This window comes from Urocitellus parryii, chromosome X (assembly GCF_045843805.1).
Source record: "Urocitellus parryii isolate mUroPar1 chromosome X, mUroPar1.hap1, whole genome shotgun sequence".
NCBI lineage: Eukaryota > Metazoa > Chordata > Mammalia > Rodentia > Sciuridae > Urocitellus > Urocitellus parryii.
The window spans coordinates 63,485,129-63,603,361 of record NC_135547.1 but is presented as its reverse complement, the minus strand read 5'-3'; the positions used below and the strand labels follow the sequence as shown (position 1 = coordinate 63,603,361).

The following is a 118,233-nucleotide window of genomic DNA, read 5'->3' as shown; positions in this document are numbered from 1 at the left end:
AGTAAAATGCTTAATAGCATAGATATAGTAAAAGTAATATTTTGTACCACATGAAAACAGAAGGCTCTTCCTTTATTTTTTTTTAAGATTCATTATTAAGAATTTAAGAAGTGAAAGATTTCTTTGCCCCGAAATTTAGATTTATAAAGGGAGAAAACAATCATGTTTTGTCACTTTTAAACACAGGCTTAGCTGCACAAGAATCCCCAATTACAATAGGATGCCAATATGAATAAAGAAAAAAAAAAGATGTGATAGCCTCTGTAGTATGGTTTGAATGAGTTAGTTATTTTAACTTGCAGCTCAGGCATCTTCAATTGTTTAGAAATCTAGAACAATGCCATTAATACCCAAACTTTACTACATTTTATATGGAATGTGATTTCCTTTCAGGTGCAACAATCTCAACCATTCTAGGCCTGGCTGATTTAAGATCTAGTTGTGAAGTCAAATGTGAAATTATTGGAAAAAACTGGAGCAATTTGAAAACAAAAATTTGATTTGGAAGTAAATATGTGAAGTAAATATGTAAATATGTGAAGTAAATATGTGAATAATTATAATTATATAATTACCTTTAAATACTTACAAGGATTTCACGTACAAAAGAAAGAACTGCTGTGTATCATTTTAAGAGGGCAACATTTATTTCAATAGGTAGAAGTCACAGTAAGTCACATTTTAGTTTTTGAGATTGTTTAAGAGACTTTGTAATGGAATAAATTCCTTTCTGATGGAGTGACTTCCCCATCAATTGAAATATTTAGGTAGCAGGTGGAGGACTATCTGCCAGCAATGGCTGAAGGAATTTATTGTTTTTAAAGTTGATTTGAAAGTATTTAAAGTGTCTTCTAATTCCGAGACTCTATACCAACTTTGGTCCAGTGCATTTTGTCCATAGTATCAGTATTTTTAGAATAATATATCACCATCCACAAATACCTTTGAGTATTTTATATAGGGTGCTGTATTCATCCTTAAAATTAGAAATATAGACATTGCAATTTTTGACGAGTTCTAAAGGTACAATGTGTGAAAGTCTGCTTCCTAAGACATCATTATACATTTTGCTTCTATGTTTTTTTTTCCCCTGGAAAGTGACAGAAAACCAAAGAACTACCTGTGAGGGGAGTTGGTAACCACAAATAACTGCTCAGTATGAAAATTTTTTGTTTGAAACAATTGGACATAAACACAGAGTCCTGGGTTCTGTACTGGTTCCTGAGTTCTCATCTAACTCTTAGACCTTGGACAAATCCTTTTTTGTAGTAAAAGAGATTGAAGATTATTCAGTACTAAAATACTTCTATGCTGTTCTCAGTGTTTGAGTACTATGGAGATACAAATATTCAAACTCCACAATCTCCATTATGCCAATCAGTCCCTTCCCCACTTTGAGGTCCTTTCCTTTTATTTATTTATTTATTTATTTTTTTTTTAGTTTACATGACAGTAGAATCCATTTTGGTATTATTATTCAGGCATGGGTTATCTTATTCTAGTTAGGATCCCATTCCTGTGGATGTACATGATGGTGGGATTCAATTTTAAGTGCACCAAGGACTTAGATATTAGACCAGAGATTCTGAACATTCTAAGAGAAAATATAGGCTCAGTACTCCAACATGTCAGCTCTGGGACTGACTTCTTAACAAGACTCATAAAGCACAAGAAGTAAAATCAATAATCAATAAATGGGATGGCATCAAACTTAAAAGCTTCTTCAAAGCAAAGGTAACAATCAAGAACATGAAGAGAAAGCCTACAGAATGGGAGAAAATCTTTGCCATTTGCACCATAGATAGAGCATTAGTCTCCAGGATATATAAAGAACTCAAAAAACGTAATGCTCAAAATCAAATAACCTAATCAATAAATGGGCAAAGAAAATAAACAGACACTTTAGAGAAGAAATACAAACAATCATCAAGTATATGAAAAAATATTCAACATCTGTAGTTATTAGAGAAATGCAAATTAAAACTACACTGAGATTCTATCTCACTTCTGTTTGAATGGCAATTACCAAGAATACAAGCAACAATAAATGATGGCGAGTATGGGGAACAAGTTTCACTCATATATTGCTGGCGGGACGGCAAATTGGTGTTACACTCTGAAAAGCAGAGAACTTGGAATGGAACCACCATTTGACCCACTTTGAGGTCCTTAGGGAGAAATCGTGTGAGAAAAAAGTCATAAATTTGAAAGTTATGCATGACTATATTATTAAGTGGGCTTGAAAAACCTTAGAGCTATTACTATAAAGCTGGTTGAAAAACACATTTTAGGCTAAAACTTAATAGGAGTCTTTTCCCTCCTCCTGAGCTCCAATCAGTCATACCAGTTTCAACATGTTGCATAATATGTTGCAGGAACATTTGAAGGAAACTGCCAATGTGTTTGAGAAGAGATGAGCAGGCAGCAGTCAACAATGTGTTTTGACCTATCTAGCCAGATTCTCATGAGAGGAAGGGGTTTTACAAAAGCACACATGAAGGGAGAAACAGAGGAAGAGGGAGAAGGAAAGGGCAAAAGATCCACATATCAATAGTTATCAGTGATATTTTTGTACATGTTATCTTTCCCACTAGCAATAGGTAACCCAATTATTGCCCTAGAATGTGATCCATCATTTAGTGACACTCCTATCTGTGGATTGTTGTTATGTGTGCATGTATGTTGTTATAGGTGCTGTTTATGTATGAGTATTTGTTGTTGTTAATAGAATTTTAATGCACCTTTTCTTGGGTGCCTGCATCTACTGTCATTAAGATATGGCTCTAGACTCTGACTACTATGTGCTCTCCTCAAATATAGAATGCTTTCTATTGTTTTGAAGAATCCAGACAGATATTGATTCATGAACAATCAACTCTGGGACCATTGTTATGTAGTAAGGATATAAAGTAGTCACTTCTGACAAAGGAGTTAAAAATCTCAAAGAGTATAGAAGACTTCATTATTTTAAAAATCCTTAAAATTTAGTTTTTTTTCTATCTGCAAAGACAAAGGCTGATAGAGATCAATGAGGCCCTTAATATCATAAATAGTATTAGCAAGGATAACATCATCAAACCACAGAACAATGGAATTATGTATACTCATTACTTGACCCATTAATACAAAATGTCTCTCAGTATGATCTCAGGACCTCTTAGATCACAATCACTTGGGCAAATCAAATCATTAGAGGAAAAAAAGCGTATAAACTCTTAATTTTTCATCATCTCTAGATGGTGCCATGAACATGCATTTCAAACAAACAACTTCCCACCCTGATTTCTTATTTATTTTTAAGTTTGAGAACCATTACTTAAAAGAGGTAGTATTAAGCTCACTAAAATAAGGTACTAGTATATAATCTAGCATGACAGGAAACATACCTAGGTGGGAGGAGGCCGAGGGTCAAGTCCTGGCTTTACCATTTATTAATTGTGAGATATTGGGTAAATAATATAAATATTATTTTTTGAGCACCATTTTCCTTTTCCATAGAAAAATTCTGACAGATTTGATACAGAGAATCTTTAAAATCTTCTGCCATTGTATGACTCTACAGAAAGGATGCTAATAGAACCTGTTATAAGAAGTCATCAGACCTAACATCCAGCACAATGTGTGGCACATAATGTAAACTGAATAAAAATTATGTGAATAGAGATGGAATATATGAACATTTTCAAGAATGAACTAAATAAGTTCTTAAGCTATGGATATGCAACAGGCAATGCATTAAAGAAACCTAACAAAACGTCTAGGAGTTATCTTTGAAACTGTGAGTATATTCACATGTTTTATTCACATCACTTCTTGGTGGCCATCAGGGGTAAATACTTGACTGGAGAGGGCTTAGTTGGATACAACCCAACTCAAATTTATCCCTTTATATGAAGCCTCATTTAGCATCTGCCCTTATTGAAGTCAACACCCAGCAAGCAAAACCTTCCCAATCTCTTAGCAACCACACCATAACATTTTTTTTTACTCAAATGCATGTTAAATTTCATGTGTTTAACCCTAATTTTCCAAGGTATATTCTAAGCTCATGGAAGCCAGAAAACATATTTCTTTCCCTATGTCCCCAAGAACCCATATAGTTTTTACTACATAGGTAGTCAGTGAATTAACATCTGTTTATTAACAGATGCAATGTTTTGCATTTCTGTAGTGCTCTGTATGTTGTAAATGACTTTTAAAACTAGTACATTTTATCCTTACATATTACTGTGAGAAAAAATCGGAAGAGGTATTATTATTACCATTTCATACATGAAGAATCTGAGACTTAAAATGTCTAGCTTGAACAAAATCACATATGCCAGTGCTGTTTCTATGATACCACACTACGTTGTGTCTTACTGAAGAAAGGAAAGGCTGGGACATAGCATTTTTTTTAGTACCTGGGATTAAATTCAGTGGCACCCAACCACTGAGTCACATACCAAGCCCTTTTTGATTTTAATTTTGAAACAGGGCCTCACTAAATTGATTAGAGCTTCTCTAAGTTGCTGACACTGGCTTTTAATTTGTGATCCTCCTGCCTCAGCTTCCAGAACCACTGGAATTACAGGTGTGTGCTACCACACTTGACTGGGGCATAGCTTTTACTATGCAGGAAATTTCCACCTCAAAAATTTCATCTCCTCTACTAAAAATGTTTGTACTAGAAAAAGAAAGAAATGAGCATACAAAGAAACGGAAATGAAGACATAATACTATGAGTTTCTTATAATATTATGAGTTTCTAATTAGGATGAGGAGAAACATTAATTCTTGGTTAGTAGTTTCAGTGCATTTTAAAATATATTGCCTTTTTTCTTGGGTTTTCTAAATACCTGTGCCAGAACACTTTTATTTTCTTCCTGGTTTCCCACAATCATTTATATCCAAATTGTTCAATGTTTCTTATTTAACTGAATCTGAGGTTTCTTGCTTTTTTTGTTTTAACTTTTTTATTGCTGTTTTCTTCCAGTTAAGACTTGTTAATGATTTGAAAATGGAAAATTTAAAAAAAGCCATGAGAACATGTAAAAAAATAAACCCATTAAAATCTGTCTAGCACTTATATTAGTAAATTTGGAAAAATAGCTCTGTGTGAAGAAAACAGGTTTAACAAAGGTTAAAGAGCCCTTTCTTGGGACTTAGTGTGCCAGTGGGGATGCAGGTTATGCAATTCTTGATATAGGGGTGAACTAAGTATTTTCAAATAATATGTGATTCGAAAAAAGAACTCTTAGAAAACAAAATATGTGCCCATGAATAGACTATAAGGAAAGCTGCATGTAAATATGGAGCATGTAGCTAGATAAATATGATGCAGAATCCCATGATAAATAAAACTTGTTTGAACAAAATAGGTTAGGGAGGGAGGGAGGGAGGGAGGGAGGGAGGGAGAGAGAGAGAGAGAGAGAGAGAGAGAGAGAGAGAGAGAGAGAGAATTGAACACTAATATTTGTTATATAAACTACCAAGTGAATTGTTAAAGAAAAAGCTTTATCCACAAAGGATTTGGTTCATACAAGATTATAACCCTTATTAACATAGATATCATGGGTCAATAAAAGTGAATGAAATATGTTATACGGCATTCATGCTTTATTCAATGCAAGATAATGAGCCAGGGCACATAACAGCAGCTGTTTGATGAGGAGGAAAGACTATTAATTCTGAAGTAGTGGAGGGCACTAGCAATAAAATCCTGCTGCCCTTTCAATGTGACATCTCTGTATTCCAATAATATAATTAGATGAAATTGTTTAGAGTTGTTTTTATTCTTCTAGATGTTGGCATTGAGACATTTCTGCTCAGGGCAAAATTATGTCAGAGTTGTATTTGGCCCCTTTAAATTGCATTTTCTGGAAGTAATAATAATAGTATTGGCTAACATTCATTAAGTACTTACTGTGTACTAGGCACTGTGCTAAGTAACAAGTTATTATATTCCTCACAGCAACACTATAAGATAGGTACTGTCATTATTCACATTTTGCAACACCAAAAGATCAAATAACTTATGTGATAACACATCAAGTGTTAAAACTGAGATATTTAACTGCATAATTTAACTGTTGAACATTCAACTCCAACTAGACTACTGAACTATACTATACATACCTTTATTCACCCAAATTTTAGTGTATAGAATTCTGTCTCTTCTTCCCACCACCCACATATTAGTGTCCATTGTGATGATTCTCTAAAGGCTTCTAGTGATTATATATTTTTCACTGTATAGTTTAAAACACCTACCTCTTCAACTGTCCTTCTCTCAGTGCCCTTCTCTTTACTTAATGTTGTAAAGAATGTAAGCAAATCCCACTGTGGTATGAATGGATGCTTGACAAAACATCAGGGTTTTTTTTTTTTTGGTCAGGGATGATTGCATAACAAATTATCCCCAATAAATTATTACTAATAAACTTCCAACAGAGATATGGAGGGGGTGAGAAAGGACAGGAGGGCCTTCTCAGCATCTAGTATTTTATCCACACAAGCAACATATGAAGTTGTACTCACTTATATCTCCTTCCTAATCTGAATGGAGTTTCAACCTGTGTCCTGGATTTTAAAACTGTGAGCTATGCAATTTAACCTAACATGCATTTTTTTGATACTAGTTCCAGCATTATTGGAGTCAGCACTGAAATTGTGTCTTACCAGCTGCAAAGAATTATTAAGTCTGCCTAAAGACCTGACATTTAACCTGAGAGTGACCTAGGTATTGGGTAAGATTAGAGTTTCATATGGCCTAGATCACAAAGTGGGTTCTTGAATGTAAGTCTTGTTGTACACTATATTACCTCAAAAATGTAAATATAAATATTCACAGTTATCTCACAGTACACCCAGAATTGGAAACGTTCCAATAAATTATCTGAAACAGAAGACTATGATAAATAGAAACAATGTTACAGAAAAATTCTTCACAGAATAATTGGACTTGTATTACAGAATAACTGCTTTAAGTGCATATTGGTGTACCCAATTTTCATTGGTTAATTTTCATAGTCTAAAATTGTTTTGTTCTACTTTTAAGTTAGTAAGTTTTAGTAGTGTAAGCAATAAAAGCATTACTTGGGTACAAGTATTCTTAGAGAAATGTCTTGTAACTTGCAGTTAAAATATACTACCTTCATTATTGTGAAAGTAAATAAGCATCAACACTTGTTTTAAATCTAGGTTATCTAGAGGTATTATTTTATGTAAACAGCTACCTACCTCCTTATTCTCTATAGTAAATTACTTTTCATCAATAGAAATTTTGCTTTTTAATTTTTTTACAAATTTTTAAATATTTTTACCTTGTTAGATCCAAATTTAATCAACACCTTGGTGATAAATACTCACATGGGAAAAGCAGGAAGCATAGCTGCATATTCAGTATAATCTCAGTTATGCTAAATATGTTATATGCAGAGGAAATGACTAGAATGAAATACATACAAACATAAATACAAAAAGTGTGGTATTTATATGTATTAAGAATTGTGATGCAAAAAAAAAAAATAACGTTACCCTAGATTAGGTAGAGGGAAGTGAAAAAAGGGGAAGGCAGAGGATGTGGGTATAAGAAAGGTAGTAGAAAGAAACAGACATTATTACTGTATGTAGGTATGTGACTGTATGACCAATGTAATTCTACAATATGTATACTCAGAAAAATGAGAAATTATATCCCATCTATGTATGATACATCATAGTATAAAAGTGCATGCTACTGTCATGTATAAGTAATTAAAACAAAACAAAACAAAAAGATGTTAATAGCCAGGGTGGGGTTGTGGCTCAGCAATAGAGAGCTCGCCTAGCATGTGTGATGCCCTGGTTAGACCCTCAGCACCACATAAAAATAAATAAATAAAATAAAAGTATTGTGTCCAACTAGAACTAAAAAAAATAAATACTTAAAAAAGATATTAACAGTTATAAATATATGGTGGTGAAACTACAAGTGATTTTATTTTTCTTTATGTTTTCTATGTTTTTCAAAGTGTCTACAATAAAGTACTTTATATGCATAAATATATAAGCAAAACTGTAAAAAATATAATATCAAGGGATGTGAAAAATATCAATCTGATGAATGATTCTCATCCATTGACTTGTCTTTTAAATAGATTTATAATGATCCCCATTCATTTTTAATGGAATCAAAAGATTTCAACATCTTAAATCAATGTTTTCACAGATGTGAGAAAGATTTGTATCAATTGAAGTGCATGTTTGCATGTGATTTTCCCCTTGCAACATTCTTTTTTTTTAAATGTTTTTAATTGTCAATGGACCTTTAGTTTTTCTTTATGGATACATGGTGCTGAGAATCAAACCCAGTGTCTCACACATGCTATGCCAGTGCTCTGCCACTGAGTCACAACCCCCAACCCTCCTTGCACCATTCTTGAAAATTCATTATTTGGGAAGGAAAAGTGATGATGTGTTATTTGAAACTTATCCTTTGTACTCCCCTTTTCCTTCCCCACTAGTTAGGTAATATGAAGAGCTGTAATTGGTATAAGGCTTTGACAAAGAAGGTATATTTGATCTAAATTAAAAGCATGTTCAACTGGTGTCAAAGAGAAACAGGAAAAGTTAAACACTGACACATTAAAAATCTTTTGTAAAAATACTATTGTTTTTGTTTATAATGTGGCAATTTACTTGTTGGTCTTACCATTTAAATATGTCCTTGTGGGCAAATCCGTTGCCTGCTACAGAATATTCACAATATTTCATCAGTGTTGGAGTAGTTCTTCCTTGAGTAAAGTTTGATTATATATATGTCAACTTGAAATTTAATCAAATTTTCACTTGAGTACTCCATGTCCTCCCTACTGTGACCTCCAACACAATATTACTCTTTGTGTTTCTCTTTTTTTTTCAACACCTTCTAGTGGGGAGGAAATGATTTGTTTTAAATGGGGGAAAAAGGCTTATAACACAAAGACTGACAAAAATAAACACTAAAAAAAGAAATAGATGTCTATTAGTTGGAAATCATTTATTGCCTCTATAAAAGTTTAAATAAAAACCCTACAAAAATTCACATTACAATCTGATGTGGTTTTAAGGTGATAGTATGCTTCAGAGGTAGTACCAGTAAAAAGGATGCAGGGTTGCTAAAAGGAATTACTTAGTAAGTTAATGCAAAATAAATTTCAATGTGGAACAATATATACTCAGTATACACTTTAATGGAACAATCATAATTATATTCGCATGAAAATATCACTTTATTCTCTTTTCCCCGTTAGCAAATCTGCTCTTAATAAAGGCTTCTTTTATGCAATGGTATGTTGATTGTAGGTTCAAAAGTTAGTAGGCTCCTCCATTATAGCATTACAGAGCATAGCTTGGTGAAGGGCATGATACAGTGCTGTCTGCCAAGGATAACACCAACTTCAAAGAGAAATCTACCTAACATTTAGACATGGACAACTCCCTTAAAAAGGTAAATTATCACAATTGTGCATTTTTAGGATCTGAATAGAAATCTAATACATTAAAAATAAACAATATTCCTGGTATACTATTACTTCAATCTGGAAGAATGGTCACAGATAACATTTTCAAATTTCTCTTAAAAAAAGATCATGAGCAATCAGGCTGAGATGAGGAAACTATTCACTGAATATAGGTTTAATGCTCTTGTACAAAAAACAAACAAACAAACAAAACAAGACAAAACAAAAAAACCTCTAGAGTCCAGAATTCTTTTAAATCTACCATTTTTGTTTTATCATACAAACATGTAAGACTGCTGAATATCAAAAACCCTTAAGCTAGAAGTTTCTGTTTTTGGATAAAATGGCCTTTTAAATATATTTTGAGATCTTGGTAGTATATCAAGCACAGGATGTGTTTAGGCCACAGCCTTTTCTTCTCCAACAAGAAGAAACATGTCTTTCACATTATTGCAATAGCAATACAAAAGTCTTGCTGTTAATAAATAACATTACAATAAAACATCCCCTGGTTCAATGAAGAGGCCAATTTTCTTTTAACATTTTCCGTGCATGTGTTAATTTTCCTATTCTCCAGGGCAACTGCAATTTTCATTTTCTTGTGATTAATTTTAGCTTCATTTCAAGGTAGAAGGTGGCTTCATTTTTTAAGTCCACAGTTTGGAAAGTAAATGCTCTCAAATATGTATTTCCTGCTTAAAAATAACTTGGTTATACTAAGCTTAAAGCAGATATCCAAATACAGCTGACAGAAAAAAAGTTATTTTTTTAACATTGCTTTCTGTCTGAGAAACAATTCATATAGTACCTTGTAGTTTTTTGTTTGTTTGTTTTTGCAGGGTTTTGAATCTAATACAGAGCTTTATACATGCTAAGCACAGGTTGTACCACTGAACTAATCTTTATTCCTATGGTCTGTTTTAAGACTGTAAGCCCTAAAGAAAGAAACACTAGTTGATTTTTACCCTCTTCCATGTAGATGTTAATAAGAGGTGCATTTTCACTTAAAATCTATATCTGTAAAAAATATGCTCTTCATAATAGTTTTTTTTTTCTTTTGTGGTGTTGGGGATTGAACCCGGGGCCTAGCACATGATATCAATCACTCTATCACAAAGCTACATCTTCAGCCATATAATAGTGTTTTTTCTTAATATTTTAAAATTGTAGATAGACCTTTATTTATTTTTATTTACTTATAGGTGGTGCTGAGAATTGATCCCAGTGCCTCACACATGCCAGGCAAGTGTGCTGCCATTGAGCTCCGGCCCCAGCCCCATATACTAGTTTTTAATAGTTTGACATCTTTTTCAGAATCTATGGTGCATAATTTCAATCTGCAAATTATGATGTTTTGCATGCAGCTGTTTCCTTTGTTTCCAAGATAAGAACAGCCACATTTCATTTCAGAAGTGTTTTAATTCCAGTGATGGTAAAAGAAATAATTGTGATAATGAAACACAAATGATAAGATAAAAGGAGTCCTAAATTTCCTGTTATGATTTGTATAGTTTCTAGTTTGATGGAACTTTATACAGGAACAAGGAAGTCATCTATGCTTTTTCCCCAAAGTGTAAACTAGTATACCCTCTAGGAATCATACCTAGCAGAATCTTTAAATTGATTACAGTTTCTACTTAAATAAATATTATTAATATCCCTGAAAATTTAACAAGAAACATTTGTTTTTGAAGTCCACGGCTTGCTGAGAAATCCAATATCCATTACAGTGCCTTCTTTATAGCAGGAACTAAAAAAAATATTTTCATTCAGTGACTAAATTCTAAGGTGTGAAGATACAATCTTCAGTGTTAAATTATGTAGGAGAAACTTACCTATTCTTACTTTACAATGAGAACTAGCTAAGAAGAGGGTTAAATTGAGGCAGAATAAATTTGAGTTGAAAGACTCACCATAACTAATGATCCTCGGAGAAACTTTCAGGCTGGGGGGATTTTATTCTTCCTACTTAAGAAATGGTTTCTATTTTCTGTACAGAGTGGGGACTACATCTCATGGAGGAATTGGTGCAATCTATAAATTTAATATTAACATCTGAGATTCTGTTACAGAGGGCTTGCTCTTTTTTCTGGATGCAAATTTGACTTGTCATCAAGGAATGCTAAACATTGTTTGCAAAGAACCTCTTAGCTAAATGGGAGCATACCTGTGTTCTTGAAATGCTTCTGCTAACAAAGGAACCATAACAGTATTATAGTGGCAATATCAAGTCAAACAAACAGTTGAAAAATGAAGGACTGTCCAATGATCCTCCCCTGTTTGTGTAGGGGGGATATTTCAAGGTCAAATACATTAATGATTACCTTTCTCTATTCATAAATATCAGTAAATTCCAAGATAAGAATTGGCTCTCATTGAATTTTTTTAAAAAATATCTGAAATGGAAACTTAATAACCACAACAGCCATTTAGCTTTCATTAGTCTTTTAGGTATAGATAGTAATTTAACCATAAAACACAGTTCCACATTGCCAATTCACAAATATTTGGCACTGTGAGCTTAGAGCAAAACTGGAATTTTCCCTTCTATGGGTCTTGGTAATATCTTCTGGTATCCCAGAAAGGAAGATCTACAAAGAACAGTCTGCAATGTGTGGGCATCTGGTAGTTACTAATAGAACAACAGGGTACCATGCCCATTTTAGGTGAATATTCACAGAATAGTATCCAGGAAATTCAGAGAACTAGGATTTACAACCAAAGTAATATAACACTTTTTGGATGTTATCCTTGGCTGATGGCTCTGTACATGCCTCACATGGAAATGAGGTAAATTTTGTGGCAAAGCTGAGTGACTAGATTAAAAAAAAAATTCTCAGTGGCTTACCTTGACCTCCTGTTTCATAAAATGTAAGAACTGAAAAAATATTATGAAGATGGTGACAAACTTGAAATATTTGTGCAATATTTCATTTAACATGGTTACACAAATTTGCAAGAATACAAATCTTATCAATGTTTACCATTGGCAGCAATGAAGAATTCCCATTGAGATTAATCTTTTACATTTTGTTTCTATACAATTAATGATTTATTTGACTTTATGTTAGTGAATTAACTTTCTGTATTTTTCTCCCATCCCTGAAAATATTTGGGTCAGATAATAGAAGAATACCAACAATTTACAATTACATACTAGAAATCATTTCAATTTTCAATCATTATCTCAAGTTAAATTCTCATAAGGGTTGAAAAATAAATCCCAGGACTCAGCCAGGTTGAATAATATTTTAAAGTTTTGTTTTTAATTTTCAATCCACTTTCCTGAGTAAAAGTGTATATGGATGATAGGAAAAGGAGAGAGGAAGAAAGATGTAATGGCTACAAAAACAAGACCAATCCAGCTATAACAACTTTATAAGTAATGTTGAAATGGTTTAATTTTTGTGTCTCCGGTTAAAACTATTACTAAGATTCTTTTATAAAGCCAAGCAAAATTCTTTCAGAAATCAGACATAATAAATTTTATAGCTAAGTTGTTTAAATTTTTCCCAGAGTTCCAGTTTGGAAGAAAATCTCAAATGATTGCTTTAAAATTTTACATGCAGCTTTTTGCATTGTAGCCATTATATCTTGTTCATCTTTCACAGAATGTTTCAACAATGCATTTTTCCAACTGAAGATTATTGGGGCAACAGAATACAGTTATCTTGAAATGCACACCTGTTAAGCAGCCAAAAGACTGCATCATATATTCCCCTCCCCCTCAAATCACAAACTGTCTGAGGCATTTTTCTCTGATAAAGAAGACACACTGAATGAGGTATCATCAGGCTCCGGTGAAGCATGATTGAAATCCATCTCTTCTAATTCAGGAGGTAAATCTGACAGCAGTGCCTGAGTCAGAAAAATCAATTTTTTGGATTAGTATGTGGATAGATTTTTTTCAATTTAATGTTAATAGTTGTAGCCATTTCATTTTGATTTATTCTCATGGTCTTAAAGAAAAAAGCAATTATGTTTCAGGATCTTATATAATTAACTTACCTAAAAGAAAAAATATATTCATACACTAATAAGAGGTAACATAATACTAGATGTTGAGAGTGTGGGTTATGTAGATTAGAACCCTGTCTAAAGGAGAAAATCAGGAGGGAAATGAGCAACTGTTCTGAACAAAGTACTTTGAAGTGTTTGCGTTAAGTGATTTTCATACTGTTTTTGAGTGTTCACGGATCACTGCTAAAGAGTTTTGAAATTGTATTCTTCATTAAAATACCCATGCCTGGTTTCACTATACTTAGAGAAAACCACATTTTGTTCTTCATTGGGAGAATGAATTTAGTGGTTAGGAAAGAAGTTCAACTAGTCTACTTTATATTAAACTTTAACAACTTGAGAAGACACTGATTTTTTTCTCTTTCCTTACACTATGCCCATATCTACAGATGGCCAAGCACCCACTAGGGCCAGTTGAACCATTAAATCTAACTGTTGTAATGATGTATCTAGAGGCTGCTCATTTCTCTGCTGGAATAATTAGAATACACTGAGCTTGATGAACTAAGCTTTGCCATGGTCTCATTATTTCATCTGGAGTTGCAGAACATGCATCTAAACTAGAGAAATAATTTATCCAATTTTATGTGCCGATGGTGCGGATGTCCACTTGACTATAAGAAATTGGTACTAAATGATTGATTTGCTGCTCCCAGTGCTAAAAATAATATAGCATATCTGGAAATTTTTAGATAGCATTACTTGTAGTGTGGGCTGTAGGCACAACAGTAAACAAGGACCAAGGGAATAGGAACAAATGAAAGCTTGCCACTATCCAATTAAGGAACAGAAAGACAGGGCATGTTGGAGAACATATGACATCCACTGTTGAAATGAGACAGTTTTCTTCTATTTTCTTTATTAAAAAAGTGACAGTTATAGATTTTATACTGTTGCTGTGTAGCACAAAGGCAAGAGTACATTCTTCATTTTTTTCAAAATGTACAAGGAAAGACTACCTCCTATCTGGGATAAAAAGGTGTTTCTTATTTTATATCATTAAGTTGTTCATGAAATTTTTGCTGAAATGGAGAATATTTACACAGCAAAGGTACCTAAATTATTACATGAACTCTAAGGTTCTGGGTTCCAGTACCCAGAAACAGAACTATTTTTCTAGAACAGTGGGATACCATTAATCCTGTCCAGGTGCAATGGAACGCTTGAATTGGCTGATCAGACTATGAATAATATATCACTGGATTTAACTCACCACCATAGTAAAGAGGGAAAAGTTTTCAAATTCACACTCATTGACCATGTGCATAGAGTCCTGGAAAGTCAAGTAGATGAGGAGACATGATAATATTCTAAATTCTAGTAAGGAGCCCTACACATCAGAGAAGCACTGTTTTTCATTTCTTTGTCACTGTATTGCATGAAGTTGACTGACTAAATTGAGTGTAGTAAGAAATAGTAAAACTTTAATATCTGAGGCAGTATACGGTATTATTAATAACACCATGTCAGCATTCTTCTTTCCATACTTTAATAGACTGCAGCATTGCCACACTGAACAAATGCTCAGAATATGCCAATTGTTGGAACTGCTTTTTTTTTCATGGAGCCTAACATAAACACAACTTTCTTTATTAAAGTTTCTTCATCAATGACAGCTGCCTTCAGGGTCTGACCAAGTGTCATTCTTCCAAGAAATTATTAAAGCTTTTCCCCAATACACTATCAGTCTCTGTAACAGTTACTGTAGAACTTAAGGTATGAATGCCAAGTTCTATAATGTTATCATTATTATCTTCTTTGTAAAGTGGAGAATTAGAGTTCAAGAAAGGCAATTGATCAGGTTAGGATCTCATAGGGAATTATTAGGGGTAAAAAGAACTTATGGCTTAGAACAATGCTGGCAACATTATTTTGATTTAAAAAATGGCCATTGATGTTAAAATACCTATTGATAATCTTACATTTCAATCAGAGTGTGACATATAGGCTTAAACCCTGAAATTCTTTACCATGTCAAATTGTTTTATGGACCACTTATCTTAATCAACTTCCCAAATAAGACTAATGAGAAAACAATGAAGAATTTTTAAAATTAAGAAACCAATGACACAATAGTTATCTTATATTAGGTAGACTAAAATTATTTCTGTAAATGAATCCATAAATATTTCATAATAAAAAAATCAATAATTTAAGAGATCACCTAGACTATTTTTATGCACTACCACTAGTGTCTTCTATATTTGAGACCATATTTTTAGGTTAATTATACCCCATATCCATTATGAAAGTCATGAAAATCAGTAGTGAATATTTTGGGTGCTGATTATATAGGGTAAAACATTTAGCAAAATGTTTATATCACTTTGTCTCTCTTTCAGCCAATTTTTTTCTATCCGTATGTTTGTTCATTGGCATTTTATCAAAGGAAAAGTAAAAGAGAAGGAGAAAAATAGAACACTGATTAGTTTATTTTATTATTTGCTTGTGGTCTTGGGGAAAGAACCTAAATAGGAATGAGATTATAATTAGAATAAAATGGAGTCTATATGCAATTCCCAGATGTAAGGAGACAGCAATAACTATAGCAGGTAAGTACTAGTTAACAGGACATGAAACTGAATTAAAAATATTCTATGAGATTTTGAGATCAATACTATGCTTCACATTATTGCATTGGTTGGACCTAAAATTCATGATACTGAACATGTAATGTACATGCTATTTTGAGCTTCCTGAATACTCTTCTAGTTTTAATTTTGTGCTTCAACACATCAGTTAATAATATAAAGATTTTTTTCTTTGAAGAAAAGTGGAATTATGGGATGTTAAATCTTTCCTCATGGAGATGTTGGGATAGAGTATGTATGTGCAGTCTTGCTTGGGTATAGGAGGTGAATTTATTTATACTTCTGACATTATTCACTGAATACAAATTTCTGGAACAGCTTCCTAAACAATGGTTACCTGACTCTCACAATATTGGTAGGACTTATCAGGCAGAAATCTGACTTATCAGACAGGAATAGCATGGAACTATATAAATCTGACAAATTTGGTATCCTTTAATATTAAATGGCACATTTAAAATCCATCTATAATTATTTTAAGATGAATTAATGATTATATAGATTTCACATAAAAATATGAGACAGAAAATGTAACTTGGAAGGTATTTATAAACAAAAATCCATAGCAAAAAAACAAGGGACATTTTATCTTAGAGTAGGGGACTGAAAGAGTTTACTTAAATTGAGAAAATTAAGTTATGCAGTCCGGTCAAAGAATTTCACAAAATAATTTCATAATTTCTTAGTGTTGAGCAATAGATCACATGATAGAAGATATTCAAACATTTGTGAATTCTGCAGAGGGCTTTCAGGCAACAAAGTTCCAGAAGAGAGGTAAATAAATGTCTCACTTTTTCATTCATAAAATTTCCCTAATATATGCCTCTCTAGTTAGGGTAGCCCTGTTTCTACAAACATTTTGAGGAATTTCCTTAAAATCAATTTAAAAATCAGTTTTCCCTACTTAAAGTGTGATCTGGAATTAATAAAATATGGAATCAATTATTTAAGTTTCCCACTATAGTGGCACAAAAATCTGAACTCCTTTTCTCAAGAAAACTGAAAAATGTCGTAAAGTAACAACCATTCTCCTCCATGTCAAACAGGAATATAAAGTAAAAAAAAAAAAAAAAAAAAAAAAAAAAAGATATGAAGAACCCAGTTGTGACATGCTATTTTACATCATGATGCATTTTAGCTTACTAGTCTCTTTGGGACCTACCTGTTGTTGTTCCTTATCTTCAGATTTCATAGCTAATATCAAGCTTCGAACAAAAGTCTGAAGTTTAAAGTATTTTTGCTTTTGAATCTCTAACTCATTTTCAATGAATCTGACTTCTTCATTCTGAGGGAGAAAACATCAAACAATAAAATTACCCTATGTTGGGCTGGGGTTGTGGCTCAGTCGTAGAATACTTGTCTAGCACGTGCAAGGCCCTGGGTTCGAACTTCAGCACCACATGAAAATAAATAAATAAAATAAAGGCATGGTGTCCAACTACAACCAAAAAAATATTTTAAAAATTACCTGATGTTAACATTAGAATGTACATGTTTGAAGCACAATAAAATTCTAAAAGCAACCAGATCATAGGGACAACAAAGAAAATAAACTGAAATATAAAGCACAATAGGAATTATCCTGTAACTCAAAGGCTTCCCTTTAAGCAAATCACCAACAAAAAACCCTGTACGTTTAAAAACCCATTCAAATAAATTCCAATAAGAGAAGTTGATATAAGACACTTCTTATATCAAACAGTTAGCATTTGCATTAGAATTAAGAATATGAGTCCAATTAGCCCTAAGAGGAACACCAGGTACAGCAATGCTGAATATATCATTCAGAAAGCCAAATACTGAAAACTAAAAAGATTGATTTATATTGAAGAGGGACTGTTATTACTAAATCTGTAAGTAGTTTGCTTAGCTCCCCACCATGAGGAGTCTGCTAAACCACGGAGAGTAGGAACATACCTCAACATTGTAAAAGCTATCTATGCTAAGCCCAATGCCAACATCATTCTAAATGGAGAAAAATTGAAAGCATTCCCTCTAAAAACTGGAATGAGACAGGGATGCCATTTTTAACTGCTTGTATTTAACATAGTTCTTGAAACACAAGCCAGAGCAGTCAGACAGAAGAAAGAAATTAAAGAGATACAAATAGGAAACTAAGAACTCAAACTGTCACTATTTGCCAATCACATTATTCTATATTTAGAAGATGCAAAGAATCACACCAGAAAACTCCTAGAACTAATAAATGAATTCAGCAAAGTAGCAGGATATAAAATCAACACCCATAAATCAAATGCATTTCTATACACCAGTGATGAATTCACTGAAAGAGAAAGTAGGAAGACTACCCCATTCACAATAGCCCCCACAAAAATAAAATACTTCAAAATCAATCTATGAAAAGAGGTGAAAGACCTCTACAAGGAAAACTACAGAACTAAATTAAAAAAAAAATTAAGAAGACTTTAGAAAATGGAAAAATGTCCCATGTTCTTGGATAAGAAGAATTAATATTGTCAAAATGGCCATACTACCAAAAGCACTATACAGATTTAATGCATTTCCCATGAAAATCCCAATGACATTCTTCATAGTACTAGACAAAGCAATCATGAAATTCATCTGGAAAAATAACAGATCCAGAATAGTCAAAGCAATCCTTAGCAAGAAGAGTGAAGCAGAAGGCATCACAATACCAGACCTTAAACTATACTACAAAGTGGCATGGTATTGGCACCAAAATAGACACGTAGACCAATGGTACAGAAAAGAAGCCGTAGAGAAAAACCCACATGAATACAGTTATTTCATATTAGACAAAAGTGCCAAATGCCTACATTGGAGAAAAGATAGCCTCTCTAACAAATGGTGCTGGGAAAACTAGAAATCCATGTGTGGCAAAATGATATTTAACTCCTATTTCTCACCTTGAACAAAACTCAACTCAAAGTGGATCAATGACCTAGGAATTAAACCAGAGACCCTGCACCTAATAGAAGAAAAAGTAGGTCTCAATCTTCATTATGTTGGATTAGGCCCTGACTTCCTTAATCAGACTCCTATAGAGCAAGAAATAAAATCACGAATCAATAAATGGGATGGATTCCAACTAAAATTCTCCTTCTCAGCAAAGGAAACAGTCAATAAGGTGAAGAGAGAACCTATAGAATTGGAGAAAATCTTTACCACAGATAACTCACGTAAGAGCACTAATCCCCAGGATATATAAAGAAGTCAAAAAACACAACACCCCCCCCAAAATAAATAAATAACCTAATCAATAAATGGGCTAAACAACTGAACAGACACTTCCAAGAAGAAGAAATACAATCATTCAACAAATATATAAAAACTGATCAACATTACTAGCAATTAGAGAAATGAAAATCAAAACTACTATAAGTTTCCATCTCACTCCAGTCAGAATGGCAATTATCAAGAATATAAGCAACAATAAGTGTTGGTGAGAATGTGGGGGAAAAGATACATTCATACATTGCTGGTGGGACTGAAAACTGGTGCAACCAATAGAGAAAGCAGTCTGGAGATTTCTTACAAAACTTAGAATGGAAACACCATTTGACCTATTCCACTCCCAGTCTGTATGCAAAGGACTGAAAATCAGCATACTACAGTGATGCAGCCATATCAATGTTTATAACAACTCAATTCACAGTAGTTAAACTATAGAACCAACCTAGGTGCCCTTCAACAGACGAATGGATAAAGAAACTATAGCATATATACACACAATGGAATATTACACAGTCTTAAAGAAGAATGAAATTATAATATATGCCACTAAATCAATGAAGCTGGAGAATATCATGCTAAATGAAATAAGCCAATCCCAACAAAACAAAGGAGGAATATACTTTCTCTGATATGTAGGTACTGATTCATAATTGAGGGTGGGGGCTATGTAAGAATGGAGGAAGTTTGGATAGGGCAGAGGGGAGTGAGAGGAGGGGAGGGGTATTGGGGTGGGAAGGATATTGGAATGAATAGGAAATTATTACCCTATGTACATGCATGATTGAACAGCTGGTGTGATTCTGCATTGTGTATACCCAGAGGAATGAGAAGTTTTGCTCCATTTGTGTACAATATATCAAAATGCATTCTGCATGTATAACTAATCAGAACACATTTAAAAAATAAAATAAAAAGGAAGAAAAATAAAATATCTCTTAATCTACCACTGTGAATCATTGATATGGGGATCAGTTTCTCTTCAGTATTTTTTAAAATTTACTTCAGAAAAGATACTAGTCTAGGATTTAGGGGTATTCTAGTGCTAGGTCTACTGATAACTGTAAACATGGTAGGCCAATTAACCACTCTGTCGGTTTACTCATCAGTAAAATACATATTATATTAATAATCCCAAACTTAACATTATAGTATTGAGGATTTTAAGACTCAAATAAGTTAATGGCCATGAAAGCCTTCTGAATGAATTTACTATCTAATTTACAGTAATTATGAAAATATATTTATAGCATAAGAGTACACAGATGCATCAATCAAACAGTACAGAAATAAACCCACACACACATGGTTGATTGATTTTCAATAAAGGTACTGAGGTGATTTAATGGACAAAGAAAACGTAGCCTTTTAACAAATAGTGGTTGAAAATGTAAATCCACATGAAAAAAAGTTATCAACCCTTACCTCATCTCATAAAAAAATATTTAATAAGAAATTGATATATACCTAAATGTGAAACCTAAAAATGTAGGACTACAGGAAAATTGGAGAAAAACTGTGACCTTTGGTAAGGCAAAAAATTCAGAAAGGACATAAATAGCATGAAACTTAAAAGACTTCATAATAATTTACTCATCAAATAACGCAGTAAAGAAAATAAAACACAATTCTTATGTTGGGAGAAAATATTTGCAATTCACATATCTGAAAAAGTACTCATATCCAGCATGCATAAAGAACTCTTAAATCCCAATTATAAACTGGGTTTAAATCCCAAATTATAGGCCAGGTAGATCCTGTAATCCCAGCAACTCCAGAGGCTGAGGCAGTAGGATCAAAAGTTTGAGGACAGCCTTGGTAACTTAGTGAGATCCTAACTCAACCTAATAAATATAAAGGACCAGGGATTAGCTCAGTGGTAGAATGCTCCTAAGTTAATTTCCCAGTATTGCAAAACAAAACAAAAACCATTTACAGAACCAGCAACAAACTAAAAAGCAGGCAATGCATTTGGATATATCAGTAAAGAAGATATATGAAAAATTATTGGCATGAAAATATATTTAATATAATTTTCCATTATGGAAATTCCAATTAAAACCACAATGAAGTACTACTACTAACATACTAAAATGGCTCAAGTTAAGAGAATTAATAATATCAAGTATTGGTGAGAATGTAGAACAACTAAAATTTTCATACATTGCTGGTGAGAGTATAAAGTGGCACATCCATTTGGATTTTTTTTTCAGTTTGATATAAATTCAATATATTAATTTTCATCCAGTAATTGTAATCTTAGATAGTTAATCAGGAGAAATGAAAACACATGTACCAAAATACTTATACACAAACATTTATAGCATCTTTTTTTTTTCATAATATTCCTTAACTGAAAACAGTCCAACCTTCATTAGCAAGTGAATAAACAAATTGAGGCAGTATTTACACAATTGTTTGCACTTGTCAAAATTCATTTAATTGTATAAAGAACTGATCTTTTTCTATGTGGAAATTATATATCAGTAAACCTGGTTAGAAATACAAGGAGTGTGGTGGCATGTACTAGTTACCATGGAGGCTAAAGCAAGAAAATAGGGAAACTTTGTCTCTTACAAAAAAATAAAAATAAAAAAAATAAGAGTTCTGGTGTGTAGCTCACTGGGAGAGAACATTCTTGACCCCCAGGGTTCAATCTCCGGCAAAACAAAAACAAAATCAAAACAAGACAAAGTAGCAACAACAAAACAAGAAACCCACAATAAATTCTGAACAAAAACACCCTTTCTTCCTCCTGTCTAACGATTTGTACACTTTGACTATCATTCATCTCCTCATTTCCTCACCTCTCAGTCTCTGAAAACCACCATTCTATTCTCTGCTTCTCTGAATTCAATTGTTTTATATTCCACATATAAGAAAGAACATGAAGTATGTCTTTCTGTACATGGCTTACTAATTGAAATTAATAATGGTCTCTAATTTCATTCATGTTTTGCAAAAGACAAAATTTCTTTGTTTATTTTTAACCTGAATAGTATATGTGGTGAGGTGAATATAGTAAATGATGATGTATTATACATTTCAAAATCACTAAGAGAACAAATTTCAGATGTACTTACAACAAAAATTGTATTTCAGGTGATGGATAATTTAAGTAGTTTTATATATATATATATATATATATATATATATATATATATATATATATATATAATTATTCTATATTTGATTCATAAATTATATTAACACTTTTGTACCTCACGGATATGTACTCAAAGAGTATAGCAGGATCTTTGACCTTGTTCAAATAGCTGCATAAAACACATTAAAATTAGCTAATTCTGGGCTGGGGTTGTGGCTCAGTGGTAGAGTGCCTGCCTAGCATGTGCAAGGTCCTGGGTTCGATCCTCGGCACCACATAAAAATAAATAATTAAAATAAAGGTATTGAGTCCAACTAGAACAAAAAATTTAAAAAAAAAATAGAAAAAGTAGCTAATTCTATGGTTATTTTGTTATTTCAATTGAGAGGATGCTGTGGTATTAATCACATTCAATCTGTGAACATGTTTATTGTACCATTTATTTTATCAGCTTAGTTTAGAATTTATTTTATTTGATAAAACTGCTTCCTTTTCAGATTATTTAATATCAAGTAAAACATCTGCACAACCTAAATTCCTATCCAGAGGCACTCTACAACAATCTAAGCTATAAGTAAGCATCATAATAAAATTCAACATGCTGCTGTCACAATACATTTTACTAATTCTAAACCTTTGTTTTTATTAGTCAGGGCATTGTCAGAGCAGCAGTATTAGTAAAGTGCTGACCAGGAGGACTTTTTGAATACAGGAGATAGCTATCATCATTATAGTGGTGTCTCCATTGAATACACAGTCCTGCTGTGCTGCACCATGGTCCATCAGAAACATTTTGAAAATATTTATTCCAATTTGCCAAAGTCACAAAGAATCTTTTGATATGCAGATCTCTAATTTTTCATGCAAATATTTCTTCTACTCAGTATTTATCAAATATTTCAAAAGCATAAACATTTAATACAGTTTTATATTATAGACATTTTCTTCACGGAGCTGTATTTTGCAAGCCTATTAAACACTTCCTAGATTACAATCTGTGATTTATGTGTACTTTAGAGGTTTTCCTTAGGAAATGGTGTGCTTGTGAGTGGAACTCGTAAGATAACACTGAATTTCACAAAACAAAACATAGCTTATTTTTCTTGTTAAAATCCTCCATTCATTCCTAGTAAGTTTTGTTGATACTTCTCCAAAATAATTAGGGAGCACCCAAGATTTCATGAAGATCAAAACTTAGGTGCTAGTTTATGATACAGCTAACTACTCATGCCTCACTTACTGTGCCCATCAGCTTGTCTCATAAACATTTTGGTTTAGTTAGAACTCCTAGCAATATGGATTTTTAGCGATGTATCTCAATCAGAAACTCCACTACACCCAAACTGAGTATTGATGGTTTTATAGTAATGATTATCAAATACACCATAGGGAATATTCTTTCAATATGGTACAATAAATACCAGGAATAAAAGATGGTTTCCATATGGGAAGAAGATTTTTAATGATACAGCTCCTGATCATATTTGATTTTATATAAATTAGCACTTGAATAATAGTATTGATATTATTTCACAATATAAATTTACTCATTCCTTCACTCACTCAGCAATTAGTTATTGAACATCTAAGTGCCAGGCTGTACAACTAGGTAACAAAAAATGAGTAAAATAAGGATTTGTCTTCAAAAAACGATGAATATACTTAAGAAATAAACAAAGTGATTTTAATCCTTAAATAATATTAGTAGGCATATGTAAATGGAAGATGGTACAACAATTTTCTCTGAAGTGTTTACTTTTCTAAACTGGGAAGTGTAAAGTCTGCAATTACAACTGATACAAGAGGTTTTATATAATTACTTTAGAATTTAGCTAACAATTCATAGGTGAGGTGAATGGAAATATTTACAAATAATTATTATAAAATGATATTTTTACATAGGTGTGTATCTTTGAGAATTAAAGAAAAAAGTTGGTGTGACATTGTGATATGTTATAAAGGATACCTTTAATGTCATAGGACTTCTTGTTCCCACAGCATCTACCAAAATGGAAATCACTGGATTACTATATGTCCTTTAGAGTTCAGTAAAAATGTTCATTGATATTTCTGGACTGGACACTCTGCTCTGCCTCCCTGATCTTCAGCTCCAAACCTTCTCAAGTGGACTGTCATCCCAGAGGGGAGAGGTCTTGGAAAGAATCCTCTGAGTCTTGAGCCCGACCCTATCTGACCTGTTTGAGAGTGCTAAGTAGAGCAAACTTAACAGCTGTGCAATCCAGGCTTCTCGTCTGTAGTTTCCATAGCCTGTGCCAAGTGGTGGCCTGCAGAGTAATTTTAATCCTTAACTTGGAATTTAGAAATATTATATGACCAAGTAGGATAGCATAGCATGATCTCTTATACTTCAGAATCAACAACTTTATGATCCTGTTAGCTGGAATACAGTTTAAATACAGGATTGTATTGTGCTCTTTGACCAAGTGGCAAATAAATTTCAAAAGACAATTTCCTTCTGTGTTTACAATGTTCAATATTTTAAAACCTGACATGTTATGAACATTTGGAAAACAGAATCTTTTAAGTGACATAAATTTCAATTATAGGAAAACTGAAAAGATTTTTGAGAAAATAACAGCTGTTGTCTTTTCTGATTAAATACTATTTTTGATAACATCTTAAGATTACTAGTCTCTGATGTGAACACTTGACAATATTAAAAAAAGAACTATTCTATTTGGAAAGAAGTACTATGTAGCCAGATTTTCAGAAGATTCCAAAGTTATCTAGTAAGATAGGATACTGACTAACAAAGGGATACCATTTATATGTCTATGCAGAAAACATTGACATACAGATTGATAGCTTATGTCAAAATTTATTAAAAACATAATTATGTATTGCACGTTGTCAAAGGAAGCCTTTCAGTTTAGTAACAAGTGACATTAAGAAAAGGTCATCTCCATTCATATTAATTCTCTATTTGCTTTGGGAATTGTTTTTAAACTTCTCTTAGAACTGGTATATTATCATATTTTTAAAGATGGTCTTCAGAAGAAGTTGCAATTCAAGATATGGTTATCAGGGATCACTAGAAAAAAATCTCTGCTTTACCTTTGATTTGTTTTTTAAGATGCAGTGTCACTGTGTCACCTACGCTGGTCTCCAACCCACGCACTCAAGTGATCCTCCCACCTAGTCTCTCTCCTGATTAGCTGGTACTACAAGTATATACCACCATACTCCACCACTAGTTAAAAAATGAACATTTGTTTAAAAAAGGCACTTCCATGAATTTCACGTTAACTACCTTGTTGTACATCAATATTTACACTTGGTCATCAAACTCTATAATAAAATAATATCCACTTAAACCAGCCACCAATTATTAATATATCCAGCACTCTGATTGATATTCAAGTTGCCTGAGATAATCAATGCAGAGCCCCAGAATGCTTAATCTTTAAAATGGGAGTAACATAGGTAATGTAAAAGTCTGCCTCATTTAATACCTTCTCCTAATAAATTCAGAATTTGAAAAATTAATTTTACCTTATAATCCAAGAGAGAATTCACTTGTTCTACTTCAGAATTACTTATCATGTCACTTTCTTCATCATCAATAATTTCTATTTTCTATAATACAAGTAGAGAAGTTTCTATAAATATTTATTAGATGATTTTCACTATATTCAACAATGTATAGAACACACATAATCAAGGTTAGGTTTAACAAATGAGTTATCTAGTCTAGGTTATCTGGAATAAATTAACTGCCTCCTCAGTGTTATTCAGTGATTTTGTGCCCCTTCCTTTTACTTTTAATTGATGACTGATTAGAATATAGAAAACTACTTTAATACTATTTAAAATAGAAAATTACTTTTCACAATATCCCTTAAAAAAAACAAAACAACAACAAAAACAGGCATTCAATTCTGCTTAAATAGCGCCCTCCAGCGACAGGGAACTCACTTCCTGTAAGGATAGTCTATTTTAATGGTAAACATATTATCAATAGGAAGCACTTTCTTTTTTATCTCCTCAGGCCTCTTTGTTACCTCTAATGTAAAATATCAACATATGGTGTATTCCAAAGGCAAATACAATTTTTAAAAATCACGAATTTACTTCACTCTATTAGCTAGACAATTGAAAGCAGATGTTTATGATGTAGTGATTAAAATTGCATGGTGATTTTTTTTCTTCATTAGACACTATGGAAAGGAGTGAGTAGGTGCAAAAGGCAAACAGAGAGAAAAAAAATGCCCTTAGCTTTGAAATGAAGAAACAACATAGCTTGTGCAGCATCTTGCACACAGTAGGTCCTAATTAAATAACTGTCCAAAGAATGAACAAAATTGCTCAGTCCTGATGAAAAGAATTGCCAATAAGCTATAAACATGAGGGTAACGCAAATTATCTAATCACATATATGTTTTTTTAAAAGCAAAAATCAAAAGAAAATATCAGCTCTAAATTTTTCTTTTGCATGTAAAAAAACATAGTTAAAAATTAAAAGCACCCTGAAACATTTAAACTCTTTAAAAAAGGGAAAAGATCAGCAAGACCTAGTCACTAGACAAGTCTTTTAAGAACAAGCACATTAATAGCAGCATGTTGTAGACAGAATTTGAAATTAGGCTTCCTACCCAGCAATATATATGGTGATTAAAAGTCACAAACAAACGTGGAATGATCATATTTGAAATATTGCCTACGAGGATATGATACCATTACAGGGTTTCTGACCTGCAGGCTTCTGAATCAGAAGGACAGCTGCAATGAAATTGCTTTCTACCGCTGCCTGGAGATGAATCTAATGTTTTGTTTTCTATTATAATCACTATAAACTTGGGACTTAATCATGTTGGCTCTCCCTAGACCTCAGCAATGATACTTTTTTTGATGTTTTTCATATTCTCTAACTATTTGCATTGGTTCTGGGAAAAAAAAAAAGGAGCTAAGCAATCCAGGAAGGAAGGCACCAAAGGCCACTGTATAGATTTGTGCATATAAATAGGTCTTATATGTCTGTGTGATTTGTCATCCATGAATAATTGGGGGCACTCCAAAGTTACAGGCAGAGGAGATCAACCTTTGAAAGTTTGGAGCTTTGTCTCTGAAAATCAATTGTTCTTGAAAAATTAGGTGCCTAAGTGACTGTGAGTCATTCCACGCAATGACTTCATTCATTATCTTCAAATGTCTGCTGCAAGGGAAATTCAAGGCAGGCTAAAAATGAGCATTTTTTTTTTCAGGAGTAAGAGGTTTTAATTTGTAAATACACGTATATAGCTTATATATTATGATTCAAATCTATATCAAAAGGAGATTATTAGTTGGTGCACTTTAGGAATATTAATGAAGTCTAAAATTCTAGAAAACTAATATTTTTTTTTACCTAATGAAAACATGACTTTGCCTCAAAAATCAAAGCTTTTTTTTTTTTTAGGAGTGTAACCTGTTGAATTTAGTGTTAGAAGTGTCAAACATAGACTTCAGCCAGGACAATAAAATGCAATCCTAAGCTACATCCTACATGTGAGTAACAATTTAAATATTGTAGATATTTAACAAACAAGAGCAAAACTGCATGTTGTATGTGCTTAATTTTTATTAAACAGATGTGGCAGGATCATAGGGACAAACAAATAATGTTGGTAATGTAAGGGTTAATTTTGATATCACAGTAATTTTGGAACAAAAAAAATCCATTATCGGGGCATACTTTTAATGACTGCAATCAAGCACAAAATACTGATTCAAAAGGGAAAAAATACACAATGACTTTTCCCATTCCCCTGTATGCATGATTTTGCTTAACACTGTCTTAATTTCTATATTATTTGATGGAGTCAAGTATAAACAAATGCTTCTAAAACAGCTGTTGAGGGAACCTTATTATATGTTTACATTTTCACAAAACCCAGATTAATCCACACACAGCCTGACTCTGCCTGCTGTTGAACTGTAATATTTTTGTTACTCCTTTACTATGATGTTTAAGGTGAGTAACAGAGTTCAATTTAAGTATAAAAAAGAAACAATTCTAAATATAGTATAGATAGGTATGGTCTACACAGAGAAATCAGAGTCAGAAATCCTGGGTCTGGGACACAAGTACCAGAACTGACAAAGGCTTCCTTCATGATCTCAGGCTAAACTCCATTCTATTTCTGCTTTCTGTCAAATGAGAAGAAATCTGCTACTTGCTAAGTATGTTAGAGAAAAATAAATTTTCATACATAAAGTATCATATTTACAAGTATTGTTTTTTATTTGAAATTCCCTAAATAAAACACGTTGAGGCATTTTAAATTTCATTTAGTAAGCATTCAAAGATATCATTCAAGCATATATAAGTTCATTAAAGAAGGCTGTTTTGCTTTGTGAAGTAGAGAAAAACATTATTCTGAAAAAGCTGATTCTGTCACCAACTGGAAATATGTCTTGAAATCCATCACGTAATGAGGAAAGAATTTCAAAGTGTACATACCACATTATCTGCGGATACTGCATGGTGGTCCTCCTCTTTCTGAGCCCTTGACTCATTTGGAACAATATCACTGGGCTCCTCTATAGGGGAAAAAAGGATAATTTCATTTTTCATACCTCAAAACTTAATATTGAGTGTGTTTTTTCTCAAGACCACTTAAATAATGTCTCTATTGTAAAAAGATACAGATGGCAAATTCACTTCACAAATGCTTTAATGGGCAATTCTACTTCTAACAATGTATCCTAAGGAAATAAGTGTGGATGGGTGCAAATACAAAGATAGTCTCTACAGTGCTATTTAAATAGAAAAAAAAGGAAGAAACCTATATCATTAGCAATGGAGACTGGGAGAAATCACTTGGGACCTATCTTTACAATAAATACTATAAAGCCACTAAAAATGAAATAGAAGAATAGTTAGCAACAGGGAAATTAATAACCATCTACTGTAAAATGAAAAAATAAAGGTGACCAAACCTACCATGTAGATACACATACTTTTAATTGGGTAAAGGAGGAAAAAATCATATTTTAATGGAGAGGAAAAAAAGAATGGCACTGTTTACATCAAAATATTACTGTTATTATCTCTGGACAGAGTTTTTTTCAATTTTCTTATTTTTCTTATTGTATATAAATATTTCTATGGGGAAAATTTATTGTTCATTACTATTGGAAAAATTATTAAAATCATTATCCTGTATATATGCTAAGAGAAAATACTGGCTAAAATATCCCCTAATCCCCATTTCCAGAGGGGTTATCACTGAGAGGTAGTATTACTTCTGTTTTTATTGTATTTACCAAATTTTTCTACAATGAAGATATATTCCTTTTCTTATTAAATTAAATATTTTACAATAGTGAAAGAAAAAATTTAGGAAAGAAAATAATGTAATTTTTTGGGAAAAAAACCCAACTTACTAAAACACTCTTCATGCTAAATTATGGAAAGTGGCTAATTCAAGGCACTGGGTGTCTACATATATTATTGCCCCTGTTTTATCTTTTAACCATTAGAAAAACAGGATAACAATGCCCCCCCCCCTTGGCCATGTCATTGAAATTATTTGGATATATATTAATAGATTTTCCCAGTTCTTTGGCAGTTGACATTTTATTTCACATTAGAAAGAATAACAAAAATATCAGCCCTCCCAAATTTTTTTCTGAGCCCATTCCTTCCCATGTAAACATATGTAAGAGTGTCTTATATGAGCATAGGGATGATTAATAGGAAATCATGTAGAATCCAGGAACTCACTTAGGAGAATTCTATGAGAGAATTCAAGTTGAAGAAATCCAGGAAAACTTTAGCAAGAGTTCTAATATGAAGTCTACTATAAATTTGATTTAATCTTTTTTCTGTCTCTTACTAGGTCTATTTTAAAAATAAATTTTAGGCTCTTGGGTGTAGCTCAGTGGTAGATTGCTTGCCTAGCATATGTGAGGCACTGGGTTTAAGTCTCAGCACTGCATTTAAATAAATAAAATAAAGGTCCATTGGCAACTAAAAATATTTTAAAAATCTTATTGTGTATACTTCTGGTATACAACATGATATTATAATGCACATGTATATAGTAAAATGGTTAGTTTACTGAAAGAAATTAATATATCTATAGTTTCATATAGTGAAACCCTTCCAGGAAATAGCAGCTATAAACATTTAGCAAAACCCCTGAATACAATCCACTATCATTAGTGATAGTCCTCATGTTTTACAATAGATCTTTCCACTCATTCATCATACATACTTGCTGCTTCACATCCTTTAACTGAAGTCGTCCCATTCCCCGTCTCTATTCTAATACTAATTTTTATTTTCTACTTCTATATATTTGATCTTCTTTTTTCCTTAAAATTTGCTACAACGTGGTTGGACTTAAAAGATGTTATTCTAAGATAAACTAGTCAGGAAAAAAATTACACGATCCCATTTATATGTGGAATCTAAAAAAAGTCAATTTAAATTTAAAAAATAGAATGATTCCTAGACAAAGGGACAGTAAACCTATTCATTATTTAGACATTTCAAATCATAGACCTTTAAAGTCCTACTAAATTGGCAACTAAATGAAATGAAAGGAGGAAAATTTTTCATCAGCTTTAGCTGCAGAGTTGGTGGTCTCAGAAGAGGGGTTATATTGCTTATCAACAAGATCATTATTGGTACTATTCCTTATAGGTTTGCCATATATTCCTGTTCTCATTTACTTGTAACTTTGTGCACAGTTTTGCTCTACTGGCAACATTTTTATGCATGGTTTGATTATTTTAGAAGACTTAAGTAAAAACTATTTTGAGGATTTCTAAATAAAAACGTGAAGTGATGCATTGAATAAGAAAGGTTTTCTTTTACATTGTGAAAGTTTGGAAAATAAACATTGTTAATAAGTCTGATTATTAAGACAAGCAGCTCTGCTAACTGGAAAATAAATAAGCAGAATTGTTAATGAGTTACAACTCTAGAGGGCACTCTATGATGTGGCTACATACTCACACTAGGGAATTGTATGCCAAATTATTTTTCATGTGCACAACCACATAATAGATAGAGCAGAAAAAGGCTTTGCTGCAAAAATTAATATTATAGATGCTAATTGTTCCCAAACTTTAATCACTTTGCTCCTCAGAATAGTACAAAACATTCAAAATTTCTTAACCATCAATATATGTTTTAGAAAATAGAGAACTTGAAATTAGGAAGCTCATTCATCCAAGCATTCCTTTTGCTGAAGTTCACAGTTTGTGGAGGGATGAACTAGGAGGATTTAAAAAATTTTAGTCCCAACCATATCTCCCTTTTCTTCATCCCTGCACAGGGATAGCTAAAGGAAGTCAAAGAGGGGAAAGTAGGAGATAGAATACGGATGTTAGAGGTAAGCCAGAAGTTCTGTGTTAGGGACATATCAGCACCTCAGAGATAAAGGAATGGATTTGAAACTGTGAAAAGATCAGCAACATAGCAGCATTTTTTGACTCCAGCAAAACCTGCCTTTAACTGCAATTAAAAAGTCTTGTTTGTTATGAAGATATTTTAGAAAATTTTATAGCATTTTTATTATTTTAACGTGTAATTTGTAAGCACATATTTAAAGATATCTTTCTCTTTTTATAAATCCTATTGAATCACTAGATGTGTTATAAGGACTTTGAATTTCAGTTGCTAGATTTTTGAAATGGTATGATCGGTTACTCTAATCATTCTGTATGTATATGTCTAAGAGTAAATTAATAAAATTCTCAAAGTAGACATACATCTAACTGCATTCTCATAAACTGTAACAGAATATGGTTAGCATATTTAAAGGTTTGATATTAGTTTAAACCAGATGATACAATTAACTTAATCATCACAAAATGATCACAGTCAAACCAATCAGATTAGTATTCTCCATCAGCAAAATGAGGAAGAGAATAGAAGTAGTAGTAAACTGCACAAAAAGGGGCTCTTTTCTGTATTTGAAAATGCTTTTCTGTTGCAATTTCTGATGAGAATGAAAAGGTTATCATGCAGCTGTGAAAAATAAGCCGCCGAGAGAAATTCTAGGCAATCGCACTTCTCGTCAAGTGTTTTTTGATTCATACATTAAATTCTCTCTCTCCTCTTTCTCATTAGGTCCTGATTACTATGCCAGCTGTCTAGAGAACATGCTATTATATGACAAAGAATGCCAGTGTAGGAGCAATGGTTTATTAAAAGTGGACCATTACAGAGGGCTTTAAAATTAACTTTCACTTTTTTTCCATTAACTGCCTTTTTTTCTAAAATTCCCTTATAGGTGGGGGAGTGGCAGTTAAGGAATAAAAATCCACCTAGGGGCTTCTGAACTTTATCAGAATATTTCCTCACAGCCTTTCCCACCCACTCTCAGAAAGACACAAATCCCTGTTTCCCCACTCGCCTTCAACTAGCTGCCAGACATTATGTTCTAAAGAGCCTGTCATGAATCACTGGGAATTTCCAAGTATCTCCAGGACTGAGAGAAGACAAAATTGTGTTTAATGAACCCACTATCTTAGAAATAAAGGGATGAGAATTGATAAAATGCTTCTTTTTTAAAATTTGGTGCTTTTTAAATCTGCTTCACAATTTCCTTGTATATTAAATTCTGTTACCATCTTCACCAATATCAGTAACAATGGGGAAAAGAGTGGGAAAGAGAGATAAAGAGGGAAAGAGAGAAACTTGAATATTCACATTTATAAATTGATAACATTTTAAACATCTGGTCTTGAAGTACATAGCCCTCTCAACAGTGACAGCTTTTCTTTCCCTTTTATTACTTAACCTACTGCAATGTTAAACTTCTGCCAGTGCATGTATTAATTGCTTTTTCTAAGAATCCCTTAAAAACAGATTCAATGGCCTCTCCATTCTACTCAATGTCTGCGAGATCACTGAAATAATAATGACCACTCTTCTTTCTGAAATCTTCCTTTTTCCTTTGTCTCCTGTTTCTGAATGATCTTTTAATGACTTCTTTTATCTTCTCTAGTCCCCAAATCTGAATTTTTCTCAACACACAGTCCTTGCCCATTGTCCTTTACTTTTTTTTCTTACTTAATAAATCTTCTATTTTTTTTTTTTTTTGGTCTAGGAGTTTTTGGCTTTGGTGTGGGTGATTCAAATATTTCACATATCTTAACCTTGCTTCTGAGTTCCAGACCATAGTATCTAAGAGCTTGCTGGACAGCTCTATAAAACTCAATAAATGCAAACCAGAATTAATATTTATATAATACCTTATCCATTTTATGCAATGCTAATAAAGTACTAAATGGGTTTTGAAGATGAAATTAGGAAAAGGTAAAAATTAAACAATTCTAAATTTTATTCAGAAGAATCAAAGTACCCCAAGAGCTAAGAATAACAAGAATCCTACCAGATTTTGAGACATTTTATAAAGCCACGTTGTAAATAGTCAGATCGACGTAACACAAGAGGAACTTCAGAATTTTACCTAGTGTGTATATTTGTATGGGTTCATGCATATGTATGTATGTATTTTTGTATGTATGCATATAAATGTATGCATATTTGACACAAAGCTACACTTAAGCACACTGGAAAAAAAGATATATATTGTTTAACAAATAGTGCAGAGATAACTATTTACATCTTTGAAAATATAAAATTAGGCATTTTCCTAACACGCATTAAGGCAAAATAAATTATAAGTGAAATAAATATGAATATGTAAAAATAATACTATAAAATATCAGAAGCAAAGATAGAGGTATATTTGCATAGTTGTATCACAAGAAAAAATGACAACCACGTCAGGAATCATAAAGGAAATATTGGTAAATCTGACAATATTAAATTACAACAAAAATTCTGACATCAGAAAAACATCATAAACAAAATTAAAAGGCAAATGATGAACTGGAAAATGTCAATGTATGAGTGTCAGTATCCTGAATAGGACTCAATGAAACAAAACAAACAAAATGGGCAAATACATTATTCTCCTTGTTTCTCAATCACAGATGCAAAATTATTATAGATTGTATGATTCCATTTATTTAAAATATGCAGAGAATGCACATTTATGTAGTCAAAACCAGATTAGTAGTTCCTAAAGCTGAGGATGGAAGGGGATATTGACTGAAAATGGGCTTTTTTGAGTGATGAAAATGATCTAATATTAGATTCTAGTTATAGTAATGGTTTTAAATTCAATAAAATAATTGAATTGTACACTTAAAATGGATGAATTTTATGAAATTTAAATTAAACATTAATAAAAGTGTTAATAAAAGTAGCATTAGTATTATTTCCATGGTTGAAGTCAAATGAAATACACTTCTCATGGACAAATGATTCCATGGTATTATTTGTAGTTTCATTTAAGGAAATACTGAGAGGTTTTTAAAGACAATCCAATCTAGTTTCCTTCTGCAAGTGAGTAAACTAAAGCCCAGTGGATTAAATGATTTGCCTGAAGTCATATAATCAGATAATGGAAAAGATAGGCCTTGCAAGCACCCAGTTTGCTACACACCAAGCCTGTTGTTCATTATGTTGTACCATACTCCCTTGCATTACAGTGTATTTTAGTGCTCTAATCTAAATTGACCAGAACTCCAATAAAATAAAGATAATCATTTATTTAATTATAATATATGAATTATTGAAATAAATAGCATTTTATTGTGTAGGATATCATTTTTGTGGTAGATGACTGCTACTTGTGTGAGTTGATGTGGGAGACTCTTTAATGGAAACATTAAAAATGAATCTCTTTCTTTACAAATTCTTGGTCAAGTGTTTTGAAAACTCTAGATTTGAGGTGCAGTGAGCCAAAAAACAGAAAAATGCATCAGATTTCTAAAGGCTATTATTAGGAGGTGTAGCAAGCACATAAAGTACCTTGAGAGCTTCCTTCGGACAAACAGATGGATACTTCATCATTTCTGTCATTATCCTCTCCTATTTCATGCCCAGCTTCCTCTCCTTGTGTGAGTGCAGACAAAGAAACAGATTCGGGCTGCTCAGAGAAATCAGCAGGGCCTCCTCTTGGAGGTGGAACTTCAATCCCCATTAAACGGTATTTCCTTCGTCGATTCCCAATCCAAGTCTTTATAAAAAAATAAAAGAGGGAGTTTTATAAATGTAGAAAACTTAGCAGTCTGGCCATGAAAAATGAATAGATGCTACATAAAATTTGAATAAAAAGAATAAACAGGTACAGAATAATGAATTTATGTCAATAAGCTAAAATAAAAATAATTTTGTTTTATTTCAAAAGAGATTATTAGCACAAGCAGGATATTTATCTAAATATTCAGATTTTAGGACAATATACAATCTAATAGAGATCACTTTGTTTCTGTTTTTACCTTATTTCTGAGGAAATCAATTCACCAAATCTCTCAAAAGTGAATTGGCTCTTGTTTTTTCCAAAATAAATAAATAAATAAATAAATAATAAATAAATAAATAAATAAGGCTATTACTTTAGTTCTATATTCCTATAGTTCAAATGCCATTTCCACTTTTGTTCCTTCTGGGTAAAAATGTGCTCTTTATTGCTCTGTATTCTAAAAATTTAATTTTATTGTATTTAGAATCAATTTTTGAAACATGTTGAAATAATTTTAGAATCAAAAAACATTTCAAAAATAGGTCTCGTGTGATTTTTTTTCACTCCATTTCCTCCAAATTACAATATTATAGCACAATATCAAAAGCAGGAAATTGATACTGTACACTACATACATATAGTTCTATGTTCTTTTATTATACCATAACTTTATCCCTTCCCACTATCCTTGACTTTTGGCAACCACTAATCTATTGTCTACTTCTGTATCTGTTTCAAGAATATTATATAAGTGGAATCATACAGCAGTAAATCTTTTAAAATCAGCCTTTTTTTCCCATTCAGCATAATTCCCTGGAGAGTCATTTAAGTTGTATCAGTAGTCCATTTTGTTTTACTGCCAAGTGGTATTCCATGGTATGTATGTACCAAAGTTAATTTAATCTTTCAGCTGTTGAAGGACACATGTTGTATTCAGTTTTTGGCTATTATATATAAAGCTATTATGCACACTCATGAATAGGTTTTTGTGCAGACATAAGTTGCAATTTTTTAAGGGCAAATGAATAAGAATACAATTTTGGGATTATATGTTAGATTATATAAGAAACTGCCAAATTGTTTTCTAGTGGAGCAATGCCATTTTACATTACTATTGGCAATGTATGAGATATCCAACTTTTCAGCTTTCTTGCCCATATTTACTGTTGTCAACAATTTTTTAAAAATTGGATGTTCCCAATCATGTGTGTAATGAAGGCTCATCATGTTTATCCTTCCTTCCTTCCTTCCTTCCTTCCTTCCTTCCTTCCTTCCTTCCTTCCTTCCTCCCTCCCTCCCTCCCTCTTTCTTTCTTTCCTGAGGATTGAACCTAGGGTCTTATGCATGTTAAGCAGACACTCTACCACTGACATTCATTGAGTTCTTAATTTGGTTTTTCTAATTGGTAGTGATGTTGAACATCTTTCCATGTGCTTATTTGCCATCTGTATATCCTCTTCAGTGAAATTTCTCTTCATTTTCTAATTGAAGTTTTTGATTGAACACACAAGAGAGTGTAATTCTCTATATATGAGTTCTTGGTCAGATATGTGGTTGACAAATATTTTATCCCAATCTTTAGCTTATTTATTTCCTCCTAGTCTTCCACAACAGAAAATTAAAAACTGCTTTAAAATAAAAACAACAGGAAAAATTGATAAGTATCTAGCAAGACTGGCAAGGAAAGAAAAATAAAATAAAACTTAATATCAGGAATGAACCAAAGAATGTCACTATAGACTTTGCAGACACGAAAGGAATAACAGAATAATAAAAACAACTTTACCCACACAAATATAATGGTTTAGATGAGATGAAATAATCTATTGAAAAGCACAAACAGACGCAACATAAAATAGTTAAAATTATAATGCTATTTTCAAAAAACAAATTCTGAGGTATAAACTTAACAAAATGTGTATAAGATTTATATGCTAAAAATTACAAAACACTGATGAAATAAGAATGTTTCTAAATATATAGAGAAATATTATGTGCTAACAGATTAGAAGACTCAGTGTTCTAAAGATGTAAATTCCTCCTAAAATGATATGCAGGATTAGCAAAATTAGAAAGTTTAACAAATCATAAGGGTAAACTCTCATAAATGGCATTAATGCTTTTACAATGAAACCCCAGAGAGCACCCTCACCCCTTCCATCATTTGAAGTTACAGCAAAAACACCACTATCTGTATAGTCCTGTACTGGACACAAAATATGCTAGCACATTGACCTTGGATTTCTCTACCTTTATAAGTGTGAGAAAAATTAATTCTGTTGCTTATAAGCCACCCAGTCTCTAGTATTTTGTTGTAGCCACTTGTGGTGGTTAATTTTATAGGCTAACTTAATTGTGCTAAGGGATACCCAGATAGCTAGTAAAACAATATTTCATGTGTTTCATGAGGATGAGCTGTAAGACATTAGTATTGGAATAGGTAGACTGAGAAGTTAACTCTTTGATAAGAGGGAGGGCATCAGCCCAATCACTGAGAGCCTTAAGTTTCCATATTACCTTTGCATAAAAACTCCAGGAATATGGAACTGTGCAAGTTTACTAAGTCCAGTATTTGCACAGTTTTATTTAAAGTTTCTCATTCTTAAACTGATTCAATATTTATTTTCTTTTTTCTTGTTGGCAATGTTTCCATTTCTTTCCTCCAGATTTTCTTCAGCTCAATCTCCCTATACATTCCAGCTATTCTAGAGTATATTTTCTTTGTTTCAAATTAAACACTCTTAATTTTGAAATACACAGTTTTAAAATAATTTTGTATGATACATTAACAAGTTATTTTGTCACTATGGGCCTCGAGCTCCTTATGTGCAAAATCAGGGAACTGGTTTCCAACTCTTGTACTTTCCTGACTATAAATGTAGCTCTGAGGTGGTAATACATCTGTAGATTAACACAATATATTTTCTACCAGAATTTCTATGTATTAACATCAAAATATAATGGGTATTAAAATGAGTACCATCAGATCCCATACATTTCCAAGCACATCTCTGTTAAATAATATGAACCTATATTTCAAACTTTTAGTGTAAATATATGTTACTATATATTTGGTAATCTGTGCATGATATATAGAGTATATCTTTTTGTTAGAAATTCATTCACTAGGGCTGGGGATGTGGCTCAAGTGGTAGCGCACTTGCCTGGCATGCATGGGGTGCTGGGTTCGATCCTCAGCACCCATAAAAATAAAAAATAAAGATGTGTCCACCGAAAACTAAAAAATAAATATTAAAAATTCTCTCTCTTTTTCTCTCTGTTAAAAAAAAGAAATTCATTCACTAATTCCACAAATAGTACAAAGCAACTATTATGTACCAAGCACTGTTATGGTGCTGGGGATATGGTGGTGAACATAATAGGCAAATCTGTATTCTGATGGATATTGAACTTAAAAACTACAAGTGATTATAATGAACAAATACATAAATATAAATATAAATTACAACTCTTGAACAAGTGTTACAAAGACAAAGAACCATCTAAAATATTAAAAGACAATGACATAGTGTAGCAAAGTCTTTTTCAAAATTACCTGATCATAAAAATTATGATTGGAGGAGGTTTCTCAAAAAACCAAAGATAGAACTTCTGAATGACCCAACCATACAACTCCTAGATGTATGTATAAATAAAGCAAGTAAAATCAGCATACAAAATAGATACCAGCACAACCATGTTTATTGTTAGCACTATTCACAGTAGTCAAGATATGGAATCTAGATAGGTGCTTGTCAAATGATGAGTGGATAAACAAAATATGGTATTTAGACACAATGGAGTATATTCAACTATCAAGAAGAATGAAGCTTCTTTACAGTAAAGGAAACTATCAATAATGTGGAGAGAGCCTTCAGAGGGTGAGAAAATATTTATCACATACACATCAGATAGAGCACTAAACTCCAGGATATATTAAGAACTCAAAAAGCTAAGCACCAAAAAAAAAAAAAAACCCAATCAATAAATGGGCCAAGGACCTGAACAGACACTTCTCAGCAGATCATATACAATCAATCAACAAATATATGAAAAAATGTTCATCATCACTAGCAATTAGAGAAATGCAAATCAAAACCATTCTAAGATTTCATCTCACTCCAGTCAGAATGGCAGCTATTATGAAGACAAACAACAATAAGTGTTGGCAAGGATGTGAGGGAAAAGGCACACTTATACACTGCTTGTGGGGCTGCAAATTTGTGCAGCCAATATGGAAAGCAGTATGGAGATTCCTTGGAAAATTGGGAGTGGAAACACCATTTGACCCAGCTATCCCTCTCCTTGGTCTATAGCCAAAGGACTTAAAAACAGCATACTACAGGGACACAACCACATCAATGTTTATAGCAGTACAATTCACAATAGCTAAACTGTGGAACCAACCTAGATTCCCTTCAATAGATAAATGGATTAAAAAAAAATGTAGCATATATAAACAATGGAATATTACCCAGCAATAGAAAGAGAATAAAATCATGGCATTTGCAGGTAAATGGGTGGCATTGGAGAAGATAATGCTAAGTGAAGTTAGCCAATCCCAAAGAACCACATGATGAATGTTTTCTTTGATATAAGGAGTCTGATTCATAGTGGAGTAGGGAGGGGGAGCATTGGAGGAATAGACAAACTCTAGATAAGGCAGAGGGGTGGGAGGGAAAGGGAGGGAGCAGGGGTATGATAGTGGAATGTGATGAACATTATTATCCAAAATACATGTATGACAACACGAATTGGTGTGAATATACTTTGTATACAACAAGAGATAAGAAAAATTGTGCTCTATATGTGTAATAAGAATTGTAATGCATTCTGCTGTCATATATAAACAAAAAAAAAATAGTAAAAAAGAATGGTAATTATCATGAATACAAGCAACAATACATGTTGGTGAGGTTGTGGGGAAAAAAAAGGTACATTCATACATTGCTGGTGGGACTGAAAATTGGTGCAACCAATATGGAAAGCAGTATGGAGATTCCTCAGAAAATTTGGAATGGAACCACCATTTGACCTAGTTATCTCACTTCTTGGTTTATACCCAAAGGGTTTAAAATCTACATACTACAGTGACACAACCACATCAATGTTTATAGCAGCTCAATTCACAATAACTAAACTGTGGAACCAAGCTAGGTGCCCTTCAACAGATGTATAAAGAAACTGAGGTATATATACACAACAAAATATTACTCAGCCTTAAAGAAGAATGAAATTATGGCATTTTCCAGTAAATGAATGGAACTAGAGAATATAATGCTAAGTGAAAGAAGCCAATCCCAAATAACCAAAGGCTGAATGTTTTCTCTGATATGTGAATACTAATTTACAATAAGGGCTAGGGAAGAATAGAGGTACTTTGGATTACACATAAGGGATTGAAGGGAGGGGGGTTGGGAGTAAGATTGGCAGTAGAATGAATCAGACATTATTATATGATTACATGACCTGTGTAACTCTATATCATGTACAACCAGAAGAATGGTAAGTTATACTCCATTTATATATGATGGGACTAAATGTACTCTACTGTCATGTGTAAGCAATTAGAACAAATAAAAAATCATCAAATAAATAAAAGATGTGAGAGTAAAAAAGCAGTAAATCCTATAATTTTCAGGAAAATGGATGCAACTAGAGTTCAACCTGTTAAACAAAATAATTCATAGACAGAAGAAAAAGTATCATATATTTTCTATGGGATGTGGAAGCTTTAAAAACAGATGATCTGAAACCAGGCATAGTGGCACACACCTGTTAATCCCAGTGACTCTGGAGGAAGAGGCAGGAGAATCTCAAGTTCAAAGCCTGCCTTGGAAACCTGGCAATCCCCCAAGCAACTTAGTGAGACTATATCTTAAAATAAAAAAAAAAAAAAAAAAAAGAAAAAGAAATGGGCTGGGGATGTTGCTCAGTTTTTAAGTGCCCTTGGGTTCAATTCCTGGTACCAGAAAAAAAGAGTGATCTGAATGTACAAGATGGACTGTTATGTACTGCTAGAAACTGGGAAGGGGGGTGGGGAGAGGAGAGAGAGGGAAGAACAAAAGATGGTAGAAAGGAGTGTAGACATGATCAATACATGTTATATGCATGTGCACAAATTTCACAGTGAGACTCATTGATTTGTATAATTAATAAAAAGAATACTATTAGGGAAAGGAAAACACAGATTCTCAGGTCCTTCCTTGCAATTTTTGATTCTACAGGCACAGAATTGAGTAATCAATATTTTTAATAAGTATCCATGATAATTTTTATGAAGCGGCATAAACTACTAAGTTATAAACAGAAATGATGTTAGACTGGTGTAAAGAGATCTGGCCTCTAGTGACTGGCTGCCTGAGTTATCTTGGGCAAGTTGTTCTCTAATCTGGCCTCATTTCATGCAAATATATTAAAGATTCTGAATTCAATCCCAAGGTGCTCACCAACTTTGAACCAGTGTTTATGTAGATAAGTTTTTACATAATAACTGAAAAGTACTGTTCTATGAAATCAACTTCTAATTTAACCATGCTCCTTTGAATATAAATATAATTTTAAACAAAAAGTACATGTTTTCCATGAAGTTTGTCAATTGTATTTCAAACATTTAAACATTTACTTCAAACATGTTGTTCATACAAATATCTGACCACACAAAATTACTTTGTCACATACATCTACTATAATCCTAATACAGATGAAAGGGCAATTTCAACAACACAGGAGAGGAAGATAACTTTAATGAGAAATTACTGTGCTTCATATGTTATCCACATATAATATTTCAAAACAGCCCTATGATATATTATCTTCATTTCCTGATAACTGAAGTACAGAGATATTTTTAAAAAAATGATGATGGGAAACTACAAGTTCTTTGGGAAAGCTGCATTTTTCACATGACACTTAGAAGAGGTCTGGCATATAATGGGTATTCAGTTTACCTGAATAAATGGACGTGAATACATAATGGGCACTAACCTGGGATTGACATTTCAAGTTAAAGAAACACTAATATTCAATAAAGTCAAAGTAAAAGTATACAAAATCTGTTTCCTATACTTCTTAGAAGTACAATAGCCCTCATTTATCCACAATTTTATTTTCTTAAGTTCCAGTCATCTGTGGTCAATTACAGTCTGAATATATTAATATATGTCTTTACACTTTCAAGAGAGTACATTCATGTGATTTCTATTATAGTTCATTGTTATAATTATTCTATTTTATTATATTACTATTGCTAATCTCTAATTATGCATAATTTGCTTATTTTTAATTATTATAATTATTAAAACATATTCATTGCACAAACTAATGGATTACACTGTTAGCATTTCTACAGATGCATGTATTATGCCTGCTCCATTCTCCTGCCTTTCCCTACTTCTCATTCTCACCCCTACCCATGATCTCTTTCCAGACCCTAATAGTCTCACTTATACTTTCTGGTTAAAAAAGATTTTTCCCCTTTAGCTTATACATATAAAGTAAAAACTTATTTGTCTTTCCGTGTCAGGTTTATTTTGTTTAATATCATGAACTCCAGTTCCATCCATTTTCCTGCATATGACAAGATTTTCTTTTTGTTTTAGCTGAATAATACTCCTTTGTGTGTATAAACCATATTTTATCAATTCATTCATCTACTGAAAATCACCTAGGCTAATTCCTATCTTGACTAATTTTGAATACTGGTGATATAAACCTTTGTATGGAAACATATGTTTTGTATGCTAAATTTATTTCTTTTGAATAAATACCCAAGGGTGGTGTAGATGATCATATGGTAGTTCTTTTTCTTTTTTGGGGGTGGTTTTGTTTGCTTTTTTCGTGAGGAACCCCTATACAGTGTTCCAAAGTGGCTGTATTAATTAATTTATATTCCCACGAAAAGTGCACTAAAGATTCCTGTTTCTTAACAAGCTCACCAGCATTTATTATTTTTTATTTTTGATAGTATTCATTATAACTGGGGTAACATACAATCTTAATATATTTTTCATTTGCATTTCCTTGATGGTTAAGGTAATAAGCATTTCTTTATATATTTATTAGTCATTTGTACTTCACTTTGTGAAGTATCTGGTCAGAACATTGGACTATTAACTAATCAGTTCATTTGTTTTTCATTGCTAAGTTTTTTTTAGTTCTTAACATATCCAGGATATTGATCCTCTGTCAAAGGATTATCTGGAAAAAATTTTCTCCCATTATTTATGTTATCTTTCACTCCATTGATTGCTCCCTTTGCTGTACAGAGACTTTTTAATTATATGTAATTCCATTTGTCAATTTTTGATTTGATTCCTGGGCTATTGTAGTTCTATGCAGGGAATCATTATCTGTGCCCAAATTTTAATGTGATTTTTCCATATTTTCTTGTAACAATTTCAAAGTTTCTCATCCTATATTAACCTCTTTTGTACATTTTGATTTGATTTTTGAATAGGGTGACAGGACTCTAGTTTCAATCTTATACATGAGAGTATCCAGTTTTCCCAATACTGTTTGTCAAAGAGGCTGTCCTTTCTCCAGCATGTTTTTGGCTTCTTTGTTGAGAATCAATCAATTGGCTGAATATGTGTGAACTTATTTATGGGTCTTCTGTTTCATTGTTCTATGGGTCTGTTTGTATGCCAATGCCATTATGGGTTTTTTGTTTTGTTTGTTTTGTTATTACTATGGCTTTGTATTATGTTTTTAAACCAGGAATTGCCATACTTTCAGCATTTCTGTTTTCTCAGGATTGTTTTTGCTATTCAGGATCTTTAGTGTTTCCAAATGAATTTTAGGATGTTTTTGAGTGATAGGAAGAATGTCATTGGTAATTTTCACATGGATTGCATCAAATCTGTAGTTGTCTTTGTGAGACAGTCATTTTTAACATTAATTCTCCCAGTCCATGAACATGGGGGTATTTCTACCTTCTTCTGTTTTCTTACAGTTCTTTCTTCAGAGTTTTGTAATTTTCATTGCAGAAGTTTTTCAATTTCTTACATTTATTCCTACTTATCATATTGCTAGTTATTATGAATATGACTGCTTTCATAATTTCTCCCTTAGCAAGTTTATTATTGATATATAAGAAAAGTTACTGCATTTTGTATCTTGTTAGTTTGCTGAATTTGTCTGTTCTAAAATCTTGTGGTGGGCTGGGGGTGATGTCACATAGCTGTAACTGCAGTAAATTGGGAGGCTAAGGCAGGAAGATTGCAAGTTCAAGGCCAGGTTGGGCAATGTAATGAGAATGTGTTTCAAAGTAAAAAATAAAATAAAATAAAATAAAATGTGTGGGGATGGATGTGGCTCAGTGGTAGAGAGCACCTCTGTGTTCAATCCCCAGTACCACCAAAATTAAATAAATAAATATTTGGTGAAATATTTAGGATTTTCTATGTATAGAACTGTGCAGCAATTTGAGCTCCTCCTTTCCTATTTGCATGTTTTTATTTCTTTCTCTTGCCTGAGTGCTCTGGCTGGAGGTAATAGTGTTGAATTGAATAAGAATGATGAGAATGAACACCTCTTCATTTTCCTAATATTAGAGGAAATGCTTTCAGTTTTTTCCCCATTTAGGATGATATGGCTATGCATTTGTAGTTGTGAGATTTCTGCAGTTTCTCTTGCCACTGACCTATATTTTCATTCTAAGATAAGATTCAAGAAATTTATTTATTGAATTTGTGAAAATTTGCTTTGTGTTCTAATATATAGTTTATTTTGGAAAAGTCTATATACTAATGAAAAGAATGTGTATTCTCCAGTTGTGGGAAGGGGTATTCTACAGATGTCAGTTAAGTCTTACTTGTCTCTACTATAATTTAACTCCATGTTTCTTTGTTGATTTTTTTTTTTCCTGCATGATCTGTCTATTGTTTGGAGTGGGGTATTAGAATGACACACTATTACTGAATTGAGGCTTATTTCACACTTTATTTCTAGTAGTATTTGTTTATGAAGTTGTGTTATTTAACATTTACTGCATATATATTTATAATAGTAACAATAACTATATCTTCCTGGTGTATTGTTCCTTTGATCAATGTATTGTGATATTTTCTGTCTCTTGGATGTGAGTATAGGTATTGAAGCTAGATTTCATATTCCATTTGCTTAGAATAACTTTTTTCGATCCTTTCACTTTCAACATGTGTATGGTTTAACAGGTGAGGTAAGTTTCTTGTATAGAAAACACTGCTACAATTTATGTTTTAATACATTCATTCAATCTGCATTTTTTAGTTGGAGAATGAAGACTACTACTTATAGTCATAGATAGTACTGAAAGATTTGTGCTTTTTCCTATCACTTTATTGATTTTCTTTTGGTTGTTTAGAGTATTATATGTTAATTTGTTCCTATTTTATTCAACCTAAAAAATTGATGGTTTACTATATTGATAGAGTTGATTTTTCTTATCTCATTTGTATGACTCATCCTCTAGTAGGGTTTTATTCTTTTACATGCAAACATGATTGTGTTTGTCTCTCTTCCTCTTCTGCACATAGATTTTCCTTAAGCATTTTTTGTAATGATGGTCTAGTGGTCATGAACTCCCTTGTTTTTTGTTTATCCTGGATTATCTTTTATTCCTCATTGATTCTGAATATTAATCTTGCTGGAAAACACAATCTTCTTTGCCAGTTATCTTCTTTTAGCATTTGAGATACTATGTTTCATATCCTCCTGGCCTTTAGAGTTACTGCTGAGAAATCTGTCATTACCATACTGGGTTTGCCTTTAAATGTAATTTGCCAATGCTCTCTTAGCAGTCTTTAATATTCTTTCTTTGTCCAGTACTTTTGGCAATCTAACTGTAGTATGTCATGAACTTGTTCTTTTCTGGTTATGTCTATTTTTGGTTCCTAATATATCCTATACCTGCACATTAAAGTCTTTACCAAGATTTGAAAAGTTTTCTGCTCTTATTTTACTATGTTCTCTTTGTCCACAGTGTGTAGCCTCTACTCCAGTATACTGATTATATAGACATTTGATCTTTTGATGGTGTCCCAGACATCTTGTATCTTCTTTTCATTCTTTCTTAATTTTTATTGCTGTCTGAATGCAATATTTTAGTGGAGATGTCTTCAATATCCAAAATTCTTTCTTCTGATTGATTTAAGCTGTTTGAGACTTTTAGTTTTTTTTTTTTTAAATCTGACTAATTGCCTTTCATTTCCAATATTTCTGTTTGGTTCTTTTTTTCAAAAATACCAATATGAATTGCTCTTTACCATGCTACATTGTCTTCTTTATTTTCTTCAACTGTTTACTTGTATTCTCTTGGATTTCATTGAGATTTTTTAACACAATTGAGTTCTTCATCTAACATTTCATCTATTTTGATATCTTTGAAGTATATTACTACAAATTTATGTACTTTAGGAGGTGACATACAGCAGTCTCCAACCATAAGAAGAGCTTCAAGCCCTTAAGCTTAACTGGAGCAACCAGCATCAGAATCACTTTCAAGTAACAGAGTTACTAACAACAGTGCCTGTGGAAATCTGCAACTCCTAATAGGGTCTACTATTTCCAAAGTAGAAGTAAACACAAATGGCACATCTCAAATATTCTGCTACCTATACCATAAACTGCCTGAAGTAGTAGAGTGTCCCATTCTTACAAATCTTATAGAGACAATGGGTCTCTTCAACACTGATAGAGTATTCTCTATGCTCAAACTCACAAATTACAAAGAAGTTACAGAAAAAATTACACTATGGAGTCAAGTTGGAAATAAAATCAACATTAGATAACAAATTGACACCCAAATTCACAATGGCAGAAGAAAGCTGCATATAAAAAGGGCACAATATTTAAAAAGGAGAGATAGTCATCCCAACAAATGTACAAATCTCAACATAGAAACATAAGAAATATGAAAAATAAGGAAGCATGTCACCTCCTAAAATTCATAATGTTCAGTTTTTTATATTCTTTCTTCTTCTGGATTTAATCTGTTGTTGAGGCTTTTAGCTGAATTGTTTTTTAGTCTGACTAATGCCTTTCATTTTCACAGCGAGGACTGAGGGCTAGACTCTCAACTCCTACTCATGGGACTTCCTTCAGATTTATCATCTCTCCATGATCTGACAAGGTGTGGATGCCACTAATGTAGAGGACAGACATAGATTTGATGCCATTAACTATTGTGTTTTTCCTCTCTGATTCTACTGTGGGGCATCTGCCCAGGAGCTGGATGTCATCCTCCCTCTATCAATGACCATCTGGATATAGGTTTAGATCAATGATATTATGTCCACTCTTTTCTATAAACAAAAAAATTTCTGCCTGGGTTTGTTTGGGACTGGATTGTGATTGGAACTGGGCTGAATTCCTCCTAGTCGAACTTGGAGTACAGCTCATAGGTAGAGCACTCACACAATATGTTCAAGGCCCTGGTATGATAACTAGTACTGTGAGACACCAAGAAAAAAGAGAAACAAGAAATATAAATTAAATAATAAATACAGATAAATAAAAAGTTAAATGTGGAACAAAGAAGGAATACATAACATTATTAAAAACAATAATAAAAGATAGAGTGGATGGAGAGAAAAAAAAAACAAATAAAAATTCTACCTAGCCAAATTGCATGGAAATGCTTCTCTCCAGGTCTTCTAATACCAGATGGTAGGGATGAGAAGCAGTAATATGTTGTGACTACAGTTTGTTTTAATTCTTCTCAGCTCTTGCCAAAGATATTGGTGTGGTATGCAGTTGCTCCTTTTGTTTCTTGCTGAATAAATTAAAGTGAAATGTGTTCACCATTTCTATCTGCATATTCTATCTGCAGGTTTTCAGTCTTTGCACCTAGGGTTATGGCAAATGTTAGAGCCACAATGAGCCCTTCTCACCTACTAAGTTTTGGAAGAAGGTGAATCATGTGGAGTGTGTATTTGCTCTGGAGGTTTTTTGTCTATGCACTTAGAGGTTGTGGTAAATGTCAAAGCCATGAAAGATCCTCAGAATGCCTCTGAGGCTGGAAGGAGCAACTGAACCATTGGGTTCTGTGATTGGCTACTCTTGATTTTGGTGCCTTCAGTCCTGCCCCACCACATGCAAAACCACACATGGCAGTATAATTGAACCACTGTGCCTTCCACTCCTGTCTCTTGTCACAGCCTGCATTCCCTGCAACATAAATCTCTCAGCAGGTCTGTGTCAGAGACTTTCTCTCAAGCATGGCTACTCCTGCTCAGTCAATGCAGTGGAGTGTCCACAGGGGCACTGGGATGTGATTTTGCTGAGTTATCTTATCCCCAAAGCAGTTTGGTCTCTGACAATACAATTCTTTTCAAGATGGCTGCTGAATATAGTACTTTACGAGTTTGCTGAAAGATGCAGTGAAATTCTTCTCTAAAGTTAGCTTGTTGTGAAGAATCCAGGTCACCTTTTTATTTAAGCTATTGGCATGCAAGATGCAGCATTCTACCGGAAACTGTTTTTCTCCCAACGGAAGTGCCAGGTACCAGGTGCTAGCCTGTTTCTCTTCTCTTGCTTCACTGTTTTCCATAATCTATGGAATTCACCAAGTTTTGTTTTCTGTGCTGTCAATTTCTAGTGCTCACACAAGCAGTTACACACCTATTAACTTTGTTTCTATTCTGTGGAGAAGCAAACAAGTACTGAGTGTCTTTATTCTGCCATCTTTGAGCCCTTTCTGTGTCTAATTTTGAAATCACCTTAATGATAGGTATACATGTATGGAAAAACATAGTGTATAGAAGATCTGGCATTAATTGCAGCTTCAGGAATCCACTGGAGATCTTGGAACATACTGCCCATGAATAAGCACAGGGAACAACTCTATAAAAAGGAAAAATAAATCTAAAATTTCCAAATTATATTGTGAGTAATGGTTAACAGCCTGTGGCAAAGATTTTGTTATCAATAACTATGATGATGTTATCAATAACTAGAAGGTATATTAGATTTTAGAACATCTAAGTAATTTCCTGAAATCTAGAGAATATATTTTATGGCAAACACATTCTTCTTTAGTGTAATTTACCAGATATTATAAAGAAACCCTCTTAAAACACATGACCTCTTCACCTTTTCTCCTTGACATGAACATCCTGACATGTTCAAAAATCACCAGAAATAATAGATAATATATAACCAAAATAGTATCATTTCTTCCTCCTTTTTCTTCTAATTAGGACTTGCTTCAGGGATACAGTATTCTGCACATAGTAATGGTTCAGTGAGGGCTCTCATGTCCATGGCTTTGGTCATTGATAGAATACTTGTCAGGAATTCTCTGGATATTTTATCTTTTCACTGTATGCTTTTAAAAAAGCTGCTGTCCTTTTCTCCTGTCTCTTGCAATTTGGGGATCTCAAGAAGGCTCTATGGCAGAAAATGGCACAGATTCCTTACTAGTATCAGTGACATAGTCATAGAAAATTTAAAAAAAAAACTAAAAAACTCAGTAGACAGACAGTTTGAACATAGTTACTGATGGTAGATCAAAAGGATAAATATATAAAAATGGGAATCTCAGAATAAAAGTTGTATTCCAGATGCAGAGAGTAACCAATCCAGACTGGAAAACATCAGAAGACTACAGGAAATATAGCTTCAGGATTTGTTTCACTACCAAATGTTTATGAATGAATTGAAAGGAGGTATATACAACTGGGAGAGTGTTTGAGGATGTACTAGTATTAAGCACACAGAAATCTAAACAAGCAAACATAATATAAAAAACAAAAACTAAGTAAATTATGAACTTCAGGGTAATAAAATAATGTTATGCAGAAAGGGAAAAACTGATATTGTACAACCCAGTTGAATGATGTAACACATTTACATAGTCATAATAATGTTAATATTGAGTATCAAATTGATGAAAATTAAGGGAGGATAATGGAAGAGGAATTATGTATGTAAATAAAATGGTCAATGAAAGAATTCTAAAAAAGAGAATTTTTAAGAAAAAATCCTTGCATTTCAAAAAATGAATAGACATAGTCTAATGTTGAAAAATCAAGAAGTAGCAATATAAATAGATATGGAAAAGATACTTGGCTATTCCCCATACTTATTTTCACCTTCTTCCAGAATAATAGCAGGTTTAGCTGGGCACATTAATGTCACAGTAAAATAATATTCGTGCTTACCCTGTAGTTTGGGATGACCATGTGAATAATCTTTAGCCAGTTGGGTATAAGTTCGAATATCATATGGCAGTTTTACCCTTTAAAAGGTAGTTTTTTTTAACACCCTTTGACACTTTTTCTTACCCTTCTCTGTTGTACTGCTTAGATTACATATGCCATCATTTTGGACTTTGAAGAGGATGCATTATAAAATAACAAAATAGAAGATGAAGGCACCATGGTTTCAAGATTTCATAGAGCAGAACTACTATGCTAGTTACTGGACTTACACATGGAATTATTTGTCTTAGTCCCTGTTACTTTGAGTTTTTGTAACTTACAGCTAAATGTAAATTTAATTAATATAGCACATCATGTATAGATGGAAGTAAATACAAATGAATCATCTAACAGAGTGGAAAGTGTTTGATTCTGGCTATTGAAAAACGGTAGGAGTGGAGAAGTGAGGAATGTTCATTTTTTTGACAAATTCTATAGAATGACTTAAGCTATATGCATGTATAACTTTGATTTAAAGAAATAAAAATAAATATGACAATGAGGACATATATTCTACACTTTCCTCTTTTTGGCTTTTACTTAGGATTCTCATACAATGATCCCACTCCAATTCTTCTTCTGTCATTTATATTCTTGTGTCATCCTTGCTAGACTTTAAGCTCCTTAAAATTAAGAAGTGTCTAATGCATTTCGCCCTCCTTGTTAGTATAACTAACATATAGCATCATACTCAGTAAATAAAGAATTGAAATTGATTTCCCATCTGAATTCTAACAAGAAAGAGCAAGGCTCTAAACAGGATATTATCTATTTTTAAAATAGCATTCCTTTTGAGAAATCTGTATTCCACCATTTCTCCCTATGTTGTTTGCTTTTTCATATGTATGTAAGAAAATACTTTATTTCTTCCAGAATAAGTTTATGTTTTGTCACTTGTTCTTTAATAGTACTATTCTGTGGATCTCTTGGGATGATTCTTTGGTGTTTGCTGAAGCCAGTTCTTACTTGCTAACAAGACTCACTTGTTAGCATCTCTTCACAACTTTGCATTGAAAGACACATCAGCTATGGTAGAAATATTTTTTTTTGAGGGGAGGTAGGGGGTACCAGGAATTGAACTCAGAGGCACTGAGCCACTTAGCCATATCCCCAGCCCTATTTTGTATTTTATTTAGAGACAGGGTCTCACTGACTTGTCTAGTGCCTCGCAGTTGCTGAGGGTGGCTTTGCACACACAATCCTCCTGCCTCAGTCTCCTAGCCTCTTGGGATTATAGGCATGCACCACCATGCCTGGCTATGATGAAAATCTTTTTTAGTTTTATTAAATAGTGGGGATTGAACTCAAGGCCTTGCACATGTAAGTGTTTTATCACTGGATTGCATTCCTAGCCTTTGTAACAATAATTATTTGAGACAAGGTCTAAGTTGCCCAGGTTGACATTGAATTTTCAATCTTCATGCCCATGCCTAAGCCTCCAAAGTAGCTTAGATTACAGGTGTGCACCCCTGGTCTAGGGTGGGAAATTTTATACCACAGAAATTAATAAATAATAATGTCACAATGTCATTTTCCTTAAACAGCTGATTGTTAAATACCAGAACCACCACTACCTAAAACCCCCTATTAAGGTTTTCATAATTAATCAGCATATTTTTAAATCTATCATTCATTACAGGAATATGTGAGATTTATTTCTGATTACCTCATATAATTTAATAGCATTACTGAAATACATTTAACACCATACAATTCACTTATTTAATGTATACAGTTAAAACATTTTCAATGGATCCACAGATATGTGCAATAATCTCAATTCTCTACTTTCAAATTAATTAGATTAATTCAGAACAAAAAGAAACCCGTATTCATTAGCAGCCATTACCCTGTCCTCCTTAACCTCGGGTGTGGACATCCACTAATGTACCTTCTATCTCTATAATTTGCTTATTTTTTCTGCACATTTCATATAAATTGAATCATATAATATGTAAAATAATGTGACTAGCTTATTTGCTTTTGAATGATACTTTCAAGGCCTATCCATTCTGCAGGCTGTGTCCACTTTTCATTCCTTTATATAGCTATATAATATTCTATTATATGCATATACTACAATTTGTTTTTCCATTCATTTGGTGGACATTTGGATCATCTCCACATTTTGGATATTGTGAATACTACTGTTATGAATATATGTGTATAAGTTTTCGGGTGGATATAGGTTTCTTTTAAATTGAGTATTTATATAGAAATAGAATTGTTGAGAACTAAGATACCTCTATGTTAAATTTTTGAAGACAGTTTTCCAAAGTAGCTAAAAGATTTTACATTATGCCAAGCAGTGTATAAGGGTTCCAGTTTCTCTAAATCTTGACCAAAACTTGTTATTGTCTGTCTTCTTTATTGTAGTATAATGGTATGTGTTGAGTGGTTATCTCATTATGGACTAATGTTAAACATTTTTTCATGTCTTTATTGGCCATTTGCATACTTCCTTTGAGAAATGTTTTCACAGATCCTTTGTTTATCTTTAACTGCCGTATTTGCCATTTCATAACTGAGTTGTAAGATTTATTTACATATTTGGATATGTTTAATATTAAATGCATAATTTTAAAAATCTATCATTCTGTGGGTTATCCTTTCATTTTATTTATGGCATTGTTTTTAGCACTTTGTGTGGTGTTTAAAAGCTTTCATTTATACCACTCATCAACTATAGCATGACAATTATTGAAAATGCCTTACCCGAACTATTTCACAATCAACATTTAATTCAGTTGCAACAGCTTCAATCTTCTCTCTGCAAACAGAGCCCAGGCTGGTCATACCATTGTCCCAGTATTTCTTCAGGGTGGCTAAGTCTCGATCACTGAACTGAGTACGGTCCTGTAGCTAAACAATACATTTTTTATTAAAAAATTAGAATAAACAAAGAAAGCAGTGCTATAGAAAGGGTCATCAGGGTGAGCTATACTGTTACTCTAAATGTAAACTAGTAGGTGAATTCATTTCATAATTCTCTGTTTCCTTATTTTGAAAATGAGTATTTTCATTTATTTTATTTCTGATGTGCTAGGATGAAGAGTTGGATTTTTAAAAAATATTTATTTTTAGTTGTATTTGGAAACAATATCTTTATTTTTTAAATTTATTTTTATGTGGTGCTGAATATCGAACCCAGGGCCTCACATGCGCTAGGTGGATGCTCTACCATTGAGCCACAATCCTAGCCAAGAGTTGGATTTTTATCAGAAATTTTTAAAATGTTGGTTTTGAGTAATTACAATTACACAAATAATACTTATTCACTGTCAAAAATGTACATAAATAAGAATATAAGTCACCCCGAATTTGTAAATAATACTTGCTAACATTTAATATATATTTCTTCATTTTTTGTATAAAACACATTCACATTCAAATACTACACACAGATAAAAACCAAAGATATGATTACATCAGTGCCTTTTGATAAATTAATCTAGATTTGCCATACAAACCTTCTAGTTATATTGTAATTAATTTTAAAGGTAAGTAATTGAAATTTAAGAGGATAATATAGCTCTAAGAAAGCAAACATATTTATGGCTTCAAAATTTTTCACAATAAACCTAACCTTTTTGTTCTCAAAATTTTTTTTATTCTATAAACTAAGGGCTTTACATTGTTTTAATTCAATGAATCCTAGAGGCAACCATAGGAAGTAAATTAGAAACATGATAGGATAACGACCTCCATTTTGCTGATAAGGTTTCAGGAAATAAAGGTCAAAGGACTCATTCAATAAGGGCATACAGAGTCCATGACAGAGTTAGAAACATAAATAGCTCTGATTTTTTTCTACAGACTTCATCCCTACGAATTCTCCAATTATCTCAATGGGTGGTGGAAAAATCCAAAAATGGACTTTAATTGAAACTATGTGTATCTGTGTATTTGTCTGTGTATCTGTATACTGTGGTGAGAGAAAAGAGACAGTGTGTGTGTGTGTGTGTGTGTGTGTGTGTGTATGTGTGTGTGTGTGTGTGTGTGTGTGAGAGAGAGAGAGAGAGAGAGAGAGAGAGAGAGAGAGAGAGAGAGAGAGATTGACTATAAATGTGAGTTTAATACAAATGTTGAAAACCATGGCATGAGGTGTGAGTTTCTGTTGCTGCCTTCTGTCTAAGAAGATACTGTCTGGTCCAAAAGAGAGGCAAGATATCACGCACTTCCTAGACATAGATGGCTTTTAACATTTCCTTTCTAAATGAAATCTAAAATGGAATCCTTCCTAAATCATATTTGGGTAACAGTGGAAAATGATGTATAAAACAATAACTCATGACTTTAAAAAATTACAATAGCTAAAAATGATGTAATACTAAACAATTGGGAACAAGTATGTTTTAAATTAATTTTAGCCACAAGGAGGAAAAGTAATATATGAATTTTCAGCTTAGTAACAAGAGTGATGTATCTATTAATATATTTGATCATTAGGTATATCTTTTCTCCTTACTTGAAAAAAAAACCCTGAGTAACATGTATTATATTTCCAAATACTAAATTACAAGTTCCCAATAAATGAATCAAAGCATGTCATCCCAGCTTTTTATCTTCAAGAGGAATAGCCCTAAATTGTTTTATTTATTTTTTAACAGCCTGACGATCATATTAAGAGCTCATCCTACATCAACTGCACAATATTGTGTAGCTTAAATTCTCAAAAGTTAGAAAAACATAAACAATATAAAATTCTAGGAAGTTCCAAATAATTCATCAAAACAGCTAACATAAATATTCCCATAATTTTCCATTGCACCAAAATCTCCACTGCAGGTTAAGCTGCATTACTGTCAGAATGGAAGGAATAATGAACAGAACACTGAACACACTCAGCCAATTAATTTGTAATTCATTTAGAGGACATGCAAAGCTGATTCATCCCTTAAATTGAACTAAATAAAACCTGATTTGATTTGCTAGAAATGTGCTGGGGTCTTAGCATTAGCAATGCTAAAGGCGACCTTTTATGACAATGCCTATTAAGTAGAAGCTTATTGGGGAAGAGCGTTTATTTTTAAAGCTCCCTAAGAGCATATTTTAACTAAGAAAATAAATAAGGTAATAAAAATCAATTAGAATTAAAACTGAATACCCATTTAGAAAAGGGGAAAAATGGACATTTAAAGGAGAAAGTGATGTTTTCTCTATGTAAGACTAAAGTTAAAGTCAGTTTTATCTTTCTGTTGGAATCTCAAGCACCTTTATTTTATTAGCATCCTGAAGAGTTAGCTGTGGTTCAGGTAAACACAGGCAATTATTTTGTATATTTTGAGAAAAGAGTAGAATTCTAATAACCCAGGAAATCTAGGTGAAAGCTGAGGCTTGGCACAGTAACCAGATAATTTTGACATACAACAGAAATCTTCTGGCCGTTTCACAAACCTCAATGATACTTCTGGGAATTAATTAGGTCCTTTGCTTTTCTTTTAAAAATAACATTAAGTGACAAAAGTCTGATACAGGGTGCAGAGTTTTCTAAGTATATATCTTAGCTAAATGTGGAACTGAGCTATATATTTGTACCGAGATGAAGTTCTTTTGAATGACAACAAATATTTTGATGGGTCTTGCATTGAATCTGTATATTGCTTTTGGTAGTAGGGCCACTTTGGCAATATTAATTCTCCCTATCTAAGAACATGGGAGGTTGTTCCATGTTCTAAGATTTTCTTTAATTTCTTCTTCAGTGTTCTGTAATTTTCATTGTAGAGATATTTCACCTCCTTGGCGAGATTAATTCCCATATATCTTCTTTGATGTTATTGTGAATGGGATGATTTTCCTGATTTTTTATTAGCAGAATCACTGTTGAAATACAGGAAAGATACTGAATCATGAACGTTAATATTATATCAAGCTACTTTACTGAATATATTTACCACTGTAGAAGACTGCTGGTGGATTTTTTGTATCTTCTAGATATAGGATCATGTCATCAGGAAACAGATAATTTGACTTCTTCTTTTCCTATTTGTATCCCTTTAATTTTCTTCTCTTGCTTGATTGCTCTGGATAGAGTTTCAAGAAATATATTGAACAGAAGTGGTGAGAGTGGACATCCTTGTCTTAATTTCTGATTTTAAAGGAAAGGCTTTCAGTTTTTCTCCATTTGATATGATATATAGTCTTTATAATGTTGAGGTAAGTTTTCTAATTCAAGTAATACTTCATTCAGCTTCCTTCATTAGTTTTTATTCATTCACTACCATTCCCTATCCAGAACCTCAGTTTTGATGATAGTTCATGCTGTTGAGATGTCAAACTTATCTTGTAAAATTTTATTCATCTCTCCACTAGATTATAAACTCCTTAATCAGCAAGGATCATGTGTTTTACATGTATTTATTTATTTACTTATTTATTTTCCAGTGCTGGAGATCAATCCTAGGGCCTTGGACAAGCTATATAGTGAGCTACACCTTTAACCCTTGTAACAAAACAGAGTCAGATAATCAGGAAGTTATGAAATGTGCTATAATCTTGCTCCCTTCCTTACTTGTAAACCCACAATCTTGACACCAAAAACAGCCACCATTAGTAATTTCTTCAGTAGCATTTCAGGATAAAAATGCACACATATTCTTATAAAAACCACAACACATGGATTGATATCACAAATTTTTCCACTCAATATTGTGCCATGAAAACTTTCTATATCAATGTGGATAGATATACCTTAATCTTTGTGTATGTGTGTTTATGTGGTAAAAACATTTAACATGAGACGAAACTTCTCAATAAAAATTTAAGTGTACAATATACTACTAATTATTATAGGCACAGTTTTGTCTGGAATGTCTCTAGCACTTATTCATTCTATGAAATTTAAACTTCATATACAATGAATATATGCTAACTATTCCCATCTCCCTGCTGCTGCTGCTAGAAACCGCTTTCCCAGTCTCTGCTTCTATATAATTGACTCTTTAAAAAGATAATTTATGTAAGTTAAATAATGCAGTATTTGAAATCAATAAATAAACAGAAAAAGTAAAGTTATTGTGTCCATCTACAACTAAAAATAAAAAATAAGAATAATGCAGTATTCATCATTTTGTGACTGGCTTAATTTCACTGAGTATAATGTCCTCCAGGTTCACCAAGGTTGTCACTAATGACAGGATTTCCATTTTTGATAATGAATATATATATATATATATATATATATATATATATATATATATTCACCCCATGCCATCCATATTTTCTTTATTCATTCTTCTTTCAGTGGACATTTAAGTTGTTTCATATTTTGGTTACCAGGAATAATGCTGCAATGATTATGGGAGGGTAGATGACTCTTAGAGATCCTACCTTCAAAACTTTTGCATATATACATAGAACTGGAATTTCTGGTTCATGTGGTAGTTGTTTTTTATTTTGTGTACATCTCACAAAGTAAAAGTAAAGGGTAGTTTTTTGTTTGTTTGTTTTTTAGCTAAAATGTTGTACTGTATCCTATATATACTATACAATATAGTTATTTTTACTGGGCATTTTGTTATTTTATGTTACTTGTATTAAAAAATAATGCTGAGACAGATATCCATGAACATATATCTTATTTTATATTTTAAATAATTATGATGTGTAATTTCTACTAGTGTGTTTTGATGACTAACTTTTTTTCATATTAGTGAGGAAGGGAGTACTGTCTTAGAGTTATGAGGATGGCCATAAGCTACAGGCTTTGGTACAATAACAGTGGGGGATTTCAATATCACACTCTCACCAACAGATAGACCAGTCAGGTGAAAATTAATATATAAACTTATATCCCAACACAGGTCATAGATCAACTGAATTATATTACTTACATATTCTTACTGCTGTAGAATACTGTATGCTACATGGGACCACATGAGGTTGCACTCGGAAATGGCATGAACAAGCAGGGGTTGAGGAAGGCAGGTTTTGTGTGTCATCCTTGATTCCCACAGGAAGATGTGATTGGATTGTTTTAATCATTTTGTGGTATAGCAGAGTACTGAGTCCTGTTACTCAGAGATGAGCAGACATTGCACTTAGTGCCCATGATAAAGAGGGTTGTTTGAATACTGTACATTAACTGCAGTAACACAATGAGGAGGGGCTTGTGAGACATTAAGAACAAAAAATTTTAAAATCTGCATAAGAAAATTGCCAAGACACAATTAAAGGTAATTCATTAGATTAATAGTGGACTTCCCAGCAGAAACACTCTAGTCCAGGAGGATATGAAAGGATATATTGCAAGTCCTGAAAGAAAATAACTTCAACCAAGATTACTACATATAGAAAGATTATATTTCAGAATCAAATGAAAAATATATAGCTTCCAAGATAAGCAAAAATTGAATAAATTCATGATTACCAGACTAGTCTTACTAAACATGCTTAAGAGAGTCCAGCATTCTGAAGTGGAAGAAAGAGAACTACCACCATGTTAGCATGTGAAAGTATAAATCCCATTAGATCCAGAGATATAAAAATGAGAAATGTAAAAAGATCAAGCAGTAATGGTATAGTAAACCATCAAAAGATGAAGTTGAGTAAGTTGAATATTCAAATAATAAGAAGAAATTCAACAAAATGATATGCATAATTCATAACTACCATTAATAACTCTAAGTACAAATGGTCTTAATTCTCCAATTAAAAGACACAGACTGGCTGCATGTACTAAAAAACCAGAGCCAGCAATTATACTGCCTGCAAGAAACTCAAATCATTGGTAAGGATACACACAGACTGAGAGTGAAGGGATAGAAAACAATATTTCAAGTAAAAAGAATCTAACACCAAGCAGGAATAGCTATTCATATAACAATATAGACACCAGTATGAAAACTATAAGAAGAGATCAGGAAAGTCACTATATAATGATCAAAGGATCACTTACTCAAGAATATATAACAGTTGTAAATTTATATGTACCTTCTATTGGAGCTCCCAATCTAATAAAACAAATACTATTACACTTAAAGAGAGATACAGGCTTTGGTACATAACAGTGGGGGATTTCAATACCACACTCTCACCAACAGATAGATCAGTCAGGTGAAAATTAACAAAGAAAAAACAAAGTTAAATTACATTGCAGATCAGATGGACTTAACATTTACATCCTGTTTCATCCAACAGCTGTAGAACAAATATTCTTTTCATCAGAATAGACTACGCATTAGTGAACAAAATAAATTTTAATGGATTTTAAAATTTTAAATCATATCCTATATCTTTCCTGATCACAATGGAATAAAACTAAAAATCAACAACATGAAGAAGTTTAGAAATTATACAAACACATGAATATTGAACAACACACTTGTTCATGCATGATGGTAATTGAGGAAATTATAAAGGAAATTAAAAATTACTTGAAACAAATGAAAATGGAAAGTAACATACAAAATTTGCTGTATAAAATGAAAGCAGTACTAAGAGGAAAATTAATATCAGTGAGAGCCTACATTAAAAAATAGATCTTGGGCTGGGATTGTGGCTCAGCGGTAGAGCGCTTGCCTAGCATGTGTGAAGCCCTGGGTTCGATCCTTAGCACCACATAAGAATAAAATGAAGATACTGTGCCCACCTACAACTAAAATAATATTAAATGTTAAAAAATAGATCTTAAATACATACCTAATGATGCATCCCAAGATCTCAGAAAAGTGAAAATGTACCATACTCAAAATTACTAGAAGAAAAGAAACAATAAAGATTAAAGCAGGCCTGTAGCTATAGCTCAGTGGTGGAGCACTTGCCTAGCATGTGTAAGGCACTAGGTTAGATCCCCAGTACCAAATATAAATAAATAAATACTGTCCATCTAAAACTATATTTTTAAAAAAATAAGATTAAAGCTTAACTAAAAGAAACAGAGTTTTTCTTTAAAAAGATTTTTTAAAAATTGATAAACCTTTAGTTAAATTAAGAGAGAGAGAGAGAGAGAGAGAGAGAGAGAGAGAGAGAGAGAATTAGATCTCAAAAGGAAACATTACAGGGGCTGTGGTTGTGGCTCAGTGGTAGAGCGCTCACCTAGCATGTGCAAGGCCCTGGGTTTGATCCTCAGCACCACATAAAAAATAAAATAAATATATAAAAACGAAACATTACAATTAACACCACAGAAACTTAAAGTATCATTAGTGATTATTTTGAAAAAAAATATGCTAACACACTAGGAAATTCAGAAGAAATGTACCAATTTATGGGCACAAATGACCTATGAAAATTGAACCAAAAAGACACAAAAAAACTAGAATTGATTGTTAAGAAAATAAGATATTGAAACAGCAATAAAAAGACTTACAAGTAAAGATCAAGGATGAGATGGTTCCAGTACTGAAATTTACCAAACTTTTAAAGCAAACAATGCTTTTCAAATTATTCCACAAAATAGAAAGGGAAGGAACCCATCCAAAACACTCTATGAGGACATTATTACACAGTTACCCAAATCGTACAAGGACACACACACACACACACACACACACACACACACACGGAAACTATAAACTGATGAACAGATGTGAAAATCCTAAATAACATATGAGAAAATCAAATTGAACAGTATATTGGAAAGATCATACCACAATTTCATTCCAGAGATGCAAGATGCTTCTCCACATACAGTCAATAAACAAAATACATCAAATATAATGAATAAGTGACAAAAATCACTTGATCACCTTCATAGATGCAAAAAATCATTTGACAAATTCGACATATCTTCATAATAAAATCCCTGAACAAACAAGTATAGAAGATGGAGAGGTCTCTCATGTTTATGGATCAGAAGAATTGATATTGTTAAAATATTCATGTTACCCAAAGTGATCTACATATTCGATGAAATTTCTGTCAAAATAACCAAAAACATTTTTTGCATAATTACAAAAAGTACCAAAATTCATATAGAAACATGAAAGAACCAGAATAGCCAAAGCAATCCTGAGCAAAACAAATAAGGATGGAGGTATCAGAATTCCTGATTTTAAGACATGCTACAGAGCCTTACCAACGATAAGAGCATATTGGCATAAAAATAGATACATAAGCCAATGGAACAAAATAGAGAATCTATAAATAAACCATACATCTACAGTCAACTGATTCTCAACAAACATGCAAAAAAAAAAAAACATTGGAGAAAAGACAGTTTCTTTAACAAAGGGTCTGGGAAAATTGGATATGCATGCCCATGCAGAAGATGGGAAACTCGAACACTATTTCTCACTCTGTATAAAAATCAACTCAAATGGATTAAAAACCTTAATGTAAGTCCTCAATCTCTGAAACTACTAGAGGAAAACATAGGTGAAATCCTTCAAGGTAATGATAAAGGCAATAATTTTCTGGATTAAATTCCAATAGCCAAGGTAACAAAAGCAAGTGTTGACAAATGAGAGTACATCAAATTAAAAAGCTTTGGCACAGCAAAGGAAACAAACAACAGAATGAGGAGACAACCTACAGAATGGATGAATATATTACTACTCACATGATGGAGGATTAATATCCACAATTCATACAGCACTCAAGTAGCTTCATGTCATAAAACAAATAATCCAATGAAAAATGGGCAAATCATCTGAAGAGACATTTCTCAAAAGAAGGAATACAATAAAAACATGAACATATGCTCAATATCATTAGCCACCATGAAAATGCAAATCAAAACTACAATGAGTTAACATTTTACTCCAATATTAATGGGTGCTATGAAAAAGTTAAAAATAACAAATACTGTCAAGGATGTATAGAAAAGAGAACCCTTATTCACCATTGGTGTTAATATAAAAATTATACAACTTCGGAAGGCAATATGGAAGAACATCAAAAAATAAAATTATCATATCATTCAGCTATACTACTCCTAAGAATAATTCCAAAGGAAATAAAATCAGAATGAAAAAAAATATATCAGCATTCTCATGTTTATTGTGATCCTATTCACAATAGCTAATTTGTGGAATCAAACTAGGTGCCCATCAACAGATGAGTGGATATAGAAAATACGATATATATACACAATGGTGTATTATTCATCCATAAAGAAGAATGAAATCCTGTCTTCTGAAACAAAATGGACAGAAATGTAAGACATCATGTTGGGTGAGATGAACGTGACATAGAAAGACAAGTATTATGTTCTCATATGTGGGCAACTAAAAATTGTGGCTCTGAATGTAGAAGAGAGTATACTAGGGAATGGAAAGGTTGATGGGGAGTTGGGAAAGTGAAAAAGGGATAGATAGACATGATCAATCAACAATGAATGCAGTTGCAGAAATATAACAATAAATAAAATTAATGTGTACCAAAAATACAATAATAATAGTAAAAAATAATAGTTTTCTTTCTTTTTTTATTTTTAAAGTTTCTATGCCTCAGTAAAACCAACTGTACAAAACAAATGTTATCTTTTTTATAAACAATGATATTTTAAAATCAGGTCTAGTACATTTTTCTTTTAGCAATGAATTAAAAATTTATATTATGCATATGAATTTTCAAAACATTATGCTAGAGATATATCATTCCTCTCTATTTATACCAATCCTGTTTCCAGTGAAAATATCTTCTTATCTATAAGACACTGAATATCAAGATCTCATAAAAAATCCTCTTTCATGGATTTTTCTGGGAGAAAAATCTAATCTGACTAAATTTTTTTTCAAATTTATATATATATATATATATATACACACACACACATATATATAGTGTAATATATATAGTACATTATATTGTGTACATTAATATATATATATATATATATATATATACACATACACACATATGCCATGAATCACTTGTTCTTTTAAAATTGTTGTTACAGTTATACACAATATTGGATCCATTGTGATATGATCATACATGCACAGTTCATAATTTTGTCCATTTCCTTCCCCTGTATCTCCCTTTTTCTCCTCCCTTTTACCCCTTCCTCCACTCCACTGATCTCTCTTCTATTTTCATGAATTCGCTATTTTCTAATTTCCACATAAAAGGTAAAACCTATAACCTTTGGAATTTATGAGTATGCCCAGTTTCACCTAGCATGATTTCTCTAGTCCCGTCCATTTTCCTGCAAATGAAAATTATATTATTCTTGATGGTATAATAAAACTCTATTGTAAAAGCTATCTATTTTCTCCATTTTAAATGGAGAAAAAATTGTAAGCATTCCCTCTAAAAACTGTAACATGAAAGGGATGCCCTCTTTCACCACTTCTATTCAACATAGTCCTTAAAACTCTAGCCAGAGTAAACAGACAAAAGAAATTAAAGGGATGCAAATAGGAAAAGAAGAACTCATACTATTACTACTTGACAATGACATGATTCTGAATTTAGAAGATCCAAAAATTCCACCAGAAAACTTCTAGAATTAATAAATGAATTCAGCAAAGTAGCAGGATATAAAATCAACACCCATAAATCACATGAATTTCAGTGATTAAACCTCTGAAAGAGAAATTAGGAAAACTACCCGATTCACAGTAACCACCCCCCCCCAAAAAAATAAAATACTTGGAAGTCAATGTAACAAAAGAGGTGAAAGACCTCTACTATGAAAATTACAGAACACTAAAGGAAGACATTGAAGAAGACCTTAGAAGATGGAAAGATCTCCTATGTTCTTGGGTAGCACTATGCAGATTTAATGCAATTACAATGAAAATACCAATAACATTTCTCATAGAAATAGAAAAAGCAATCATGAAATTCATTTGAAAAAATAAGAGACCCAAAATAGCCAAAGCAATCCTTAGCAAAAAGAGTCAAGCAGGAGGTATCACAATACCAGACCTATACTACAGAGCTACAGTAACAAAAAGAGCATGGTATTGGCACCAAAATAGGTAGACCAATGGTACAGAATAGAAGACACAGAGACAAACCCACATAAATGCAGTTATCTCATACTACATAAGGGCACCAAAACATTCTTTGGAGAAAAGATAGCCTCTTCAATAAATGGTGCTGAAAAAACAGGAAACACGTATGGAACAAAATGAAACTAAACCCCTATCTCTCACCATACTCAAAACTCAACTCAAAGTAGATCAAGGACTTAGGAATTAAACCAGAGACCCTGGGCTTAACAGAAGAAAAAAACAGGCCCAAATATTTACCATGTCGGATTAGGTCCTGACTTTCTTAACAAGACTCCTAAAGTGCAAGAAATAAAACCAAGAATCAATAAATGAGGTGGAGTCAAACTAAAATGCTCTTTCTCAGCAAAGGAAACAATCAAGAATGTGAAGATAGAGCCTACAGAATTGGAGAAAATCTTTGCTACAGGTGCCTCAGATAGAGCACTAATCTCCAGGATATATAAAGAATTTAAAAAACTTAACACCAAAAAAAAAAAAGAAGAAAGAAAAAGAACCCAATCAATAAATGGCCTAAGGAACTGAACAGACATTTCTCAGAAGAAGATAATATACAATTTATCAACAAACATGAAAAAATGATCAACATCTCTAGCAATTATAGAATTACAAATCAAAACTACCCTAAGTTTTCATCTCACTCCAGTCACAATAGCAGTTATCAAGAATATAAGCAACAATAAGCATTAGCAAGCATGTGGGGGAAAAGGTATACTCATACATTGTTGGTGGAACTGAAAACTGGTGCTACCACTCTGGAAAGCAGTCTGGAGATTCCTTAGAAAACTTGGAATGGTACCATCATTTGACTCAGTTATCCCACTCAGCATACTACAGTGATGCAGCCACGTCAATGTTTATAGCAGCTCAATTCACAATGGCTAAACTGTGGAACCAACCTAGATGCCCTTAAATAGACTAATGGATAAAGAAGCTGTGATATATATACACAATGGAATATTACTCAGCATTAAAAGAGAATACAACTATGACATTTACAGGTAAATGGATGGAATTGAAAAATATTGTGCTAAGTGAAACAATCCAATCTCTAATATGTGGGTGCTGATCCATAATGGGGTGGGAAAGGCAAGGGAAGAATGGAGAAAGTTTGAACTGGGCAGAGAGTAGTGAGGGGAGTGGGGAGGATAGGAGTAAGAAAGATGGACATCATTACCCTAGGTACATGTGTGATTGCACAAATGATGCGACTTTATATTTTGTATAACCAGAGAAATGAAAGTTGTGCTCCATTTGTGTAAAATGAATCAAAATTCGTTCTGCTGTCATGTATAACTAACTGGAACAAATAAAAATAAAAAATCCATATACACAATGTATATACACACACATTTTATTTATCTATTCATATATGTCACAGTTTTGTTTATCCATTCATCTGCCAATGGACACTTAGGTTATTTCCACAACTTGGCTATTGTGAATTGGGCTGCTATAAATATGGACATACATGTATCACTATAGTACACTGATTTTAGTTCTTTTGGGTCTATATGGTGATTCCATTCCTAGTCTTTTGAGGAACCCCCATGTTGATTATCTTAGTGGTTGTACTAATTTACAACTCCATCAACAGTTTATTAGTGTTCCTTTTTTCCTGCATCCTCAATAGCATTTACTATATTTGAATTCTTAATGATTGTCATTCTAGATGAAGGGAGATGTAATCTCAGTGTAATTTTGATTTGCTTTTCCCTGATTACGAAAGACATTGCACATTTTTTCATATATTTGTTGGTTATCTGTATTTCTTTTGAGGAATTTCTGTTAAGTTCATTTGTCTATTGATTGGGTTTTTCTCTGGTATTAATTTTTTAAATTCTTTATATATCCTGGATATTAATCCTCTGTCAGAAGAGTATCCAATAACATTTTTTTTCCATTCTGTAAGCTCTCTCTTCATGTTCTTGTTTCCTTTGTTGCACAGAAGGTTTTTAATTTTTTTTTGAACAGGTGACTTAATCTAGGGACATTTACCCACTGAACCACATCCCCAGTACATTTTTAGATTTTTTTTAAACACAGGTCTCACGGAGTTACTTCCAGCTTAAAGAAATACAGATCTTGGTACTCGTCTGCCTCTACAAACGTGTGAGCCAATTTTCTGTCTCCATTAATCCTGCTGTTTCTGTTTTTGTAGAGAACTATTACTAACCCAAATTGTTTAATAATCCTAAGGCCACTTGTAATTTATTCTTGGAACTTCCCTCAGTTTACAACATTGTTTACTCTGGGTATGGTGTGTCTGAATTTTTAGTCTCTGGAGTATAGATGCTCCTTGACTTACTATGAGGTTACACACCAATAAACAAATCATAAATTAAAAATACTAGAAGTAAAAATAAATTTAATACACCTAACCTACTAAGTGTCATAGCTTAGCAACATGGTACACTGTAGAGTATTTGTTGTTTACCCTCACAATTGCATGGCTGACTGCATACTGTAGTTTGCTGCTGTTGCCCAGCATGATGAAAGTGTATTCTGCCACATACTGCTATTCTGTGAGAATATAAAAGTCAAATTCACAAGTACATTTTATATTTAATGTGTATTTATTTTATAAATAAAAAGCATAAAAATATAGTATATTGAACCACCATAACTTTGAAACCGTCTGTAGTGTCATACAAATCCCTGGCCCAACTTCCTTCCAAAGGCACCATATGTGAGAACTAACTGTCCTTTTTATCCCTTCAGTGCTCAAGATTGAATGCAGGGCCTTGTACATGTTAGGCAACAGCTCTAACACTGAATTACAACTCTGGTCCCTACCTGTTATTTTTCATTTAATTTTTCTTAAAAGACAAACAGTGATCTCTAGAGCTTCTACTGGCATAGCTCAGCTAACATTTTATTTGTCTGACAAGCAGTTTCAGTCACAGTTTTCTGCAAGGGGAGTGTAATACAAATAGAAAACTTCTTTCCACTGACAAGCAGAAGTGAAGCAAAACCCCCCTATTATCAGAGCTAAGCTTAAAAACAATGAATTCAGATAAGTACACTATTTAAGGAACTCCCTAGAGAAATGGACACAACTTTTTGGATAGAATTGAATAATATTTTTCTCTCTGAACTTAGCAGGTGGTAGCCTCAATAAAAATAGAGGAATTACTAGTTATCTTCTGTGTACAAGAGCAAACTTGTAAATGTAAAGTCCATCATTTAACATACATACAAATCTTCTATTCTCCAACAACAAAAATTAAAAGCCAGAAACAGCATATATTCTTTAATTTTTTTCTCCTCAGTGCAAAATGGTGAAAATCCAGAAAGTTCCAATTTAGATTAGAATCTTCCTAATTGTAGGCAAGTTCATTAATCTCTGAGGCTTAGTTTCTTTATTTTAAAATGGATATTGTCTCTCACATAGGATTGCTAAAATGATTAAATGAGAAAACTGATGCAAAATCAATCAGGCTCATAATCACGTGGATAAATAAACATTAGTGTCCTCTGACACTTACCTCCTCCAACACACCCACCTGTATCCAAAACAAGAAAAACCGTACAAGGTGCTATTAGGTGGAGGCTAATTTACAAGGAGAATCACAGATACTTGATACTATTCTAGAAAGAAGAATTGTAGTTGGCCATGTTTGGAATTTTGCCAGCTTCTCTGTTAAGGGCATTTCATCCTGCCTACTTTTTAAAATCTTTTAGAAATTATACATTGCACATTCACACCAGGTTTGTGATGTACATTTTTACTATTTACATTTGAGACATAGCCCCTGTGGAGCACATATGTCACTTGGATTATAGCTAGCTGTGGAAAGTGTCTGAATTCCTGCCTTGTCAATATCATTTCACCATTTATAAGAACACAGATAGCTTTCATTAGCTCTTTTAGAGACCCCTCAGTTATGGCATCTCAGGTTCATATTTGGTACTGCTTGCTTCTATGTGTTCTTTCAAGAACCTTGTTTGTTGAGTAACTTAAATATAGGGGTCTGTTATCCTGCAGCACAATTCTTGAGCTTAAGGGGAATCTGTAACTAGCTCCTGCAATGTGCCACCTAGGGGCTGGGGATATGGGTCAAGGGTTAACACGCTCTCCTGGCATGCACAGGGTGCTGGGTTCTATCCTCAGCACCACATAAAGATAAAATAAAGATGTTGTGTCCAATGAAAACTGAAAAATAAATACTAAAAATTCTCTCTCTCTCTTTAAAAAAAGAGATTAGTTAAAGTAAATAAAAATAGGAGACTCACACCAAAATGTAATTTGAAAGAATTATCTTATTCGTGCAATAGAATAAGCATGTGGATGGCTTGGAGTGTATAGATACAGCAATACAACAACGGTTGGGACATAAAATAGAAGGGAGGTCATAAACTTATAGGAAAAAAGAGATAAAATGTTGTAAGTTATCTCTCATATGTGGAAGCTAGAGAGTAAAAAAAGTTATTCTTATGAAAATAGAAGGGAGATATAGTGGGTAGAGGAATGAGATCAGGGAGAGGAAGGAGGGAGAAACAGGAGATATAATGGGGATTAAATTAATCAAATTTATGTTATGTCATGTAAAAATGTTACAATGAAACACACTAATCTGTATAATTAATATACACCAAAAAATTTTTAAAAGGAGGTAATCAGTAACAATTTAAGTAGTTGAGCACTAAGTAAAATTTATGTGACTTAGCATGGTTCTCACAATCTTTAATCCAACAGCAGAAAGTGTTACATTTTTAAATATTAAGTACATTTTTGGAATCATGAATAGTCATCAAATTATGCATATTCATGTAAAATATGAAATTTAAAAATGTATTTAATGAAAATAACTTTTTGCATAACCTTAAATGTGGAAAGAAATTGGTAGCAAAACTTCCAATACATAGGATCTTTTCTCACCCAGTCAATGAACACTGCTATGTGTATACAAAGTATGTGGTTCATAAGTATTTAACAGTACTGTTTACAAACTTGTGTTTGCCTCCACTAAAACCTGCATGTAACCAAGTATTCTTTAATAAAAATATGAACCACAATAGTCATTGGCCTGTTAAATTTTTCTTTCCTTTAATCTCATTGCATTGGAAGGTCCTTTTGTGTTCTCACGTTTTAATCTTACTGAAGTACAGCAAAGATCTAAAAATAAGCTTTGCTCTTGTAAAATGTAACCAAACTCAAAAATTTTATCCCTGTGTTATTATCAGTGAATATGAAAACTTCTACAATGAATATAAAACAAATATGGTCTTAAAGATTTGAAATTTATTTGATAGCAGGTGTAAAACAAGCAATTTTTTAAAATATATTTTTTAGTTGTAGATGGACAGAGCACCTTTATTTTATTTATTTATTTTTATGTGGTGCTGAGGATCGATTCCAGTGCCTCCCATGTGCTAGGCAAGCACTCTACCAGTGAGCTACAGCCCCAGCCCAATATAAGGAGTTTTCTGGAATAAAATATTTATGTGGAAGGAAATTATCCTGCTATCACTGCCTCTACCATAAAAATATCAGGTGAAAGAGAAAAAATATAATTACTTTGACCATATGTTTTAAATATTCATAGATTTAAACTGACAGTGTTAAGATAACTCATGTCATTTAATTGCCCAAACTGTAGCCTATTTTGCTTGCATTAAAAAATATGTATGCCATTTATCTATGGTTTCTTGTCTCACCCAGTGATTTCTTTCTCTTGCACTTGCCTTTTCCATTGTGTTGCTACCTGCTATGAGGTCCTCACCAGAACTGAGCTAATGTTGGTACCATGCACTTGTACTCCAGAATTGAATACAAGTATCATAAGGGAACTACTGTGAATAATTATATTCTATCATTTAAAGAGCCTTGAAGAAATGGATAAATTTTGAGAAACACACAACATACCAACATTGGGTTAAGAAATCAATGACAGGTAAAGATGAAATCAAATCTATAATCAACACCTCTTAACAAAGCAAACAAGAAAACAACCAGTCCCCCATGACTACCATAAGGCTTCAATGGTGAATTCTACCAAACACTTACTTTAAAAAGAATGAATATCAATATTCAAGCTCTTATAAAACATTGAATAGAAAGTCACACTTCTAACTCATTCTTTGAGGCCAAGCTAGATACAAACATCCTGACATCAAGCTAGATAAAAAAAAAAAAAAATCACAAGAAAACTATACAAACAACTCCATGAATATAGACATAAAATTCCTCAAACAAATAAAAATGGAATTCAGTAGCATAGTAAAGGATTATACCGTATAATTAACTGGGATTTATCCAAGAAATGCCAGGGTGGTTCATCACAAAAAACTTCAATCATATAACAAACCACATTAATGGAATTTAAGGAGGGAAAAATCTCATGTGACCATGTCAACTGGTGCTCGAAAAGCATGCAACAATATTCTACACACTTTGCTAAAATTACTCCAGAGTTCACAACAGAAGGAACTTAAATTTCATTAAAGGAATTTATGAAAATCCTCTGCTAATAGTATACTCAATGATGAAAAATTGAAAAATATTTCAAGATCAAGAACAAGACCATGGTCCCCTGTTTTCATCACTTCTACTCAACATTGTTCTAAAAGTAAAAATCAGTATAATTAGGAAGAAAAAGGAAAAAATTTAAAAAGAACTAAAAAAGCATCCAAATTGGGAAAAATAATATTTATTGGTGGGTGACATGATCCTATGTAGAGGTAATTGCAAAGAATACACAAAAGAACCTCTTAGACTTAATGAACACATTTAGTCTATTTGAAAAATAGATGATCAATGCACTAAATTTATTATATATGCTAGCAATGAACAAGCAAAAGAGGAAATTAAGAAAATGATTCTATTTATAATAGCATCAAAAAGGATAAATATATAAGAATAAATTTAACCAAAGAGGTTCAAGACAAAAAATATTTTTAATGTGTTCTAATTAGTCATACATGAAGTAAAAATGCATTTTGACACATTATACATAAATAGAGCACAACTTTTCCTTCCTCTGGCTGTATATGGTGCAGTCACATGGGGATTGTAATCATACATGTATTTAGAATAATAATGTCCATTTCATTGCACTGTCCTTTCCATTCCCACACGCCCTCCATTTCCTTCACTCCCCTCTGCACAAACCAAAGTTCCTTCATTTTTCCCTATCTCCCCATTATTTATCAACATTTGTTTATCAGAGAAAACATTCATCCTTTAGTTTTTAATTCTTTTTAAAAAATGCACTGTTAATAGTAAATAAAGACCTGAATAAGACATCCCATATTCATAGATTGGAACACTTGATATTATTAAAATGTCAATCTTTTCCCAAAGCAATATACAGATTCAATGAAATTCTTCTCAATATCTCAACTATAATTTTTGCATAAGTTGATGAGCAGGACCCAAAATATATACAGTATTGTAGTCATCTATGAATTGTCAAAATAAAATTAAAGGAGAAAAATAATATTGAAGAACTCATAATTCTATTTAAAAATTTACTGGAAAGGTGAAGTATTCAACACAGTGCAGTATTGACACAAAGTTAAATAGATCAATTAAACAGAATTAAGAGTCCAATAATAAATCAGACCTCTGCAGTCAATTGAGTTCTGACAATAATGTAAGTCCAACCATTGGGGAATCCTGGAACAATTAGATACAACAAGCAAAAGAATGAAGCAGGACTCCTACCTCACATCATACACAATAAATAAACTCTGAATAAACTACGGTTGACAAAAATAAACTGAATATTTGGCAATTGCTAATATAAGAAATGTTGCATATTCCCAACACACACACACACACACACACACACACACACACACACACAAACCCTGATATGTGTCTAAAGTGACAGATATTCCAATTACTATGATCTGAATTTTACACATTGTGGACATGCTTATACATTGTGTATATGTATTGAAATGCCACATATTATCCCATCAGTATGGACAATTACAAAAAAAAGGTATTATATATTGGATATTTACTGAAAGATTAGATTGGAGTTGCACTTATAAAAAAGAAACAATGAACTAGGCACAAAAAAAGAATGATAAAAAGAAAACAAGTGTTGGTAAATATGTATGAAGATGGATATGCTAATTTTCTTGGGTATAGTAACCATTTCACTATGATTGTTTATAAAAATCACAACACAACTTTATATATACTTCATTTAAGTAAAAATCAATAAACTGAAAAATTAGCCTGTTCCAAAAATGTGCTATACAACAATATTTCTATAATTAACAACATTGTATTGTGTTTAATTTTTAAGACAGTGTATTTTGTGTTAAATGTTATTACCACAACTATAAAACTTTTTGAGATATTATACATATTCCTATTTATCATATTGCCTTTAAAATCCAATGTGCATTTTATAAATGTCATTTTGAAAGTTAAGTTTTCTTCACACATACTGTGATTATATTTAAATTTTATAAGTTTTATCCAGTTTTACAATATCTAAATTGAGTAGTTTTTTAAAGCTTCATTGAGATATCATTAACATACAATAAAATACAGCCCAGGACTGGGGTTGTGGCTCAGTGGTAAAGTGCTTGCCTAGCATGTGAAGACACTGGGTTTGATTCCCAGCACCACATAAAGAAATTAAAAATCATAATAATAAAATAAAATAAAGGTATTGTGTTCATCTAAAACTAAAAAATATTTTTAAAAAATCAGTCCATTAGTTTTCAGTCAAAACAGATTGTAAACATTCTGTTCTTCTTTGTATTTTAGTTCTAGTAATCTATTATCAAGTTCACTGATTCTGTTCTCTTTCATTTCCACTCTAATATTGAACCATCTAGGAAGTTTTCAATTTTAGTTGCATTTTTCAGTTGTATAATACTTTGACAACTTCTACTGCTTTACTGAGGTTTTCTATTTTTTTCCATTGGCTTCAAGATAATTTATAATTTTATGAGGAAGCATTTTTAAAATTGATGTTCTAAACTATCTGTCAGGTAATTCCATAATATGACATCTTAGTTTTTTCAGTTGATTGTCATTTATCATTCAAGCTGTGATTTTCCTGTTTCTTTTTATGATGGGTGATTTTCAACTGTTTCCTTAACATTTGTCGGTAATTTAGGAGACTTTCAGTCTTATTTAATCTTTTTACTTAAGCAAGCAGTTACTCAGTTAGGTTTAGCACAAAGGTCATGGGCTAATTTTATAGATTATGATTCCAGTGATAAAATTTTCAGAATCTCTGTGGTTTTATTTTTATATGGAGTTTCTACTGATTTATCTATGTCACCGGGGTTTTTACTGATCCTTTCTAGTGCCACTTAAGTGGACAGGAAGACCTTATCCAACCCAAGTACTTGTGAGGAGATTCCTCCTGTTAGCACCAATCAATAGATCATTGTCTTTAGGTGGGAAAATGGATTCACCATTCTTCAGGGATGAATAGAGCACTTCTAGGAATGGATGTTTGTTTTAGCTTGACCCCTCTTTCTAGTCCTGAGCAGCCACTTAATTTTCTAGGTGAAGGGAAGAATTATGTAGCTTAGTAGGACAAAGAGGCTCTGCAGACCTGTCTGCTCTTTGTTGCAATATCTTCCTTTTCATTGCTGCCTAGTATTTCCAAGAGAGGGAGGAGAGGTTCAAGCCTTGGGAAGGAAAGCACTTTCCTTGGCTGTTTAATATCACTGGGGACTTTGAATTTATCTCCCTTGCCAATGTTACAAGTCTCTCATGTTGACACATGTTCCACGTGGGGGAATAATGTGACTATCCATTTTTTTTTTCTGTTGCCTGTTTACAGGTAATGAGTTGCTTGGTTTGGATAGCCATCTACTATTAAATGTGTGAAAGAGGGCAAAACACCTTATGGTTTCAATTCCTGGAATTCCTAACCAGTCATCTTCTTCTTTCCACTTTTCATAATTCTCCATGGATGGTCTTTTGCATTATTTCCCAGGGCATATTAATGGGTCCTATGCAGATCATCTGAATTAGGTTCTTTGGTAAAACACTATTTTACTAAACTTATATTAACCTTAAAAAAATCATAAGTTTCAGCAAAAAAGCCAAAGGAAAAAATAAAAAACCTTATTTGTAAGATACTTGTAAATACTCAATTGCATTAAAATAGTAAATAATTTAATACCAATCAACACATTTTATATCAATAATACTTCAATTGAATTGTAAAATTAACCAGGCTAATTAAATGTAAGCAAAATATAATATTTTATGAATTACTTTGAACATTTTAAAGCAGGAAAAAACTACCCACTGATTATTCAAAAAAACTACCCACTGATTTCAGAGTGTTGATTACTATATTTAAGATTTTCTCTGTAGTATATATAAATATTCTGAAATCAAAATGTGTTCATTGAGGTTAAATAAAGGTTAAATTTTGCCAGCTTTACAAAAATCATGACAATTTTCTCAATGGTATTCCTATTAACAGGAGATAAAAAACATTTGTTGCTTTAAATAAAAGATTACTTACTGCTCTTTTTCTAGAACACCCTGTAATCCAAGGCACAGTAAGGTTTCCTGAAATCTGTGAAAACAACAAATCAAATCTCAGTATAGTATACATTGACACTACATATAATGTTGATCAGAATGAAAAAAAATCATACGTTATTTCAAGATACATTTGCATTCAGAGCATATGCAAATGTGCATTTTTTTGATCCCTAAGTATTTAAATGGATTAATTTGTGGAAAAAATTTAGAAGTGGTGTAATATTTTCCTGCAATTTCAAGAAGGTTTCTAGGACACTGTGTGTGTGTGTGTGGGGGGGCACCAGGGTGGGGGTGGCTCTAGAATTGCTGGTGCCATGTTGGGTGTTTGGAAATCTATTGAAGATATAATTAAAATGAAAAGCAATGCCCTATGCCCTATGAAATAAGTGAAAAATTTTCAAGAACATTTTAAATAGGCATCATCATCAAGCAATAGATGAGTTCATAATGAAAGGTGTATACTATAAACCCTTTAAACATATTACGTGTGTTTACTTTCCAAAATCAGCAATAATATAATCATTACTATGTGTGCCTTATTAAATCTTAGGCCTATAATAGGAATGGATGAAACATTTTTCTCCAAACTGTGATTTCATTAGTCTATTCAAGATATCCTCCCCACTCTGTTATTAAATGGTGAAATTTAAGTGTTAATAAAAAATTGACTTTGTGTAAACAATGTATGACTGCAAAGAAAAAAAAACAGAAAATGTGAACCTTTAGGCATTATCATGTGTACATGAAACCTCTCTAGAAAAAAAATTGTGTTCCAGAAAATATGTTCTTTTTTAAGTACATTCTAGTGTTTAGCATTGGTAGTGAAATTTTGCAATGTTGCAAACCTCAAGCACATATTTCTAACACTGCATACAAGTGCTATTGATTAAATACTGTCTAATAATCCCATAAATGTTGAAACATTTTACCTTTAAAAATAGAAAAAATTATTATAGTAGCCAAGGATATAATTTCAATAATCTCTAGTCTACGTATCACACCTGAAATTGAAACAATGCTTCTATAAAATCCTATCTAATAGTATGATTATTCTTTTTAAAGTAAAGTATACTAAGACAAATGACCATAAATAAATTATCCCAGTACAGATATGCAAGGGAATAGATGAGAGTGAATTCTAGGGAGTGTTTACAAAGACTAAGGTGGTCCTGAAACTTTGGTTAATGATAACTAGGACTTAATCACATTTTTTTCATGGGATACACAAGGATTAAATAATACTCCATATTCATTGCTTGCCCTATTTCCCCTACCATACACTTGTTTCTCTCTGAGATACTGACAAGTCAAAACAGCCTTGATAGGAAGTGGTGTTGGTGTATATTCAATCAAACATTTAATGTTTTGGTAAGTTGTATACAGTGATGATTTATATAATAATATATCTCCTGAGAATGCATAATGATCAAATAGTTCATGTAAGAGTTAAGAAATAACCTTAATTATTCTAACTTCAGGTAAATTTTCAAAGTTCCTGGCCACCATACCTGCCACTTTATTTTGAGCTACAAAGATATCAATATGCAAGGCATAGGCTACAAAAATTCATAACTCCAGATACTTTTACGGATATGTAAAACATATAAAATACCATGGCAGTAAAATGACAACTAAATGGTAGAGGATATGGACAAAGTATTAATGAGTTATTTTTTCAATATTTTACTGAAAGTATAAAAAGATTTCTTCTGAAAAAAATCTTTAAAATGTATACATTCTTAATTTTCCATCAATATATAATTGGGTTTGCAAAATCAATTGATTGATAGCTTCAATGAGAAAGGTAAATCATACACCCACAAATTGCTGCTGGGACTAAAGATTGGTGCAACCACTCTTAGGTATTTAAAATCAGCATACTGCAATGATGCAGCCACAACAATGTTTATAGCACATCAATTCAAAATAGCTAAATTATATAACCAACCTAGGTGTCCTTCAGCAGATGAATGGATAAAGAAAATGTGGTATATATACACATTTGAATATTACTCAGTAATAAAAAATGAATGACTTTATGATATTTTTTTGCTAATGGTCAGATCTGGAGACTATCATACCACATGAAGTAAGTTAATCTCCCCAAAATATAAAGGTCAAATATTTTCTCTGATATACGGAAGTAACCCACAAAAAGGGGGTGAGGATGAGAGGAATATACATCTGCAAGACTGGGATCCTAAATAGAATAAGACATACTTCAATTTGTATAATATGTCAAAATTTACTATTCTGTAATGTATAACTAAAAAGAACAAAAAAAGGAGAAAGGTAAATCAGCTAAAATAATAACATAATATCCAATTGTTTTGGAATATCATGCATACATTCCCATCCACAATTCACAACTGGCTGCATAGACTTTCTAGAGAAAATATGTTAAACCAAATGAATTGAAAAAAAAAAAAAGACAGAGCCCCCAAAGAGTGATTACTGAAAAGTTGCATGATACTCAATTATTTATTCAACTCACCTTTTCTGTTCTAATAGTCTTTAGTTTCTTACATTTCTAGTAAAACTCAGGAATGGATAATCAGTGTAGCTGAATTTTTAACCTGTTTTGATTCATAGTACTGATAAATGTTTCCCTAAATTTGGGGAGTTTTATTTGGTGCAATATTGATATTAGGATTCTCACTCACTGAAAGCTATAAAATGTAATACTTAACTGAGAAGAGCCATAACTTCATGATTAAGTGATATTTTAGTTCTAAACATAGTTTCAAGATCCTGTTTTGGACAACTATAAAATGAATCTACAAGGAGACAAGGCTTATTTAACAAATATTTTAGTATTTACATGGCCAAATTAATGCTGCAAGTTTCCAAGTAGAAAATTTAAGATGTAAGAAATTCATCACAATTATGTTGCCATTGTTGAAAGTATTTTGGGAACTTCTGGATTTGTCATTTCATGCCTCATGCAAAGATTATCTCATTTCTTCACATTACTTTTATTTTAACTGAAACTACAGAGCCCAGATTGAGCATTCATATTATTCACTAACCATGGCTCAGAATGAATTCTATTTTCCAAAATCAAATTTTCCCTGAACACTTGATGATTTTTCATCACTGAAAGAATTTAAAATAATCCCTCAGGCTCTTAAGGCAATTGTAAAAGAACTTAAGAAACTTTATGACTAATTAAACATTATTAAAATTAGTGTATATAACTTTCCAAAATAAATATTTTGAATTCCATTCAAATGTCTATCAAGCATATGAAGTGCTATTTTGTGTGCTACAGGAAATAAAAGGTAATTTCCTGGAGGGCAAGAATTATACTTTGAGAGAAAGAGCGAAAACAGGTACACAAAGGACTCTAATATAAAGGAAACTATGGAAATATAGACCTTTTGGAATGCTTGTAATCCCAGCTACTTGGAGGCCAATGTGGGAGGATCATGAATCTTTATATAATGATGTTTCTGCAAATATCCCAAACACACAATTTTTAAAAGTTTATTTGTTTATAATTTTGTTTATTGCTAGTATCTGAACATACTGTTATGTGAACCAGGAAAATTAGAATTATATTAATTAGTGTTTTATTAAATATAATTTGATTAAAACAATCAGGCAATAACTGGGTCTTTCAGAAAGTTCAGCTGTAACAGATTCCTAAATCAATGTTTTAACTTTCCATGGGTTGTTTTGGTATTAGTTAAGCATGAGAACCTATCAATCATTCTGCTTAATTGGCAGGGTTCCCTATGTGGTTTTTCAATTATGAGGTATACAGCACAGAGAACACTACTGGGTATATATATGATAGGCACTCAATAAATATTTGCTGATGACTGATTGAATTAATTTGGGCCTTCATTATTCACTAGCTCTGACTTTCTGAAATGCAACAAAAGGCTAAGAGTGGCAATACTCAAGACTGTTGCATGGGGTAAGATGTTGTAGGGAGGTGAGTAATAATTCTGGTTGAGAACAATGTGTTCTGGAAAAAAAGTAGAGTGTCCTGGCATATGTAAAAATCTTCTCCCCTCTTCTCTCCATCAAGTCTCCGACAAAGATTTGAGAAATTAGATTATCTTTACAGATTACTTTTAATACTACTACTTTGTGGCAAGCAATTAACACTTTAAAGTACATAAAATTTTATCTATTTAATGATAGGAAAATGATGTTTAAAAGGTTTAGTAGCTTGAAAAGTTCCTGCAACTGACATCCAAAGTGGGATTTTTTTTCTATATTTTCTTGGTTAAATTTTATAGATACAGAGAGATTAAGATAAAGGAAACTATAATTATAAGATCTTTTAATAAAATTACAATAGTACTTAACCATAACAATACAAACCTGATTTCTGGAATATTGGCAGTTTAATATAATGCAAGGATATAAGTAAAATAAAATAAATTAGTATGTGGATGATTATCTTGTGATTCAAAGGCCCTGAGTGATATACAATTACAAATTTGAATCTGAGATTATAACTTCTAGAATATTTCAACATATTATCTAATTTTACTCATAAAAAGACATTTGAGAAAACTACAAAAGTTACTTGCGATTTTCCAAAAATGAATTGTCAAGTATTAGTTTTTAATTATAATTATACTTTTATAACTGAAATGAAATAGTTTATTAATGTGTAGTCAGAGATCAGATCTCCAAACAATAGCAAAGATTTACTGTTTTTATCAAGCTGAACTGGACTCATGTTCTTACCAGAAATCATGGCTCCCTATCTACTTTACATACAATTTTATATTGAACCAAAAGATGGACTTTTAATGGAAATGCCCTGGTTACTTGTTGCACTAACTCTGTATCTACAGATGCATGCACTCTGCAATTTAAAAAACAATCAACAAAGAGAAGTCAGGAAGATTAAGTACTAAGAAGCTCTATACCCCCTGTTAGAAACATTAAATAAACAACTAATGGCTGCCTAAAATAACTTTGTAGCAACAATGAAAATCATATAAAAAATAGAGCAACCAAGCAAATACCCAATTAAGAAAATACCACATTCAAAATTTTGTGAAATTCCATGACATTTTTATTAGCCCTTCTCACATCTACTTCATAGTTTAACATAGTATTGAGGAAATAGTGTCTTAATTCCCAGTCTCCTCTGTGAACAAGAATCAGACTGAATTTAATTCTCAAAGTTCTAACCTTCTGGGGATCTATCTGAGTAATTGGTCTCTTTATTTCCTTATCTGTAGTTCAGACAGATAAAAGTGGAGTAACTCAAATATCAAGCTAGGGGAAGTTGTAAGAAGCTATTGGCAAGACTTATGAAAACAATAAGGAGTTAGCAGACCACAGAAACTTGAAGAAAAAGACTACTGATTGAGGAATATAATAAAAATCTAGGGGCTCTAGGAGAAGTAGGATTGAGACCCTTAGGCAAATTAAGATCATTAAAAGCAACTATGCCTACAGAAGAATTGGTAAATATCATGTACACAGGCTCAGGGAAGATATAAAGAAAAGTTCCAAGAGACTATAAAATGTCATGCCAGGCTGATAAGTGAATGTCTCCAATAGCATGCGTCCAGAATGCAAAGAGGGATGTACATTTATTCCAAATAACCAATTTTAAAAATTCATAAATTCATATTCAAAAAGAATATAAAGAAATAGGAATTTATTGCTTTTTCAATGAAAATAAATAAATCTCAAAAAAGTGTCCCTGAAGAAATGCATGCATTGGATTTACACAAAAAATGCTTTAAGACAATTATTTTACATTTTATGCAAGACTCATGGTAAACAAAAAGAAAAAAAATCTCTAGTAAATACACAAGAGATGAACAAAAAGGAACCAAGAATAATACTACAAAAATCATCAAATCACACAGGAAGATGGTAAGAAGAATGAACAAAAGAATTTTAAAAAATCAGAAAATAGTAAGAAAGTATAATATTAAGTCTTTACCAATCAATATTATTTTAAGTATATATTGATTAAATTCTTCTAAGGACTGAGAGAGACTGAATGGACTGGGGGAAAAAAAACAAGATCCAACAATAGATGGCATACAAGCAACTCACATTAACTTTAGGAGCACTTATAGGCTGAAATTGAAGGGATGAGGAAAGTTATTCCTGCTTGCTTGGGTTTCCATTTCACTTCTTATAAACCATAGATGTCATCAAGGAGGCTCTATTCTAAAGACTACATCTAATCCTAATTATCTCCCTTTATGGCCCCACTCCAAAAACCATTAACATATGAATCAGGATATTAAGTGTTGAACTGTAACCAAAAGAGTTGCTATACTTACATTAGGAAAAAAAAAGAGTCTTTCCATAAAAATCTGTCACAAGAGATAAAGAAATTCACTATCTAATGACATAGAGGTCAACTGAACAAGAAGATACAACATGCAGGCATGGCAGTGTACTTTTTTAGTCACTGGGAAGATTGAGGCAGAATAATCACAAGTTTGAGGCCAGCCTAGGCAAGTTAACAATTTTTTTTTTTCAAAATTAAAAAAAAAATGTCTGATGATGTAGTTCTGTTATACAGGACTTGGCTAGCACAGGTGAGGACTTGCTTTCAATGGCCAGAACTGAAAACAAAATATATAACAATTATAAATATATCTTTTCCAAATATTGCAATGCTTAAAAACCTAAAGCAAATATTAAAATTACTGCAGGAATAAATAAATGGCAAGGCACAATTATTAGGAGACTTTGATAACTCACTTTAAAAACGGAAAGCTCAAGACAGAAAATCAGTAAGAGCAGACTTGAGTATTGTTTTAGCTCTAGTATATTTCATATATTAGTTCATATAAAACTAATACATTTAAGAAAATAAAAATTATGTCAAGTATCTATTCCAGCTGCACTGGTATGATACTCAAATCCAATAGCAAGGAAATTTGGAAATATAAAATTCAAAACTATATGGAATACAAAATAGCACAGTCATGAACACCCAATGGGTCCAAGAGGAAACTGAAGGAAGAAATTTAAAAGACAAAAGTCTTGAAACAAACAAAAATGGAAAAAAATTACAGGATATAGCAAAAGTAGTTCTGATATGGTTTGAAGGTGTCCCCAACAAGGTTGTGTCAACACTTAATAGCCTGATTCATATGTTAATGGTATTTGGATGTGGGGCCATTGGGAGATAATTAGGATTAGATGTAGTCTTTAGAGTGGAGCCTCCAGAATGACATTCCTGGTTTATAAGAGGAGAAATAGAAACCCAAGCAAGTAGGCTAGCTCTGCATCACCATGTGATATGCAACGGTGATGATGTCGTAAAAAGACCTTTACCAGATAACATGTGGTTGACTATGACATGGTCTTGGACTTCCCATTCTCCTCAATTGTGAACCAAAAAACTTCCATTCTTTATAAATTATCTGGTTTCCAGTATTTTGTTATAACAACAGAAAATGAACTACAACAAGTTCTGAGAGGGAAATTAACAGCAAAAAATAATGCCTATATTTAAAAAAGACAGATCTCAAATAAACAATCAAACTTTACACCAACCTCAAGGAGAAAAACAAGCTAAGCCTAAAGTTGGCGGATGGAAATAGTGAAGATGAGAAAAGAAATAAGACAATTGAAAACATAAAAATGAAACTAAGATTTTTAAAGATAGAACAGTCAAGTCTTTAAATTGATAAAATAAAAAATGAAGGGCAAATAAAATCATCTATGTAATGAGACATTGCTACTGATAAAGCAGAAATATAGAACATAAGAGCATATCTTATGAATAATTATATGACAACAAATTTGATGAGTTAGAAAAACAGGATACATTCCTAGTCACATACAACCTACTAAGACTGAAACATGAAAAAAGGAAAATTTGAACAGACCAATAATGAGTAAAGAGATTGAAGCAGTAATTAAAAATCTCCCAATTAAAATGCAATAAACTAAATATTCAATGTGGAAAATAAAAATTGGACTGCTGCTTTTATATTTGAAAACAAAACAAATAGAAGCTGCTAGAATATTCATCATCATAATTGAATTGTTATGCTATTATTAAACAAAATAGGAAAAATAAATTAGGAAAACAATTCAATTGAATATAGTTTCAGAAAGTATAACACACTTAGGAATAAATTTAAGAACTCCAAGTTTCATCTATTGAAAAAGTTGATAAAATTTTTTAAAGAAATTAAAAATCTAGAAAGCAGAAAGACATACACATTTATAGAAGACATAATATCATTATTAAAATTGATACATGCTTCAACATAAATGAACCTCAAAAATATTATACTAATTGAAAGAAACCAGTGACAAGAGTGCACTTGGTGTATGATTCCCTTTGTATTAAATATACAGAATAAATACACAGAGACAAAATGTAGATTAGTGGTTACTTGGCATTGGGATGGTGGATATGGTGTGCTAATGGGTATGAAGTTCATTTTTGAAGTGATGAAATGTTCTAAAATTAGACTCTGGTACTGCTTGAACTCTGTAAACATTAAAAATGACTGAATTATATACATTTAATGTATAAATTTTATATTATGTGAATTGCATCTTAATAAAATTGTTTAAAAATGGTCCCTGCTGACTCTACCTACTCAACACAGATTATCATTACTTTTTTAAAAACTTGAATAATTTCCAAAGAATTATTTTGACCATATTATTCATTCTTAATGGTCCTCATTTTCCTCACGTAAAAATATAATTTGTGTTAGTATAGGATGCTATGTTCAAAGTTTCTACAGCTACTAAATTTTCATATTTATTTTAAAAAGCATCAAAGCATGCAAGTTCTGAAGAAAATGAGACATAACTACCAAAACACTTTTACTGTACTAATGGGTATATAGTACATTTGTAAAGTGCTTTTTAAAAGAAGACAAAAGTGTTCTACTTATATTGTCTCTTATGACCTTACCAGGGATGGGAATGCAGCTACTTATCAAACTAAAGTAATAGTGAAAATCAATCCCATATTTGTACCACCTGTCTTCTAGGATGCTTCAATATCTTCAGATAGATGGTTATTAATAAATTTTATTCATAACATGACTCATGAGAAACAGGTGGTCTGACATAGAGGTAACATAAAAAGTGAATGGCACTTTGGAGATTAATATGATTGCATTCTGGCTCCATCAGTGAGGTTAGCCTGGAGAGCTTCTGAAATGGAACAGATCCATGGTATCCTGGTTGTCACCTCCTACCAGTTTGTTTAATACCTTAATACCACTGAAATCCTTAAGATGCTATTCCCAAGAGTCCTCACAACTGACCTGATTTCAACTTGTTAGTATACTCTACAATTTCCTTCAATTGTATTCTTTCTCTTAGATAGCTTCTGACCAAACTATTCTCCAGAAATAGAATCTTGGCTTGAAGATTGCCAGTTCATCAAAGGGCAGAGGTAGATATTTCTGTTATATAGTCCCAGCATCAGAATCTCAAGAAAACTGCTTGTTTGCTTATAGCTTCACAGCTAGATAATTTCCCAAGATGAGCATAGGATTTATTTTATCCCGGTGCAAGTGTTGGTAACTCACCTTCATCAGAACATGGAAGGATAATCTTTTTTTTTAATTAATTTTTTATTTATATGTCACAGTGGAATGCATTACAATTCTTATTACACATTTAGAGCACAATTTTCCATCTCTAGTTGCATACAAGTATATTCACACCAATTCATGTCTTCATACATGTACTTTGAATAATAATGTCCATCACATTCCACCATCATATCTAACTCCATGCCCCTCCCCTACTCTCCCACACCTCTGCCCTATCTAGAGTTTGTCTATTGCTCCCATGCTCTCTCTCCCTACCCCTCTAGGAGTCAGACTCCTTATAGCAGAGAAAACATTTGGCATTTGTTTTTTTGGGATTGGCTAACTTCACTTAGCATTATCTTCTCTAACTCCATCCATTTACCTGCAAATACCATGATTTTATTCTCTCTTATTGCTGAATAATATTACATTGTGTACATATGCCATATTTTTCCCCATTCATGTACTGAAGAGCATCTAGATTGGTTACACAGTTTAGCTATTGTGAATTGTGCTGCTATAAACATGGATGTGGCTGTGTCCCTGTAGTATGCTGTTTTTAAGTCCTTCCGGTACAGACAGAGGAGAGTGATAGCTGTGTCAAATGGTGGTTCCATTCTCAATGTTCCAAGAAAAGAAATCACCATACTGCTTTCCATATTGGCTGCACCAATTTGCAGTCCCATCAGCAGTGTATGAGTGTACCTTTTTTCCCCACATTCTTGGAAGGATAATCTTCACGTACTCTACTTCATCTGGCTGCCTTGGATTCCCCAAATCTCAACTAAGTGAAAGGTAGGGCAAAGTGATCTACCAAGTGTTCTCTGCAAACACCCCACCATACTCTCTCAGATAAAGTTGGCTTGAGGAGGTCAAAAATAACATAAATAAGAATATTGCCTTTTAATAGCTATGATGAGGGTGGTATCTAACCTCCAAGTGATCTCTCAGCAAGTACTAAATGCTATTTCCTACTCAATTACCCTGTGATAATTGTGGGCCTTGCAATATTTTACTTGAAGTGGAATGTAAAGACTATTAGAATTTCATTAACTTTCAAATTGTGAATTCATATGCATAAGAAAGTTTTTGTGTCAGGGAATATACAAAGAGCCTTACACAGATTGTATCATTTCATGTTACAGGTTTTCTATGAAGTAGTCATTATGAAACCCCTTGACCAAATGACAAAACTATAATATAGAGAGCTTAAGTTATTTGCATGAGGTCACACTTATAAAAAGTGGCAGAGCCTGTGTATGAATCCAGGTTTGTTCAGGCTCTAAGTACATGCTCTAAATAGTTATTCCAGAGTGTCTTTCTTTTAAGGAGATTATTATTCAAAAAGCAATCTCTAAATGTTTTTGCACTTAAATTATTCTTTCATAAAAAATTTGATTCCCTAAAAGTTCTGTCAGAAAACAATACAGACTATAAAAATCTAAAACCAGAGATTAAATTATTTGTAAAGGAGTTGTAAGTCTATGAAAAAATTAAACATTAAACTCTGCTTTCTCAGGCCTTCCAGTAATTCAAATAGATTTGAAATAATTATACTGTATGGCAAAGGAGAAACAATAAAATATGAATAATACACTTTTGAGTTTTACTCCTGATTCTTCATTTCCTAGCTGTGTATTCCTTGGAAAGAAGTTGAAATATGGGAAAAGTGCCTATCTGTCCAGATAATTGTGAAGATTAAACCAGATGGGGTATATGAAGTGATAGTGGTGTCTGGAACTTGGTAGGCCCTTAACAAATGGTAAATATTATTTCATTACTATTATTACAAACAACAGTAAGTGGACAAAGAAATAAAAAAGAGTAGGTTAATGAAAGGGAGGATTTTAGTTGGGGAGGATATTAAAGGTATGATTTAATGTTACTTTAAGTATGCTTTAATAAAGAGCAAGCAGAACAAAGAGTTCTCAATAAGAAATTCTCAATAAAAATGACTAGTAATCATGATAATCAAATCCCACTTTTGTTAAGGCCAGGTGCCTAAAAGTTGCTTCCTATAATATTATTGCTTTTCGTTGAGGTATGATGATATAAGATGGAGGGAATTAAGACAGTTCTTTAAATTACTTGACAATAGCCTGGAAGCCCCTTAAATCTTGATAAACCTTAAGTATTGTGGTAGAACAGGTAGGAAGGTCTAGTCAATAGCAAGGAAAATGACAAACATCTATGGCCTATTATTCATATCCTTGAAAGCATATTTTGATCTGTGACTTTAAGAGATGTTCTGATGTAGATTTTTACTTCACTGCTAAAAAGATTATCTAAACCCTACTAAAACAATTTTACATGTGAAACTGTTAAGAAGTAACATGTATTTCATCTACAGGTCAGAAATGGCTTTAATTCTTACTCTTGCAATTTCCCTATAAACATTCTATAAATCTCTGATTGATGTTCCATTCAACATTTTAATAAAGTGTTTGCTTTCAAAAAAATGGTAGTCTGAGATACCTCAGGCTTTGACTTTGTCATTAGCACCTAGGTAAAAAAATGACTTGCCTGACTATGTACCCAAGGAAGGCACCAGTCATCCAATGTCATGTCCCCAAATTGCAAGTAAAAATCATTATAAGAATAATCTATATTCAAGAGGATAAGCCTAGCCAATTTAATCCTATTTTAGATATGGAAAATGCCATGTTTCCCATAAAGCTACCAGTTTCTGACCAAAATCATTTTAAATGTCAGGCGAAGGCTGCCATGTTATAAAATTGGCTACACTTCATCTTTTTAAAAAAGCTCATCATGTCTAAATATGACAAAGAAAGCACTAGATTATTTAAGGAGCTGACCCCAAACCACTACTTTGAAGCAAAAATCTCACATTACTTCAAAACGTAAGTTAAATGACCCAGGTCCCAAGTCTAACTATAAAACTCAGTTTTTAAGCCAAACATAGCTTTTAATAACCTCTATAAAATAAGTTTACACATTACCTGGTAATTGTTTTGGTTTTGTGATAATCTCAATTGATTTGATGATGCAAAATGTGGAGAAAAATTACTCCGTGATGGATTTGTGTTATTGTACATTGTACTAGATGCTGTATGTAATGAGGTCCGTGGTGTCAAATGGTAGTCTCTGTTTTGATACAGTACATTGTCTGACAAATCTCTGATATTCACCATTTGTGAATTTGGCATATTTCTTCCTGTTCCAGACAAAGTTGCACTTTGGTTCTCAGCTCGAAGGAAACTGCCACTTTCATAAAATCTTGAGTAGTTTGGTATCTGTGCTCCCATCGAAGCCAACTCTTCCTCTCTGGAATATTCATCCTCAGCATCTCCAGTCTCCATTGCAATAGACAAACATGTTCCTTCTGCTGAGTTAGATTTCTGTGTGGCCTTTTCTCCCAGAATTTTCTGGGGATAGTCACTGACTGCCAGTGAAAACACTTCACGGATTTCCAGGTTTTGTGTTCTACAGTAAGGGTCTCTAATAGTTGGCTTTTGTCCACATAAGTTATGTGATGCCAGACCTGTATGTTCAGGCTTATATGACCTTTGAGTCCCAGCTGGTTCAATTTTGCAAGGTCGGTGGCACACAGATGGCTTTTGAGGTACTGTCATTTCAGAAGTTTGCACAGAAGAGCTTCCACAGGTTTTCTTTGTATGATTGTATACTGAGTTGCCAGCATTTAGCACACTTGTCTGTCTTGACAAAATAATTGTTTTTTCACCCAGGAGCAGGGAGGCATTTTTACAGTGTGCAACTTGTCTTTGAACAGGAATATGCAACTGAAACTCAGTATCATTTTTACTGGCTGTTTTTTGAATAGGAACTTTATGTGCTTCTGTAATTTGTGTATTTGTATGTTTGGTTGTCCCTTGCCTACTTGATGAACTGGCTGGACTGTATATACCAGTTACAATGACATCATTATTGGCAGATGTCCAAGAAGACTGTTGGCTTGAGGGTCGAGCTATATTAACCACATTTCTGACTGTAATGTCTGGAGCTGCCAAAGCGGTACCAGAAACAGTTCCTGTTGTTCCTCCTGATTCAGAATTCTTACTACTCATTTTTCGTCGCTTATTACCAACCCACGTCTGAAAGGATAAAAAATGGTATTATGAAAAAGTTTAAGAACAGAAAAAATAATTTGTAAGTGATTAATATTATTCTTGTTTATCATAAGATCAAGACCTATGCAAAGGTTAATAAAAAGTTAACAATAAATGAGAAAGTAGCTAAACAGAGCTGATTAAGGACTCGCTGGATAAATATCTAGGAACTTTGAAAACAGACTATATTATTGTTCCTCTCCTCCACAAACCTATCCAATTAATATATATCAAGAATTCTAAAAATGCTTATACCTTTTGACCTAATAAATACATTTCTAGGACTTTATTATAAAATGTAATAACAGATGTAGGCAAATTTTATATGTAAACATATAAATATGTGTTCATCATATATTTACATATAATAGTAAAATATTGGGAGCATACTTTAATGTCAATAGAAAATGCTTTTTTTAAAACATATATACATTTGCAATCATCAGGCTTAACAATTTATGTTGCACATATACATAACTTTCTAATGTATACTGATAGCTATTTATAATATTTTTAGAAACATTCATTATTATAAGCCATATTGCAATAAAACTTATTTAAAATGTATCTTTTTTTCTTTTGGTTCATTAGAATGTAATTCTCGGATATTTGCTAAGATCTGCTATTTTCCATTGCCCTAAAAATATGACTGTTCTGGTTTCCTCACACCCTCACTAAAGGTTTTCATTTTTTTTCTTTTATTTTAGTCTTCACTAGTTTTGGAGTTAATAAAAGGTAAATAATTGCTGATTTGAATTGAGTTTCTATGGTTACTATATTACTTTGATAGAATTGCTCATTCATTTCCTTTGCCTACTTTTATATTGGGGTGTTTGTCATTTTGAAGTGATTTGTAAGAACAATTTTCTGCTAAAGATAGTAACACTTTGTCACACATTGCAATTGTATTTGCTTGTCATTAATTTATGATAGTGATTTTCTTCTTTACACTTTTCTCTACTTACCAAGTTTTATACAATGAATATGTATTACTTCCATAAACAGAAAAAACGTATTAATAAAAATAATGCCAGTGGTTGGCACTTAAGATTTGATTATGAAATGCATACTTTTATATAAATAATTTATTATAATTACCTAGTATTATTGCATTGAGTCATGGTTCTTCTTAAAATATGCAATAAGAAACATTAAATTCCTTAATGTGATTATCAGACTCTGTAATTATTTCATAATGCATACCATATGATAAACTACCAAAACACATTAATCTCCTAAGAATTAAACAAAATAAATGAATAAATGAAAAAAATAAATGCATTAGTGTTGCAGAAACATGGTGTAGATATATCTGGGTAACTTTCCTATGATGTGCTCCAGAAAACCTCACAAATTATTGAATTTTCAAAGTTTATTTATATAATTTATGATTATATACATAGCATTAATGACACTGCAATGCTATAAATAAAAGCTAATATGTATTGATTCCCTTATGTGTTTTATTTATATATATGTATATATATACACATATATGTGTATTCATATATATGCACACACATACATATATATATATATAGTATATATACACATATATAAATATATTTATATGAAGAAACTGAAGTTCAGAAAAATAAGTAGCCTGTGGAAGGACATCCTGACAACAAGTACTAGAGAAAAGACTCATTCAACATCTACTTAACATCAAAATATAATCCTCTTCCACTATCCCATGTGTAATGAGTGAGTAGAAACTACTAAAAGTTATCTCTGTTGTCTAATTTACTTTTATAATTATTTTTTCCACAAAGAAAATGTTCTATAAAACACAATGATACTTTTTCTTTAACATAAGGTAGTGGAAATTTTAAACTCACTCTGATTTCCTTTCATAAAACAGTAGAAGCAAGAATTAGAAGTCAAAGGTCATATAAGTATAAATGTCACAGAAAACAAGTGAGAAAAACAAAAAGATTTCAAAGTATATACTATACAGAAATATATAAGGAAAAATATCTTTGGAAGATAAAACCCAGAAGGGTTAATTTTAAAAATATCCTAAATCAACTTCAATGACATGGCTTTTCAAGTTAAGAAAAATGTGTGGGAAACATGACAGATTTCTACATAATTTTAACAAAATTATACAAGCATTATATTGAAACATTTCAAAGGGAGAGCACAGTGAACAGATAACATTTGGATTCAAGAACTCTTATATCTTGAGGGCAGCTCTGGCCATCTTTTAAAAAAATCCATAACATAGTATATTCTCATCACACATTAGCTAACTTAGGAAGTTCCAGAATGATCTTAATGCATTGCAAATTTATGGCTTCTATAATTTTGTAGGTTTACACATATAGATGCATATTATATATAGTTACTTATGTGTTTTAGTAAATATTTACATTATGTGCCAATAAAGAAGATAAACTAGAATAATACCATGTACATATGAAACACAGCTATCTATCAAATAGATATCAATCTCACTTTCCAGAAAACAGACAATACAAGATGTAACAAGACCCATGTAATTCACTGATAGCAGAACCCCTAACCTTAGAATCCCCTTTCTCTGAATTTATATGTAATTTGAAAAAACCTGGTATCCTATTTTACAACAAACTAGAAACAACAAAATAGAAAGGGCTTTGGTGGTAGAGGTGGTCAATGGTAGGCACCCTGATATCACTAAATTAGAAATGTTCACTATACATTACTCAGGAGAAAATAAAAAGGAAAACAAAATCAATGTAAGAAATCATTAAATAGCAGTTTGAGCTTCGTTAATAAAGGTGAAAATAATCCCACATACATGAACAAGTTTTGAGCATTATTATTTTATAGCACAGTATAATAATTGATTTCTATAATGAAAATCATTAGTTAAAAAGTAAATGTTCAATTACTCTCCATATTTTTTACTGAAGAAAAGCACAAAACTATACACTTAAATAGTCCCACATAAAATTGTTGACAATAAGGAAAATGCATTGCCTGAGAGTTCCCAAAAATTTATTAAAGTTCACCAAAAGTTATAAGATCCAAAATTGACCAATACTTATTAGATGTAGGTAATTCCTATTGTAAATGCCTCATTGTGAGAATGAAAAAAAAACATGTTACATATATCAATAAAAGGAGAATTTTCAGTGAGGAACTAACAAAGCAACACTACATAGGAAAAAATAAAATTTTAGTCACAATATTTGGTGTTCATAAAATTATCTTAGTTCTCAGAAATTCACATCTATAAATCTCTTTTCCTTTTCCTATGCCTCATTCTTTGTTACCTTTTTTCTTTTCCCCATTATATTTATTTTTGCTTGGATGTTTTCACCTTTTATCTTTATTTTGGAATTAAATTCTTAATACAGTGGAACTTGAGTTCTTTTGAAAGATAAAAATCCTCTATTAAAATAACAAAGACAGATGTCTTCCAAGTTACTACATATAGACCAGGCAACATATGGAAAGAGGAATTTTTTGTTTTTACTGGTGAATTTACTAACAAATCCCTTTTCATTTGAATGGAAAAGTAATCAAAATTGTGTTTGGATTTAGACTGGGAAGTCTGAGTTTATTTACTATTCTTTTTCTCCTGGAATGGAATTAATAAATCTGTTTTACAGAATTCCTTCTACCTTATATAACATTATACTTGTAATCCTACATTTGGAGTATAAATATCTGTATCTCCACAATCAGTATTCAAGGACAATCAAGTAAATCATGAAGGGAATATTGTAATAACAAATTGGAAATACAAAAGATAGCCCACAATGCAGCTGCCTGGGAAAGCTTTTCACTTTAATGTAATGCAAGATAAAGGGGGAAAAAAACAAAATTACTATAGGAAAAAACAGAGATTGTACTTATAAAATGAGATCTCATCAATCTGAAATATTTCTACATTACTTGTTAAAGGAATTAAACATTTTCCTCTGAAGTTTAGTAAAGGTAATTTTAAGCAGTGCATTTAGAGCAATAAATATATTTATAGTTATTACACACATCTGAGAATGATGGATATTTTCCCTTAGAATTGGTGGCATAATTCCCTATTTGAAGGTGAGGATATCCTTCAGTCTTTAAGAAATATTTTCCAAAGAATTCTACTATGTATCAAAAGATTTTTATCTCTAGGGTCTTTGAAGGTAATGGAACAGCAAAATAAACTTAAAAACAGAAGTCCTTTCTCTTCCCCAAATTACCCTATGTATGCCAAAGAAGAGAAAGTAGCTAATCATTGAATCACTAAGGTTTCAAGACAAGAGGATTTGTAGCATGTTTAAACAAACATGAAAGGACCTATGCATTCAATCAAATCCATGACTAGTTCTGTTAGATTTATCTCTTGCTTCCTCTCTATCACATTCTCATTGCTTTTCATGAATGTGTAACAGCTCTGATTTTTTTACAGCTGAACAACTATGGTTGTGATAATTTCCTCCATTGGGATTTCTGTCCCTCACTTGCTAACCATCAAAGTGTGTTCATTTTATTTAGAATGAAAAAGAATAGGTTTTCCTGAAAAGACAAAAATACTAAAGTCATAAATGCCTGAAGAAAAATTCAAACACAAAAACAACAAAAATAGGTACACAGAATTCCCTTGGAAAATGTTTTTTTCACTATCATTTGGGTGTTATGTCTAGATTAATTTGAGGATTAAAGGAAGCATAAGATCAATAAGCAATCTTAAATATATTTATTAGTTAAAAAATGAAATATTTAAAAGGTATGTATATACTACAAATTCATTAAAGTTATTATTGTTATACCAGGGAAATGAAGTTGTTTATAAAGTTAGTGACTTCATGCCCTGAATTGTTTTCTCATATTAAACAAATGTCACTTGAAATAAAAAGCTATAAATTTGAGTGTAAGACCTCAATACTTACCCTGACTACACTGAAGTCCAGCTTAGTTTCCTGTGCACACTGTAATATGAGCTGAAAGCAATTTTTACTTTGATTTGTCATTCCATTTTCATAATAACGCTGTAAAATCCTTTGTTGTTCTACAGTAAATACAGAACGTAGATTCATCTAAAAATAAAAGAAGATACTCTGAAAATTGGAATAAAAATTTGGTATGTGTAACATTTGTACACTTCTTCTTTTTTTTTTTTGATACAATTTCAGTGCTTCCAAGCTGCAAATTTGTTTAAACGAATCAATTGCCAGTAATGGGCGGTAATTTGTGTGCTGAAGGGGGGACAGCTTCTCACTAACATATATATATATATATATATATATATATATATATATATATACTCTCTCTCTCTCTCTCTCTCACACACACACACACACACACACACACACACACACACACACATTGAATTTGTTCATAAAAAGCACAAGCTTTAAAGACAAAAAAAAAAGAAAAGAAAAAAAGGAAAGCCCTTATCTGGCTAGTGTGCATGGGGGAAAAAGGGTTCTTTCACTGAAATAAATATTTATGGATAGTAAAGCCAGAGATGGTGGTAGCCATATGTGGTCAATTATCAACAGGGACACTCACTGTTCTTTGTCAAGGGAGGCATCTGGCATATGTCTTAGAATCAGAAGCTGTACTCTGGAACAAAAGGTTTCTTTTGCTTTTATTTTCCCCTCTTTTTTGGGATAAAGTGGTTCTTTTTATATATTATGACAAAAGCTCTTCTTAAAGCTTAAAAATAAATTGCAAATTTTAGTGACTGTGAAAGTTTGGACACTTTAGGCAACACTAACCAAAATAATTATTTTATAACTATAATATGCAAATAAAAACCCAAATTCATGTACATTTTAGTAAAAATAAACCATATAACAGTAATATTTAAATAACTGACACCCCTGAAACTAGACAAGTAAAAAAATAGGAGAAATAAAATAAAATAGAAAACTTTATTTGTTCTTCCAGTAGAGAAGTATTTAATATCAATGGCAAAGAATTGTGAATCTTATAAATAAAAAGCAAGTCAAACTTCATTTTTTCTTAATTATGGTACTTCCTTTCTATAAAGAATACTTGCAATTTGATTAAAAGAATTTACCTCCTTGGGAAAAGCAATCATACTGAAATTGGTATTCCTAAAAGTTGGTAGAAAGAAATCTTTGCTCAAGGAAAGTGGTTTTTTTTTTTTTTTTTAATTAGGAAAACAGCAACAATACAAACATGTTAAGATCAACCAAACAGCTTTTTTTTGTTTCTAGTATACTACATAAGGATACAACAAAATACCCTGACATGGAAATAAAAATTACTTCCCTTCTTCTTAATATTTTGAACAGTGAAGCCATCTAATAAGGAAATTATAGATTCATACAGCAATACATTGCAATTTACACCCCTGACTTTTTTTCTTTCTCCAACAGGTACTTCCCTAACAAAAGTTAAAAGATCTGATTAGAGAAAAATATTATGTAATAGAGGGCACAGGAATGAGTTAGGGTTTCTTTCTGAAACATTTGGAAACAGCAAGGCCTCCACTAATTTTCTGAAGACACAGAATAGTTACATTACTCCAAAAATTTCCCTTGTATGGCCTCTTTGTAATAGATCTCTCCAGTCATCCCAGCTCTTAGCAACCAATGATCTATTCCTACAATTTTGACTTTTCGATAATACCATATGAATGTGATCTTAAAGTATATAGTCACCTGAGCATAAATTCTTTCACTCAGCATAGTGACCTGAGATTATCTGTGTTGTTTGGTGTTATCAGCAGTTTGCTCCCTTTCATTGCTCCCTTTCATTGTATTTTTTTAAATATTTATTTCTTAGATTTAGGTGCGTGTTTCATTATATAAATGTACCTGAATCCATTAAACCAAGGAAGGACATCTGGGCACTTTCAAGTACTTGGAAACTATGGATAAATCTGTTAGGAACATTTGCATAAAGTTTCATGTGTCTAGGTAAGCAGTCATTTTCTTGAGTAAATACCTAGGAGTGGCATCACTGAGTCATATGCTAACTACATGTTTTAATTGATAAGATGATGAACTGTTTTTATTTTTATTTTTAAAAATATTTTTAGTTATATATGGACACAATACCTTTATTTTATTTTCTGGATATAAAATTTTTATCAGAAATATAATAAGAAAATATTTCTTCCTTCTATGGTTTGTATTTTATTTTATTTACAATGTATTTCACAGAGTTTTTACTTTTTATAAAGCACATTTACTTTTATTTTCTTTTAATAGATTGTGCTTTTTTAATGCATTTTGTTCAAATTTGACTATTTTCCAACAGTTTTATTCCCATACGAAATATGGGATATTTTTTGCAATGCCTGCAAAAAATCCGGCTAGGATTATATTAGAGATTGTATTTACTGCATTGAATATAGATCGGGTTAGGAAGAATGGGCATCTTAACAATCTTAGTTCTTCTGATTCCTTAACATATCTAATTGTTTAGATCATTGAGTTTTCACCAGATATTTATAGTTTTCAACACAGAGACGGATCCAACACATTCTGTTAAATTTAGGGACCTATGTATTTTTTGTTTGTTTGTTTGTTTGCAGGGTGCTATTTTAAATGGTATTTTTAAAAGATCACCAATTGTTCATTCCTAGTTTATCAACATATAATTCATTTGGATATATTGATTAATGTTCTGAAACTTTGCAGACTCACATATTGGTTCCAGGAGCTTTTGGTTTGGTTCTTTGGTATTTTCTACACAATCAGGATGTACACAAATAGAGATAGTCTTATTTCTTCTTTTCTCGTATCCATGCATTTTTTCCCCCTGTATGGTGCTTCACAGCACTAGCTAGGATCTACAGCTTCTTGTTTTAATAAGAGTGACATTCTTGCCTTGTTCTTGATTTTTAGAGGGAGGGATCAATTTTTTCACTATTAGGTGTGATGTTAGCTATAGGTTTTTCAGAGTTGCCCTTTACCAGGTTAAGTTCCCTTTTATTTTTATTAAACCAAGAGTTTTTATTATTACTAGAGTTATCCTTACCATGAGTGGATGGTAAATTTTGTCAAATTATTTTCCTTAATCTATAGTGATTATTGTATAATTTCTGTTCTTTAATATTTTGATGTGATAATATATGCTAATTGATATTCAAATAGTGAAGCAACCTTTCATTCCTCCTCCTATTCCTGGAATAAACTTTACTTACTGTTAATGAATTTTATTTTTATACATCACTTGAGTTGATTTGTAAATAGTTTGTTCAGGATTTTTTGATGTGTGGTACTGGGGATTAAATCCAGGGACATTTTATCAGTGAGCTACATACCCAACTCCTTAAAAAAAAAAAATATATATATATATATATATATATATATATATATATATATATATATATATATATATTTAGTTGTAGTTGGATGCAATACCTTTGCTTTATTTTATTTATATTTATGTGGTGCTGAGGATTGAACCCAGGCCCTCACATGTGTTAGGCAAGCGTTCTACCACTGAGCCACAACCCCAGCGCCCCCAAGTCCTTTTTAAAAATTTTATTGGGACAGGGTCTAACTTGGCAAGGCTGCCCTCAAATACATAATCCTACTGCCATAGCCCTCTGAGTTGTTATGATTACAGGTGTGTGCCACCTTGCCCAACTTCTTCACAATTTTTAAAACTATATTTGTGAGGGATATTTTCCTATCATTTTCTTTTTTTCTTGTACTGTATTTGGAACTAGAGTAATGAGTAGATTTCCTAATTATATATCCTAGAGAATATAATATAGACTTGCTACTTTTTTTCTTCAAATCTTTGTTATAAATCCCCAATGAAGTCATCTGAACATAAAGTTTTCTTTGCTGGAAAGTTTTAAATTACAAATCACTTCTGTATTATTCAAATTATTTCATATTGAGTGAGTTTTAATAGTTTGTATCTTTCAAGGAATTGACCCATTTCATATGAATTGCTGAATTTAAAGCTGTGAAGTTGCATATTAAACTTACTTATTATTTTTAAATGTCTGCAGGGTCTGTGATGATGTACCTGTTTCCTTCTTCATACTTTTAATTTGTTTCTTCTTATTTGTCAGCTTAGCAAGAAGTTTATGACCTACATTGATCTTCTGAAACATCTAGCTTTTAGCATCAATGATTTTTTTTATATTTTTTGTCTGTCGTCATTTTCATTGATTTCTCACTTATGTTTAATTCCCTTCACTCTGCTTTGATTGGATTGAATTTACTTTTCTTTTTCTATTTTCTTAAGATGGAAGCTTATATTGCTGATCTGAGTCCTTTCTTCTTTATCAAATATAAGCAATAACTCATACAACTTTATTTCTAAGTACTGTTTTGACTGTCTTCTACAAATTTTGATAGAGTGTATTTTAATTGTCTTCCAGTTCAAAATATATTCTAACGCCCCTTGCTTGTTTCTTAATGAAAACTTTGAGGAATTTTCTAAGTATTTTTCTGTTACTGATTTTTAGTTTAGTTTGGCTGATTAGAGCATGTACTTTGTATGATTAAAACATTTTAAATTATTAAAAGTTCATTTTATAGCCCAGAATGTGTGTATGTGTAATTCTTTCTTTTTCTTTCTTTCATTCTTCTTTTTTTTTTTTTTTTGGTGAATGTTCAGAAAGGAATGTGTACTCTACTGCTGTTGGGTGCACAGTTCAAAAACGTCAATTATGTCTTCTTGAATTAGGGTTGTTCAGATTGCCTATATCCTTACTGATTTTCTGACTATATGTTCTATTAATTATTGAAAGAGGAATGGTTGTCTATTGGTAGATTTGCCTATTTCTATTTTCATTTCTATCAGTTTTTGCCAATATATTTTGAAGACCGGTTGTTAGGCACATACACATTTAGAATTGTTATATCCTTTTGGTTATTTAACTATTTTTCTTTAATCATTAATAATACCCCCTCTTTATTCATAGTACTATTCCTTGTTTTCCATTTGACTTTATCAGATTTTATGTGTGTGTGTATACACACACACACCCACTCCAACTTTGTTCTGATTGTTTCACTTATAATATTTTCAATGCTCTTAATTTCAACCTAAGTCTTTATATTGCATACAATTGATTTTTAAAAAATCCAGCATGATGATGTCATTGTGTTTAGACAAGATACATTTAATGTAATTACTGTTATATTTGGATTTGTATACCATTTTATTAGTTATCTTCTGCTTGACCCTCTGACATTTTTTTCTATCCTACCTTTTCCAATATTTTGGGGTTTTTTTTCAAATGTTAATTTCAGTATTGTTATACTTCACTAACCTATTTAGCTATTTTTTCATGTTATTTATTTATTTTTATTGGTTCTTTTTAGTTGACAGTAGCATCATTTTGATATTAATTATACAAGCATGGAAAATATCTTATTCTAGTTAGGACTCCATTTTTGCATTTTTAAAGTGGTTGCTTTAGGGATTATATTACCCATACCTAATTTTCCATTTTATGCAGTTAATATTTTATAACCTCAATTACAACCAGATTGGTCCCTTTATACTCTCCCCTTTATGTTATAGTTGTCATATGCATTACATTTTTAGGTACACTGTAAACCCCAATAGACAATTTTATTTTTTACTTTCAACAATTATATTTATTTTAGGGAACTTAAAAAATAATATTTCCTATTTACTCAGATATTTACCATTTATTTTGCTCTTCTTTCATTCCTAATGTTTCATGTTCTCTTCTGGTATCATTTCCAAAGAACTTATTTTAACATTTTACAGATCTGTTGATGAAAGCTGTTTTTTTTTTTTTTTTGTCATTCTTGTTGTTGCTGTTGTTTGTTTGTTTTTATTTTGTATGGGAAAATCTTTATGTTATGATCATTCTTGACATTTTCACTGGTTATAGGGTTTGGGGTTGACATCTCTTATTTCAGCAACTAAAAAATGTTTTCTACTATCTTTGGGCTCCATGATTTCTCATGAGCAATCTGAAATCATTCAGATGATTTTTTCTACAAATATTGTTTATCAGCCATGAACAGTGGCACATGCCGGTAATACCAATGGCTTGGGAGGCTGAGACAGGAGGATCTCAAGTTCAAAGCCAGACTTAGCAAGGGTGAGGCGATAAGCAACTCAGTGAGACCCTGTCTCTAAATACAAAACATTGGGGGCTGGGGATGTGACTCAGTGGTCAAGCACCCCTGAATTCAATCCATAGTATAAAATTATACATATATATATATATATATATATATATATATATATATATATATATACTTATATATAATTATATATAATTTATATAATATATATATATATATATATATATATATATATATATATATATATAATTTATCTATTGCTGTTTTCAACATATTTTTATCTTGGAGTTTCAGCAGTTTGACTGTGATGTATCTTAGCATTATTTGCTTTGAGTTTACATTGTTTCAAGCACTTTGATCTTCTTAAATCTGTCAATTTATTTTTCACCAAATTTGGAGATTTTCCATCCATTATTTGCCTAATATAAATAAAATATTTTTCTGCACAATTTTTATACCAATTCCCTCTGTTCTTCTGGAATATCAGTTATATGAATATTAGATTTTTTTATTATCCCACAGGTCCTGAGGATCTGTTCATACTGTGCCATCCTTTTTCCCCTATTTATCAAACGGCATCATTTATTTATCATAAAATCCACTGATTCATCTCACTGTCATCATTATGTTATTGAGAGCATACAGAAACTTCTTAAAATTTCAAATACTGGAATTTTTCAGCTCTGTAGTTTCCATGTGGTGCTATATTCTAGCTTGAATTACTTTGATGAGAACTTCTAATACTTTACCCTTTTCCAGGGTATTTATTTTCCTCTAAAACAGCATAGTTATAACAGCTGCTTTAACATTTATAATTTGAACATCTGGGTCATCATATTAATGTTGGCACCTATTATTGAGTAAATTTAGATTTTATCTTGGTTCCTTTTAATATTATTTGTTAGAATCTCTGGACAAAGTTGGGGAAGTGCAATTTGGGGAAATATAGTTCACAGATAATCAATTTTGTCAGTTTTAGACTGTAATTTCCTTCTGCCTTCTGTGGACACGTCAGTTCAATTTTCAAATCTTTTGCTATGTTGCTTTGGGTCTATCCTCACACTAGTACCATATGAGTGTTTTTTTCAATGTTAGTTCCATTTCCAAAGCCTTTGACATCCTGTTTTTGCTGTCTCACTCATGAGCAACTCAAGAGTAAGCCTGAGTTTTCTACCAGCTTATAGCCACTATTAAAAGATCCCCTTCTCCAGCTCTCTCCTCTCTGGGATTGTTCACATATTGTCCCCATGCAAGGATCACTTTTCTGGTCTTCTAGCCAGAGTTTCTCTCAGAGTTTATTTAGTAGATCCATTATCCACGAATTGCAGCTCTGAAACTAGAGTCATTCTTGAGGAACAGTAGAAGAAAGAGGAAGGAAGACTTGGAGGAACAGAGAGAAAGACACAGAGAGAGACTGACTTAGGATTTCCTTTCATATTATTGAGACAGCTGGCTACTATTTCAGTTTCAGCCAGAAACGTACCTCTATAAATTCCCATGGATGGGATCACATGTTGCTTCAAAGCCTCAAGAGGGAGGATGGAACAAAACAGGGAAACTCATCCAATGATCACTGTTTTTCTAAATTCTGATGCCCTTCTACAATCTGCCTGCTTTTGTTTACATTTCAGATCCCACAGTTCATTAATTTTTAAAATATTGGTCAGAGATTTTAGCTATGATCAGCAGAAAAAAAGTTAGAAGTTAAATCTTAGAAGTAAAAGTCTAGCAATTTAAAAATTTAAATCACACTAAACTCTAAGGAATTTTATTCCAAGTCAAATTTAACCAATACTTATTTGACTTTTTCTAAAGACTAACATTCCGGGACTGAAATTGCTGGTTGGGAATCTAAGAAACAAAACACCCCACTGAACCATTTTTATTCCTCAGAAGTATTTTTTAATAAAAATATGAATAACTACAGTATTGAATGAATTAAACCTTTGAAATTTTTGCAATAAATGAAAGATATTAGAAAAAAAATTTCCAGGAGTTTTCTTATGGCTTTAAAATTTTCTTGATCAGGACAATGTGTGCATTATATGTAATCGTGTATGTTTTGTTGTCTTTAAAATTTGGAGTGAAAATAATTGCAGTTTCTCAGGTCACCCCCATATTTTCATCTCTAATATATCTTGGGAGATTACTCATTCTGGGAAGCTAAAGTATATACCCCTACAATGATAAAATTTTATTTTTCATAACTATTACATGAAACTATTTTTCATATAATGATATTAGAGGGAAATACTTTTGAACTTCGGTATGCACTTGCTTGATATTTTAATTAGGAAGTATGAAAAACTGTTAAACTGTCTTTTATAAGACCAGGAAATCATTATAATCATGATTTATTAAATGATATTCTAATAATCATGTAAGGATGTATGAACCTTTATTAAAAGGCTTTTGATTCTTACATATTCTTTTTTAACATTTGTCTCTCACTCTCCTTGTTATCTGTTATCAATTGTTATGCCTTCAGTAGCTTGCCTTTAGTGATTCCTTATTCCAGTTCACTCTTCTAATTTGCTGGGGTTTGTTGATTTTCATTGATCTATTTCTTCTAATCTGCTTAAACATCAGAGATTTTTAGGAAAGGCCTGAGAAGCTCACCAGTGACTCTATCATTGGTGCCCCACCGTTCAGATTTTGAGAATTATTCCCTGATTTTGATGGAAGCATTCCATACAAACAAGGGATTAATATTGTGATTCTTTATGCCAGTGAAAGTTTATAGTAGTTTAATGAGTATTTTATTTTGCACGATACTCTGAGTAATAATAGAATAGAAATTTCAAATAAAATTAGTCCCTTTGTGCATGTGGATAAGCAGTTGAGGTAAATTATATCTTATGACACTAATTATTTAATAAATTGAACAACCATAACCTCTTTTGCTTAATATTGAATTGTTAAGGTAAATAAAAACATTGTATGAAGTATTAATTTATTCTCAACAATAGAGAAAAATGAATAAGGATGAAGTTGTAGAGTCTTAAGACTGTTGGACAGAAGGAACTTGCATATTATACTCTTTGGGTATTCCATCACTTTTAGTATACCAATGATAGAGAAAGGAAGCCAGAGTTCCAAGTTCACCACTGCTGATTTTACAGAAGAAGAATTTTATTCTCAACTGTCTATATAATTAAGGATAATCTGCTTTGATTTATCTTAACCTTTTATGCAAAACTTAAGGTATGGCAGAAAGAGAAGTTCCTTAACTTATCTCATATACTATAAACTCCTTGAGGTCAGGAAGCAAATTTTCTTGTGTTTTATTCTCCAGCCTCTACAACAAGGCCTGGACAAAGTAAGAGTTCAAATGAACTTCAAACTTGTGTTTCCTTAGAGTTTAAATAGAGTGTGTATCACTAATTCAAAAATCTGAAATTCTCCACAATCTGAAACTGTTTGAATATCAATATGATACTCAAGTGGAAAATTCCATACCTGACCTCATGTAATGGATTAAAGTCAAAACACAGGTTCATTAAAATTGTAGGCTGGGTGTGGCTGCACAGGCAGGTAATCCAGTGATTTGGAAGTTTGAGGCAGGAAGATCACAAGATCAAAGCCCGTCTCAGCAACTTAGCAAGGTCCTATGCAACTTAGCAAGATCCTGACTCAAAATAAATAAAAAGGGCTATGGATCTGGCTCATGTGATTGAACACCATGGGTTCTACCCCTGGTACAAAAAAAAGTAGAAAATTACATTCAGGCTTTGTGTATAAGGTATATATGAAACATAAATAAATTTCCATTTTAGACTTGGGTCTCATCACCAAGAGAGCTCATTATGTATATACAGATATTTCAAATTTTAAAAAAATCAGAAATCCAAAAGAATTCTGATAAGCATTTCAGATAAAGAATATTCAACCTGCATTTCTCTCTTAAATGTTTTGTGAAATTCAACAGTGAAGTAGTTTGGGTCTGAAGAGCTCTTTAAAGGAAAAAATAATAATTCAATTCCTTTAATTAGACACAAAATATTCAGTTATATTCATTGTAAACCATTCTTTTAGGAAACTGGTCAATTTTTTACATTGTTGAATTTAGAGGCACAATAATAGTAGTTTGAAATTATACACATAGTTCTATGTGCCATTTTATTTTCTCTATGCAGTGTTTGTATTACAGTGTCCCTCAAAATCTAGCCATCCTGTCCTCCCTGAACTGGCTTCTCAACTCAGATTCCTAGGCAGTTTGAGTTCCTTTTCCCTGACCTATACATTTTTGAAGTTCCTGAGGCAGTCAGTTGAGACACTCATACTATTTAAACATTGGTTTCCCATCTCTCAGAAATAAGTCCTGTACCGCCTGTGGACAAAGGTCTGAAATCTATTGTTTCCTATTTTTCTTTTTTAAAATATTTGAGATGAAAGATGAAATCTTATTTCCTAATACTTCATGATGGCTATAAAAATAAGTTAAGGTGGCCTTTTAGAATGGTGGGGTGGGAACACATCAGGAGTTGTATATATTTGTATCTATTAAGCTTCATTACTTGTTAGTCTTGTAACTATAGCATAGATAATTGACCTCTTGAACCTCAATTCCTTCATCTGGAAAATGCGGCTAGAAAATTCTCCTACTTTTCTTTCCCTGATGTGTTATATTCATCAAAGTACTTGCTAAAGTACAATATGCTATAAAAGGCTATTTGTGTTAATAGTTAACATTTATATAACCAACTGGTCCTTCCTACTGGGAACAATTATTTTCACAAACACCAATCCCCTCTGCATCATTTTTATATAAACTTCATATTATTCTGCTATGATAGCAAAAGGAAAAACAGCCCCGTGACTCCATCTATGTGATGAGAATTTGGTCTGTTAAAATGTTTAAGAATGCAAAAGTTAAGCACAACATTAATGGGAACAGTGTTCTCATATATAAATGCTTCTGGAGAATTGTTTAATGTAAACTTAATATTGAAAATTAAAGATGACATATTAAACTAGGTAAAATTTATTAAAATAAATCTAATAAATGATGTTTTCATTTAAGAAAAACTTGATTAAATATACAATTACAAACTAATATTCAAACTTAATGAAATTTAAACATGTATAAAATAATTGCTATTGTAAATCTATGCTCAGTAGCTGTCACTTTATCACTTAAGTTTAATGATCCTTGACTTTACAAAAAGCTGTTATATTCACCTACTTTAAAAGTAACTTGCCAGAATTTGGAGATATTGCAAAAATGAATTCCAGTATCTTCAAAGCATAAATTCTAGTGTGGATATCCTGTCTATTCAAATACCATGGAAGGATATTCATTATGTGTTTAGTGGGCTATAATTTACTGACAAGCATTGCACACATTTCTGATCCTTCTTTCTAAAGGCACAATTGGCCTCTATCACTTACATAGAATTATGATATGAGATACCAAAATCAAACCAGTAAATGACTTTCTCATGGCAAAAGAAAGTCTACACTGACTTAAATTTTAAAACCTTTGAAGATTCTATGCAATTAATATTTATGTTCACAAGCTACATGATAGCTTTACATATATTCAGAGTGCCATGAACACAAGGTATAAGGGAATTTTATGTCCAGGTCTTCCACATACACACACCACATAAGCACACAACCATACATATATATTTACAGGAATACACATAATTTTATTGGTACATCCCTAATGTGTAAATTCTAAAGAGGGTTATGTTTGTATGAAAGGAAAACTACATTAGCAAGAAAAAATCCTAGATTTTAGAATGCTTTATTAATAATGATTTATTAGCTTTTAATAACACTTGCTTTTATCACATATTAATGTTAAGATTAAAATAGCTATAAACTATAAATACCTTATTGTATACATAATATCAAAATTCATATCATTCAAAAGAAAAAAAGATCAATTTCAAACAGATAATCAGTGATACAAGCATAAACAGGACTTCAACTGAATGACTGATTTCCTCATATCTTTAGCTCTGTTCTCATACAGAATGTATATGGCTGTTAATGACCAATTATTTATAGGATTTCTTGATAAACTACATATTACCTTGATTCATACATACTTGTTGATTAAATTGTATTGCCTTTTACATATCTAACTCTAAAAAATGTGCAAGTAAATCACTTTTACCTTTCAATAGTGAAGTGTTCACACTGCTACAAGCATCAACCACTAACTAATATTTCACAATGTTGTAACTTACAGTCTAAATTAATGCCTTTAAAATGTAGAATTCATTTTAATTTATTGTTCAGGGAGGATTTATAAAATTTACCATAACCACACATTGGGACAGTGATTATAAATAAGTTATTGATTCTATCAAAATAATATATGTTCTTTTGATTTCACTCTATTCAGAATTTATTCTTATTAGCTCTCTCTCAACTTTTTTTCATTATCCACATAATTTCATCCACCCTCTCCTCCCACCATACTCCCAGAAAGAATTTTCATTTGTAGTTAAAATATATTTAAAAAGGTTAAAGCCTATTTCTTCACTTAAACTAGACATTCTTTTAGTGATTCTTAAGTCAGATTTGCATAGTCTATATTAAGAGCTAAGAAGAATTTCATCTAGAAGCAAAGAGATGAATTCTCCAATTTTCTTATACCTCCTATTTCCAATTTTATAACAGTCTATATAAACCTAGGAGAAAAAAAATATTAAGATCACATCCTGCCCTTTAGAGGTTAGAGGAAGAGTCCCTCAAAGAACACCATCTAGTGGTGAGTAGACAAATTATATAAACACAGATATGTAGTATAAACGCAATATAAAAACAAGCATATGTATTTAATTAATCAAATAGTGGAAGCATAAATTTGTCCTCACAAAGAAAACCATAGTTGGTAATGTAAATTAGTACAGCCATTATAAGCAAACAGTATGATGTTTCCTCCAAAAGTTAAAATTAGAACTAGAATATGACCCAGCAATCCCACTATGGGGTATATACTCCAAATAAATGAAGTCAGTAGGTTGCAGAGAAACCTGCACTTCCATGTACATTGCCACTTTACACTACCAAAGTTATGGTGGAATCAACATAAGTGGCCCTTAGTGGATAAATAGATAAAGGAAATGCAATATATACTCACTGCAATATTTAGCTTTTTTTTTTTAAAAAAGCTAATCTGGTCATTTTCAAAAACATGTATGAAACTGGTGGACATTACACTGAGTAAAATATGCTAGGCGAAGGAAGACAAATACAGCATCATCTCATCAATATGTGGAATCTAAAAAATCTGAACTCTAGGAAACAGTAGAATGGTGGTTAACAGAGGCTGGGATTGGGTAGATACAAATCAAAAAGGATACAAAGTTTCAAATATACAGGTGAAAAAAGTTTATGAGATCTATTTTACAACATGGTGACTATAGATAACAGCAATGTATTGCATAATTGAAAACTGCTAAGATAATACATTTTAAACGTTTTCACCACAAAATGCTAAGTATGTGAAGCAGTATATATGTTAATTAGCTTAATTTAGTCATTCAACAATGTATACATATAACAAAACATCTCATATTGTACATAATAGACTATAATTTTGTAAACAAAATGAAAAATATGTTTAATTAAATAAAAACTGTTTATTTACTTAATAGCATCATAGAGTACAACCCAAAATCTGATAACCATGGGCAAAGTCCTTTCTTTATTCTTCCTTTGAAAAAATGGAAACAAAGATAAAATCTTTCCAGATCAACAAAATCTATCTTTGGGTCTCTGAGGCATTCTGCCTGAAGAGACTCAATTCTTATTCCATCAGATATCTTTCAAATGTTATGACCATAGTTTTGTCTTTGAACTTGGTAAAAATACTCTGGGTGTGAATGTGTTTCTGCTCATTTTGCTGTTCTAATTTTAAGACTGCTAGTGAACTACAAATTCAAATTGAAAATTGTTGTAAAGTTTGAAGATCTCTGAAAATACATGCTTGGACTTCTAGGTATTGTTGGACCTCAGTTTGAGATATCCTGCCCTATGTGGTACCTGTGTCATTAAGAAAGAAATGATATATTATTGTCAAATTATAGGCTTATATGTGTTTGAAGAATAGGATTAACACTAACCCCTAATAATTTTTTGGCACTGCACTTCTCTTGGCCAGTCATATTTATACCTAGTTATAAGATACAGAGGGAGATATTTTCATACAAGTAACGTGTTCCAGGATCTTCCATTATAATTATATTCATTGGTGGTTATCAGACCAGGTCTGAATGTATGGAATATATTATGCAAAGTCTGATAATGGTCATACTCAGCAACATTATTTTACCACTAATATTTAATTCAGGTAACCTAATATCCATTTTTAAAAAGATAATTAAAGCTACATAGGAACTACACTTCACCTGCAAATTGTGAAGACACACTTGGCACTACTGAGAAATCAGAACGGAGCATCTTCCAAAACAACCCTTTTCTCTCCAAATCACTTCTCTAAAAAGCTGCTGATATAAAAATGTATCACCACATGTATTTAACAATTTATTCATTTATTTATTATGTGTATACATTATTCATGACAACTTTAATGTACCATATTTTGAACATAAACATTAAACCAATTTCAAAGAGGTCAAGAGAACCAAAAGACCAAAGGGGTTTGTCTTTACTTCTATTTAAAGCAATGAACAGCTGGGATGGTTGTAATTAAGAGAGTTTTGATTTTGAGGACTTCAACTGCACTTACTACTTTTTATCAGAACTTGTTTTATTAAAAGTATCTAATGTTTATCAAGCTTTTTAATGTCTAAATCAATCTGTCCACCTAGAACATTATACAACACAAGTTTACTAAATAAGGGCTTCTGAATATGATATTTTATATCGCATAGGACAATCCTGACTGTTTGGTAGGGCTACCAAACTAGCAAAATGCCCAAAATGGGAGGCTTTAACAACAGAAATGTATTGTCTTGCAGTTCTGAAGGCTAGGAGTCTGAAATCAACATATTGGTAAGGTTTGTTCTTTTCAAGACTGTGAAGGAAAGATCCATTTCAGGCTCACTCCTTGAATTTTTAGATGGCAGTCTAAATTTTCATATGGTGTTCTCCCAGTACACGTGACTGTATCCAAATGCACCCATTTTATAAGGACACTAGCCATACTAGTTTAGGAGCCACTCTAGTACAGTATGGCCTAATTTTAGTTTAACTAATTATATCTACAATGGCTTTATTTAAAAATAAGGTTTAATTCTGCAGTGCTCTGGGTTAGGGTTAGGACTTCAATATATGAATGGGGTGGGTGAACGAAACACAACCCATAGCATTAATTAACCACTTCAATAACAAGACTGGATGCTAACTTCCTTTATAAGCCAAAAGGGGTTTTAATTCCTGTATTAACAGAATAATATCTCCCAAGGGATGTTTATGTCATAATTTCTAGAATCTGTGAATATTTAGGCTACATGTAAAAACTGAATTAAGATTACAGTTGGGAGGGACTTGGGTTGTGGCTCAGTGGTGGAGTGCCTGGCTTGAACATGTGAGGCACTGGGTTCGATCCTCAGTACAACATAAAAAATAAATAAATAAAGATATTGTGTTCATCTACAACTAAAAAAAAAGTATTTAAAAAAAGATTACAGTTGGGATTAAAAGGGCTAATCAGGTAACCATAGATTATCTGAGTATGCTCAGCACAATCACAATTTTCCTTAAATGCAGAAGATAGAGGCAGAAGAGTTAGTGTTGAGTGATAAAATGTGAGACACTCTATAATCCATTGCTAGTTTTTAGGAGGAAGGAAGCCATGAGCCAAGGAAAATGGGTAGACTCTAGCAGTTGGGAAAGGCAAGGAAATAGATTCTTCCCTAAATTCTCAAGAAATGAATGCCTTGCTGACACACTGAATTAAACTGTTGAGCATCTTTTAATATTTCTGACCAGCAAAATCATAAAATAATATATTTTATATTGGAGGTCAAATCTAGGGGTGCCTTAATATAGAGCTATATCCTCCAAACCTTTTATTTTGTATTTTGAGATAGGGCTTTGGCTGGCCAAGGCTGGCCTTGAACAGGGGTTCTTCATGTCTCAGCATTCTGAGTTGCTGGGATTATAGGCATTCATTATCACACCCAGCTATAAAATAATAAAATTTTGTTGTTTTAATTTACTAATTTTGTGGAAATATATAACAGCAGTAAGCATAATGTAAACAGTTCCCCTTAAAGATGTTCATGATAGTGTCCCCAATCTTTCTCTATTCTTCCATGATACTCTTACACAAGTCTAGTAATTAGGATAATTATTATTTCAATAATAAGATTAGTGCTATCATTAAAACAAATGGACTCACCCAGAATCTTAACAATTTTGTCTACAACACAGGTATAGTTATTATCTCAGTGAGACAACGTTAACTCCAGAATAGAGCAGAGCTGATCCATACAGTCAGATAATATACAATGGAGAATATGTTGATTACATATTTCTTTACATTTGTGAATACAGGCAAGAGGAAATTCAGTTTTTTTCTATGACCTACAGCTCTTAAAAATATAGGTTGTTAAAGAAATCGGATTTCATTTTATATCAGTGTTTTTCAGATTTTAATGGGCCTATGAATTACCTGGAGATCACAATAAAATGCAGATTCTGATTTGGCTGACTGGAGTAGGGTCAGGGATTTTTCAATTTCTAAGCACTTCTGAGATGATGCCTTTGTTGCCACTCCAGGGAACACACTTTGAATAGCAACAATTTAATAGATACAGTAGAATCAAACACAAACAGAAAATTAAATTTGCTTCATATCACAATTAATACTGATTTTTAAAAAAATCTCTCTCTTCATAATGTATTTACTAGGGTTGGGGGGTGGAGCCTCAAAATGACTTTCTACATATTTTAACCATTTATTGATGATAGGAGTAATCTTAGAAATTCTTAATAAAAAAACTTGAATGGTTACTTTAATAACATACATATTCAAAAATAGTTTCATGTGGGTATACTGTTGTCTTAGAATATTAGAGATGAGTCAAGGATGAGAAAGCTAATATCTAACATAATGCTTCCCACTAGTGCAGAATATATTTCTTCTACCACATTTCACAATGCCCCAGGTCTCCTCCAATTGTTGCTGTTGAGGAAATTTCAACACAATAAATTGTTGGTCTATGAAAGGGCAAAGCTATTTGGGAAATGGGTCTCAGATAATTACTTTCTCAAATGGCACAGTTATTCCATCCATAAAACATACAACAGGTAGATCAACCTAACCAAATAAGAAAGTATTAAAGCAATAAATTAGTGTAGTAGGAAACATATAATCTTAAAATCTATGGTTTCATAAAATTCAATGAAGAGATGGTTTTATTATTGGTTTGTTAGAAAATAGGGAATAATATGGGTCTTTGTGCCTTATGCCATTGAAACCATTGAAGGTTAACACAATGACCCCTTTTCCCCTAAACCTCAGCAATATACACCTATATATAAATTATATATATATATATTTCTTCACTCCTGAGAGGAAAAAGATGTTAGGGATCAAACACACATGTACACACACACACTCATACACACACACACACACACACACACACACACTACACACTTATTTTTAAGTTATGGTAGATCCCATTCCAACTCCATGACCTATTAACTAGTAGGCTAGCAGTCAAGTGTAGTCTCTAGAATGACACTTGCCTTTAAGTCCTGGCTCTGCCTCTTAAAAGTTATATGATCTTGCATATGCAGCATACACAAATGCTTTTATACATGGGAAAATGTGTATGGGAGTCATGTAAGTCACATGTTAGCATGGCTATTTTAAGAATGTTAAAAGAAATTGTCCCCAATTCTATGGGAAGAGAGTCTAAGGAGCTGTCTTCCTGAATTTTTGCCACTGACAAATACCAGATTTAATGATTCTAAGGATTAACCTAATTAGACATGAGTATAGATGCAAATCAACAGGAGACCAACAAGGAACTTATTGTTGAAAATGTGTTTACAGATGGCAGATGTAAAATATAGAGTTTCATTGAGTGACACGGTACAATCTCACATACTCAGTTGCAACGTGCCTAGATCTCTGATTTAATACAAACAATTTTGCTACCAGCTGGCACAAAGTTGACTCTATTTGACAGATGGGTTTCAACTTATTCTTTAAGTTTTTGCAGACTAGAAAGTTTTCAGGGTGTCAGTCATAGTTTCTGAATATGCTGTGCTCTTCAGCTCCTTGTTTTTCATGTGGACCTGGGGATTTAACCCAGGATCTCACCTTGCCAGACAAGCAATCTACCACTGAATCACCTTCATTTCCCTAGATCTTCCAACTCCTTTCTTATACAGACTACTTTTTAAAGAATCATCACCTTTTATTTCCAAATGAGTATACCTAAATATAGTGTATTCAGCAAACATATGGGACCACTAATTTCAATTTAAGCTGGCTCCACCATAAAAACAAAATCAACAATTCAGATGTCCTGTATTCCATTGAGAATTATGCTGTATAAAAATATAATACCCTCCATACAGTACAATCTTAAAAGCAGAATAAATTGTTTTTTAAAATGTATAATTTATACAAAATTGAAGAATGTTTCATATCAAAACTGAATTTATTTTAATAAAATATTTTTAAAAATTATAAATACACACCCTTGGCTAAGCTTAGAATTCCCTGACTTTGTAGAAGTGTTAATGTGTTCATGGAAAACATAAACACACAATCACATCACACACTGAGCTGTGACTCTGGAGACATGTATTCTAGCTAAATATCCAACAAAATTCATTATATTACCTTGCTGAAGCATAGTTTTTCATGAATCAAATAGACTCATGTGTAAGTCCTCAACGTGACATTTAGTAGCTTTATAGTATTGGGTAAGTCAATTGCTTTGAGTATCTGTCACATTTGTAAAATGGAAAATAATACTAGAAATTATCTCATAGGCAAGATGTGGGGTTTTAAATTGATAATGTGTATAAAGTTGATGGCACAATGTCTGGCACTGATGCTGGCAAGGTACTTCACTTCTCTGGGTTTTTGACTCCTCAGTGTGTAAAATGAGGAGACCGGCTTATTATTAGAGAATTTCAAATTTCAACTCAAACTCTACAACTTAAATAAAAAAACTCCAGTACCTTCCTGTCATTCAGATAGGAATTATAAAAAAATCTTAAAACACAAAAAATATAATCCCAATTTTTATCTTTTATTTTAAACTCTCTAAAATGAACAGTATATTTTTAAGCATTGTTTTCTATCCAGAGTGTAATCAATTTTGTCTATTGGTCTACATGTAAAAGTCCTACTAATTACTATACTGCCTACAAGGTAAACCAGCTTAAATGGAATTTATATATATATAAGGTCAAGTAGAAAGGATTTCCCATCATAATAAACAATATTCATAATTCATTTATAATAATTTATTACAGCTATTTTCGAGGGTTGGTTGCTTTGTATTCATATTCCTAAACCACAAACTTTGATGTAATTTTGGGATGTTCCCTCAGAGTGAAGCAGTAGCTCAAGTAAAATCTATGAAAACCTGCATGCTAAATGATGACTACAATATCACTCAAGTAAAACTTGAATTCTATGGAACAATGCAGATTGATGCTCAAGAGTTAGGAAAGTGACCACCAAACTATTATGTAATGCAAACATATAAATTATCAGCTGTGAATCAAAGAATAAACAAATAAAAATTATCCAGGGGTCATTAATGTGAAATAGCATTTGAAGTTATAATGCAATAAAAAGTGAGTAAATAGTATATTTGAAGAAACATGTAGCAATGTCATCACATAGAAGAATTGAAAAATGGAATATTTGTAAATGTAGCACTTATCAAACTGAAAAAAATAGAGACAAAGTCACTTCTGGGCTAATATTCCTTTTGTCTTTTTATAAGGACATGACACATTTGGAGGCCACTCACTACATAGAGATTTTCCATAATGCCATTTGCCTGATTTACATTCAGGTTTATTTAGGCACTGGAAAATCATTCACCTGACCAAAGATGGATAAGTTTTCACATGAATAGAGTTCTTTCTATAACAATATTACTTCACTTCCCAGGAAATTTGTGTCCTAGGAAAAAAAGAACTTAGATGGCTATAGCTATTTTTATTAGCCAGCCAGAAACTGTGGACAGATGATAAAGAAGTAGATCTATCTCTCTCTCTCTCTCTCTCTCTCTCTCTCTCTCTCTCTCTCTCTCTCTCACACACACACACACACACACACACACACACACACACCCCAAAACATAAAATGACAATAGAAAACTGGCTATAAGAAAGTGACAAATATAAGAATTTATGTGACAATTCTAAGAAAGGTAATCTTAACACCTCAAAACAATCAATCTATAAGCATAGTTTGAATTAGACTTTAAAGGCATTTATGAAGATGTATACCTTGAGTTTCTAAAGTGCATAAGATTTGAATTATGTAGAAGAGATGGTATCCTAGGTGAAGGGGATGATAGTTGTATAAGGAGTAACATTATGTAGGTAGATTGTTCAGGGGCCATTAAGAACAGTTGTGCTCTGAAGAATAAAGTAAAATAAGGTTCCCCTGGTTCACTGATGCTATATTATGAAGTCCTTTGAAATCCAAGTGGAATTTGTCTTAGGACAATAGAAAACAGAGATCCAAGAATACTTTGGTTAGAGAAAATAGTAATGAAATGCGTTCACAGATCATTAATCTGGCGGAATTACTAAGGACAGAGGTGAAGGCTGAGTAGAAAGCTCCTTTAGTGACTGGAGGGTTAATGAGAGTTTAGATTGTAGGGAAGGGGAAGGATGATGTGAGAGTGCATTCAAAGGAAATTTTGCCCGTATTTGATAATGTCTTAATTGTGAGAAATGGAGAAAAATCCAGATCCTTGATTAGGTATCTATGATCAGATTGTAGAGGTGAATCATTAACCATGTTCTACAATTTTCCCACCAAGGACAGACAAGTAGGTTGTTCTTCATAATAGCTCAGTAAAATACCTCTCCAAATGAAGGGGTGTTGAACAAAATCCCTCAAAACAGGATGTGACTTCTGTGGACACTAAAAAAAGGGACAGCACCAAACTTGAAAGAGAGACTAAATATTTGTGAGAGAATTCCAAGAAAGAAAGATAAAAAGGAAATTTTCTTTGAGTCTCCACAACAGACTTCACTCTGAGTCTCTCCAGAGTTTAACCTTCAAATCAATGAATGTCACCACAAATCAGAGGTCCTTAAAGATTAAAAGTTATATTTATTTGAATAATTAATGCATTTTATTTCTCCCCAAATAATTTTTCTTCTTTTTAAAATATGTTTTAGTTGTAGATGAACAGAATATCTTTATTTTATTTATTTATTTTTATGTGATGCTGAGGATCAAACCCAGTGCCTCACACAGGCTAGGCAAGTGCTCTACCACTGAGCCACAACCTCTGCCCTCAAATCATTTTTCAACTAAGAATTGTCTATTCTATAAATTCTTCTTCAAGTTCTTTCTGTCATTTCAATATTAATATCTGGAGATTAAAATTTTGCCTTCTCAAATTTACTAAGTCCATTTATTGGGCCCAATTCCGGGGCTGGGTATACTCAGTATGCCAGATTAAAAGTAAAGGGCAGCTCCCTCCACATCAGCAGGCGATTAAAAACATCCCAAGGCCAACTCCCTAACCTTTCCCACATTCAGCCCAGAGAGGGCTCAGCCCCACCCCCTCCAGCGAAACGGAAAAGCGCCTGCGCAAACTCAAAATCTATTCTCCTCACAGTGAAACAACACCCCCCTGCCCCAAGGTTCTGATGCGCAGGCGCAGCGCCCTCCGTGCAGCTGAGTGGGGCTGAGTAATCTACTGTCCAGTGAAATCTAGAAGTGGTAGAATTCAACCCCCTCCTTTCTTTGAGGCAGAGATGCCACTTCCTCCTCCTACCCGGCCAGAAGTGCATCCCAAACATAGCCCTCTCTCGGAGCAAGGTACTGCACTCTCTGGCAAAGACCACTGTATCCCTAGCCTCTGCTCGGTTTTAACCTCAAACTGCCGCCAGCCTTTGATGGTAGGGTAGAGGCAGTTAGCTCTCCAAAAGCCGCACCAATTTGTTGACTGCCTCTTTAGGCCACTGAACCTACGGGCACCCCACGGGGCACAGTATCATCACGGTGCCTTGCCCGCCCTCTTTCGCCTTTCACAGTCACCCAGGTAGGGTGCTTACCTCGGGGCGTGGTGCGGTCACGGAAGGGGTCAAAGGATCCCAGAACTGGCCAGTGCTGAGGCAGGCGGATTCAGCGAGATTTTTCCTGGGTCTCCACTGCCGCCTCAGACAATGAAATCAGCGTGTCCGATCATCAATTCTCATCATGATCGTGACGTCACAAAAGACAGCGGCCAATGGGAACCCGAGATCAGCTCCGGACAGTCCCTGGCCTCAGCCCAGAACCCAAGAGTGGGGAGGGGGAAACAGAGATGGCTGCCTGCAGTAGGGCTGCCTCTTCCCTGCATACATCAGCTGGACCTATGGCCAGGCCTCTCTGTACCTCTTTCTCTCTGAATAGCTGTGAACATCCCTGTGACTATAGTAGTTACATGACAGACATTTGAGCAGGTGCTGCCTGGTCTTTCAACTTGAGATTGGTTTTCAGTGAAATTGTCCTACACTACCCAAATCAAGTGATACCAGAAAGAAATGCAGTCAGCATTCAACTGACAGGTAATTCCATTCCGTTTTATTAAATGCAAGATCATGTCCATCTAGTTTTTGGAACTTTCTAGTAAGACTGAGTGTCGTATTATATGTAATTGGTTCACTGCATTTACTGAAACAAGAAATTATGGGTTTCCTTCACCTAACCTCAATCCCTATTCTGTCAGAAGTTACCTGGGTGATCTCCATTACAGGGAAAAATTGAAGCCACATGTTGCATCAGTCAACACTGCACAACACTGCACAAATTTGTTGGATGCCATGAGAGATGGTGAATTCATTTGTTCTCTGCAATTATAGAAGTTGTAACTTCATTTGGAAGATAATACTATCTTTATGTAAATATTAACAATGTAATAAATTGCATGATCATATGCTCAGTCATAAACTACAGAAAAGGGCTAGATTATTTTTTGTCTGGAGACATCAGTAAGGTGGGAAAGTTGGGGCACATTCTGTAGTTGGAATTTGACTACTGAATTGGAGACAATGGAAGCCCATGTTTAAAGGGCAAGAATAGGCAAAGGTACAGAAGTACAAATGTATATATGAGTAGGGCCATGATGAAGCCAGTTTGACAAAAGATGGCATATTTTGAGACTAGTGGGAGATAGGATAGGCTGATAATAAAAGCCTTTGAAAATAAGCAGACAACTTTGATTTGATTAGAAGCCACCAATACCCCTAGGATAAGAGACCACAATCCTCTACATTCAAGGATCTACAAAGCAGCTTAAGTGATTTTCTTCTAACAAAAATCAATTCATGCTCAGCTCCATTGTCCAATGGCTTCCATTCTCATACTATGCTTGCAAATTTCTCACCATGTGCTCAAGGTCCTAAATGATCTGACCTTAACATCTCTTTGACTTCACCCCCTGTCATTCTGCCACTAACTCACTTATCAATTATATCACCTTCTTTTCATTTCTCAGGCTGATGCCCACATCAAAGAACTTATACTATATTGTGCCCTCTGATATTTGTATGACTTACTCTTTCACTTGATTCAAACCTGTGGTCAAACCTCTGTGAAGAGATGTTCCCTACTTAAAGGAAATTCCTGGACACAAAATAGACAAACTAGTATTTCTTGAATGAATGAGTGAAAGCAATTTTTTTTCTAGTCATTAATGTACATTTTGGGTAAGATTAGGATAGACTGGAATGAGATAAAGCAGACAGTTGTAGAAGTAATCCAGCTTCTAGATCAGTCTGTTAAGAGTAGGAATGAATACAAATAATAGAATCTAAATCATTTCAAAGAAGAAATGATAAGGGTGAGTGTGAATAATTAGGAGATGACCTACTGATGATTAATTAACACATTTATAAAGTATTTACTGTGTGCTTGGAACTGAGGTAATATGAGAAAAAAGAAGAGCACATCTCCTATCCTTGAATATTTCATAGTCTAACTGGAAGAGAAGACATATGTAAAGCCAGATAACAAAAAAAGTTAATTAAATTCCTTCGGCTATTTTTCATCTTTTCTGTTTGCAATCTATATCCAACTCATCAGTATATTTGAAGGCTGTACCTTCAAAATATATCCCAGATCTGAGCATCCCTTACCTCTTCCTCATTGTCTACTAGGCGAACGTCCCATCCCCTTTAGTTTGAATTACTGTGAAAGCCTAATACATGGTTTCCTATCCTTCTTTCTTGTCCTTCTTCAATACTTTCTTTTAACACAAGTCAAAATATTCTTTATAACTTTTGAATCATGTCAAAACAGCCCCTGGCTTAAAGCTCTCCAAATAATTCCCACTAGATTTACAAAACTCATTTGCAAAAGTATAGGATTGGCAATAAATACCTATGTTGGAAAAGGTTCACTTAAAAAATTAAAAATTCAACATGAGCTCATAGAACATAGTTGTTGACCAAAATAATTCATAATAAACTACAATAATG

At 32.4% G+C, this 118,233-nt stretch overlaps 1 protein-coding gene across 1 annotated transcript; it reads right to left on the bottom strand.

Moving 5' to 3' along the window:
* Positions 1–13,196: 13,196 nt before the first annotated feature.
* On the bottom strand, positions 13,197–93,642 carry Hdx (highly divergent homeobox). Its single transcript, XM_026410544.2, has 9 exons — positions 93,496–93,642; positions 87,497–88,609; positions 74,996–75,049; positions 53,347–53,493; positions 35,236–35,443; positions 28,855–28,934; positions 25,908–25,991; positions 17,238–17,360; positions 13,197–13,322 (listed from the first exon to the last, which is right to left on the bottom strand). Exons 1-9 carry the CDS (start codon positions 93,640–93,642, stop codon positions 13,197–13,199), a joined length of 2,082 nt encoding a protein of 693 aa, XP_026266329.1.
* Between the last annotated feature and the right edge of the window lie 24,591 nt (positions 93,643–118,233).

Bases quoted from the DNA above. Each gene is read 5' to 3' on its own strand.
- Hdx (XM_026410544.2), bottom strand. From the start codon at position 93,642: ATGAATCTACGTTCTGTATTTACTGTAGAACAACAAAGGATTTTACAG. The intron at 25,992-28,854 runs GTATGTACACTT...CTTGTATTATAG, and splicing joins CAGTATCCGCAGATAATGTG to AAAATAGAAATTATTGATGA. The intron at 17,361-25,907 runs GTAAAATTAATT...TTTCTCCCTCAG, and splicing joins ATTCTCTCTTGGATTATAAG to AATGAAGAAGTCAGATTCAT.